The sequence below is a fragment of the Acinonyx jubatus genome, chromosome E2, assembly GCF_027475565.1.
Source record: "Acinonyx jubatus isolate Ajub_Pintada_27869175 chromosome E2, VMU_Ajub_asm_v1.0, whole genome shotgun sequence".
Lineage (NCBI taxonomy): Eukaryota > Metazoa > Chordata > Mammalia > Carnivora > Felidae > Acinonyx > Acinonyx jubatus.
The window spans coordinates 26,077,565-26,206,143 of NC_069396.1; the positions used below are offsets into that span (position 1 = coordinate 26,077,565).

General features: G+C 41.8%; 2 protein-coding genes and 1 long non-coding RNA gene across 6 annotated transcripts; 2 read left to right on the forward strand and 1 right to left on the reverse strand.

The window, feature by feature from the left end:
• Positions 1-46,155: 46,155 nt before the first annotated feature.
• LOC128313167 (uncharacterized) lies at positions 46,156-77,010 on the reverse strand. The gene is made up of 3 exons (XR_008293482.1): positions 76,818-77,010; positions 68,326-68,378; positions 46,156-47,058 (listed from the first exon to the last, which is right to left on the reverse strand). It is a non-coding gene; the product is annotated as an uncharacterized LOC128313167 (long non-coding RNA).
• A 35-nt stretch (positions 77,011-77,045) lies between these two features.
• On the forward strand, positions 77,046-100,418 carry GOT2 (glutamic-oxaloacetic transaminase 2). Its single transcript, XM_027075892.2, has 10 exons — positions 77,046-77,250; positions 88,657-88,813; positions 90,452-90,580; positions 91,574-91,633; positions 92,411-92,572; positions 92,792-92,896; positions 93,980-94,130; positions 94,562-94,727; positions 98,460-98,610; positions 99,191-100,418. Exons 1-10 carry the CDS (start codon positions 77,162-77,164, stop codon positions 99,311-99,313), a joined length of 1,293 nt encoding a protein of 430 aa, XP_026931693.1. The 5' UTR covers positions 77,046-77,161; the 3' UTR covers positions 99,314-100,418.
• A 4,572-nt stretch (positions 100,419-104,990) lies between these two features.
• Positions 104,991-117,631, forward strand: SLC38A7 (solute carrier family 38 member 7). 4 transcript variants are annotated; one of them, XR_008293502.1, is made up of 14 exons: positions 104,991-105,055; positions 105,630-105,763; positions 106,030-106,127; positions 106,906-107,309; positions 107,954-108,152; positions 108,389-108,533; positions 109,541-109,639; positions 110,211-110,268; positions 110,486-110,600; positions 111,942-112,089; positions 112,499-112,698; positions 113,025-113,431; positions 113,546-113,600; positions 115,667-115,747. XR_008293502.1 is itself a non-coding variant. In XM_027075891.2 (13 exons), exons 4-13 carry the CDS (start codon positions 107,040-107,042, stop codon positions 115,767-115,769), a joined length of 1,392 nt encoding a protein of 463 aa, XP_026931692.1. In that variant the 5' UTR covers positions 104,992-105,055; positions 105,630-105,763; positions 106,030-106,127; positions 106,906-107,039; the 3' UTR covers positions 115,770-117,631. The 4 variants fall into 4 exon arrangements, 1 of the variants encoding a protein (XP_026931692.1); XR_003426171.2 differs by having other exon boundaries at positions 113,025-113,600; positions 115,667-115,761; XM_027075891.2 differs by lacking the exon at positions 113,025-113,431 and having other exon boundaries at positions 104,992-105,055; positions 115,667-117,631.
• Positions 117,632-128,579: the final 10,948 nt, after the last annotated feature.

The following is a 128,579-nucleotide window of genomic DNA, read 5'->3' on the forward strand; positions in this document are numbered from 1 at the left end:
CAGAGGAAGATAGACAATAAACCAATAAGTTGGAGCGCCTGGGTGGTTCAATCAGTTGAGCGTCCAACTTTGGCTCAGGTCATGATCTCGTGGTCTGTGAGTTCGAGCCCCACATCGGGCTCTGTGCTGACAGCTCAGAGCCTGGAGCCTGTTTCAGATTCTATGTCTCCCTCTCTCTCTGCCCCTCCCTCACTCATGCTCTGTCTCTCTCTCTCTCTCTCTCTCTCTGTCAAGAATAAATAAACATAAAAAAAATTTTTTTAATAAACCAATAAGTAAATAAGCAAGAAAAATGCTTCTAGTACTAGAGGGACAGAGAATTAAAATAGAGGGACATGAGAGTGACTGGGTGACTATTTGGTTGAAATGGCCAGAGAAGCTCTCGCTCAGAGGGGACATTTCAGCTAAGACCTGAATAACACAGAGGCCCATCTAAGTAAAGATGAAAAACAAGAGGATAAAAGCAGGAGAGAATAATTGTTACAAAGGCCCAAGACTGCTTAAAAACATCAAGAAGACCAACATGTCTAGAACCAAGAGAATGAGGAGGAGAGTGGTATTAGATGACACAGGGCAGCAGGCCATGGGTAGGTAATATAGAACTTTGCATGTCCATGATAGGGTGTGTGAAATTTGTTACAAGTGCAATAGAATCCACTGGAAGGTTTTAAGCAGAGAAATGCTCTGAACTCCCTTAAAAAGATCATCCCAGTATACATGTACAGACTGAATTAAGGGGGCAGGGGGCAATGCAGGGTCCAGCAAAAAGGTTACAGAAGGTGACGAGGTAAAGGATGGGGGGGGGGGTGTCAGTGGATACGGAGGCAGGGTCAATGGAACTTGTGTAGGAATTCATTAAATGTGGGAAGAGGTGAGACAAGAGAGGAGAGGAGCACCACTGGTGCGTTTGGGGCAAGAGCAATGGCTAGAGTGGTGATTGATGGTTGTTATTGGGTGAGTAAAATAGGCCATGGGAAAGAAGGAAAGGGCATGTGAAGATTGGAAATAGTTCTTTTTGGCTAAGTGAAATTAGTCACAGAAAGACAAATATATGATTTCACTCATACGAGGACTTTAAGATACAAAACAGATGAACATAAGGGAAGGGAAGCAAAAATAATATAAAAACAGGGAGGGGGACAAAACATAAGAGACTCTTAAATATAGAGAACAAACAGAGGGTTACTGGAGGGGTTGTTGGGGGGGATGGGCTAAATGGGTAAGGGGCATTAAGGAATATACTCCTGAAATTATTGTTGCACTATATGCTAACTAACTTGGATGTAAATTTTAAAAAAATAAATTAAATTTTAAAAAAATTTTAAAAAGAAATAGTTCTTTTTGGGGGCACCTCAGTGGCTCAGTCAGTTAAGCATCCCACTTCAGCTCAGGTCATGATCTCACAGTTGGTGAGTTCAAGCCCCACATCGAGCTCTGTGCTGACAGCTCGGAGCCTAGAGTCTGCTTTGGATTCTGTGTCTCCCTCTCTCTCTACCCCTTGCGCTCTCTCGCTCTCTCTCTCTCTCTCTCTCTCTCTCTCTTCTGTGTCTCCCTCTCTCTCTACCCCTTGCTCGCTCACTCTCTCTCTCAAAAATAAACATTAAAAAAAAAGAAAGAAAGAAATAGTTCTTTTTGGCTAAATTTGAAATGCCTATTGGATACCCATGTAAGATATCGACTTGATAACTAGATACAGAAATATACAAACCTGGGATTCTGGGAAGATGTTTAGGATTGAGGCATTAAATTGGCCGACCTTCCTTAGAAATGCTACTAAAAGTCACAAGACTGGATGAGGTCACCCAGGCAAAAGGGGGACTTTTTCCAAAGGATCAGTCTACCCAGCTCCTTTCCAGGAGGAGCTCTGGGCTTCCCTCTCTCACAGCAGCTCTTTGAGGGTCCTTGAAAACAACAAAGGAAGGGAGGCAACTCTCAGCATCCTTGGACGCATCATGTTTGGAGCTGGTGCCTCTTCCCTGTAATCAAAAGGCCCTCAGAGGTGAGATACGAAGACGCACACTTTCTGTGATGTGCTGCAGAGAGAACCCTGGTCCCTCACTCAAGTCCTTCATAAAGAAAAAGAAAAAAAAAATCAATCCGCTTGCACAAAACTGTTGAGTTTTACTTACTGTGCACATAAGGAGGAAAAAAGCAGCAGCAGCCGCAGCGATCAGAGGCACTCTCCTCTGAGAGCCTGGTGTGAGGCTGCCCCCTCGTGTCCACCAACACTTATCAGCTACTCAGCAACCCAAAATCAATTTCTTAAAGCTGCAGCACACACGGATGCCTTTATCTCCTTTTAACTTTGTTTCTTAAATAAGCACCATGTCCTAGAAATCAATCCCATGAGTCCCCATTACAGGAACATATATAAGGAAATGAGAAAGCTCCACATGACTTTAACTATGGAAACATCAAAAGATGGACTTTTTAAAAACACATCTTTCCCTATTGGACAAGGCATAATTCTCAAGTAATGATATTGATGGCTTAACAGATACAGATGCCTGATGATCCTTTAAGATACCACTAGAGGTGACACGGGGTCTGATTAAATAATGGCTAGATTTGGGTTCCTCTGAAAGCAGAGCCTGAGACAAGAGTTGAGTGCAGATGATTTCAGAGGCAGGAGTATGGAAGGGTGAGAATAAAATAGAGAAGGAGGGAAAAAGAGGGATGGATTATTGAGCTATTTACTTCTGAGTCAACTAGAGCTCAACACCACTGGGGAACTTCTGAGAGCCCCTACTGAAAGCACCTCAGAGTTGTCCACCTGATGGGCAGAGGTCTGGTGCATATTTCAACCAACCCTCACTCCCCATTGGTGAAGGATTGCTCTCTTGCATCCCTTGGCTGACCCTATAAGAAGGTGACTGTCCCTCACAGGCTTTAGAAAAACTCCTAAGGCTTAAGAAGGAATAGGGACAGGCACAGGAACTGCCAACTTCAGCTGAGCTGAAAAAGATGAGTTGAGGGAAGAAAATGAAAACATGAATTTGAAAAGATATATGCACCCCTATTTCTATTGCAACAATAACTTTAATAGCCAAGATACAAAAGCAACCCAAGTGTCCATCAATAGATGAGTGGATAGAGATGTGGTATATATACATACAATGGAATATTACACTGCCATAAAAAAGTAAGATCTTGCCATTTGTGACAACATGGATGGACCTAGAGGGTGTAATGCTAAGTGAAATAAGTCAGTCAGAGAAAGACAAATGCCATACGATTTTACTCATATGTGGAATCTAAAAGACAAAACATATAAGTAAAAAGCAGAAATAGGGGTGCCTGTGTTACTTAGTTAAGCGTCCGACTTCAGCTCAGGTCATGATCTCACAGTTCATACGTTCAAGCCCTGCATTGGGTTCTCTGCTGTCACCACAGAGTCCACTTCACATCATCTGTCTCCCTCTCTCTCTGCTCCTCCCCAACACATGCACACACTCTCTCCCTCTTTCAAAAATAAACATTAAAAAAAATTTTTTAAGCAGTAGACCCATAAATACAGAAAACAAACTGATGGTTGCCAGAGGGGAGGGGTATGCGGAGGATGGGCAAAATGAGTGAAAGGGATCAGGAGGTACAGGCTTCCAGTTATAAAATGAAAAAGTCACAAGAATAAAAGGCAGTACATGAATATAATCAACGATATCATAATAGCATTGTATGGTGACAGACGGTAACTACATCTGTGATGAGCACAGCATAAGGTATAGAGAAGTTGAATCACTATGTTGCACACCTGAAATTAACATAACATTGTGTGTCAAATATACTCAAATAAAAAAAAAATTAATGAGTTGAGGGGATGTGGTCTGGGCATGACAGGGATCTGTGTCATCTAGGAAGAATCTCATCCTGAATAATTTAGAGAAGGCTTGTTCTATAGAGGACAGGGTACCACATTCACCATTTGTTAGTTGTGTGAACTTTGGCAAACTTCTTTTCCCTCCAAACCTTAATTTCCTCATCCACAAAGTAATCATGATAGTAATAATTAAGTGCTCTTCGAAATAATAAATGTGTTAACACGTGAGGTGCTTGATGCAAGGAGAAAAACACATTAAGTTGCTACAGTATCATTAATAAAATAATAATTAAAAGAGTGATATCTCAATTTGCCTTCTAGGTCTCCAATTTTGGTTCACATTTATTGACTCCATTTAGGTCTTGCTTTTCCTTAGTAGCTTTGGTTTATTCAGACACGAGCTAGTTGCCTCAGCTTGTTTCCTTTCCTCCTTCTTCCCACTTCCTTCCTAGCAAATACTTACTGAACCCTAATTGTGCTTCCAACATTGTGTTCACCTTACTCTATAATTTTGTTTTGTTTCTCAGACTGTATGCAGCATTCTTAGCTGAAGTAATGGAAATTCACTGTTTGTATAAATACTGCCTGAAAATAACCCATGTCCCACACCATACAAATACTTTAAAGTTTTGCCAGGCCACACAGGAAATAGAACAAATAGACTGAAATTCGCATCTAAATGAGCATTGTTCCTCTGAAAGTAGTTACCTTGCAAAGTTTCACCACCCACCCCTCTCCCTCCTCCACTCTGTGCATGCATTTAGGGAACAATACAGAGTTGGCATATTATTTATAATGTATTAGAGGACAAAAAAATAATTTTTGTTTTGTTTTTAGGCATGTGCAACAATACAGACAAGTACATAACACTAACGTCCACATTTTATTCTTCTTTTACAACCCCACCCCTAACCTAACCTAGTAACCTTCATGGAGTAAGTATGTAAGTGTTAGCTATTTATTCATCCATTTATCAAATATTTTAAGCACTTACTATAAGCTAATTGATGTATTAAGAACTGAGGAAGGACACAAAGGTAATTAAAATATGATTTATGATCTCCAGACCACTATGATCTAACAGAGAAGATGATATTAAATGCCTCTACAAAAGGATCTAAGAAGAGTTTTATGGATGAAGTTGAATTGAAAAGTGAGTAGGATTTAATAGACAAAAAATATGAAAGAAAGAATGCACCGCTTATAGCATAAATAACACAAGCTAAAGTACAGAGTCAAGAAATATTTCTACACATCCTAGAATAAGAATATGCAGTATAATAAAAACGTATAGTATTTATCAGCAAATAGCAGAAGAATACATTGGAAAAAACTCAGACCAACTAAATAGCTAAATATTGTGGATAGGGATCTGCTTTTCATCGAGTACAACTGCCAGGGCACTGCTAGAGGAAGATTTACACTTTATTACTTACCAGAGGAAGTTTGCTTTGTCGTAGAGGGGACATTGTCCAGAACAGTGATTTCTAACATTTAGACCACAAGTTCATAAGGAGAGCTGTCTAGACAGTAACATAGTATGTGAATCTTTACTCAGAAAATGTAGTCCATAGATTAAATGAATAATGTTTTGCACACATTTTAACAATTAACATGAGATTTTTAATAAACAAAACAATTCACTTAAAAGTTAATTTTTTTTCAATTGGTGGAGATATATATACCACCATCCTAGCACTAAAAAGAGATCTGGAGACAGCCAAACAAACAAAAAAAAAGATCTCCCCAGACAAGTAATTGGGGACAAGGGAACTAATGCCTCAAAGTTCCTTTTTATTCAACCTTAACGATAACCACTGTTCTTGGAGAATAAATGGAAGGAATATGAATTGGAAGCTGGGGGACCAGTTAGGTGACTATAACAGTGATTTAGGTAAGAGATAATGAATGTCTGACAATGATACCAGAAAGGGTAAAGAGGAAGCAGATTGAGAGAATATACATTAGTAAAATTTTAAAAGAACTATATGAACAGGATCAACTGAATGAGAAAATGAGTTCTAAGTTGAGAGTATCTCCTAAATTTCTAATGTGGACAAGTGAGTGAACTGCATATTTTTCCTGCATGTGTTTGCATGTCCACATGTATTGAGAGGTAAGGAGTAGTTGTAAATGATGAGTTCAGGTTTCTTGAATTGAGGAGTATTTGGAACATCCAAAAGAAACCAATTTAGTACAATTGACCATCAACAGGTCCTACTGACAGCTGTGATATTTTAGATTCAAGCAGGACCTTTGTAGCACTTGTAAAAACAAAGTTTGAATTTTTAGAAAAGGGAGAGTTGTTTCCCTCCATAAGTCTGAGTAAAAAGTTCTCACTATGTCAATTCACTGAGTTTTACTACCAACTCACTCTCATCTCCTCGAGGTAGGCACTGTGTCTTACTCATCTCTGTACCATTAGAAGCTAGAATTTGTACCTGGCCTGAAGGAAGCATCCAGGATATATCTGTTAAATTAACTAATTAATTAAGGTTTGACTAAATATCTGTCTTATTCCCCAGAGTCTACAGGACTACTGGAAAGAAATTCAAGCCTGTAAATTGAGCTCCTTAGGAACAAAGAAGGAGAAAGAAATAGCTAGAGAAACTATCTTTTCAATCTCAAAAAAGCAGGTGACGTCTCCAAAAGACAGCCAGTTGTTTCCACCTACACACATTACCTGCCCACTTTACTTCTCATATCGAGTCTTAGACCAAAGATGAGTAGTTGCTTTGAAGAGGGAGAAGGAAAGGAAAGAGAAAAAAACTACCATAGCTCCCACTAGCTTTTGAACTTATTAGTTCCAGACATTTATGAGATCTAATTTTATATTCTTTTACTAGTCTTCCACCATTCTCTGTTTTAATTTAGCCAAGCTTGAAGGGTACTCACTCCTTGAAACCAAATCGTCATTGAATTTAGCACACAGTGGGTGCTTATTTAAAGCCAATAAAAACAAAGGAAGAATGGAAGGAAATGAGGACAGAAAGATCCTTTACAAAGGCTGGCTTTCATTTATGAAATTTTGTAAGCCCAATGAATGTTGGCGTTTTTTTCCCCCAAAGCACTCAAGTATTCCACAGAGAAGTTCACTTGGTTCCAAACCTGAAGACCAGCAACAACATTTGAAAAGGTAAAGATGGCCCAAATTTGGGACTGGTGACACATCTGTCCCTAAAGGGTGACCCAGTCACTGGGGAATTGAATCTGATATGAGAAAATGTAAAGGACATGAGCTGGCTACTCAATTCTAGCCACAGCCTAGTGATGTTTGGGGGACATAGAAAAGAAAGATAGTAGAGAGCAAAAACTGAATGCTGAATTAGGTATATAGGGATTTGAAATGAGCCTGCAGAATGAGTAGATTCATACAGTCCATGGAATAGATCACTTGGAACACTCTACTAAGACAATGGTATAACCCCAGAGATATCTAAACATGAGGTTAAAACTCACTTCCCATTTTTACTTCCATTAGTAAAAAATGAAGCTTGAAAATTTGAAAAATATCCATCACCAAAGAATTATCTGGAGGAGTTGGAAAATCACCTGCCTCCAGCTGGTACTTTGCTCTGTTAATGATTTGTATGTATGTGAACAAAAGGTTCAGTGCTCCTATTAATTACCTAACAAATTATTAATCTCCTTCTCCACTATAGAATTAAGAAATCAAGAGGTAGATCACCTTAAGCCTTCTCTGTATCAGAGATAGCAGTAATAAGTATCATTCCTTGTACATTCACCACTTTTTCTGCTACCATTCCGTACATCCACACATTACAATGAGACGAGATGAAATTTACATTCATCTTGTTTTTGCTCAAATCCTGGAGGTAGAAATGGTAGGGCACAAACTTCATAAGGCAGTGCACATGTGTGGGTAACCATACCCTTCATTTCACCATCAGAATGGCCCCTTCTCCCTACCTTCCCCTATATTATTCCCTGAACATACATTTCACCTATATTTGCCATGGAATCTTCAAAGTGTCTACAGCCTTTTTTTAAAATACCATTAGGCTATCTATCTTGCCTGTGGGTGGGGTCTTAACTTTAATAGCCACCAGTCTTGCAATTCACTCTCCTATTTATGACCTCTAAACTGTAATGTGGGTTTTCCCTATTTTCATTGCCCTGCGCAATATCTCAGCAAATACAACATTGCTCTTGGAGCACTAATATTCCAATTGCCAACATGAAGGGCTCTCTGGAAAGTTTACCTCACATTATGTAAGTTGAATAGAATTTAAAACAAATAGGACATTCAATAATATAATTTCTGGGGTGCCTGGGTGGCTCAGCCGGTTAGGCGTCCGACTTCGGCTCAGGTCATGATCTCACAGTGAGTTCAGACCCCGCATCGGGCTCTGTGCTGACAGCTCAGAGCCTGGAGCCTGCTTTGGATTCTGTGTGTGTCTCTCTCTCTGCCCCTCCCCTGCTCATGCTCTGTCTCTCTCTATCTTTCAATAATGAATAAATGACAAAAATTTTTTAAAAAATAAAAATAAAAAAATAATATAATTTCTGTTGCTCCGAACATTGTTTATGTAAGTCATTGTGTTCAGGACTTATTACATTCAGCACTTGTAATGACTTAGATGGAGATGTAAAAGGAATTCAACCTTGCAAAGGACATGAAAATAGGAAGAAAAAAAACTATTGAGTAAAGTACAATAAGCAACTATCTATTAACTATTATTAAGGTGCTTTCTACTTAAATCATACCATTTTATCATAAAACACACATATAGCATAGCTATGGTTATTATCATAGCTGTTTCATAGAGGAAGTATTAGGCCTTATGATATCTAAGGCACAGGTGAAAATCCATTGCCACTGAGGGAAGGGAACAGAAAAAAATCTACTCCTGGAGAAGAAGCAAAAACATATGTTGGACAAAGACCATTAGGGATCACCTCTAGCTGCAGGGGAGGCAGAATTCCTCAAAGACTCCATCCCCAAGACCCAGGACAGAGTGCTCATCTAATACTAAGGCTTACACAGAACAACAAAAAATATGACCCTTCCTCTGCTCCCAAGGCTAACAAGCATCAAGTAATAATAGTAATCTATTACTGGAGAGAGACAACAGAAAAGACCTAAAGCTGATGGTGGAGCACATATTAAGAAAAAACCTCTGACAAATCAGCCACTACCTTAAATACAAAGAAAAGCTAGAGGAATGTGAAACCTATGATGAGGATGTTACAGGTTGAATTGTTTCCCCCTAAAAATATAACTCAGAATCCTAAGCCTCAGTACTTCAGAATATACCTTTGTTTGGAGATAGAGCTTTGTTTTAACAGAGCTAGTCAAGTTAAAATCAGGTCCTTAGAGTGAACCCTAATCCAATATGACTAGTGTTCTTATAAAAGGAGAAATCTGGGCACAGAGACAGACATTCATAAAGAAGAAGATGTGATGTGGCACATTAGAGAAGATGGCCATGTACAAGACGAAGAGAAAGGTCTGGGGCAGAACCTCCCCTCACAGCCCTCAGGAGGAACCAACACTTACAACACCAGGACTTCTAGCCTCCAGACTTGTGAGACAATAAATTTCTTGCTCAAGCCATGCAGTTTGTGGTACATTGTTATGGTAGCCCTAGCAAATAGAAGGTAACCACAGAAAAAAATAAATCCTAAACCCAACTTAACTCCTGACTAGACTGAATCAATCACTTTACTAAAGATCTAGCAAAAGAAAAGGTAGGTCAATCTCCAAATATGAAAAGTCTTTCCTTAAGTTTCTACAAGTCCTAAAAATGTCTGGCTTTCAGACAAAAACTACTAGGCATACAAAAAAAAAAAAAGGATGGAAGGGAAAAAAACACTATCAAGAGACAAAATAATCAGAATCAGACTCATATATGACACTGATGTTAAAACTAAAAGGAAATTTTAAATAATTACAATTAATATGTTAAAAGCTATAGTGGGAAAAGTGGATAGCATGCAAGATCGTGATTTCAACAGAAAGACAGAAATTATAAGAAAGAGTTAGATGGAAATGTTAGAAATGAGGATCACAGAAATAGAGATGAAGAATGCCTTCAACAAGCTAATCACTAAATGTGATATAACTAAAGAAAAATGTCAGTGAATTTCAATATAGGTCAATACAAAGAGGAAAAATAGGACTGGAGTACTCAAGAGCTGTGGAACAAAAAATCCCAAATGATCTAATAATACTGTCAATGAAATCCCAGAAAAATATTCCACTTCTTTTCTAGGAAAAGAAAGAAAGAATAGGAAGAAAAAAATACTCAAAGAATTAATGATAAAGAATATTCCAAAATTAATGATGGACACCTCTGGTTTGGCAGAATAAATACTAAGCCAAGCACCAAGTATATCTATATATATCATATTCAAACTTCTGAAAAGGAAAGACATAGAGCAAATATTAGAAGGCAGATACAAGGGAAAGACACATTACATAGGGAGGACCAAAAATGAGAATTAGAGCAAACTTCCTGTCAAAAAACAATGTAAGACAGAAGACAATAGAGCAAGATTTTTAAAGGTACTTGGGGAAAACCACCAACCCAGAATTCTACATCCAGTGAAAATATCTTTCAAAAATGAAGGGAAAAAAAAGGCTTTCCAAGGGGGAAAAAAATTATTATCAGCAGATCTGCACAATAAGAAATTTTAAAGGAAGTTACTCAAGCAAAAAGAATATGACACCAGACATAAACTTGGATCTACACAAAGAAATGAAGAGTCCTGGATACTGAATGAATAAAAGTAAATATAAGATTTTTTTATTTAATTGCTCTAAATGAACACCAACTGCTTAAAGCAAAAATAATAGCAATATATAATAGCATGTCAAAGTAACATTTGACAACAATAATACAAAGAATGGAAAGAAGGTTTGGGAATATAATACTGAAAGATTTTATATTACACATGAAGCAGTATAATATTACTTAAAAGTGGATTCTGATTAATTAAAGACATTGCACTAGTCTTTTCATTCTGCCAAAACAAAATACCACATAGACCTGTTGGCTTAAACAACAGAAACCTATTTCTCACAGTTCTAGAGGCTCTGAAGTCCAAGATCAAGGTGCTGCCCAATTTGATTTCTGGTGAGGACTCTCTTCCCAGAGTAGATAGTTGCTGTGTTCTCACATGGCAGAGAGAGAAAAATGAGCTCTCTAGTGTCTCTTACTATAAAGACACTAATCTTATCAGATCAGTGCCTCACCCTCTTGGCCTCACCTAACCCTAATTGCCTCCCAAAGGATCCATCTCTGTATACCACCATACTGGATGTTAGGGCTTCAAGATAACAATATGAGGGAAGGAGAGCACTCAGTCCATAGCATGTACACTGTAGACTCTAGGGCAGTCACTTAAAATTATTTTTAAAGGTATAAACAATACACCAATAGTGTAGACAATTGGAAACAAAAAAATAATTAACCCAAAAGAAGCCAGAAAAATAAAAGACAAAGAAACAATGAACAGATAGAATAGAAAACTAGCAATATGGTAGATTTTAATGCAACCACATAAGTAACTACATTAAAGCAAATAGTCTAAACTTATAAATTATAAAACAAACCATAATTTGGGATTAAAAAGCAAAAATCAACAATATGCCATGTATAAGAAACCAACTACACATATAAAGATACAGGCAGATTAAATATTTTAAAAAGGATAAAATATATATCATGAAATAATAATCAAAAGAAAGCTTGAGTATCTATATAAAGATTATACCCTTCAAAACAAAAGATACTCCCAGATATTAAAAGGCCACCACATAATTGTAAAAGAATCAATTCTGCAAGAAGACCTCACAATGCTGAATGTGTATGCACTTAACACAGCTTCAAAACACATGAAGGAAAATATGACAGAACTAGAAGACAAAAGGAGAAAACTCCACTATTTATAATTGTGCATTTCAATACTCTTGTCTCAGTAATTAAAAGAATAGGTAGACAGAAAATTAATAAATATATAGAAGACCTGCACAATACAATCAACCAACACGATATAATTGACACTTATAGAACACTCCACCCAACCACAGTAGATACACATTCCTTTTAAGTATACATAAAACATTCACAAAGATAAATCACATAAAACATTCACAAAGATAAATCATATTCTAGGCCACAAAACAGTATATACTAACAAATTTTAAAGGGTTGATATTATATAAAATATTTTTTCTAACCATAATGTAAATGAAAGACAAATCACTACCAGAAAGATGTTTGGAAAATTCTCCAATGTTGAGAAAATAACACAATCCTAAATAATTTGTGGGTCAAAGAAAAAATTAGAATATATTTTGAGCTAAGTTAAAATTAAAATGCAATACCATTATTTGTGAGATACAGCTAAAGAAATACTCAGAAGAAAATCTATACCATAGAACACCCATATTGCCAAAAACAAACAAATAAAAAAGTCTCAAATCAATGACTTCAGCTTCCATCTAGCAAAAAAGAAAGAAAGAAAGAAAGAAAGAAAGAAAGAAAGAAAGAAAGAAAGAAAGAAAGAAAATTAAATTCCAAGCAAACAGAAGAAAGGAAATAACAGAGATTAGATCAAAATTCAAAACAGTTTTTAATTTTTTAATGTTTATTTATTTATTTATGAGAGAAAGGGAGAGAGGGTGTGCAAGCAGGGAAGGGGCAGAGAGACAGAAAGAGAGAGAACCTCTCTGTCAGCGCAGACCCAGACATGGTGTGTGATCTCACAACTGTGAGACCATGACCTGAGCCAGAATCAACAGCCAGATACTCAACTGGCTGTGCCACCTTCAAAAAAAATTTTTTACCACTCCAATTCAACATTGTACTGAAAATCCCAGCCAATGTAATAAGACAAGAAAAATTAATAAGAATACAGACTGGAAAGGACAAAATAGAATTCTTTTTTTTTTTTCAACGTTTATTTATTTTTGGGACAGAGAGAGACAGAGCATGAACGGGGGAGGGGCAGAAAGAGGGAGACACAGAATCGGAAACAGGCTCCAGGCTCTGAGCCATCAGCCCAGAGCCTGACGCAGGACTCGAACTCACGGACCGGAGATCGTGACCTGGCTGAAGTCGGACGCTTAACCGACTGCGCCACCCAGGCGCCCCTAGAATTCTTCTTCACAGATGACAAAGCTGTTTATATAGATAAGTCCAAGAATTTGTAAAATAAAAAAAATTAATAGAATAAGTGAATTTATCAGGGTTACATGATACAAAGTCAACATACAAATATTGATTGCATTACTATGTTTTAGCAGTACTGAACATTTAATTTTGCAAAAAAAATCATTTACAATCACAGAAAAGATACTTAAAGATAAAATTTATTAACTAAATATATGCTGAAAAATACAAAACATTGATTAAATAAATCAAAAATATCTGGATAAATGGATACATACACCATGTAAACAGATTGGAAGATTCAATATTGTTAAGAAGTCATCTTTCCCAAACAGATGTATAGATTCAACACAACAAAAATCCAATGAGAAACTTTTATAAAAGCTGATTCTTTAAATTGGATGTAAATACAAAGGTATCAGAATAGCTACAACAATTTTTGAAAATAAGAACAAAGTGGGACTCATATTACTTGGTTTCAAGATCACTGTAAAGCTACAATAGTCAAGACAATGTGATACTGAAGAAAAAGAATAGATACATAGATCAATGGAAAAGAATAAAAAGTCCAGAAATATACTTTGCATATATAGTCAATTGCTTTTAGACAAAGGTGCAAAGGTAAGTCAATGGAGAAATCATAGTCATTACAACAATTGGTTGATATAAAAAATAGGTATCAATACAAAAAAAAGAACCTAGATCCATTCATTGCTCCTTATACAAAAATTAACTCAAATTGGATCATAGGCCTTAATATAAAATACAAAACTATAAAATGTCTAGAAAACATAGAAGAAAAATCTGTGTGACCTAGAGTTAAGCAAAGATTTCTTAGATATGATACCAAATGCCCTATCCACAAAAGAACAAATCAATAAATTTTATTTTATCAAAGTTAAGAACTTCTGCTCTTCAACAAGATTAAGGGAGTAAAAAGACCCATAGGCTGGGAGAAAATATTTTCAAATCACATATCTGACAGAGAACTTGTATTCAGAATTCACAAAGAATCTTCCAAATGTAATAAGAAAACAAACAGAACATGAAAAGAAATGGGAAAAAGATTTTAGCAGACACTTCAGCAAAGAAAATGCACAGACGAAATAAAAATCACATGCAAATATTCTTAACATTATTGATCATTAAATGCAAATCAAAACCATAATGAGATACTACCCTACACCCATTAGAATGGCTAAAAAATTAAAAAATTTTTAAAAAAAACTAACAATACCAAGAGTTGGTAAGAATGTATAGCAACTAGAACTGTCATATATTGCTGTCAAAAATTTCAAATGGGACTGCCAGTTTGGAAAACAGTTCAGCAGTTTCTTATAGAGATAGAGATAGAAATAGAGATAGAGAGATACATAGATATGCTATCAGACAACACAGCAATCCCACTTATAGTTATTCACATAAGTGAAATGAAAACCTATGTTCACACAAAAACCTGTACACATTTGCATCAGTTTTCATCATCTCTGCCCAACCCAAATGTCCCTCGACTGAGGAATGGCTGAACAAACTCATATTCCACACAATGACACACTGCTCAGCAATTTTTTAAAAAGAACTGATACGTGCATAATGTGGATTTATCTGAAATGCATTATGCTAAGGGAAAGAAGCCAGAGTCAGATTATTACATACTATAAGATTCCATTTATTTAATATTCTTACAAAAACATTGTAGGGACAGAAAACAGATGAATTGTTGCCAATAGAGAAAGGGACTGACAAAAAGGAGCACAAGGGAATTGGGGGAGGGGGTGATTAAACTGTTTTATATCTTGGTTGTAGTAGTGGTTACAACTATATACATTTGTCAACACAGAACTGTAATACTATAAAAAGTGGATTTTACTGTATGTAAATAATAAAAATTTTTAATGGAAAATGTTATTGTCATGTAGTAACAAATGATTAAAACAAACCACAGAAATTTTTAAACTCTTGAAATTATAAAGAAAATATCTACAATACATAGAGTACTTACTAGCTGGAAAATGCTCTACAAAATTCTCTCTAATCCTTACAGGAACCCTTCAAATATTTACCATTACCCCTACTACCAGATTAAGAAACTGATCTTCAAAAAAATAGAAGGACCCCCTAGTAAGTTACAGAGCAAAACCCCAAATCCAAATCTTGGTTCAAAATCCAAAATAATTTATTGCATCCAAAAGAAAATGTGCCTCCACTTTCATTATCAAAAGATCAGCTCATATTAACTTCAATTAAGACCTAAAAGTTTTACTTAGCTATAGGCTCATATTGAGCCAACCTTGTGCTGTTGGATAGTAAGCTAGATAAATGAAGTTCTGCACCACTTAGACATCTGGAATACAATGCCCACATCTGGGGGAGTGAAGTACATCCGAAGAGTGATACCTACTATAGAAAATGATTGAAAAGAAACAAAACGTTTGAACTTGTTGAAAAGAAGTATGTCACAGATGATAGTCTCTCCGTTTTCCTTAGTTTTCTGTAGTTTCAGAAACCATAACAAGGATAAGTGGGTGGTGGTTTTAAGAAGCAGATTTTGCACTCATGTTGCAATTGCATAATTTTCTCATAAACATGCAATATAGAACAAATTGAGAACAAGGTGACAGTCCCATTTCTCAAGGTATTCAAGAAACGACTGCAAAGGGGCACCTGGGCAGCTCAGTCAGTTAAGCATCTGACTCTTGATTTTGGATCAAGTCATGATCTCATGATTTATGGGATCAAGCCCTGCATCGGGCTCTGCACTGACAGCATGGAGCCTGCTTGGGATTCTCTCTACCTCTCTCTTTGCCCACCCCTGCTCTCTCCCTCTCTTTCTCAGAAGAAAGGAGGAAAGAAAGAAAGAGAAAGAAAGAAAGAAAGAAAGAAAGAAAGAAAGAAAGAAAGAAAGAAAGAAAGAAAGAAAAACAGACAGACAGACAGACTGCATGGCCAAAAACCAAACATGCTGGGGAGAAGCCAGATGTCTAAGTTTCAAAAAAGATAGAGCCAGATGACCTCAAGTTTATCTTCCAATTCTAATTTCACTGTTCTTGGGTAAGTCTCTATACCAGGTTCTAATGTTACTGAGTTTGTGGTGAAACATATTAGTACTTTTTAGAATTCACTCTAAACATATTTTCTCTTAGTAATATTAGAAGATAATTTTAATTCTTATTTAGAAAAAAAAGAGAACTGTATCTAAACAACTTCAAGCAGGAGCCATGTATCCATCTGTAATCTATTTCCAAGAAAAGTGAGTCCTACCATCTCTCAATAATACTCTCCAGCAGGTTCTAATCATGATGTTCCAAATTTCTTTCCTAGGGTAACCTGGAATGCATCCTGATGTTTCTCATGCATGTGCCTGCTCCTTTGAATTCAGACGGCTAAAAGAGACCGAAATAGTAGTTCCGAGAACTAAAGCATGACCCCACAAAAGTTACCCAGGTCTTCTCATCACCAAAGCCTATCAATGTAGAATGAAAGAATTGCCATTGGGTCACACGTCAGAAATCAGGCCAATCAAGTCAACATCAGCGCTTGATAAGAAAATCAGAATTCTATGAAAATCTAAGACCAGGGCCAGCATAAGCTGATGGAGAAGTAAGGTCCTAGGGATCTAGGGAGAAAGAAGAGGCAAAAAAAGAAAGAGCCTTAGCAGGCACTGTACTATTATGAGCACTGTTTCTGTTAAACCTTAGAACAAGCATATGAAGTAGGTAATCACATCTCTATTTGACAGATGGCTACTGAGGCCTAAAAGATCAATTAACAATCCTAAAGCCACACAAGTGATAAACAATAGTCACATTTTACCAAGGTCTGCCTGATCCTAAAGCCCAGGCCTCTAGTATGTCAGCTGTTAACTCAGGGTGATTTTGCTTCCTTCTCCCCCACCCAGGGGACATTTAACAATGACTGGAGAAATTTTTGGTTGTCACAACTGGAGGCAGAGAGGATGCTACTGACATCTAGCGCATGGAGAAACGAGATGCCACTAAACATCCTTCAAGGGGCAAGACAGCCTCCCACAACAGAGAATTATCCAGCACAGAATGTCAATAGTATCAAGCTTAAGCAATCCTGCGTTAGGCCATGGGAGCCATGGAAGAAAAGTTTCAGGCACTTCTTTGACGTCTCTTTCCATAATCTTGGTCTTGGTGTCATGCCTTCCCCACTATTAAAGACATAACCTGGGATCACCATGTGTCTGATTTCTGCCCTTTGGAAAATAGGAGGTTGGGGTGTTGCAGAGGAAATTTTTTAAAAACACAGGATAACTGCTGAATTGAAAGAGAGATTTTGGAAAGTCTGACCCCAGTTCAAGGAGACAATACACAGAGCCCATAACTGCTGCATCAAGCAGCATGAAGCCCTGAGTCCCTGGGGCAGGGCAGGCATGGGGATGGGAATTATGTCCCCATTATCCACAAAGTGAACATTTTCCTAACAATAATGCAGTGATTTCAGAAGCAATTTTAAAAATAAGAATCTTTCCCCCAAACTCTGGAGCTTTTCTGATTTTTGTCAGCAACAAAGAATCCAGCTTCCAAAAGCAGGCTGCATCTCTGAATATTAAAACTCCCACCTTGGGAAATTTTTTAAGCCTTCAGACAAACCCCTTTTAAAGTTATAAATGAAAGTCACTCAACAGACTATAGTGCTCATGGGCCCCTTTTATCTACTGAAGAAAGACAACACAGTGAAAACTTGGGAGCCGGAGACCAAATTACTGACCTTGAATCACCTTCCACACCACATCTGGCCCAACCAAGATAGGGGATTAAAAGCTTTAACTAGTAGCAACAGCAAATGATTTAATTTGATGATATAAAGAAATCCATCAAGGGAGAATAAACGGCTAGATGGTATTATTCATAGAGTTCTTAGAGTTTTAAAAGAGGCTAAATTTGCCTTCAGCTAAGTCCTTTCACACTAAAAATCAACCATTCCACTTTCCGCTCCTGCCCAGAGAACAAGCAATTCCATGACCAAAGAACTGGTCCACTGGAGCTTGGACTGTCTTAATGGGTTTATTATTTATCTGCCTAGAGCTGCATGGGTGAGCCCCTACATCACTCTCCCCCCAGCTTCATTGCTCTGATTTCCCTTTTTTATGATGGTTACTATTATGCCACACTGATACCTATTCATCCACATCTTCAGTATGAGTTCCTATGTTCCTCCACCCCAGCTGTATTTCCTATGCAAGCCAACTATGAAACTTTCTGAACTGCAACCAAATCCAAGCATCAAGGGTCTAATGCCCAAAACTTTGCCACAGCAAAAATGCACCACAGCACTTCGTGGCATTTTCCCTGGGATTCACAAATTGCTATCTTTATGATCAAATCTCCTTCTCTCTGCCTTACTTTCTCCCTAACTCCTGACCACCAGCATTAACTATCCATTCTCAGGCACTCATGATATACCGGGCATTATACTAGGTGTTTTACAAATACAGTTTTACTCAGTCCTTGCAGCAGCCCATGAGATAAGTGTCATTATCTCTTTTTTACAGGTGAAAAAACTAAGGCTGGAGAGTTTTAGTAACTTGTAAAAGGTAACGCAAAAAGTAAGTGGCAGGTTTATCCCTAAGGCTATCTGACTCAAAAAACCATTTTTACTACAGCATACAAGATTTGTGAGTGAAAACACTAAAAAATGTTAATGTTATTTATTGCTAAAATATAAGGTGATGGCTAATTTTATGTCTTTCTTAATCATTGTCTATGTTTTTTCAGTATTTAAAATTGGGCATAGAAGATACAGTAACAGAGACTGGATTCACTCTTAGATCTAAAAAAATAAATGAAATATATGAACCAAAAGATTTCAAGACACTGGACACTAGGAAACAAAGGTAGTGGTCCCTGACAGATGAGAAACAATTAAGGTTTGCCTCAGTGCACTCTCTTAAGAGTGTCCAGTCCTTGGCACATGGCAAGGAAACCATGCAGCACATGACAGACTTGCTGAGCTGAAAACACAAATCTAAGAGTTCAGTGAAACCAAAATGCCTGCAGTTCCCAGCATAAAGTACCAGTGAGGAAGGAGAAGGAGAACTCCAGACATCTTCAGAGGGTACTCTTCAAGTATATACTGAACACTGATCAGGGCATATGTGTGAGGAAACTACCTGGATCATGTAAAAAAAAACATCTAAAAAAGATTAAAGTATCCAGGTTCAAAAAGAGCTGGGAGTACTACCTATTCCTACCAACCATACTAGAAAACCACATGACTCACAGGTCATGGGGTAAAGTACAGAGTAGAGTCTTGCCTCATAATGGAAAATAATTATCCCTGGACAGTTCTGCTCAAGTTCCACCTAATATTTCCTAAAAGCAATACCCAAAAGCATCAAACTACTTCCAAGTAACTTAAATGTGTCCCAGAACAAAGCTCAAAAATATTTATAAGGATACAAAAATATCAATCCCTTGGTAAGGTAAAAATCACAATATCTGGCATCCAATCAGAAAACTAACAGACAGGAGCACCTGGTGGCTCAGTTGGTTGAGTGTCCGACTTCGGCTCAGGTCATGAACTCCATGTTGGGCTCTGTGTTGACAGCTCAGACCCTGGAGCCTGCTTCAGATTCTGTGTCTCCCTCTCTCTCTGCCCCTCCCCACTCACATTCTGTGTGTATGTCTCTCAAAAATAAACAAATATTAAAAATAAAAATTAAAAAAATTAACATACATGTCAGAATGGCTAAAATTAACAATACAGGAAACAACAAGTTCTGGCAAGGATGTGGAGAAAGGGAAACCACCTTACACTGTTGGTAGGAATGCAAACTTGTGCAACCACTCCGGAAAACAGTATGGAAATTCCTCAAAAAGTTAAAAATAGAACTACCCTATAATCCAGCCACTGCACTACTAGGTATTAACCCAAGAATACAAAAATACAGATTTTAAAAGGCACATACACCCCAATATTTATAGTAGCACTATAAACAATAGCCAAAGTATGGAAAGAGCCCAAATGTCCATCGATGGATGAATGGATAAAGAAGATGTGGTGTATATATATATACACACATACACACACACACACACACACACACACACACAATGGAGTATTACTCGGCAATCAAAAAGAATGAAATCTTGCCATTTGCAACTACGTGGATGGAACTGGAGGGTATTATGCTAAGTGAAATTAGTCACTCAGAGAAAGACAAATATCATATGACTTCACTCATATGAGGATTTTAAGAGACAAGGCAGATGAACATAAGGGAAGGGAGGCAGAAATGGTGTGAAAACAGGAAGGGGGACAAAACATAAGAGACTCATAAATATGGAGAACAGAGGGTTGCTGGAGGGAGTGTGGGAGGGGGGATGGGCTAGGAGGGTAAGGGGCATTGGGAAATCTACTCCTGAAATCATTGTTATGCTCTATGCTAACTAACTTGGATGTAAATTAAAAAATAAAAATAAAAGTAAAAAGATACAGTACATTAAAGGGTGCCTGGGTGGCTCAGTCGGGTAAGCGTCCAACTTTGGCTCATGTCATGATCTCACAGCTCGTGGGTTCAGGCCCAACGTTGGGCTCTGTGCTAACAGTCCAGAGCCTGGAGCCTGCATTGGATTCTATGCCTCCCTCACTCTCTGCTCCTTCCCCACTTGTGCTCTGTTTCTCTTAAAAATAAATAAATATTTAAAAACATGTTTTTTTAAGACATAGCATATTAAATATTCAATATATACCATTGAGGGGAAAAAGAATCCAATAAAATTAAAAGAGCATCCATGATATATGGAACAATTTCAAACAGCCTATATGAGTAGATAGGGTCCTAAAATGAAGAGAGAGGGATAAAAAATATTTGAAGAAAATTTTCCAAATGTGATGAAAACTATAAACATACATATCAAAGATCAAATGAATCCCAAGCACAAGAAATAAAAAAAAAAAAACTATACAAAGACACACCATAATCAAATTGTTCACACAAGTAGTAAAGGGAAAACCTTCAATTCAGCCAGAAGAAAAAAAGACATGTAGAAAAAAACAAAGATAATAATGACAGATTTTTTGCTGGGAACAATACAAGAGAGAAAATGGAGCAATTCATAAAGTACTGGGGGGAAAAAACATTGTCATAATAGAATTCTATACCTAGCAAAAATATCTTCCTAAATGAAAGAAAAGCAACATGGATGAGCCTTGCAAACATTATGCTAAGTAAAAGAAGCCAGTGACAAAAGTCCACATATATTAGTTTATTCTGTGAAATGTCCAAAACAGGCAAAACTTTACAGACAGTAAATTAATGGGGGCTTAGAGCTGGGGCATGGAGACAGAAGGGAGTAATAAATAGAGGAATAGGATTTTTTTGAGGTAATAAAAATATTCTAAAATCAACTATGGTAATGGTTGCACAACTCTGAATGAAACAAAAACCACTGAATTGTACACTTTAATTGGTGCATGTACGTGAATTTCATCCCAATAAGCTGTTTATAAAATGAAAGGAGAAATTTTAAATTTTTCAGGAATACAAAAACTAAAAAAGTCATCACCTGCAGACCCATACAACATGTTAAAAGAAGTCCTTTAGGTTGAAGGAAAATGATACTACAATTTGGATACTACATTTAGAAATATGAATCTACACAAAGGAATATAAAGAACACCAGAAATGGTAACTGCAAAAGTAATTATCTGTTCTTATTATTTATATAAATCTATCTAAAAGATAAGTGACTACTGAAACAAAATTATTAACAATGTATTATAGATTTATTATACTTACATATACATAAAGTGTATGATAATAAAAATATAAATTCTGAGAGTGGAGAATGGAAATGTACTACTGTAAGGTTCTTACCTTATACTTGAAGTGATGTGATATCATTTGACAGTAAATTGTTTTGGTTTAAGAGAAGCCAAGATGGCGGAATAGCATGGAAGTTTTTTGCATCTCCCATCCATGAAATACAGCCAGATCAACACTAAATTATCCTACACACCTAGAAAACTGATTTGAGGATTAACACAACAATCTGCACAACCTGAACTACAGAACTCAGCAGGTACATGCTGCAAAGAGGTGAACAGGGGGAAAGAGAAGCCTCCGAGGGCAGGGAGCTGTTTTTGCTTGCAGAGAAAGAACAGAGACAGGGAGAGAGTACAGGAAAAGCACCCACACACACACAAAGCACCTGGAGAAAAACTGGAAAAGTGTAAACAGCTGCAGGGACTGAACTAAAAAGGGAGAAAGAAGAAAAGAGAGGGTTTAAATTCCATTAAGACTCTATAAACAGGGGAAGTGCAGAATCTGAAACTCTGCAGCTCCATACCTAGTGGTGCTCTGGTGGGAAGGGCAAATCCCCAGGAGCAGAGAGGGAGGGGTCCTCAGCCCACATGGGGAGAGGCAGTTCGCCTGCTGGGAGGACATTTGGTAGAGGCTGTGTGGCCCCTCCACAGGCAAAGGTCTCAGCAGACCCCAAAGAACAAACACATTTGCTGGTGCTGGAACAAGGTTGTTAAGGGTGAAACCTGGTGCCAGATGTGTGTTGTGATTTTCCATAATCCCTGAAACACTGTTGCTACATGATTGTGTGAACATTCTCTGGGTGTACTGGCACCCAGCTGCAGTCTCTGGGCATCGGCAGCAGCATGGTCCCACGAACATTCCTGGGTGCGGCAGCCACCAGGCCGTTGCTTGGTGACACCCTCCCCCAGAAGGTCTGAGCAGGTCAAAGCTGCAGTCTCAGAAGTGAGGGATTGGGAAACGCAGTCACATCTGAGGTAAAACTCAGGAAGGAGGGGCCGCCTGGCAACCTGACAGCTTGGTCACAGACAGTGTAAAAGTGGGAAGTGGACGGAAGCCAGAGACAAAGGAAGGGTGTGCAAATGCTGATCCAGGAGGACAGAGTTCTGATACTAGAGACTGGGTAGTTGGATGACACCATTTTCAACACTCCCACACATGCACATACACACCTACAAGCACCACAATACTCTACCCCAAAAAGCTAAGCAGCACCATCCAGTGGAGAACAGAGCTGTTACACTAAGCGCCAACCTGGTTCTTCAAGAACACCACAAGTCTCTCCACCTGCTTAGTTTACAGACTATAAACTGCTTCATAGTTTGACTTCTAGGAGAAAACGATGTAATTTCAATCATATTTCAGTCTGCTTGCAGGTCCATATATTCAATTTTCTTTTTTTTTTGTTGTTCCTTTTCTTTTTCTTGAATACAGAAATAGAAAAAATTTATTTTTATTTTCAATTATTATTAAAAATATTTCTTTAATTTTTTCTATGATTCTTTTTACTTTTTTGTAAATTCTTCAAATCTATATTACTTCCATCATTTCATTTTATCCTATTTCAATGTATTCATTTTTTTGAATTTTCAAATGTTTTCTTTTTTCTTTGATTTTTTTCTTTTTTCTTTTTTTTGTTTTATTTTTCTCTAACCAACAAGCTCCTTTCAACAACCAGACCAAAACACACCTAGGATCTAGCATCATTTATTTAATTCTCTGTGTGTGTGTGTATATGTTGCTTTTAATTTTTTAATTTTAATTTTTTTTACCTTATTAATTCCTATTTTTCCTTCAAAATGATGAAACAAAAGAATTCACCCCAAAAGAAAGAGCAGGAAGAAATGACAGCCAGGGACTTAACCAACACAGATACAAGCACGATGTCTGAACCAGAATTTAGAATCACGATAATAAGAATACTAGCTGGTGTTGAAAATAGATTAGAATACCTTTCTGTGGAGATAAAAGAAGTAAAAGCTAGTCAGGATTAAATAAAATATGCTATAACTGAGCTGCAATCTCATTGGATGCCATGGCGGCAAGGATGGATGAGGCAGAGCAATGAACCAGTGATATAGAGGACAAACTTATGGAACATAATGAAGCAGGAAAAAAAGAGGGAGACTAAGGCAAAAGAGCACAATTTAAGAATTAGAGAAATCAGTGACTCATTAAAAAGGAACAACATCAGAATCATAGGGGTTCCAAGATGAAGAAAGAGAGAAAGGGGTAGAAGGGTTATGTGAACAAATCATAGTGGAAAACTTTCCTAACCTGGGGAAAGACAGATATCAAAATCCAGGAAGCACAGAGGACTCCGATTAGATTCAATAAAAACCAGGGTGCTGAGTGGCTCAGTCAGTTAAGCGTCTGACTTCAGCTCAGGTCATGATCTTGCAGTCTGTGAGTTCAAGCCCCGCTTCGGGCCCTGTGCTGACAGCTCAGAGCCTAGAGACTGCTTCAGATCTGTGTATCCCTCTCTCTCTGTCCCTCCCCAGCTCATGCTCTGTCTCTCTCACTCTCAAAAATGAATAAATGTTAAAAAAAAAATTTAGATTCAATAAAAACCAACCATCAACAAGGCATATCATAGTCAAATTCACAAAATACTCAGGCAAGGAAAGAATCATGAATGCAGCAAGGGGAAAGAAGTCCTTAACCTACAATAGAAGACAGATCAGGTTTGCAGCAGACCTATCCACAGAAACTTGGCAGTCCAGAAAAGAGTGGCAGGATATATTCAATGTGCTGAATCAGAAAAATATGTAGCCAAGAATTATTTACCCAGCAAGGCTGTCATTCAAAATAGAGGAGAGTGAAAAAGTTTCCCAAACAAAAATTAAAGGATTTGTGACCACTAAACCAGCCCTGCAAGAAATTTTAAGGGGAACTCACTGAGAGCAGAAAAGACAAAAAAAAAAAAAATATATATATATATATATATGTGTGTATATATATATATATATATATATATATGTGTGTATATATATATATATGTGTATATATATATATATATATATGTGTATATATATATATATATATATATATATATAGCAACAAAGACTAGAAAGGACCAGAGAACCAGAATAAATTCATATCTTTCAGTACTCACTCTAAACATCAATGGACTACATGCTCCAATCAAAACACATAGGGTAACAGAATGGATAAGAAAATAAGATCTATCTATATGCTGTTTACAAGATACCCACTTCAGACCCAAAGACACCTTCAGATTGAAAGTAAGGGGATGGAGAACCATCTATCATGCTAATGTCACGAAAAGAAAGCCAGTGTAGCCATACTTATAAGAGACAATCTAAACTTCAAAATAAAGACTGTAACAAGAGATGAAGAAGGGCATTATATCATAATTAAGAGGTCTATTCACCAAGAGGACCTATCAACTGTAAACATTTATGCTCCAAACGTGAGAGCACCCAAATATATAAATCATTCATAAACATAAAGAAACTCGTTGGTAATAATACCATAATAGTAGGGGACTTCAACACCCCACTTACAGCAAAGGACAGATCATCTAAACAGAAAATCAACAAGGAAACAATGGCTTTGAATGACACAATGGGCCAGATGGACTTACAGATATATTCAGAACATTTCATTGTAAAGCAGCGGAATATACATTCTTCTCCTGTGCACATGGAACAGTCTCCAGAATAAACCACATACTGGAACACAAATCAGCCCTCAACAAATACAAAAAGATCAAGATCATACTGTACATATTTTCAGATCACAATGCTACAAAACTCGAAATCAACCATGAGAAAAATTTGGAAAGGAAACAAATATTTGAAGACTAAGGAACATCCTACTAGAGAATGAATGGGCTAACCAAGAAGTTAAAGAGAAAATTAAAAAGTATATGGAAGCCAATGAAAATGATAACACCACAGCCCAAAACCTCTAGGATGCAGCAAAGGCGGTCATAAAAGAAAAGCACATAGCAATCCAAGCATTCCTAAAGAAGGAAGAAGGGTCTCAGATACACAACCTAACCTTACATCTTAACGAGCTGGAAAAAGAACAGCAAATAAAACCCAAAAATAGCCGAAGACAGGAAATAATAAAGATTAGAGCAGAAATCAATGCTATCGAAACCAAAAAACAAACAGAACAGACCAATGAAGCCAGAAGCTCGTTCTTCGAAAGAATTAACAAAATTGCTAAACCCCTTGTCAGTTTGATCAAAAAGAAAAAGGAAGGACCCAAATAAAATCAAGAATGAAATAGGAGAGACCATAAGCAACACAGCAGAAATAGAAACAATAATAAGAGAATATTATGAACAATTCTACACCAATAAAATGGGCAATCTGGAAGAAATGGACAAATTCCTAGAAACATACAAACTACCAAAACTTAAACAGGAAAAAATAGAAAATTTGAACAGACCCATCACCAGTAAAGAAATTGAATTAGTAATCAAAAATCTGCCAAAAAACAAGAGTCCAGGCCCAGATGGCTTTCCAGGGGAATTCTACCAAACATTTAAGGAAGAGTTAATACCTATTCTCTTGAAGCTGTCCCAAAAAATAGAAATGGAAGGAAAACTTCCAAACTCTTTCTATGAAGCCAGCATTACCTTGATTCCAAAACCAGACATAGACCCCACTAAAAAGGAGAACTATAGACCAATTTCCCTGATGAACATGGATGCAAAAATCCTCAACAAGATATTAGCCAACCAGATCCAACAATACATTAAAAAAATTATTCACCACGACCAAGTGGGAGTTATACCTGGGATGCAGGGCTGGTTCAATATCCGCAAAAAAATCAATGTGGTTCATCACATCAATAAAAGGAAGGACAAGAACCATATGATCCTCTCAATAGATGCAGAGAAAGCATTTGATAATACAGCACCCTTTCTTGATAAAAACCCTCAAGACAGTAGGGATAGAAGGAACATACCTCGAGATGCTAAAAGCAATATATGAGCGACCCAACGCTAATATCATCCTCAATGGGGAAAAACTGAGAGCATTCCCTCTAAGGTCAGGAACAACACAGGGATGTCCACTCTCATCATTGTTACTCAACATAGCATTGGAAGTCTTAGCCTCAGCAATCAGACAACACAAAGAGATAAAAGCATCCAAATCGGCCAGGAGGAGGTCACACTTTCACTCTTCACAGATGACATGATATACTATATGGAAAACCCAAAAGATTCCACTAAAAACCTGCTAGAACTAATCCCTGAATTCAGCAAAATTGCAGGATATAAAATCAATGCACAGAAATCGGTTGCATTCTTATACACCAACAATGAAGCGACAGAAACAGAAATCAAGGAATCTATCCCATTTACAATTGCACCAAAAAACCATAAAATACTTGGGAATAAATCTAACCAAAGAGTTGAAAAATCTATACACTGAAAACTATAGAAACTTATGAAAGAAATTGAATTAGACACAGAAAAAAGGAAAGTATTCCATGCTCCTGGATAGGAAGAACAAATATTGTTAAAATGTCAATATTACCCAAGGCAATCTACATATTCAATGTGATCCCTATCAAAGTAACAACAGCATTCTCACAGAGCTAGAACAAATAATCCTAAAATTTGTATGGAACCAGAAAAGACCCCGAATAGCCAAAGCAATCTTGAAAAAGAAAACCAAAACAGGAGGCATCACAATCCTAGACTTCAAGCTATACTACAAAGCCGTAATCATCAGGACAGTATGGTACTGGCACAAGAACAGACACTCAAATCAATGGAATAGAATAGAGAACCCAGAAATGGACCCACAAACGTATGGCCAACTCATCTTTGACAAAGCAGGAAAGAACACCCAATGGAATAAAGACAGTCTCTTCAGCAAGTGGTGCTGGGAAAACTGGACAGTGACATGCAGAAGAATGAACCGGGACCACTTTCTTACACCATACACAAAAATAAACTCAAAAGGGAGGAAAGACCTCAATGTAAGACAAGAAGCCATCACAATCCTTGAGGAAAAAGCAGGCAAAAACCTCTTTGATGGTGCCCTCAGCAATTTCTTACTCAACACATCTCTGGAGGCAAGGGAAATAAAAGCACAAATGAACTACTGGGACCTCATCACAATAAAAACTTCTGCACAGTGAAGGAAACAATCAGCAAAATAAAAGGCAACCAACGGAATGGGAGAAGATATTTGCAAACGACATATCAGATAAAGGGTTAGTATCCAAAATCTATAAAAACCTTATCAACCTCAACACCCAAAAAACAAAGAATCCAGTGAAGAAATGGACAAAAGACATGAACAGACACTTTTCCAAAGAAGACACCCAGATGGCCAACCGACACATGAAAACATGCTCAACATCACTCATCATCAGGGAAATACAAATCAAAACCACAATGAGATACCACCTCACACCTCTCAGAATGACTAACATCGACAACTCAGGCAACAACAGACGTTGGTGAGGATGCAGAGAAAAAGGATCTCTTTTGCACTGAAGGTGGGAATGCAAACTGGTGTAGCCACTCTGGAAAATAGTATGGAGGTTCCTCAAAAAACTAAAAAGAGAACTACCCTATGACCCAGCAATTGCACTACTAGGTATTTATCCAGTGAATACAGGTGTGCTATTTCAAAGGGGCTCATGCACCCCAATGTTTATAGCAGCACTAGCGACAATAGCCAAAGTATGGAAAGAGCCCAAATGTCCATAGATGAATGAATGGATAAAGAAGATGTGGTGTGTATATATATATATATATAATATATATATACACAATGGAGTATTACTCAGCAATCAAAAAGAATGAAATCTTGCCATTTGCAACTATGTGGATGGAACTAGAGGGTATTATGCTAAGCAAAATTAGTCAGAGAAAGACAAATATCATATGACTTCACTCATATGAGCACTTTAAGATACAAAACAGATGAACATAAGGAAAGGGGAACAAAAATAATATAAAAACAGGGAGGGGGACAAAACAGAAGAGACTCATAAATATGGAGAACAAACAGAGGGTTACTGGAGGGGTTGTGGGAGGCGGGATGGGCTAACTGGGTAAAGGGCATTAAGGAATCTAATCCTGAAATTATTGTTGCACTATATACTAACTTGGATGTAAATTAAAAAATAAATTAAATAAATCATTTTGGATTAAGATGTATACAATAAACAATAAAGTAATCACTAAAATGACACAGTGTGATAGATAATAAGTCAAAAAGGAGATAAAAATAGAAGCATAAAAAAATAATCCAAAAGAAGGCAGAAAAAGAAAGAAAACAAAGAACAGATAAGACCAAAAATAATTAGAAAAGGGACACCTGGGTGGCTCAGTCAGTTAAACATCTGTCTCTTGATTTCAGCTCAGATCATGGTTTCCTGGTTGTGACACAGAGGTCAGCATAAGATGGAGCTCCATACTGAGCGTGGATTCTCTCTCTTAAGATTCTCTCTCTCTGTCTCTCTCCCTCTGCCACTCTCCCCAACTCACATGCTCTCTCTCTCTCTAAATATTAAAAAAAATAATAAAAAATACAAATAAATTAGCACAATGACAGGCTTAACCCCAACCAAATTAGTAATCACACTAAGTGAAAATGCTCCAAATACTCCAATTCAAGGAAGATATTCCCAACCAGAAATAGACAAACAGATCAGTAGAACAGAAGAGAGTCTAGAAGTAGACCAACAGATAAATGGAAAAATCATTTTTTTTACAAAAATACTAAGGTAAACCAATGAAGAAAATAGTCTTTCAGACAAGATCAGGCACATTCAGGGTGGTATGACCACAGACAAGAAAACAGTCTTTCAACAAATGAAGATGGAACTACTGTATATCCACATGCAAACAAAACAAAAATAATTTTGATCCATATCTCATACTATATACAATAAATTAACTCATTTTGACCTAAATATGAAACTTAAACTTACAGAAGACAACATAGGAGAAAATCTTTATGTGACCTTGGTTTAGATGAATATTTGTTAGATACCAAAAGCACAGTCCATAAAAAAAATGATAAATTGAACTTCATGTAAATTGAAAACTCTTATTCTTCAAAAGTCACTATTAAGAGAATTAAAATGCAAATCACAAACTCAGGAAAAAATGTGCAATGCATATATCTGATAAAGGATTTGTTTTCAGAATATATTTTTTAAAAACTCTCAGGCATCAAAAATTTTTTAAAACCCAATTTTTTTAATGGGCAAAAGCTTTAAGCAAACTCTTCAGCAAAAAAGATACACAAATGGCAAATGAGCACATGAAAAGATGTCTAACATCATCAATCATTAAGGAAATGCACATTAAAACCACAATTATACATATCTACACGCTTTGATTTAATGGCTTAAATTTAAAAGACTAACCATACCAAGTGTTGGCAAGGATGTCGAAGAACTGAAACTCTCATACACTACTGGCCAGAATGTAAAATGGTACAATCACTTTGAAAACAGTTTGTGGTATATCCACACATGAGAATACGACAGAATAAAAAGAATGGGATATTGATATATGCAACATGAATGAATGCCAAAGTAATCAGGTCCTGCAAAAGAAGGTAGACTAAAAAAATTTTAATGAAAAAGTTTAAAACCCATACTGTACTATTCTATTTATATAAATTCAAGAAAATGCAAACTAATATAGTGCAGGAAGCAGATCATTAGTTGCAGGGGTGGGAGGTGGGGGGCAGGATGAAGAGGGACAAGAAGAATTATAAAGGGAAATGAGAAAAACTGGGGTTATGACTGATTTTGTTCACTACCTTCATTGTGGTATTGGGTTCATAGGTATATACAGATGTCAAAATTTATATTAAATTACATACTTTAAACATGTGCCACTTATTACTACATGCAATAATTTATATAATTCAATATAAAATTAATTTAATTAATAATCTATATAATTATGCCTCAATAAAATTGGGCACATGATTATTTTATAGTCATAAAGACTTAAAACATACCTTAATAAATCCAAAGAAATATCTAAAGTAGAAGGAATTTCTGGGGCACCTGGGTGGCTCAGTTGGTTAAGCATCCGACTTCAGCTCAGGTCATGATTTCACCATTCTGAGTTGGAGCCCCACATTGGGCTCTGTGCTTATAGCTCAGAGCCTGGAGCCTGCTTCGGATTCTGTGTCTCCTTCTTTCTTTGCCCCTCATTCTCTCTCTCTCTCTCAAAAAATAAATTAAAAAAAAAAACATTAAAAATAAAGTAGAAGGAATTTCAGGGGCACCTGGCTGGCTCAGTCAGTGAAGCATGAGACTCAATCTCAGGCCCCACAGTGGGTGTAGAAATTACTTAAAAAATAAAACAAAGTATTTAAAAAAAATAAAGTAGAAGGAATTTCAGCTTGCTATGTTAGAGGGAGGTATTTTAGAGGAAGTGGAATCTTCAGCTCCTGTAAGTTACTAAAATTTCAGCGTGGCTAAAATACCTTACAGGCTGGACCACAGCTGGTGGTAATTACTTATTTATCTTGTGAATACTAACAGGAGTAAAGCTAAAATGAAAATCTACAAGAGATGTCTGGGTGGCTCAGCTGGTTAAGCTTCCAACTCTTGGTTTTGGCTCTCAGCTCATGATCTCACAGTTCATGAGTTCGAGCCCCCCACATTGGGATCTGCTCTGATGGCACAGAGTCTGCTTGGGATCCTCTCTCTCTGCTCCTCCCCTGCTTGTGCTCTCTCTCACCCTCTCTCTCAAAATAAATAAATAAGCTTTAAAAAAAATCACAAAAAGAAAAGAAAGTCTACAGAATTTCAAGAGGTTTATTTCAATCATCCATACAAGGACTCTTCTCTTAAGACCATAAAACATAAGGCAAGGCTCCTTCAACACCAACTCACATACTTCAAACAACAACAACAAAACTGATTTCAATAGTTTCTTTGAATGTTTCTTTTCAATCACCAAGAGATTCCATCACAATCATGAGAATTCCCACAAATTATTTCAATAGGTATTGGAGTCTACTTAAAAGCTGCCATCCCAGTGAAATCTCCTGTAATCAATTTCACTCATCTTTGAGCACTTCAAGACTGTCTTCTTGGGGCACCTGGGTGGCTCAGTCGGTTGAACGGCCGACTTCAGCTCAGGTCATGATCTCGTGGTCTGTGAGTTCGAGCCCCACGTCGGGCTCTGTGCTGACAGCTCAGAGCCTGGAGCCTGTTTCAGATTCTGTGTCTCCCACTGTCTCTGCCCCTCCCCTGCTCATGCTCTGTCTCTCTCTCTCTCTCTCTGTCAAAAATAAATAAACATAAAAAATTTAAAAAAAAAAACACTGTCTTCTTAGCACTCAGGTTTGTAAACCAAACCACAATAACTACCAAAGATCTCTATGGCTGAATCCCTCTCTATGGCCAACTAATTGTGCACATCACAAGAGAAACTATATGGACAGTGGGCATGGATCCATGCAAACCCTCCCCAAGACTATAGAAAAGAAGTAGACATTTAGAAATTCTACATTCTTGTTTCAAAAGTTGAGATTCTCTGGGTGGCTCAGTCGGTTAAACATCCAACTCTTAACTTCAGCTCAAGTCATGATCTCATACTTTGTGAGATCAAGCTCATGCTGGGCTCTGTGCTGACAGCTGGATCCTGGAGCCTGCTTCAGATTCAGATTCTCCCTCTCTCTCTCTCTGCCCCTCCCCCCGCTCGCATTCTGTCTCTCTCTCTCTCTCAAAAATAAATGAACATTAAAAAAATTTTTTAATAAAAAAAGAAGTTGATATTCTCTTTTTTGGGGGGTGGGAGGGCAGGTGCAGGAGAAACATAAGTAACTGGTTATACTGATATCCTTTAGGAATAGAGTCCAGGAGTAGAGATCAGAAACGGAGCTTTAACTTATTACTATATACCTTATAGTATTTTTTTAATTGTCTAACTCTTTATGTGTACAATTCTTTTAAGTCTGCAGGGGATATCTGGGTGTTGGATTTAAGATCTATTTGTATTCATTTTTATAATCCTTTATATTAAATCTTTTTTTAGGTGCACTTAGGTGGCTCAGTCGGTTAAGCGTCCAACTTCAGCTCAGGTCATGATGATCTCACCACCAGTAAGTTCAAGCCCCACATCAGTCTCTGCGCTGACAGCTCAGAACCTGGAGCCAGCTTCAGATTCTGTGCCTCCCTCTCTCTCTACCCCTCCCCTGCTCGCACTCTCTCTCTCTCTCTCAAAAATGAATAAACATTTTTTAATGTAACAAATAAATCTTTTTTAATGTTTATTTACTTTGACAGAGAGAGCACATGGGGGAGGGGCAGAGAGAGAGGGAGAGAATCCCAAACAGACTCCATGTTGTCAGCGCAGAGTCTGATGCGGGACTCGATCTCTTGAACCATAAGATCATGACCTAAGTCAAAATCAAGAGTCAGACCCTCAACCAACTGAGCCACCCAGGAGCCCCTTAAATCTTTTAATAAGTGTAATTTTTAATAATTTTCATTTTCCATTGTCACTGGGTCCATTCAGAACCACAAGAGATCATAGAAATCTTTTACTCCAAGACCTTCCTTTTACATATAGAAAACCTGATGCTCAGAATAAAGAACCAGGTTCCTCAAGTCTCCACCCAGTAACTGGCATGGCAAATTCAGATCTAAGGCCTCCTAACTTTCAATACATCCTACCAAATTTCCTTTCTGCACTTACATATTAATATTCCATAATAAACTTTTTAAAATTCTAAGAGCACCAATATTCTGGATGCCACACCTTAAAAGAAAAGGTACCAAAGTGGAAAACTCAAAGAAGTAATTGTGGGAATTTAAGAAGGCAGTTAATTAGGGATTGGAAGTTTTCTTGTGACCCCTCAATTTCTTTAAAGCAACATAATGAGGAAGGGGTGAGGAACGTGTTCTGTATGGCTCTAGAAGGAAAAACTAGGTCCCATGAAAGGAAGTCCAAGAGGACAAATGCCTGTAATCCAACTATCTGCAATGGAGTGGGGTGTGTGTGTGTGTGTGTGTGTGTGTGTGTGTGTGTGTGTATGCACATGCACGCACAGTGATTTGGAGACTAACATGCCAGTTATGCTGGACAAAGAGAGATAACCTCAATGTACACCAAAGTCTTTTCCCCTGAGCGCCTAGGCCAGGGTTCTACACACTGGGTGTGTAGGTGTGGGTGTTCCTAGGCACAGGCCACTGTATTGGATCATTCTTTCCCATGCCTCCTTTCATCTGGAAGACACTGCTTCACCCCTACAAATCTCCCTATGGAATAAATGAGTTACAGTTGGCTTCACAGAAATAGAACCTTAAATCAGCAGCAATGATTACTGGGCAGTTGAGCAAAATAAAATCACTGGGCCCCACAAACAGCCAAGGACCAGAACTTCCCAACAGAACTAGGCAAAGCTCAGAAAATGACGAGGCCTCTTTGGTGCATCCCAATCTTTCCATTCCATTACACTATCAATCTCACTGGGTTTTTGGTATTTTTATTTTTTGTCTGTTTTCTTGGGGTTTTTGCCCTCAGTTCAAAGTATCCTGCTGGTTCAAACAGCAACAAAGCAGCTAAAATGATCTTAGCTAACGGGTTCTGGGTCCTTAATGCAACGTTAAACAAGTACAGCCTCTAAACTTCCTTAGGGCAAGATTCACCCTTCCATGAGGAATAAAGTAAGAGGTGAGAGTGACCAGAATAAGAATTGGGCTGAACACTGAGTATGATCCCAAAAAAGGCTATTTTACCTCATTGGTAAGTTTTCTTATTTATATATATAATGGTAAAACATATACAGCATATATCTGAAAACCATGAGCATTGGCCAAAGTATCTGAACTTTGGTAAAGTGACCTGCCTTCTGAGTCCCAAGTTCACCAAGTGTAAAATGGGAACAATAATAAATTTCTACTAATCATCTTCATATTGAGCCAGCTGCAGGTATCCTTACTTAAATAATACAAAAATTCCTCAAACTCAGCATGTCTAAAGCATATTCTTCCTTCTGTGAGCCTACACAATCTTCCAAAGTTCTCTGTTCCTCACTACATCACCACATACATAGTTATAAATCTGAGTCATACTAAATCTATCACCTTTCTTTTTCCTTACATCCACAATAGTCCAGTTACCAAGCCCTGCCTTTTTTTAAAAATATTTTTTAATGTTTATTTTTGAAGGAAAGAGAGAGAAAGACAGAGTGTGAGCAGGGGAGGAGCAGAGAGAGAGGGAGACACAGAATCGGAAGCAGGCTCAAGTCTCTTAGCTGTCAGCACAGAGCTGGATGTGGGGCTTGAACCCATGAACATGAGATCACGGCCTGAGCCAAAGTTGGATGCTCAACCGACTGAGCCACCCAGGCACCCCGCAAGCCCTGCCTTTTAAAAGCGAGTATTATACGGGGTGCCTGGTTGGCTCAGTCAGTGGAGCACATAACTCTTGATCTTGGAGTTGTGGGTTCAAGCCCACAATTGTACATTGGGTGTAGAGATTGCTTAAAAATAAAATCTTTAGGGGTGTCTGGGTGGCTCAGTCAGCTAAGTGTCTGACTCTTGATTTCAGCTCAGGTAATGATCTCACAGTCATGAGATAGAACCCTGCATCAGGCTCTGTGCTGGATGTGGAGCCTGCTTAAGATTTTCTCTCCCCCCTCTCCCTGCCTCTCTCTCTCTCTCTCTCTCTCTCTCTCTCTCTCTCAAAATAATAATAATAATAATAATAATAATAATAATAATAATAAATTATTTAAATAAATAAATAAATGTTGTGCAGTTATTAAAAATAAGATTGAAGGGCGCCTGGGTGGCTCAGTCGGTTGAGCACCCAACTTTGGCTCAGGTCATGATCTCACAGTCTGTGAGTTCAAGCCCTGCATCGGGCTCTGTGCTGACAGTTCAGAGCCTGGAGCCTGTTTCGGATTCTGTGTCTCCCTCTCTCTCTAACCCTCCCCCGTTCATGCTCTGTCTCTCTCTGTCTCAAAAATAAATAAAGGTTAAAAAAAATTTTTTAAATAAGATTGAAAAATATTTTATGCCTTAGAATGATGCTCTAAAAGTATGTATACACATATACACACAGAGGATAAGGTAGGAGGGAGAAAAGAAGGGAGGAAGATAGAAAAAAAATCACCAATTGTTTTTAATAATCACCCAAAGGATGTTGGGAATGAAGTTGTTTTTATTTTTCTCTTTTTGCTTATTGGTACTATATAAATGTTCTACGACTATTTCAAAGGAGAAAATTGTTTTTAATTATGAGAATTAGCTAAGGAAGAGATTCCTTTGAAGAGAATACCATAAAAACAAACCCTGTTGTTTCAAGACCAAATGAAGAGGCAGTGGTTAGGACACAGGCTCAGAGCCACACGTCCTGGCCTGAACCCTAGCACGGCCACTTCTCATTATAGAATCTTAGATGAACTACTTATCCTCCGACTCTCAGTTTCTGCTTCTGTAAAATGGCAATACTATCAATACTACCTGCATAGGGTCAATGTGACAAGTAAATGAATTAACACGTGTAAAAATCCCTTAAACAGAACGCATAATACAGCAACGATCTATTAAAATGTTGCTGTTATCAGTAGTGATACTAGCACAACTGTCTTAATCATCATCATCATCATCATCCTCTCCATCCTAATCTAGGCCCTCAATTTCTCTCATTTGGACTGTTTCGACAACTTTCAAATTACTCCCCTGCGTCTAGTTTTGCAACATCGTAAATTCATCCCCGGTTAGCAGGAGCCAGATTGACCTGGCTAAGGACAACTCTAACCATGCCACGTTAAAAAAAATTTTTTAACGTTTATTCATTTTTGAGAGACAGAGACAGAGCGTGAGCAGGGGAGGGGCAGAAAGAGAGAGAGATGCAGAATCTGAAGCAGGCTCCAGGCTCTGAGGTGTCAGCACAGACCCTGATGCGGGGCTTGAACTCACAAGCCGTGAGATCACGACCTGAGCCGAAGTCAGCCGCTTAACCAACTGAGCCACCCAGGCACCCCTAACCATGTCACATTATTTATAGAAAATATCTTATCTTAATGTGATATAGAGTTACTTCCCAGTTCTGCTCTGGCCCCTGTCCACTCTCTTTTCCTCACCTCCAAAATATTTTACTTTGTACTTTATGGTGTGATCACTCCAAACTCTGGTGAATCACCAAATTTCCCACATACCTTCTGGCTTTGCTGATGCTATTTTCTTTATGTGGACTGTGCCACCGTTTTTTTTCCCCTCAGATGGTTTTTACACATTCATTTGAGTTCAACATAGGTGCCATGTTCAAGAGTTTTCACTGAAGCTCCATATAATATTATTCCCCTTCTTTTTTTTTTTTTTTTGCATAATATCAAGTGCTCTACTATGAAATGTTCTGTTCTGATTGTATGATTATTTTACACACCAAACTATGGGAATTTCAAGGGCAAGAACTATGCTTATTTCTTTTTAATGTTCATTTTATTCTTGAGAGGGCCTGTGAGCAGGGGAGAGGTAGAGAGAGAAGGGGACAGAGGATCCAAAGCAGGCTCTGCACTGACAGCAGCAAGCCCAATGAGGGGCTCAAAGTCACAAACCGTGAGATTATGACCTGAGCTACAGTCGGAGGCTCAACAAACTGAGCACCCAGGTACCCCAAGGACCATGTTTATTTCCAACAAATCTTTGTATACCCAAATTCTAGCTTCATACACACATTCAAACATTTGTTTAAGTGTATAACAATTTCAAAAGGATTGTGGAATTAATTGAAATGGCGATTCCCCTCTTGATTTCTTCCTTTAATAAAAAGAAACAACAGCAAGAAAAATAAAATACGCTAAGCACCTACAATGTGCCAACTCTGAACTAGGTACTATGGAATTAGTAATGACACCATAATATGAAAACAGTGATAAGATTCTTAGAAAATAATTATAGTGTGAAGTGACATTTGATAAAGTCCAAAGACAAGATACAAGTAGATGGTTAAAGGAATTTGCAAAGGGATAATATTCTTTGTTAAATTCAGTACACTAGGATCTGTGAGACTGGACCTTTGAGGGCTTAGAGCTCCAAATGATTTCTCCCAGAGAGAAAAGCAACTGTATGGACAGTGCTCTGTGTTTTGCCCTTCTGCTTGGATTCTTTCTGTTTATTCCATAATAGCATCCAGGAGTCTCCTGCTCAGTAAGAATTCCACAGTGGCAACCAAACATGTCCTCTTTGTCGTGAGTAGAGTAAGGATGTGCTGGTAGGTTCAAAAACAATGTCAATAACCACCAAAATGGGGAAGAGATAAAGTATAATAGCAGAAATAGTTAATCCAAAGTTAATATTTGTGGGTATCCAAACATTAATAAAAGCATAAACACACACATAGAGTGTACTTTAAGCAGTTATCATAGTGCCTGAGGAAGAGGAAGCCTTGGCAATGAGTACTTATAGCTTCATCACAACAAGCCAATGAGGTAGGGGCATTCTACGGACAAGGAAACTGAGGCTCAGAATGTTCAAAAGAACTGCTCAAAGTCACAAGGTCAGTTGTGGAGACAACATTCAAACCACTGTCTATTAGACTGCAGTCTGTGTTCTTTTCATTACACTAAGCTGTCTGTTCAGCCTGCTGAATTCCCCTGCACATGCAATAGATTTCTCTTCCTGATCAATATTACCTATTACCTTAAGCTATGCCTGGTCATTATTGATTCAAGTGTAGCTTTAAAATGCTCACCTCCCATTGGCAGAAGCCAGCCTTGCTTCAGAGAGGAAGATGATCCAAAATAAATCCATATGCTCTGTGTTTCGGTCTATTTTGTGTCTGGCCTGATTTCCTGCTGCCCAAGCCTGAATTAGTCCCATAAGCATCCTCACGTGGCCACTCCAGGATGGTAGGGAAGAAACACAACACTGGGTGTTGTATATACAGGTTGAATATATACACATTCACTGAAATAACCAAAAGGGGGTATGGAAATTGGGAGATAATATTCAAAGGCCTATTCTAGCATTCCTTTACCCATTACCTAAGATAGAAAACTGTAAACACATCTGAACCAGGATTTAAAGCTTTGGAACTGAGAAATCTGTTCTCTGATATGTAAAAGGGGTTATTATAAGGAGTCAAAATAATAAGCATAACTTTCCCAGTCTGATGAGGGAGCATGGGTCAAGCTGAGGGCAAAGTACAGACTAACAGCACTCCCCACACCGCGGTGGGAGATGTGCAATATTCCTTGAACACTCCTGGCTACGCAAGAACAAAGGAAAAGGGTTTAAGTGCTTCCCATGGTGAATGTGGGAAACTAAGGCAGATGAAAAATTAAATTCCCTTACTATCTATAGGCTTTCAAAGGGCTTGAAGCCAGCAGAGTGACCTCCCTCTAGGAGCTCAGCTACCTCGATGATGACACTTTGCTAGGGGCAAAAGGGAATCTTGGCTTAACATTATCCTGACCCCAGGATCCTGTAAGTCTACTTTAACAGATGAAAGTTCCTTTGGAAACTTCCTTTATTTCAACTCCCCCAAGATATATGCTGGCAATCATACTCCAAGCTTATGGCCCCCAGATAAACATCTGGAAGGTCTCATGACTGAGGTTTTACTAAACAGTAATAAATGGCGTTTTCCTAATAGCAGCTGGACCCTCAAGGTCCTGGAAATCTTGCTTCCAAAATACCTTAGAGACTTACTCTATCCCTGACCTTCTCCCAACCTAAGGGTATATAATCAATTACCCATCACAACCCCAGGGCAGCTCTTCCTGCCCACAGATCCTGTCCCCATGCTTTAATAAATCACATTTTTGCACCGAAGACGTCTTTATTCCGTTGGCTCTGAACCCCCCCCCAACATAACCCCAAAACGTCATTAAGCCCATTGTAAGATAGGTTGAAAACTGTTAGTATTGTATTAGTAGTATATAGTGGAAGTATTGTTTTAGCATATGAAAACAGGTAATAACAGATTGATCTGGGAAGTCCTTAATGGATTGTTTGAGCTCTTGGAAACCAGCTCCTACATGGGTCCTTTCCTTTCAGCATGGGATGTGTACCGACAACTTAGACAAATAATCAGGGGCTTGACAAAGCACATGCAGAGAGACATAGTGCAATCTCCCACTCCTCCTGGAGGGGCTACCAATCTTTTGATGAATGATGACAGTAAGCTTCGGTAATGAGGCAGAGCAACAGGAGGCGCTCCACATTAAATATTCAAATCCCAGCTGCCGTTCCCAAAGCCCCAGAATCCGCATACCCAGATCGGAAGCAAATGAAAAACAAGAGAGCAAGTAATAAGTTAACAACCCACTTCAGAAATGACTGCATTCGTTCTATTGAGCAGCTACTTAAATTGTGATGGTTCCTGCTCATTTGCCACTGTGTAATTCTAATCAGGATGAAAGTCCTTAATCATAGCAACATTACAGAAGCTTCTATCCTGAACCTGTTAGGACTCTTACAAAAGTAAATATCACGTGCTTGCTGGCCGCTGCAAAGGGAACTGAGTTACCAGCTCACAGCTCTATCCCAGGCTCATTCCTGATGCTGCCAGGCCACATCTCTTTCCTTTGTATTGGGTTTACCCGACTACAACTTAGCCTTTCATCTACCCATGCCCTATGCCTAAAGGTCAAAAATGTCCTCCCTGATGCTCTGACTCAGGTCAGCACACGTAACCTGGCTCCCTGTTGTACTGGTCATTTAACTTGTCTGTATTTCATTTTTCTTATATGTAAAGCAGTTGGTCAAGGCACAGTGCCCCATCAAGCACTTAATGCCCTGATTCAAGGCAGTACCTTTTATGAAGTTAATGAGAGAGTATCAGGGGGGAAATACATGGATAGGAGATCTACACAGCTAATGGAGCAGGCCATAAAAGTGACTGGGCTCTGTTTAGGTTTGATTGAGAGGAACAAAGAGAAGAGGAGAAAATCATAATACTGATCGACACTATCTTGCAAAATTAACTAACAGGAAAAGTGTCACGTTCCCTCATTATAAACAATGACTCACTTTTGGTCCAATTCATGCAAGTCCACGTTGGCCCCTCATCAGGTCTACACCATTGTTTGAAGTCAATTCAGTAGCCCAAAATTTAAACAACCATATAGTTCTCAAGTCTGCCCCATTTCTATTCTTTAAGTCACTATGGCTAGATATTCTATACCCACCTTTGACTCCTTCCTCAACCACCAAGCCCTTCAATATCTCTACTACTCCAAACCTCTGATCCAACCCAGTGGTCAATAAAAAGCTCTAGACCTACATCCCCTCTCAACTAGCTCACTGAGAAAGCACTCAAAGCTTTGTTCACCCCGCCTTCAGTATATACATTTTAGGGTATCAAGTGTACCTCTGTGATTTTTAACCTTTTTAAAATAAAACTCTTATTCCAAAACAATAAAAGTCTCCCCAGTTTCCACAAAATAAAAGCCCAAATATCTCAACCAGGCCTTCAAGTATTTTCACAATCTGACCCCAAACGTCCTGCCTCCATCAGCTCTTTCTGTCTCCTTCCTTGAATTCTAGAGTCTACTTAGGCTAAACTGAATGTTGCTCCCAGTATATGCTTCTGCTTCCCCTCCTCGAACATGTGTTCATGATGTTTCCCGCCAGCAAGAAATCTCTAATCCACCAATCTGTTCATGTCTAAATCATCCTTAGTCATCTAGGTCCAATGACACCTTTTCTGATAGGTAGGATCTTTCTCTTCCTTCACCTCCACTGCCCTCTCTCATAGTATTTATTACAGTGGAATGACTCCACACACTGAGTTCTTCACCGTTCCATGCAACTTCCTCTCATGACGTAACAACAAATCAATCTCCAAGGAGTCTAAACCCTGACTTGGCCATTTATTAGACATTTGACCTGGAGTTATTTACTTAACCTCTACCAGCCTCCATTTGCTTGCTTATAAAATGCGGATAAAAAAAGATTCCTACTTCATGGGGTTAGCTGGAGGATTTAGTGAGGTAATACACATTAGGTACTTAGCCCACTGTCTGACATAAAAGGGCTCACTAAATTTTAGCTGGGGTTCTTATTTATTTGTATCCATAGAAGATACTCTCAAAAGAGGACTGCCATCAATTCCTTCCCTCTCTGGGAGTGTGTGCTACTTCACCCATCAAATCTACTACCTCTCCTCTTGAGTCACAGCTGGCAGTATGACTTTCCTTATCAATGAAATGCAGCAGAAACGATGCCATGTCTGGTCCTCTCCTTTAAGAATCCTGGCAGCTTCTGCTTTGTCCCTGGTGAAGCCAGTCACCTGGGATAAGGAAACTTTGACTAGACTACTGAAGGATGAGACACCACAAAAAAAAGAGAAAGGCCACGTGGAAGAACACCAAGGCACCAGACATATGAGTGAGGCAATACTGGACCTTAAGCCTAACATGCAGCTAAATAGATCTGCATGAGAGACCCTCGAAGCAAAACCACCAGATGAACTTTCCAACTGAGCCCCAGCAAACCATGGCCAACCCATGGGTTTATGGGAGATTATAAATTATTATATAGATAACTAAAACAATATCCATTCATTTTCTCTTCTACTAGACAATGAGCTCCTTAAAGGCAAGGACCATATCAAATTTATATCTATATTTCCAGTTCCTAGAGAGACAGAAATCTGAATTCATATTTCAATACACCAATAGAGTAAGTAAGTGGCCAAGGCAGAGTGTTTGAACATAAAGCTGTTGAATGAATTCTTTCCTATCTCTTTATGAGGATACTGTACAGGCAGAATCAAAGCCCGGGGTGGGAAAATATTAATACAAGCTGACAACCTAAGCGAGGGGACCCCATCTTTGAAAACTTTATGCTTAACATCTTGGTTAAACAGGTCTCTTCCAAAACAGCTTGGCTTCCAATTAACTGCTAAGACAGAGGCAACCTGGGTAACCAGAGGAAGGGAAGTGGGAAACTTGGATTTAGTGCACCAAGTTGAAACTGCAGAGAGAAACAGATGGGAGATAAAATGCTCCCTGAAGTTTACATTTTCCTAACCATTCATTCAGTGATTGCTGCTCACCACCTGTCTTAGCTCTGGCAAGAGTTGTAAGCATTAAAAGAGCCTCCTTCTGTGACTACTTTAGAATGACACCAAATGCACAAGGTTATACCTTGTCTAGCAGAGCCTAGCTCTGTCCCTTTAAGCCACTTGTGGCCCATCATAAGGCCTAAAAAGAAGTCATCTCAGTATGGAAACCAATTTGACAATAAATTTCATATATTAAATAAATAAATAAATAGAAGTCATCTCTCTCAAAAAAAAGGGGGGGGTTGCTGATTGGCTTAGTCAGTAGAGCATGCAACTCTTGATCTCCGGGTCATGAGTTCAGCCTCACTTTGGGTATCGAGCTTACTTTGAAAAAAAAAAAGTCATCTCTTTTTCAAAAAAGCTTTGTCCTAAATCGTCACTCTCTTGCTTCATTTTTACACCTCTTTTCTGATACAAAATCTTGCATATGTCCTATGACTCTAACTGGGTACCAGCAGTTCATAACCAAAGCTCTCTTCACTAACCATGGTATTTTACATTCTCCTGACTTTTCCTACTGCTGGGTATTGAGGAAAAAGTAAAAATTCTCATTTAATTGGCCTGGCCACAATATCCTGTGTAAAGCTTTGTAATCTCTACAATCCTTAAGCATACATATGAGATATCAAATGAGGCCCATATCTCATCTCCTGGTCAATGTTTTACATGGATCCTTTGGAAATGGGGTAGGAAGGATAACAAAGAAGATATGCCCCTCCTAATCTGAGTCGATGCTAATGAAACCTAATGTCAAATGTTCTCATCAGCTTCCACTCTTCATTTTTCATCACATAAAAAGTCACATCTTCATGAATAATTTTTAATTCCCAAGCTACTTACATTCTCACTGCCACTCCTCCCTGCCATTCCCTGCATCTACTGAACTCTTGTTCCTGTTCTTACTTATGCCATATGTTCATTTACTAAGCCTCAAATATCTTTCTTACATCATCAAATATCTCTTGTGTCTTTCATAAGAGAATGTAACAAAACCCAGTTAGTGCTGTCAAGACAAAAAGATCAAGTGGGGGTGACAGAAAATTTGATAGGCAATTAAATGTTGTGTAAGTTCTAGAGAAAAAGTAGAATGTCTCTAAGCACCTCATTCTGAGGGTGAGCTGGGAGGTCAGAAAAAGCTTCTCAAGCAGAGGAAAACTAGAAGCAAGTGATACCTATATACTTCTACTCAAAGTGTAGCCCATGAAAATAGACAAATCCACAATTATAGTGAGAGATTTCAGTATCTCTCTCTTTCTCTCTCTCTCTCTGTCTCAATAACTGATAGAACAAGTAGACAGGAAATCAGCAAGGATATATCAAACTTGAACAATTATCAGCCAACTTGACCTGAGTGACATTTATAAAACACCCAATCAAACAACATCAGAATATATGTTTTTCTCAGATATATACAGAACAATTATCAAAAAAAAAAAATCCTATTCTGGGTCACAAATCAAGTCTTAATTATTTCAAAAGGACCCAACTCACACTTCATAGTGAAAGACTTGTTTGATCTCAGGGTTGTAAATTTGGCCTCCACATTGGGGTCCACACTGGGCGTGAAGCCTACTTAAAAAAAAAATAATGAAAGACTTAAATGTTTTCTCCCAAAGATCAATTTCATCATTTCTATTCAACACTGGAAGTTCTGGAAGTTCTGCATAGTGCAATCAAGCAAGAAAAAGCAATAAAGTGTCCAGTTGGAAAAGGAAGAAGAAATGGTCTTTATGCACAGAAGACATGATAACCCATGTGGAAAAACAGATGAAATCAACCAAGAAACTACTAGAATAGGTGAGTATAGCAAGGTTGTAGGATGTAAGATCAATATACAAAAAATCAGTTATGTTTCTATATACTAGCTACCATTGAAATTGAATTTTTTTAAATACCACTTAAAATAGTATTTAAAAAGATTAATTAGGGATAAACCAGAAAAAGATGATAAAAGACCCATAAACTGAAAATAATGAAATAATGTTGAGATAAATTAAAGGAAAATTAACTAAATAGAGAGCTAAACCTTGGTCATTCATCAGAAAATGCGAGATTGTTAAGAATAAATTTTTCCCCAAACTCATTTATATGTTCAAAGCAATCTCATTCAAAATCCTGGCAGGTTTTTTTTCTAGAAGTTGATAAGTGATTCTAGAATTCATATGCAAATGTAAAGAACTTAAAATAACCAAAATAACTTAAAAAAAGAAGAAAGTTGGAGGACTAACCTACATAATTTTAAGAATTTTTTTAAAACTAAAGTAATCAAAATGGCATGGCATTACCATAAAGATAGACAAATAGAATAAAGTCCAGAAAAAAAATCTATACATACATGAACAGTTGATATTTTTAAAAAGGCACATAGATAATATAATAACCTTATCAACAAATAGTTTCTATAAGAATTGGATACAGAACAAAAAAGGAAATAAAAGAAAAATAACTAGGATCCATACTACATACTATATACAAAAATTAACTCAAAATAGACCATAAATCTAAACATAATACCTAAAACTGGAAACCTTAGAAGGAAACATAAAATCTTTGTGACCATGGGTTAGGCAAAGATTATTTAGATATGGCACTAAAAATACAATCCATAAAAGAACTTCACCAAAATTTAAAACTTCTCCAAGCAACTCTGTTAAGAGACTAAAAAGAAGCCAAAAGGGAGAGACATTTTTGCAAAGTATATCACTGATAAAAGATTATATCTGGGGGCGCCTGGGTGGCTCAGTCGGTTAAGCGTCCGACTTCAGCCCGGGTCACGATCTCACGTCTGTGAGTTCGAGCCCCGCGTCGGGCTCTGGGCTGATGGCTCAGAGCCTGGAGCCTGCTTCTGATTCTGTGTCTCCCTCTCTCTCTGCCCCTCCTCCATTCATGCTCTGTCTCCCTCTGTCTCAAAAATAAATAAACGTTAAAAAAAAATTTTTTTTAAAAAAGATTATATCTAAAATATATTTTTGACTTGTGAAACTCAACAATAAAAGTTTAATTTTTTATTGAACAAATAACTTTCAATTCTAATATAAAAGCTAAAAGACAAAAGTATTACAAAATAACTATAGCTACAATAATTGGCAAAGATGCACAACATAAAATTTGTAAATTATTAGATCAGTAACATAAAATATGGGAGGATGAGATACTAAAGTGTAGTTTTTGTTAACTTAAGTTGATATCAACTTAAAATAGATTGTTACATATATAGACATTTTATGTAAGCCTCATAGTAACCACAAATAAAAAACCTGTAATATATACACAAAAGATAAAAAGGAAGGAATCAAAACATATCACTACCAAAAAATCAGATCACAAAGGAACAAAGAAACGAAGGTACTACAAAACAGTCAGAAAACAATTTAAAAAATGACAATAATAAGTCCTAACCTATCAATAATTATTTTAAATGTACATGGCTTAAATTCAATCAATAGAGTGACTGAATGGATAAAAAAAACAAGATCCCACAAAATGCTACCTATAAGAGACTCACTTGAAACTTTTTTTTTTAATGTTTATCTATTTGAGAGAGAGAGAGAGAGACCACGAGTGGGGAAAGGGGCAGAGAGAGAACGGGACAGAGGATCTGTAGTGGGCTCCATGCTGACAGCAGAGAGCCCAACACGGGGCTCAAACCCACAAAGTACAAAAATCATGACCTGAGCCAAAGTCGGATGCTTAATAGCCACCCCAGCACCCCAAGAGACTCACTTTAGTTTTAAGGACACACATGGAATGAAAGTGAAGGGATTAGAAAAGATGCAAATGTTAACCAAAAGACAGATACTTATATCAGACAAAATAAGCTTGAAGTCCAAAACTGTCATAAGAGTGGCACCTGGGTGGCTCAGTGAGGTAAGCATCTGATTCATAATTTCAGCTCAGGTCATGATCCCATGGTTGGTGGGTTCCAGCCCCACATCGGGGCACTGTTAGTGCAGAGCCTGCTTGAGATTCTCTCTCTCTCTCTCTCTCTCTCCCTCTCTCTCTCTCTCTCTCAGCTCCTCTCCCACTCACTCTCTTTATCTCTTAAAATAAATAAATAAATAAATAAATAAATAAATAAATAAATACATACAACAACAACAACAGCAAAAAAAAAAAAAAAAAAAAACTCACAAGAAGAGCACCTGGGTGGCTCAGTCAGTTAAGTGTCCAACTTCAGCTCAGGTCATGATCTCGCAGTTTGTGAGTTCGAGCCACACATCGGGCTCTGCACTGACAGTTCAGAGCTTGGAGCCTGCTTCAGATTCTGTGTCTTCCTCTCTCTGCCCCTCTCCTGCTCATGCTCTGTCTCTCAAAAATAAATAAATGTTAAAAAAAAAATTTTTTTTTAACTCACAAGAGACAAAGACCATCATATAATGATAAAAGGATCAATTCATGAAGAGGATATAACAATTGTAAATATATATGCACCCAACATCAAGGAACCTAAATATATAAAGCAAATATTAACAGAACTGAAGAGACAAATAACAATACACTAACAGTAGGGGACATCAATATCACACTTTCAACAATAGATAGGTCGCCCATACAGAAAAGCAGTAAGGAAATAGCAAACTAAAATGACACTATAGATAAAATGGACCTAACAGATATATACAGAACATTCCATCCAACAGCAACAGAATACATACACATTCTTTTCAAGTGCACATGGAACATTCTCCGGTACAGATCTTTGTTAGGTCACAAAACAAGTCTTAACACACTTAGGAAGACTGAAATCATATCAAATATCTTTTCGACCCTAATGGTATGAAACTAGAAATCAATTAACAGAAGGAAAAGTTGTAAATTCATAAACATATGGAAACTAACACATTCCTGAACAACCAATGGGTCAAAGAATAAATCAAAAGGGAAATCAAAAATGTCTTGAAACAAATGAAAATAGTCAGCTGGGTTGAATGTATTATATATTATATATCTGTGTACATATGCCTGTAAAGTCACTGTCAAGTCCATCCTCAGACAGAAAATTAGCAATGGTACATCTGCATTAAATAAAGCCTAACTTGATTGCCTTTCTCATAAGGGCTATGGGAAGATAATATGCTTCTACTGCTGTTTCCATTCAGTTCCATTTGTGGAAACCAGGTTTCTTCCAGCTTTTAAATGATTACTAACTCTACAGAAGCAAAACAAACAAACAAACAAAAAAAAAAACAGTAAGCTAACAACACTTTTAGCAAGAGCCCCTTTATTTTCCATAAAATTTTACTGAATAAAATCTAGCAAAATTTAAAAAAGAAAAAGAAAAGAAGAAACAAACAAAAAGGGAAACACAACATACCAAAACTTATGGGATGCAGCAAAGCAGCTCCAAGAAGGAAATTCATAGCAATAAATACCTACGTTAAGAAAAAAAAAAACATTTCAAACAAGCAACCTAACTTTACACCTCAAGGAACTACAAAAAGAAGAACAAACTAAACCTAAAGTTAGGAGAAGAAAGGAAATAATAAAGATCAGAGCAGAAGTAAGATAAATAGAGACTAGAAAAACAACAGAAAAGATTAATGAAACAAAAATCTGTTATTTTTAAAGAAACAAAATTGTGAAACCACTAGCTAGACTAAGAAAAAAAGACTCAAATAAATAAAATTATAAATAAAAGAGGAGACATTACAACTGATATTATAGAAATGAAAAAACTCATAAGAGACTACTATGAACATGTACACACCAACAAACTGGACAACCTAGAAGAAATTAAATTCCTAGGAACATACAACCTACGAGAACATACAACCATACAAAACTGCATCATGAGAAATAGAAAATCCAAACACACCAATAACATATGAGACTGAGTCAGTAATCAAAAATTTCTCAACAAAGAAAAGCCCAGGACCTGATGACTTCACTGGTAAACATTTAAAGAAGAATTAATGCCATGTCTTCTCAAGCTCTCCCAAAACATTAAGAGAGGGAACACTTTCAAACTCATTTTGCAAGGTCAGCATTACCCTGATACCAAAGCTAGACAAGGACACTACCAGAAAACTACAGGCCAATATCCCTAATGAACATAGATGCAGAAATCCTTAATAGCACATGAAAAGGATCATGCACCAAATCTAAATGGGATTTACCCCTGGATACAAGGATGTTTCAATATATGTAAATAAGGAAGTATGATACACCACATTAACAAAGTGAAGGATAAAAATCACATGATCATCTCAATAAACACAGAAAAAGTATTAGACACAATTCAATATACATTCATGCTGAAAATGCAACAAAGTGAGTACAAGAGGAACGTACCTCAACATAATAAAGGCCATGTATGATAAGTCCACAGCTAATATCACACTAATTTTTTTATTTATTTATTTTGAGAGACAGAGAAAGCATGTGTGCGTTGAGGAGGGGCAGAGAGAGAGGAAGAGTACTCTGAGCTGTCAGAGCAGATGTCAGGAACCATGAGATCAAGACCTGAGCTGAAATCAAGAGTCAGATGCTTTAACCAACTGAGCCACCCAGGCACCATAATGTCACACTTAATAGTGAAAAGATAAGAGGCACCTGGGTGGCTCAGTCGGTTAAGCATCTGACTTTGGCTCAGGTCATGAACTCACGATTGGTGAGTCTGAGCTCCACATCCAGCTCCGTGCTGACAGCCCGGAGCCTGCTTCAGATTCTGTGTCTCCCTCTCTCTCTGCCCCTCCCCTGCTTGCTCTCTCTCTCTCTCTCTCTCTCTCTCCCCCAAAAATAAAATAAAACGTTAAAAAAAATTTTAAATAGTGAAAAGCTAAAAGCTTGTCCTCTATGATCAGGAACAAGACAAGGGTGCCCACTCCCACCACTCTTATTCAAAACAATACTGGGGTAAAAAAAAATAGTACCAATGTCCCAGCCAGAGCAACTGGGCAAGAAAAAAAAATAATAAAAGGAATCTAAATCAAAAAGGAAGAAAAACTGTCTCTATTTGCAGATAACATGATATTATATTATATGTTGACCCCTGAACAACGTAGGAGTTAGGGGCACCAAGCCTCCACAGGACCAAAAATCCAAGTATAACTTTTGACCCCCAAAACTTAACTACTAATAGCCTATCGTTGACCACAAGCCTTACTGATAACATAAACAGCCAATTAACACATATTTTATATGTTCTATGTATTATATACTGTATTCTTACAGTAAACTAGAGAAAAGAAAATGTAATTAAGAAAATCATAAGGAATAGAAAATACATTTATGTATTTATCAAGAAACCCACATATAACTGACCCACACAGTGCAAGCCTACATTGTTCAAGGGTCGCTGTATAGGAAACACAAAGGACTCCACCAAAAACCTGCTAGAACTAATAAATTCAGTCAAGTTGCAGGATACAAAATCATATTCAAAAATCAGTTGCATTTTTACCCAGTGGTTTACAACCTGTGGGCCATATCTGAGTTATTAGCAGAAAAGAAGGAAGAACAAATGAAGCCTTGTTAAAATCTAATGGAGAAGATTCAATTCTCTAAAATCCCCAGAAGACCTAGAAGGGGGAGGAGGATTCTAATGTTGTCTTTAAAGCCCTTGTGTCATGCCCAGCATTTCTTTTTTTTTAAGTTCATCCCTTTATTTCAATGGGGAGAGACAGAGAGAGAAGGTGTGAGCAGGGGAGAAGGACAGAGAGAGGGAGAGAGAGAATCCACAGCAGACTCCACACTGTCAGCACAGAGCCCAACGAGGGGCTCCATCTCACAAATTGTGAGATCATGACCTGAGCTGAGATCGAGTCAGAGGCTTAACTGACTGAGCCACCAGGCACTCCAATGCCCAGCATCTCTAAAATAAATGAACCTCTTCCTAGGGGACTGAGGGGTGATTTCAGCAGGCAAGTAGGAACTGAATACCACAGGTAAATAAGGCTTGGGACTTTACAGTCTTTTGGGAAGGCAGATGGAGAGGGCATAGGTGCTAAGAATGCTAAGAATTTCCTTCCACAGGCTCTCTGTGCAGGCAGCCAAGGCAAAAAGACCCCAGTATGCTCACTTCCAGGGCTCTCTAGCTCCTAGTCTCTCATAAACCAAGAGGAATCAAATCATGTGCCTGAATTCCCCATCTAATTGTGACAGAACCCAACTGCCCTCCCCACTGGACGGACACACAAACACACACACATACACACACACACACACACACACACACACACACACACACACACAAACCTTCCAGTGATCACCTGCTTTTCTGACCCATCAGCTGCCCCACTCTGGAAAAGTAATAATAGTCATACTGGAATCTTGATCAGAAGTCAAGGTAGACATACATTCAGGCCACTATCACTGCCACGAAGACTTACCAGAGGGAGAAACACAACAGAATAGTATGTTGAGATATTTTATCTCTATGGTACACTTTCCCAATTTTACTTCCTAGGACACAAGCAAGTAATTGGTCATATCACCATCGCCTCAGGAGAAAAACAACCCAAAGCAGAAATCAGAGAGATGTTGTAAATCCTCTTGATATTTTTTTCTAAATTTTAAGCCACAAGAAGAGGATTCAGAGGTACGAATACATTAGGAATATGTGGTGGGTAATTTTATGTGTTGATTTAACTGGACTTAGGGATGACCAGATATCTGGTAAAACAGTATTTCTGGGTGTGTCTTTGAGGGTGTTTTTGGAGGACATTAACATTTGAATCGGTAGAATGAGTAAAGCAGATTGTAATCCCCAATGGAGGTGGGCATCACCCAATCCATTGAGGGCCTAAATAGAATAAAAAGGTGAAGGAAAGGCAAATTTACTTTTGCTTAAACTTAAAAATTCATAGGGGCACCTGGGTGGCTGAGTCTCTTAAGTGTCTGACTTTGGCTCAGGTCACCAACTTGAAGTTCATGATTTCAAGCCCCACATTAGTCTTTGCACATGTGCAGAGCCTGCTTGGGATTCTCTCTCTCCCTCTCTCTCTTCCCTTCCCCCACTCGTGCTCGCTCTCTCTCGCACGTTCTCTCTCTCTCTCTCTCTCTCTCTCTCTCTCTCAAAATAAATAAATAAACTTAAAAAAAACTGTTAACAGTTGGCAACCAATGGAATGGGAGAAGATATTTGCAAATGACATACCAGGCAAAGGGTTAGTATCCGAAATCTATAAAGAATTTATCAACCTCAACACCCAAAAAACAAATAATCCAGTGAAGAAATGGGCAAAAGACATGAATAGACACTTCTCCAAAGAAGACATCCAGATGGCCAACTGACACATGAAAAAATGCTCAATATCGCTTATCATCAGTGAAATACAAATCAAAACCACGAGATACCACCTCACACCTTTCAGAGTGGCTAACATTAACTCAGGCAACAACAAATGTGGGCGAGGATGTGGAGAAAGAGGATCTCTTTTGCATTGCTGGTGGGAGTGGAAGCTGATGCAGCCACTCTGGAAAACAGTATGGAGGTTCCTCAAAAAACTAAAAAGAGAACTACCCTATGACCCAGCAATTGCACTACTAGGTATTCATCCAAGGGATACAGGTATGCTGTTTCAAAGGGACACATGCACCCCATTGTTCACAGCAACACTATCAACAATAGCCAAAGTATGGAAAGAGCCCAAATGTCCATCGATGGATGAATGGATAAAGAAGTTGTGGTGTATATATATATATACAATGGAGTATTACTCGGCAATCAAAAAGAATGAAATCTAGGGGCGCCTGGGTGGTTCAGTCAGTTAAGCATCCGGCTTCGGCTCAGGTCATGATCTCACAGCTTGTGGGTTCAAGCCCCGCGTCAGGCTCTGTGCTGACAGCTCAGAGCCTGGAGCCTGCTTCTGATTCTGTCTCCCTCTCTCTCTGGCCCTCCCCCACTCATCCTTCCCCCCAAAAAAATAAAAATTCACAAAATATTTTTATAAAGAATGAAATCTTGCCATTTGCAACTACGTGGATGGAACTAGAAGGTATTATGCTAAGCAAAATTAGTCAGAGAAAGACAAATGTCATATGACTTCACTCATATGAGGACTTTAAGACACAGAACAAATGAAAATAAGAGAAGGGAAGCAAAAAATATATAAAAACAGGGAGGGGAACAAAACATAAGAGACTCTTAAATATGGAAAACAAACAAAGGGTTACTGGAAGGATTGTGGAGGGAGTGGGCTAAATGGGTAAGGGGCAGTAAGGAATCCACTCCTGAAATCGTTGCACTATATACTAATTTGGATGTAAATTCAAAAAATAAAATAAAATAAAAACTAACACTCATCTTCTCCTCCCCTCAGCCACTGGCAATCCTGGTTCTCGGGCCTTCAGGCTCAGGTCAGGATTTACACCACCTGCTCCCCCAGTTCTCCCCTCTGACTAGGACTGGGACTTACACCATTGGCTCTCCTTTGTCCTCAGGACTTTGGGCTCAGACTAAACTACATCACCTGCTTTCCTTGGCCTGCAGCTTGCAGACATCAGATTATGGGATGCCATATGCCTCCATAATAGTGTGAGCCAACCCCTCACAATGAATTTGAATTTCGACAGAGGGGGAGAAGGGGGGAGAGAGAGAGAGAGAGAGAGAGAGAGAGAGAGAGAGAGAGAGAGAGGAATCCTACTGCTTGTTTCTCCTAAGAACCCTAATACAGGCTACTTGCTTAGAAGTAGAAGAGAAGAAAAAGAAGCTTCCTCCTAGACTAGAAAAACTTTCTCTGGGCTGAGGAGCAAAGGAAAAAGCGAAAGGAGGTGGTCTGTGAGGCTAGAGTCACAGGAGCTGGAGGAGAAGGAGCCCTGTGTTCAGCAGTGATGCCCTAGAGGTTGGTTCTGCGTGGAGCATTCTGAGACTTCCACCACAAGGTGTCAGCATCGGCTCACAGATGCTACAACCGGCCGAGCCCTTCTCTGCAACATTCTGGAATATGCTTACAGAACACTAGAGGGTCCTGATCCCTTGCCTCCGTAAAGAAGGGCAGAAGGCTGATTCAGAAAACATTTCCTGATAGAGGGACAGTCATCTTCACACCTCCGCAGTTACACACATAGTCCTACACTTATGCACTTGGAAAGTACTGTTACAAAAAAAAAAGGCAATGACAACAAAGGAGGAGAAGGAAAAGGAGAAGGAGAAGTAGAAAAAGAAGAAAGAAAGAAAGAAAGAAAGAAAGAAAGAAAGAAAGAAAGAAAGAAAGAAAGAAAGAAAGAAAGAAAGAAAAGAAAAAAAGAAACTACTATTACATACTACAGAGGTGTTGCTATTTTATTATTTTAGAGAGAGAAAGAGAGTGTGCATGTGAGTGGCAGAGAGGGCAGAGAGGGAAAGAGAGAATCTTAAGCAGTCTCCACACTCAGTGCAGAGCCTGACACAGGATTCAATCCCATGACCTTGGGATCATGACCTGAGCCAAAATCAAGAGTCAGACACTTGGGGCCCCTGGGTGGCTTAGTTGGTTAAGTGTCTGAATTCAGCTCAGGTCTTGATCTCATGGTTTGTGAGTTAGAGACCGTCGTTGAGCCCCACGTAGGGCTCTGTGCTGACAGCTCAAAGCCCGGAGCCTGCTTCTGATTCTGTCTCCCCCTCTCTCTGCCCCACCCCTGCTTATGCTCTCTCTCTCAAAAATGAATAAACATTTTTTTTAAATTTTTTAAAGAGTCAGACGCTCAACACTCAACAGACGGAGCCACCCAGGCATCCCCAGGTGTTGCTATTTTACACACACACACACACACACACACACACACATACACACACACACATGCACACCCCACAAAAGATGTCCAAGCTGAGAAAAGACCCCTTAACTACCAAATCTCAAGGTTCAGAGGGATCATCTACCTGTTCCTTACTTCCTATTTTAAATACAGAAATCACTAGAGACGTAGCATATTAAACAACAGTTTCGGTGTCAGGATTTACTAGCCCCCAATGTCAACCAGGCAGTTGTACCTTGCACATCCAAGAACTGCAGGAAACCACAAACAAATAATTCACTGATGTTTACTGAGCACTTCCCCATGCCAGTCTCTGTGAAATAACTTTATCCTCTATTTTTACTTCAAGTAACTGATATTCAGTGCAGGTTAGTCACTTCTCCATTGTCCTACACTACCTATGACAGAAAAAAGATTCAAACCAAATTTGTCTGATTCCAAACCCCATTCTTTCTATTATTACAGCTTTTGCTACAATATAGGAGGGGGAACATGACAATATCCAATTCTCTGAAAGGAATTCAGTGTCACAATAACACAATTTTTTCCTTCTACAAATAAAATCTAGTCGAAATAAACGAAGAATTTTGCCAAATGCTAAGTAGGCATTTTCTTAACAAAGACAAGCCATAGGTAAATGGTATGGTACATGTGAATTCTCACAGGTATCATATAAAATGCAGTTTTCTGTAATCATAATATCACCCACAATGCCTGATCACCATATAAACCTTTTTAAGTTATATGAAAATTGCCTCACTTGTTCTCAAAAATGTTAATATATAAAATAAAATCAGCTGCATTTTTTCTTAAATTACATCCAAGTTAGCATATAGCACAACAGTGATTTCAGGAGTAGATTCCTTAATGGCCCTTACCCATTTAGCCCATCCCCCCTCCCACAACCCCTCCAGTAACCCTCAGTTTGTTCTCCATATTTAAGAGTCTCTTACGTTTTGTTCCCCTCCGTTTTTATATTATTTTTGTTTCCCTTCCCTTGTGTTCATCTGTTTTGTCTTTAAAGTCCTCCTATGAGTGAAGTCATATGATTTTTGTCTTTCTCTGACTAATTTCACTCAGCATAATACCCTCCAGTTCCATCCACATAGTTGCAAATGGCAAGATTTCATTCTTTTTGATTGCCAAGTAATACTCCATTGTGTGTGTGTGTGTGTGTGTGTGTGTGTGTGTGTGTGTGTGTACCATATCTTCTTTATCCATTCATCCAATGGACATTTGGGCTCTTTCCATACTTCGGCTGTTGTCAATAGTGCTGCTATAAATATTGGGTGCATGTGCCCCTTTGAAACAGCATACCCGTATCCCTTGGATAAATACCTAGTAGTACAATTGCTGGGTCATAGGGTAGTTCTCTTTTTAATTTTTTGAGGAACCTCCATACTGTTTTCCAGAGTGGCTGCACCAGCTTCCATTCCCACCAGCAGTGCAAAAGAAATCCTCTTTCTCCACATCCTCGTCAACATCCGTTGTTGCCTGAGTTGTTAATGTTAGCCATTCTGAAAGGTGTGAAGTTGTATCTCTTTGCAATTTTGATTTGTATTTCCCTGATGATGAGTGATGTTGAGCATTTTTTCATGTGTCAGTTGGCCATCTGGATGTCTTCTTTGGAGAAGTATCTATTTATGTCTTTTGCCCATTTCTTCACTGGATTGCTTTTTGGGTGTTGAGGTTGGTAAGCTCTTTATAGATTTTGGATACTAACCATTTATCTGATAGGTCATTTGCAAATGTCTTCTCCCATTCCGTCGGTTGCCTTTTAGTTTTGCTGATTGTTTCCTTCGTTGTGCAGAAGCTTTTTATTTTGATGGGGTCCCAATAGTTCATTTTTACTTTGGTTTCCCTGGCCTCTGGAGACATGTTGAATAAGAAGTTGCTGCAACCAAGGTCAAAGAGGTTTTTGCCTGCTTTCTCCTCGAGGATTTTGATGGCTTCCTGTCTTACATTTATGTCTTTCATCCATTTTGAGTTTATTTTTGTGTATGGTGTAATAAAGTGGTCCAGGTTCATTTTTCTGCATGTTGCTATCCAGTTTTCCCAGCACCACTTGTTGACGAGAACATTGGATGTTCTCTCCTGCTTTGTCAAAGATTAGTTGCCTATACGTTTGTGGGTCCATTTCTGCGTTCTCTATTGTGTTCCATTTATCTGAGTGTCTGTTTTTGTGCCAGTAGCATATTGTCTTGATGATTACAGCTTGAATACAGCTTATAATACAGTTTGAAGTCAGGGATTATGATGCCTCCAGCTTTGGTTTTCTTTTTCAAGATTGCTTTGGCTATTCAGGGTCTTTTCTAGTTCCGTACAAATTTTAGGATTGTTTGTTCTAGCTCTGTGAAGAGTGCTGGTGTTATTTTGATAGGTATTGCATTGAATATGTAGATTGCTTTGGGTAGTATTGACATTTTAACAATATTTGTTCTTCCTATCCAGGAGCATGGAATATTTTCCCTTTTTTGTGTGTGTCTTCTTCAATTTATTTCACAAGCTTTTTACAGTTTTCATTGTATATATTTTTCACCTCTTTGGTTAGATTTATTCCTAGGTATTTTATGGTTTTTGGTGCAATTGTAAATGGGATAGATTCCCTGATTTCTCTTTCTGTTGCTTCATTCCTGGTGTACAGGAATGAAACCAATTTCTGTGTATTGATTTTATATCCTGCGATTTTGCTGAATTCATCAATCAGTTCTAGCAGGTTTTTGTGGAATCTTTTGGGTTTTCCATATAGAGTATCATGTCATCTGTGAAGAGTGAAATTTGACCTCCTCCTGGCTGATTTGGATGCCTTTTGTTTCTTTGTGTTGTCTAATTGCTGAGGCTAAGACTTCCAATACTATGTTGAATAAATGGAGAGAGTGGACATCCCTGTCTTGTTCCTGACTTTAGGGGGAAAGCTCCCAGTTTTCCCCCATTGAAGATGATATTAACATTGGGTCTTTCATATATGGCTTGTATGATCTCAAGGTACGATCCTTCTATCTCTACTTTCTTGAGAGTTTTTATCAAGAAAGGATGCTGTATTGTGTCAAATGCTTTTTCTGCATCTATTGAAAGGATCATGTGGTTCTTCTCCTTTCTTTTATTGATGTCATGAATCACATTGAGTGTTTTGCAGAAATTGAACCAGCTCTGCATCCCAGGTATAAATCCCACTTGGTCGTGGTGAATAATTTTTTTAATGTATTGTTAGATCCGGCTGGCTAATACCTTGTTGAGGATTTTTGCATCCATGTTCATCAAGGAAATTGGTCTATAGGTCTCCTTTTTAGTGGGGTCTCTCTCTCTGGTTTTGGAATCAAGATAATGCTGGCTTCATAGAAAGAGTTTGGAAGTTTTCCTTCCATTTCTATTTTTTGGAACAGCTTCAAGAGAATAGGTGTTAACTCTTCCTTAAATGTTTGGTAGAATTCCCTTAGAAAGCCATCTGGCCCTGGACTCTTGTTTTTTGGGAGATTTTTGATTACTAATTTGATTTCTTTACTGGTGATGAGTCTGTTCAAATTTTCTATTTTTCCTGTTTTAGTTTTGGTAGTTTATATGGTTCTAGGAATTTGTCCATTTCTTTCAGATTGCCCATTTTATTGGTGTAGAATTGTTCATAATATTCTCTTATTGTTTCTGTTTCTGCTGTGTTGGTTGTGGTCTCTCCTCTTTCATTCTTGATTTTATTTGGGTCCTTTCCCTTTTCTTTTTGATCAAACTGGCTATGGGTTTAGCAATTTTGTTAATTCTTTCAAAGAACCAGCTTCTGGTTCATTGATCTGTTCTACTGTTTGCTTGTTCATTTGTTTTTGTTTCGATAGCATTGATTTCTGCTCTAATCTTTATTGTTTCCTGTCTTCTGCTGGTTTGGGGTTTTATTTGCTCTTCTTTTTCCAGCTCCTTAAGGTGTAACGTTAGGTTGTATATCTGAGACCTTTCTTCCTTCTTTAGGAAGGCCTGGATTGCTATATACTTCCCTCTTATGACCGCCTTTGTGGAGTCCCAGAGGTTTTGGGGCTGTGGTATTATCATTTTCATTGGCTTCCATGTACTTTTTAATTTCCTCTTTAACTTCTTGGTTAGCCCGTTCATTCTTTAGTAGGATGTTCTTTAGTCTCCAAGTATTTGTTATCTTTCCAAATTTTTTCTTGTGGTTGATTTCGAGTTTCATAACATTGTGGTCTGAAAATATGCACAGTATCATCTCGATCTTTTTGTATTTGTTGAGGGCTGATTTGTGTCCCAGTATGTGATCTATTCTGGAGAACGTTCCATGTGCACTGGAGAAGAATGTATATTCCACTGCTTTAGGATGAAATGTTCTGAATATATCTGTTAAGTCCATCTGGTCCACTGTGTCATTCAAAGCCATTGTTTCCTTATTGATTTTGTTTGGATGATCTGTCCATTGCTGTAAGTGGGGAAATCAGCTATATTCTTAGTTTAAGGTTAGATGTTACATAAATCTGGCCCTTAAGTCTTTTTTTATATACTACTGCCAGCCACAGGGCCATTACAGTCAACATATTGATGGGCTTAGGTTGCAGTAATAAAAGAATACAGTTTTAAACAATTGAAATGGTCATCACACTCTGTCTAGGACTTCTCCTGATGGTACTAAGGTCTTGTTACATTTATAGCAGGTTTTCTTTACCTGAAGAATGGCTATTGATGCCAACTTATTATGACAAGATGAATTTTATTTTTTTCTTTTTAATTTTTTTTAATGTTTACTTATTTTTCAGAGAGAGATTGAGAGACAGAACATGAGCGGGTGAGGGGCAGAGAGAGAGGGAGACACAGAATCTGAACCAGGCTCCAGGCTCTGAGCTGTCAGCACAGAACCCAATGTGGGGCTCGATCTCATAAACTGCGAGATCATAACCTGAGCCATAGTCAGATGCTTAACTGACTGAGCCACCCAGGCACCCCTAAGATTAGTTTTATTAATCAGAGAAGAGAGATTAGGACAGCCATGTGCTGAAGAAGAAATGACCTAACAGGGGGAGCATAGCACCTGTACTCAAACATACACAGCCTTTATTATCTGGCTCTGGTGATCAGATGCAGGCCTATGAACTGAAGGTACACAGCGTTTATCTCATTATAAAGAAAAGCATTATCACACCAAGTGCTGTCCCACAAATGAAATAGATGGCCTGATCAGTGCACCAACAAATATTTGATGAACCAATGAGATCCATAAGCGGAAAATTCTTCCATATACCGTGATACGCATAATGGTGTTGGAGGTAGGCTCTGTCTCTGCTGTCACAGAGCCTTCATTGTAAAAACAGAGCAGGAAAAAAAAGGGACTTATAACTATAAAACATGAAATGTTCTATAATAAAGACAGAGTGCAAAAGAGCCCATCCAAGAGGCACCTGACCCTAACTCTGGGTAGTCAGAGAAGGATCCTCAGAGAATGGTTACCTAATTTGAAACCTTACAAATAGTGAATGGGAGTTAAATTTATAAAGAAAATAGAAGAGAGGTGTCTTGGTGGCTCAGCTCAGGTCATGATCTCACAGTTTGTGAGTTCAAGCCCTGCATGGGGGGGGGGGGGGCTTGGGATTCTCTCTCTCTCTCTCTCTCTCTCTCTCTCTCTCTCTCTCTCTCACTCTCTCGCTCTCTCTGTCCCCTCCCGCCCCCTGCTGTGCACTCTCTCAAATAAATACACTTTTTAAAAAAGTAGAAGAAAGAGAGGATTTTCCACTGAGGACAATTCTCCTTCCCATAGTTTTCTGTGACCTGCATAAACACCAAGAAAAATAGCCCATTGTTATCAGTTATCTACTGCTGTGTAACAAACCACTCCAATATTTTGTGGCTTAAAATAACAATCATTTGTTTGCTCATGATTCTCCATCTTGGCTGGGCTCACCCATGTGTCTGCAGTCATTTGATAGCTCAACTACAAGGGACTGACCAACACTGCAGTGGCCAGGGTACCTTGGCTTTCCTCCACTAGCCTCCTAACTTCTGGAAGGCCAGACGGAGTTTCTTTACCCAGTGGTCTCAGGGATGCATTCCAAGAGGGTAAATGAGGAAACAGACTCTTCTTTTTCACAGGAAGGGCTGCAAAACACTGTGGCTCTACTTTTCCATCTACCACAAGTGCGCTGAGACGACACCAAGTGGGAGAAATTAAGCTAGACTCTGGAGAAGAGCTGGAGCTTGAATTCAGTCTAAAGGATGAGTAAGAGTTCACTGAGGAAAGCAGGAGTGCACAGATTTATGTGGGCATATAGATGTCAGGGAGCACAGATGACCTGTCTGGGGAAAGACACAGCAAGAGACAAACTATCTCAACATGCATTCGGCTGTTTATGTATGAGATGATCAATAAATACTTACTGTAGCCAATCAAGGACAAGATCACAAAGGCCTCTATGTCAAATGTAGGAGTTTGCCCAGAGAAAATTTTTGATCAGGGGAGTTAGACAATGTGACTTTTCCTTCTACATCTGAAATGCCATTTCACAGACACAGCATAAAATGACATCCAAACTATTTATTCCTATGGATCTGGTCAAGACTTTAATTATCTGTACTTTCTGTGGCTCTTTCTGTGTGAATTCTGAGTCCTTGTTCTGAGCACATCAATTTACTCAGGTTGGAGGAGAGAGAGAATATCCTCAGCAAGTACAATGACCCCATCAAACATGATAACTGACATTGAAACCAGAGGATGACTATTAAAGCAGATAGGAAGGCAGATAGCTAACACTTAAGCCAACACATGTGATCTCCCTTGAGCTGGATCTATACAGGACTTTTTTTTCTATTCTTCCTCAATCAGTTAAAAGAAGACATCTTACTGCTAAAAGGCTAGAGAAAGAAATAACTCAGATAACAATCCTACAACTAACCAACATTGGCAAAGCTAGGAGAGAGGTGACTGAGGTTGCCCAGGGTCATCCCCTAGTCAGGGTGGGGAGGGGGGCAATGACAGGTAGCTGCTAAAGGATACAAAATTTCTTTGAGGAATGATGGAAAAGCTCAAAAATTTATTATAATGATAGTTATACAACTCTGTGAATATATTAAAAACCACTGAATTGTATACTTTATTTTTTTAAGTTTTGTTTTTGTTTGTGTTTTTTGTAATCTCTGCATCCAATGTAGGGCTCAAACTGATGATTCCAAGATCAAGAGTCAGGTAGTATTCCAACTGAGCCAGCCAGGCACCCTGAATTGTACAGTTTAAAAGGGTAAATTAGGGGCACTGGGTAGCTCAGTCAGGTGAGTGTCCGACTTTTGATTCTGGCTCAGGTCACGATCTCACAGTCATGACATCAAGCCCCTCATCAGGCCCTGAGCTGACAGAGCAGGGCCTGCTTAGGATTCTCTCTCTCCCTCTCTATCTGCCCCTCTCCAGTTCATGCATGTGCTCTCTTTCTCTCTCTCTAACTAAATAAATAAATAAACATTTTTTGGGTGGCTCAGTTGGTTAAGCATCCAAGTTCAGCTCAGGTCATGATCTCACTGCTTGTGAGTTCAAGCCCTGCATTGGGCTCTGTGCTGACAGCTCAGAGCCCGGAGCCCGCTTCGGATTCTGTGTCTCCCTCTCTCTCTGCCCCCTCCCCATGCTCACATGTGGGCTCTCTCTCTCTCTCTTTCTCTCTCAAATATAAAAACATTTAAATTTTTTAAAATAATAAATAAACATTTTTTAATAAAGAAGAAAATAGGGGTGTCTGCGTGGCTCAGTTGATTGGGTGTCTGACTCTTGATCTCAGTTCAGGTCATGATCTTGCAGTTTATGGGATCAAGCCCTTCATCAGGCTCCCCACTAACAGCGTGGAGTCTACTTGGGATTGTCTCTCTCTCCCTCTTTCTCTGCCCCTCCCCTGCTCTCATGCACTCTCTCTCTCTCTCAAAAAGAAAAAAAAAAAACTTTAGAAGGATGACTTACTGATGAATCCACTCTACAGCATATGTAGCCCCAGACCTGTGTGTACCTGTGGGGTTCCTTCCTATCTCAGCAAAATAGAGTCAACCTAAGGCCCAGGGACATGTCTTCAGTCTTGCTAGTCTAGTACAAAATGCATTGAATCAACAAGTCTTTATTTTTCCACCTCCAAGAGACTCCACTTCTCCCCACAAAACAAAAACAAAAGGATAGTTTTTGCCAGCATTGAGGTTAACTGGATAATGTAAATTCCAAAATCAAAAGTTATTGGATTCTTGACCTGCATTTCTGCAGACGCTTCCCTTGAGTTAAACAAAGGGCACAATTAGGAAGCAGAAGACATTTATTATATTTGTTTTTGCCTTGAGAATATGTCTCCTCTTGATTTTGAAAACACTTTCTGACCACAAAAGTAGATCAGAGGATGGTTCACAGCCAGCCTCCAAATGGCAGGATTTGCATGAAAAGAGAGTTTCCACTTTAATTCAACTTAAATTTTTTGGAGCAGCATTATTATCATTCACATTATTTCTTAAATGTTTATGTATTTATTTTGAGAGAGAGAGAGAGAGAGAGAGAGAACATGTGCGAGACTTGGGGAGGAACAGAGAGAGAATCCCAAGCAGGATCTGTGGTGTCAGCACAGATCCCAATGAGGGGCTCAGTCTCACAAATCGTGAGATCATGACCTGAGCCAAAATCAAGAGTCAGATGCTTAACCAACTGAGCCACCCAGGCGCACCTGTTTTTTTTTTTTTAATATATATCTATTTATTTTGAGAGAGAAAGAGAGAGAGAGAGCACACGCACAAGCACAGGAGGGGCAAAGAAAGAGAAGCACAAAAATGAGCAAAGGCAATCATGATGACACGTATCTTAGAGGGCTTTCACATACTACAGTCTCACATGATGCTCCTCCTAGACATGGTTAGGAAAGTTTTAATTACATTTATTTGCACATGAGAAAACTCAAGTTCAGAAACATCAGAATCATATAGTAGCCAGGACTTAGCTTTGGCAGAGATGGAGCTCTTAGTTCAGATGCCATTAATACAATGTATTAGTCTTCTGATGTTTTGCAAGTTTTGAAACTTTCCTGAGTTTCAGTCTCCTCAACTTTACAGTGACAATGATAATGCGTCTCTCATAGGTTTGTGTGAAATACAGGAGAATTTATTCACCCATCCACACGTATGCATAGACACACACAGGATGCCTGGCGCTTCAAAAGAGTTTAGAAATTGGTTATTAAACTGTGGCCTCTGGTTATTAAACTGTGGCCTCTGGATCAGACTACTTCAGTTGAAATTTCAGGCTTGTCATCTGCCAAAGTTCACAAATTTAAGAAGTCTGGCTTCTCATACCACGTTTCCTTAGCTACAAAATGGGGACAATAGTAGCAGCTGCCCCCACAAGTTTGTTGTGGAATTTAAAGATGATAAAGGCATATAAAGTTTATAATAAATACTCAAAAAATGATGATGGAGATAAAAAGTACAGTGATAACAAAGGTAATTATCGTCTTAATTCTCAATTTGATCAGCGTCCATAACAGGTAAGGTAAAAGCAGTTTCCAATTCTAGGTCTTCTGACTTTAAATACTGACTTTAAATACTTCTTTCCACTACTAGGTAAGACCACAAAGTCAAAAGCAAGGATATGAAATATTTTCAGGTTCCAAGAAGTCTTTGGTGGCAGAAAATCATTGAGCAACGTTCAGGAAACCATAGATACTTCTAAAAAAGAGAGAAAGGAACACTGCTTAACTTAGTGAATGAGACCAATATTGTTGCCCTGATTCCAAAACTAGATAAAGACATGACAAAAAAAAAAAAAAAGAAAACTAAAGATCAATTTCTTTTATGAATATAGATGTAAAAATCCTCAACTAAATACTAGCAAAGGGAACCCAACAGTATATAAAAATAATTATTCACTATGACCAAGTGAGATTTATCCCAGGAATATAAGATAAGTACAAAAGACAAAAAACAATCAGTATAATATACCATCTCAACAATATAAAAACAAAACCACATAACCATCTTAACAGATTCAGAAAAAGCATTTGACAAACTCCAACACCCTTTCATAATAAGAAAATACATACATACATACATACATACATACATACATACATCTCAATAAACCAGGAATACAAGGGAACTTCCTCAACCTCATCAACAGCATCTTTGGAAAATCTACAGCTAGTGTCATACAACTTGATAAAGACTGAACACTTTCCCCCTAAGATCAAGACAAGAATGTCCACTATTGCCCCTTCCATTCAATATTGTACAACATCATACCACAGCAATTATGCAAGGAAAAGCAATAAAGACATCCAGATCAGAAAGACAGAACAGAATCTTATACATATCTTATACCCAAAGAATCCACTAAGACACTATATGAGCTAATAATAAGCAAGTTCAGAAAATTGCAGGATACAAGGATACAGAAAAAAAGTAGCTGTATTTCTATACACTAGCAATGAATAACCTAAAGATGAAATTAAGAGAATAATTTCACCTGTAATAGCATCAAAAAGAATAAAATACTTAAAAATAAATTTAATCTAATAAGAACAAGACTTATACACCGAAAACTACAAAACATGTCAAAATTAAAGAAGATCTAAATAAGTGGGAAGAAATCCCACTTTGTGGGTCAGAAAACTTCATATTGTTCAGATGGCAATCCTCCCCAACAGATGCAGTGTAATCCCTACCAAAACCTCAGCTGGCTTCTTTGCAGCAATTGACAAGCTGATCCTAAAATTCATAAGGAAATTCAAGGGACCTAAATAGCCAAAACATTTTGAAGGAGGACTCACACTTCTTATTTTCAAAACTTACTACAAAGCTACAATAACAAAGACAGTGTGGTACTGGCATAAAGATAGACATCAAAGGAAGAAAATTAAGAGCCCAGAAACAAACCCATACATCTATGAACAACTGTTTTCCCACAATGATACCAAAACCATTCAGTGGGGAAATGAGTCTTTTCAACAAATAATGCTGGGATATCTGGAGGTGTAAAAGAATGGATTTGGGCCCCTACTCCCCACCATATACAAAAATTAATTTAAAATGGATCAAAGGCCTAAATGTAAGAGCTCACATCATGAAACTCTAAAAATAAAACACCGGGATAAATCTCTGTGACTTTGATTGGAAAGTGGCCTCTTAGCTACAGCACCAAAAGTACAAGAAACAAAAGAAAAAACAGATAAGTTGGACTTCATCAAAATGTAAAATTTCTGTGCTTCAAAGGATACCATCAAGATTGTGAAAAAACAACTCACAGATTGAGAGGAAATCTTTGCAAATCACCTATCTGCTGAGGTGCAATATACAGAATATATAAAGGATTTGTATACTTCAATAATAAAAAGACAAACAACTTTTTAATTTTTTAATGTTTATTTATTTGAGAGACAGAGAGAGAGCATGAGCAGGGAAGGAGCAGAGAGAGACAGAGAATCCCAAGCCAGCTTCATGCTGTCAGCACAGAGCCCTATGTGGGGCTCTATCTCATGAATCATGAGATCATGACCTGAGCCGAAATCAAGGGTCAGACATTTAACCAACTAAGCCACACAATGCCCCAAATAATCAACTTTTTAAATGGATAAAAGATACCTGCAAAGAACATACACAAATGGCCAAAAAGCACATGAAAAGATGCTTAACATCATTATCCAGGAAATGCACATCTAAACCACAATAAGACACTTCTTTACACCCACTTAGACAGCCATAAGTTTTTCAAAAAGAAGAGTGGTGAGGATGTGGAAAATTCAAACTTCCATACATTGCTGGTGGGGATATAAAATGGGAGGGCCACTGTGGAATAGTCTGGCAGTTACTCAAAATGTTAAACACAGAGTAACCATATGACCCAGCAATTCCACTCTTTCATGTACATCCAAGAGAAATGAGACATGTCCATACAAAAACTCATGCATGAATATTCACAACAGCATTATTTGTGATCGCCAAAATGTAGAAACAACCCAAAGTCTATCAACTGACAGGTGGATAAACAAAATGTGGTATAACCACATAATGGACTATTATTTGGCCCTAAAAAGAAATGAGGTGCGAATGTATGCTGCAAGATGAGTCAACTTTGAAAACATTAATAAGAAATGCCAGACACAAAAGACATGTATCGCAAGAAGGGATGAGGAGGATGGCAATGGAGATGACTACTGAAGGCTTGGGGTTTCTTTTTGGGATCATGAAAATGTTCTTGAACTAGATGGTGGTAACAGTTGTACCATCTTCTGAATAGGCTGAAAACAACTGAATTGTACACTTTAAAAGGGTTCATTTAGGTATGTGAGTGGCATGTGAAATTATATCTCAATTTTATTATTTTTTTTAATTTTTTTTTATGTTTATTTATTTTTGAGACAGAGAGAGACAGAGCATGAACGGGGGAGGGTCAGAGAGAGGGAGACACAGAATCCGAAACAGGCTCCAGGCTCTGAGCTATCAGCACAGAGCCCAACGCGGGGCTCGAACTCACGGACCGTGAGATCATGACCTGAGCCAAGTCGGACGCTTAACTGACTGAGCCACCCAGGCACCCCTAGATCTCAATTTTAAAAAGAGAGACAATGAAAGCTGACATTAAGACCAGCATGGGAGGGCCTCCTCATGGCTAGAATGGGACATCTCTGACTTTAAGCAGGTTTCTAGGGAAACTATATTGCAAGACCAGTGTGGTCTGGTCTTGTGCAAAATGGTGGTGCAAAACTGTGTTGGTCCTGTGCCTGAGTTACAGAGCTCCTGCAACTGGTTGTGAATGTCAGAGAACATCTTCAACTTGGTTTTGATAGAAGGGTTTCTGCCATGATCACAAGGCACTCATATACTTTACTCCTCCCTTCTTCTGCATCATTACCTGTCAAGGTCGTCATTTACATCTGGAGTAGAAAGTGCCTTGCCTAGGTCCTTCACTTATTAATTTATTTATTTTCCTGGTACTTTCACTTGTGTGAAGTCAAATAGTTTGTATGTTAAGCTTCAATTTCCATGTCATTGTTGGGAGACAGGTCTCCCTGGAATCCTCACTTTCTGCAGGTCTGGACCTTCTGAGCCAAAGATATGTGTGAGGGGTGCCTGGGTGGCTCTGTCGGTTGAGCATCTGACTCTTGATTTTGGCTTAAGTCATGTTCCCAGGGTCATGGGATCAAGTCCCACATCAGGCTCCACTCTCCCTGCCCCTCTCCCCTGCTTGCACTCTCTCTAAAATTAAAAAAAAAAATTTTTTTAGGATGTTTGAATAGCAAACAGCCTTGGAAGCTAGAAATATGTTCCCTCCTGAGCTATTTTGTTATTACCTCCCCAGAGATGTCCCAGAGTAGTAAAGATAAGCCTTCTCCTCTCTCCCTAGGAGATTGGCTTACATTCCGGAATAATGAGTAATCTCTCTCTCTCTCTTCCCCTTCTCCAGAGGGGAAGATGGGCAGGTCATCAGTTTCCTAATTTTACGGTTCCTCTCCTGTGGGGCACCTCACTACATGTGCAGGTAACACCCAGCCCTCATTGCATTTCCCCACAGAAACTGGAGCATGGGGAAATGCTGTTCTGGTTCCTGTTTTTCCTGTGAGTAATAAATCTGTGTCGCTGACCCAGCAGTCATATCTTCTGTCAGTGTATGTATATAAAATTGTGCCAGACTAATTCATAAGCTTGCAAGTCACGTACAATCTCAGATCTTTCACAATTTCTAACTTAACGTTTTGTAAAATTGGTAATTGCAATGCTTATCCCTTAAGAGTTTTAATCAAACCATGTGAATAATGCACTTAGTTAATTATTGGCCAGTCACTGTGCCTTATTTTATCCATTAATTTCTCTGCTAAAGACACAAAGTTAGGGATGCAGTAGAAAACAAGGAAGGGATTTGGTTCTCAGATTTCTGTCTGAAAATATGAGTTGGAGTTCTGGTTCCACCACTCACCAGTTTTATGACGAAGGACGGGTCACTTCTCTCTCAGACCTTTGTGTTCTCATCTGTAAAGTTAGAATAATGGGAAAGGTCAACATTTAAAAGATATTTTCCTAGAAACATTAGACTCATGAGATTATTCTGGGGGAGAAAAGGGTTCTGTGGACACAGAGGTCTGGGAAATCTTGCATCTAATAAATCTCCCCTAAAAATTTATAAGGCATATAGTAAAAAGTCAGAGAGCCCTGCAGAAAAGAAACCTGTTTGATTGAATTAAGCCAATGTTTCCAAAATGTCATTTGACGGCAGTACCCTTGTTTCCTCATGACAGTAAACTACCATCGCATGGACTGTATTGTAGAAAATGCTAAACTACATGACCTAAGAGTCTTTCGAAGGTCAACAACCTTTTTCGTCTCTACTGTCATGCACCCACACCTGATGTTTCGTTCTACAGTTTCAAGCTCAGGTGTGAGTGGCATTGTCTTCTTCTGGACAGGAACCACACTTGTCACTCCTAAGTCACATGGTGTAGAAAACCAACAGATCTATATTTGCATAGAGCCACACCAGTAAAATACACACCCATCAGCAAATGCACAAAGAAGACAGCAACATTGGAAGTTTATACATGAGCTGCCCAGCATTCTTACTGCCACCAAACTTTGTTTGTTTTTCTACCATTCCTGGGAAGCCAGGTAGGGCAAAAACTTTAGTAATCAGGTGGAGGGAAAAAACTTGTTACCAAGAAGCCTTTTTCTGTCTTCTAAATAGCTAAATCCAATAAGAATGATGGCCTGGAATCTGGAAGCTTTGGATTTTAATTGTGTACACCATGAACTCACTCCTGGTTTGAAGTGAGTTATCTTCTGTATCAAATCATGTGTTTTTTCCATCTTGAAAGTGAGGGAGGGGGCTGGGTGGTGTCTGTCTTCTCATGCAGTTTGAGATTGTTGCTTCATTCTGAAGAAATGGCATCTAAAGGCAGCTTTCGATCCAGCAATTCCACAGTGTGTCAGTCCAGCCTTCTGCAGCAGCCTTCTGGTCCCATGCAGTATGCACTAGCCTCTTTAGCCTCCAACAAGCAAAGCTGGAGGTGGGAACAGCTCGAGCCCATCTGGGTCTTTTCAAAAAGGCTACATCATGCCTCTCGGGGTCTGTGCCCCACACTAATGTCACTCATACTCTTTGGGAAATGCTCTCTCCAGTGTTGGGGACAGGCTGTGTCCACCAAATCAATGGCTTGGCCTTCTGTGATACTGACATTTTCTTTTCTTTAATGATTAAAAAATGTACAAAAATACTCGTTTAAGTTGTGTGAAGGAGTTTACTTCAACCTCCAAAAGCAATGAGAGCTATGCCTGGGCCTGGAAGTGGGACCAGACACATGGCTTAGGTTAAGGCAAAAGGAGAGCTTCAAGTTTGAAGCTAAAGTTTGTTCTTATTTTGTGTGTGTGTGGCTCGGTCAGGGACTCAGCATGGCTAAAGCATAGCTTACTTGGGGGAACTACATGCTGTGAATGTGTAAATTGGCTCCTATTTCTCCAAACTGTGCTGAGGAGCTCAAATCCCCTTAACCACTGAGCACAGGGAATTTCTCCCCAGTGCAACCTCCAGCCTTGGCTTTGAGGTCACTGATTGCACCCTGTCCCTGCCCTGCCTACAGTCAGCTGAGCGAGGCCTTGGGCTTATCTGGATCCCCTCAGTCACCCTCTCAGGGCCGCATGCTTGCAGGGAGAGGAACAAGGAAGGCCTGGTTGGCTCTGACCTTACTGATCTGTGGCCTGGAGCCACTCATGTGGCCTCTCGGGGCCTCAGACACTTTGTGTCCCTATAAAATGGAGCTGATAATCCTGCCATGAAAACCCCATCAGACCACTGGTGGAACACCTCCTGCTCCTCCCCAAATCGTGCTGTAATATCTGGGAGCATCTTGACTTTGTCTACCTCTTCCTCTGGTATCTACCAGGCTTGACAAGTGCTGCTCCTTCATCCTGGTAACATCCTTCCTTACATTTTACTCATTCTTCTAGAGTCAGATCAAGTGTTTTCTCCTCCAAGTGACTTTTCTTGACATCACAGGCTGACTGTCTCTATTCTGCACTCCTCTGGCAGCGGCACCTATATTTACATTTGCTACTGAACTTAGAGAACCTGAAATCAGTTTCAACCTTTAATTAAGATGCTCAGAGACAGCCTTGTCTGAGGAAATCCTCAATGTCCTAGAGCTTGGAAAGCTTAACTTCCCAGCCTGCTGTCCCAGACCTGAGCTGCGGCTTCCAGCCCACCCATCCCTCCTGAAGGCTGGCTCCCCTCACAGCCATTTCTGTCCTAATGGAGTGTTGTACAACCTTTAGTCCACGGGTAGTAAGAAGCCAAGGACCGGTTTTCCCTCCGACATCTGTGAATGCCTTAACCCCCTTTATTCTACACTGAGTCCTAGTTTAGGTTCTTTGAGAATGAGCAGAGGAGGGACAGAGAATCCCAAGCATGCTCTACTCTGGCAGCTCAGCCCAATGTGGGACAACGTGAGGATTAGGACGTGAGCTGAAACCCAGAGTCCACATGCTCAACCTACTAAGCCACTCAGGCACTCCAGTCCTATTTTAGCCCTAACATCTCCAAATGGTGAAACACTTCAATAAAATAACCATGATTTGGGGGGGAAAAAAAAGATGCTCAGAGACAGGGGGGCCTAGGTGGTTCAGTTGGTTGAGCGGCTGACTCTCGATCTCACAGTTCATGAGTTCAAGCCCCACATCAGGCTCTGCACTGACAGTGTGGAACCTGCTTGGAATTCTCTGTCTCCCTCCCTCTCAGTCCCTCCACCACTTGTGCACTCACTCTCTCTGTCTCAAAATAAATAAATAAACTTTAAGACACACAGATGAAACACATTCTTTTGTAACTGGCCTTTTTTGCAATGTCCTCCTCAGGTGGCTAACACTAGTCTAGACACATGACTGACTGTTGAGAGTGAAGGCACGTGGGGTGCAGGGACCACCAAGACAGTAGAAGGACCCAAGGGGTGTGTGTGCAGCACTGGCATTGTCTGCGACATGGGAGGAGGCCAGCACCTGCCTCTCTCCATGATAGGCAGATCCTGCAAGGCCTCTCAAGGGTTATGTGGAGGGGACTGGACTCTATCTTGAGGAACCTCTGGAGGATTTTAAACAAGAGAGAGATATGATTGGCCATATGTTTTAGAGGTTTATGTTTATGTTTATGTTTATGTTTATGTTTTGGCCAATATTGGCCACTGGCTACTGTAGGGACAATGTATAGAAGGGGCAAGACTAGAGTCAAACAGTCCAGTGAGTGGCTTTTAGTGTGACCCATGAGAGGGCTGCATCTGGATGGCAAGAGGACAGTGGCTCCATTTCCTTCCATATAATAAGGAGAAAGCTGGGGCTGAATCCCAGCTCTGCCCCTTCTTGGCTATGGACTTTGGGTGCCCACTTCACAGCACTCTGTGAGGGATAAATGAGACAATAAATGTTTTAGCAATAGCAGTATTCCAGAAATGTCCTGGAGGTCAACTGGGGAGTATGGGAGGCGAGGGAGAGCCAGATCAAGGATGACTCTTGGATTTCTGGCTTAAGGAAATGGGTAGATAAGTCAGAAATGACTCAACTATGAGCATGTCAGGTCTTGGGATAGGTAGGAGGGCCTATTTGGGATCTGTGGGTGGAATGTGGGGAGGCCCTCCTATCTCAGCCCTGGCTCTCACTCCCATGGGCAGGGCAGGGTGGATCCAACATAGGTAGCCAGAAAGGGTGGAAGTGATTGGAAACAACAACAGGCCAATTATCTGAAAGGCTAGGCCCTATCAGAGGTGCTCTGTAGGGCCCTGGGTAAGTCACTTCCCTGTCTGGGAACTGACTTCACACACATGTGAATCAGGGAGACATCCTCGTCCAGCCCTGGTTTCCCCAGACACTGAAAGCTAGGAAGTGCAGATGGTGATGTTGAAACACCTCCTCTGCATTCAGGGCCCCGCTCATGTGCCCCCTCCTCCACGCCACTTCTCCTTGCTCCCCAGCCAGCAACAACCACTCTTCACTCTGGGCTCCTAAAACTGCACACCCAGAGAACTTCCTTCCAAGCTATGTCTGGCCCCTGCCCACCCCACAGTACTGATCCACCACAAGGCTCACTGCCGCAGGTGCTGCTCTGCCCCGCTCACTGCAGGTGGCCAGCATCAGCCCAGGGATAGTCCGGAATCTGCAGCTCCTGCTGGCATGATCCTAGCCAAGGGGGGAACTGGATGATTTTCCTTCTGGTGGAAAGTCTAAGTGTGAAGCTGTATGACAGGGGAGCCACAGAAGGACATCATTAATAAAGTATTTTTCAATCATGTATTAAAATCCTTAGAGTTCTCAGGTAGAGATGGGTACGTGGGCTTTTCCAGAGTAATTTCACATACGCAGAAAAGTGTTTGCAGACACTCTGTGAGAAGGTGGCAGAAGTTTCCAGAGGGCCCACCAGCCAGAAACCAGGATATTCGGGGGGGGGGGGGGGCTCAGGAGATGCTCCGGCACCCTGAGGAGGACCACAGTCCCCAGAAACTACTCCCCTCACCTCCTGCTAGGAGGAGGCCGATTGTGGCAGAGCAGTGCCTGGCCCCAGACATCCCCCAAGCTATTCTTCTGAGGCTTTGTGTTTCTCCTAAGGCAGGCTGGGCATAGAGGACAAGGGCTGTGAGGATACAAAAGAGCCTGGTCAGTCCAAAGAAAGAGCTACCTCCTCAAATGAGGTGGCCCTCTCACCCAGCACTATCCCTTCTCCATCCAAGGCCACTGAGGCAGCCCAGCATCCCCACCCTGGCCCAGCAGGTCTCCCCTGTCCTCCTCAGCAACAGGAGGCCACAGAGCTTCTTGACCGATGGGCTTGAAAGCTGGCACACAACTACTCCCCACCACTCCCACATACGGAATACTCGCATGCAAACAGGCATGTACATGGACATCGGCAAAGAAACACACCACTCATATCACGTATGCACAAATGCCAAACACAAAGTCTCACTCAAACACGATCACCCCCACGTGCACATGCATGCCCTCCACAGATATCAAAGACAGGCATGTCCATATACAGCTATACACACACACACACACGAGCACTGCAAGTACTCTCCTTACAGATTTTATATACACAGTTGTGTACTAGATGCTCTGGGGTGCCGCTCAGGTCCCCGGCCCCTCTATCCACTGAAGCATCCACTTGCCCAGGCAAGGTCACTCAGCAGGATGAGGCAAGAGGGAGTTTGGGAGGGGGAGTCGATGCACAGGTACAAAAGGTAGGCCCCACTGCCTCAATTCAAGACAACTCTTTGGGGCTGCTTCCTTCATCCTCCCAGGTGTTGATCAGAGTGCTCCCCAAAACAGCCATGAGTCTGTGCAGAACTCTTCCTTTCTTTAAGGATCTTCAGTCCTCCGGACTGGGGGAGACTAGCACTTTTCTCCCTGTGGCCTGAAGGCTGACCTCTCCTATAGCCTGGGCCTGGAGCCCTGAGAGGATTCCTGTAAAGGCCACCAAGGGGCTGACTCAGGGCTGGGAGCAGATCAAGGATCCTCTGAAATACCTGCAAGTGGTGCTGAAATAGGTACAAAGGAATCTATCCTTCATCTGTGCTTTTGATTCTAGTCTCAAACCCCAGCTGGCCGTGTGACCTTATGCAATACTTCCCTCTTCCGGCCTCAGATTTTCCATATATATAGGAGGAAGTCTGGAGTTGGAGACACAAGCGTCCTGTGATACCTATAAAGGGCTGGCAAGGTACGGCCTAGATCTGAGCTACTCAAAATGTGGTCTATTGGCCAGCAGCACAGCCCTCAGCAGGGAGCTTATTAGAAAAGCAGAATCTCAGGTTCCTCCCAGCACCTGCTGAATCAGAATCTGCATTTTAACCAAACCTCTGGGCAGTGCTGATGCACACTACAGTGTGAGAAGTACTGTCCTAAATGAGCTCTGAAAGCCCTTTCAGTTTCTAGAGTTCTATAAGTTTCTATAGTCTATTGGAGTAGAGAATGTGGGGCTTTTGGTTGAGAGGAGTTATTGATTTGCCAGCTTTTTGTCAATCCCTGGTGACCAGATAGCTCTCTGATTTCTACAACTGGAACCGAGTCCTCTCTCCTGGGCCCTCCGCTGGCTCCCTCTCCTCCATCTGATCTTTGCCACGTTCTGCCTCCTATTAGCTCCTTTAAATGATGGCTAGTGTGGACCCTTTGCACTTTATCTTTGCCCCTTCCTTTAGACTCCTGGCTGGAATGGAGACATGTGGCTACTACCTGGGATCACTGGTTGAGAGCCACACTTAGGGAGGGCAGAGTCACAAGCTGGAAGTACCTCGGTCCCTGAGGACTTTGTGGGGCAGAAATGCCATGCCAGCCCTGGACTACCTATCTCCAGATTAAGTCATAGAAGTAAATTTCATCTTGTCTAAGCCAATTATTTGGGGTCGCTATGACTTGCAGACAACCCCAGTTTTAGCTGATATACTGGCAATTATTTCAGACCCCTTTTCCACCTCTCCCTGCATCTAATCACCAAACCCTTTTTATCTACCTCCTTGATATATCCCAGATCTGTAATCTTTTCTCAACCACTGCCACTTGCACTGAACTCAGACAATCAGAATTTCTTCCCTGGGTTACCGTGTCAACCTTCTTTCTACCTAGTCGCCCTACTTTGTAAGGTCTGTCCCTTCCCATCTGTCTTTCCTACCAGTAACTCAAATCAGCTGTTGTATGAGAAACTTGAATATATATATATTTTACAGAGACCAGTATAACAAAGATACACACCCAAAATGATGACCATTGTTAATATTACCTGTAATTTTTTATGAGACAAATATGACAAAGTTGTGTCATTCCCTCCACAAGGGCCTGATCCTGTACTGAACTGTATCCTTGGAGTATTTTTTCAAACTTTACATACATTTACAAATGAATGTATGAAATGATTTTGTGAATGTTAAAATTTTATCTAAGTGGTGCCGTACTAACCTATAGTTCTGCAACTTGCTTTTTAATATTTTTACGGTTTATCAATTTTGATACCTATAAATTGAGTTCGTTCATGTCAGTAGCTCTACAGTGCTCCATCATGTGAGTATAACAGCACATCTATTTACCTATTGATGAGCAACTAGATTATTTCCTGCATTTTTCTTTCATAAACAATGCTTCACTAACATCCTTATATATGTACGAAGTCTCTGGGGTCTATGGCTGGAAGTATAATTGCTAGGTCTTAACAATAGTGATGGTTATGGGATGAAATGCATCCCCTCAAAATATATGTTCCAATCCCAGGTACCTGTGAATGTGACTTATTTGCAAGTTGGGTCTTTGCAGATGTAATCACCTTAAGATGAAACCACTAAGGTGGGCCCTGATCCAATGTGATCCGTGTCCTACAAGAAGAGAATCAGAGATACACACAGGGAGAGAACACCATGTGAAGACAGAGGCAGAGATCGAGTGATAGGTCTACAAGTCAAGGAACTGCTTGCTGGCAGGGACTTGTGGCAACTGCCAGAAGCTGGGAGTGGCAGAGAACAGATTCCTGTCTCGGGGACTCCCTGCTGACACCTCGATTTGGGGTCTCTAGCCTCCAGAACTGTAAAACAATACATTTCTGTTGTTTTAAACCATACAGTTCGTGGTAATTTGTTAGAGCAGCTGTAAGAAGCGAATGTAGTGGTGGAATCAAAAGACTTGGCCTGTGGGAACATAAGTTGAGGTCAGAGAGTGAGCAGATGAGTCTGAGACAGTTGGGGCTAGACTGGGAAGGGCCTACAATATGACCCTAGATAGGTATTTGGACTTATTCATTCAGGCAATGGATGCCACAGAAGATAAATTACATCAGCAAGGGACACAGTTGGGGTTAGAGAAGTGTCAAAGAAACAGCCATTCTTTAGCCATTTCTGCAGGGGGTTGTTTGTTTGTTTGTTTGTTTGTTTTTAAAGAAGGTTCCACACCTAATGTGGGGCTTGAACCCACCACCCTGAGATCAAATGTGGCAAGTTCCACCACTGAGCCAGCCAGGCGTCCAGAAATGGCCATTCTTTAGAGTGGACTTGTTTGAATCATTCAACTTCTGGGATCTCAGATTTATTCACTTTTTCCTTTAAAAGTGATTAATTCCCTTCCACACACAACTGCAGGATTTGACAAACACAAGTTTGTCATTAACAACCACAGGTTATCTCGTGCTTACTAAACCAAGCCCTGTTTTTAGACATAAGCGGCTAATCTCACTTAATCCTCACAAATACCCCACGAGACAGGCCTGTTATCTTCTACAAACAGAGATTTAAACACACACACACACACACACACACACACACACACACACACACACACTCGGGAAGAAGGTGAAGTGATACGTACTTAGCGAAATACTCAGTTGGATGTATGGCTGTAGGCAAACTACTTCAACTACATCAGCCTAAATTTTCTCATGTTTCAAACTGGCATAAAAGCAACTACCTCTACTGTCCGGTCCACGGTGATTAAACGAAAAAGGTTTTCAAGCTCTTTGAACCTTAATATACGGTGTCGTCACCATTCTCCGGAACCACGTGGCCGGAGTTGGCTTGGAGGGGCGTGGTGCGCCGGGGCCGCCCCGCCCACCCACCGCTCAGCCTTGGCCTCGCCGCTGCGCTCCGGCCGCCAGGGTGCGCTGTAACGCGGCTCAGACCGGCGGGCGGCCGCTCTAGCCGCCCCCGGGAAGTCGCTGTCCTTACCTTCAGAAGCAGCCCGCGCCTCGGTGTGTGCGCCCGCTGGCCCTCCGCTCCGTCCTGCAGCTACCCACTGCCTTCTCGCCGCCCACCATGGCCCTGCTGCACACCGGCCGCGTCCTGTCCGGGGTCGCCGCCGCTTTCCATCCCGGCCTCGCTGCCGCGGCTTCTGCCAGAGCCAGGTAAGCAGGACAGACGGAGACGGAGCTGGGGACAACAGGCCTGCCCAGCCGGGCTGCGGGCGCCCCCAGACATATCCCCCCTCCCCCCAAACGCAAGCACCACACACATGCTTTTTCTGACACCCCTTCGGCCTCGCTGGGCGCTGAAAATTGAGCGCCGGCGCCTCAAAGTAACCCTCGGGGTCCTACATCCCTCCCCTCTTTTGCCCCCAGGACTGCAGGAGAACGTGTCAGCGCGTTCCCCGGGGTTAGGCAGTGTGGCCTTCTACGGCACCCGGACTTCCATTCAAGGGTGGGGGGTCACGAGACGCGGATTCGGCGCGGTGGGGGTGGGGTGGCGAGGGGAGAGCCAGCGGGGCTGAGGTGCCGGGCCCGGACGGCCTGGCGCCCATTGGCTGCGCCGCCGAGGCTGTCTCGCACCGATTGGCTGAGGCGCGGAGGGGCGCGGGTGCCCTTGATGGGCTGCCCTGGGGCACGGCGGGGCTCACCTATCGTGGCCGCCCTCTGGCCTAAGCAGGGTTGCAGGGCCGCGGCGTACTGCCGGTCGTGGGCCTGGGAGTAGGAAGTACTCGAGAGGAAGGTACCCCGCGGAGGCCCTGGCTTTCCAGCCTAGCTTTCTTTTCTGCATCCCCTGACCTTGGCGCTCGGCATCCTCCCACCCGCGTTACCGCCTATGTCGCCGGTGACCCCTTTGCTTGGAAAAGAACAGAGGTGTAGTTCACCTCCGTTTTGTTTGCCCTTAGGGGGTCTGATTGTAGAGAAGTCACCGTTCTTCCTCTCCACCTCGCTCTGCTCTCATTCAGTAAATACTTCGTCAGCTATGAGCCAGGTACTAGACCCTATGCTAACGATGGAGGCTGCGGTGAACATGCCTGACGGGGAAACAGGTGCCACTCAAAAAATTATAAATATGTCATTAAGCCCTGCGTGCTAAGTATTGCCATTAAAAAGCACGGAGTTTAAAGCGAATCAGTAATTCCTTCCTAGTGGATATCTGAGCCAGGCGATTGATTCACTCAAGAAGGCGATTTGGGACAGGATCCTTAAGTACCATCTAATGAATCTAGTCTCCAGCCCACCTCCAGCTATATATTGACTACAAGGAGCAAAGCCTTGGCCTCTTTTATGTGCCTTGGCCTTTCCTTTGATTGTATGCGCGTTGTCTTCAAGTCAGCAAAAGTGTGTCCTTACGGAGCATCGCACTCTTGGCAGTACAATTTTGTCTGGGCTTTCACTGCTCCTTCTCTCCCAGATTTGGCTCCTCCTTGGCCCTATGTCAAGGTGTGCTCTTTAAGCCATGCTACCTAGTGAGCCAAAATTAGGGAGTGGTTATCATTCATGCAGCCAGTTTGGAAAGGGGTGCCTAAACGAAGGGCAAGAGAAAGTCTTTCAACATTGTAGTAACCTTAAAATAATTATTGTTTTATAAATTTGGCTGCGTGTCCTAAAGCTTACTTAAAGTGCTTGGTGAAAATCCCTATGGGTGTGACCTTTTAGTCATTCTTTGAGTTTGAGTGGCTGACTCATTTTTCTTTTCAGTCTTCTCACAATTAGAATGTACATTCCACGGGGGCAGAGACCTTACCTACTTTGTTCCCTGATATAAAGCCTTAAAATAGTTGAGTGCCTGTAGTTGAGGAGGTGCTGTTCAGGTGTAAGCAATGATACTTAATTGGGTAATAGAGACTATAATGATCTGTTCTTAATTCTGATTATTTAATTTTTTGTGAAATAACTGAAGGAGTATCACGAGACCCTTTGGAAAGGCAGTGTGTGGTAGTTGTATAATAACCAGTAGCTAGAAGATCAAAATTGTACTATCTTTCCCATTTTTAACTCTGTGATCTTGAGCAAATTAATTAACTTCTCTTCTTATTTTAAAATAAGAATGTGGGGGCGCCTAGGTGGCTTAGTTGGTTAAGTGACCAACTCTTGATTGTGATCTCACAGTTGTGAGATCGAGCACCACAATTCAAAATAAAATAAGAATGTGAAGGAAAACATTTTTTTTTAACTATTCTTAAACTGTATATTTTAAACTATTTTAATTTTAGTTTTTTTAATATTTATTTTTGAAGGAGAGAGACAGATTGTGAGTGGGGGAGGGGCAGAGAGAGAGGGAGACACAGAATCCGAAGCAGGCACCAGGCTCTGAGCTGTCAGCACAGAGCCTGATGTGGGGCTTGAACTTACAGACCGCGAGATCATGACCTGAGGTGAAGTCGGAAACTCAACCGACTGAGCCACCCAGGTGCCCCTAAGCTATTTTAATTTTAAATTTTTTTTTTTTAGCGTTTATTTCTTTTTGAGACAGAGACAGAGCGTGATCGGGGGAGGGTCAGAGAGAGGGAGACACAGAATCTGAAACAGGCTCTAGGCTCTGAGCTGTCAGCATAGAGCCCGACGTGGGGCTCGAACTCACGGACCACGAGATCAAGACCTGAGCCGAAGTCAGCCGCTTAACCGACTGAGCCACCCAGGCTCCCCTAAGCTATTTTAATTTTAAAGCGCCAGGTAGGTTCCCAGGAAAATTACAAGACATTTGAATTAGAAAAGCTTATCTGAATAGTTTGTACCTAACATCTTTTGGTTTGTTAGCCAACATTGCTCAATGGCTGAGGTTTTGCACTTGTCCAAAGTACATTTGTAGGAATCACTTTGTAGGCCACAGGTTATCAGCATCAGTTTTGTCCCTAGCACTCTTGTTTTCAGCTAGTACTGTCCCTTGAAAACATCATGGTTCTTACATTGTGGGTATAGAGTCTTTACAGTTTTAAGGAAGGGAATGATGAAGGGCATAGAGGTTCTGAACATGATTACTAATGTAGAACTAATCAAATTGGGTATCCATGCTCCTATATTTAGATTAAGATTCAATATGGTGTAGTTGCTTTTAGAATTCTTAAAAGATACACTCCAGAGGCGTCTGGGTGCCTCATATATATACTGTTATGTGCTCAGAAAAAGAAAGATTCCACTCTTGATCAGATCCCTGCCGGAAGACTTGAGGCTTTGGTTTCTCAGAGAATCTCTGTACTCAATAAACTTTGTAAAGAACTTGATGAGTAAGTGCTTTTCACATCATTTAATAAGAATGGCACCTTCTGTCCTTGTGGCTTGGGGCAGCAGTCCTGTCATTGTTGATTAAAGGCCTTAGAGACCAAGACATCTGTTTTGAAATGACAGTTGCTTCTTGCAGGTTTTCTATAATAGGTCTTTGACATTCAAAGTATTCCTTTCACTCACCAGTTAATGGCAGGGATATATACAGGCAGGTGGCTGCAAGCTTTCAGGGTCTAAACTGTGGGTAGGAAATAAAGGAAGCTTTCTTCAGGCCCAGGTCAGAAGTTGTTTCAAGGTATCTGTTTCTTACTATTGCTTAGGTACGGGAACAACTAAGCAGCCTGCAACAATGAAAAAGAACAGAGGGGTTTTGAGTCCTGGCAGTAAAGCTAATGAGGGAGATGGATGGTAATGATAATGTCTCTCAAAACTGTAGGAAAACTAGTAGTAATTGAAAAGCAAGAGGCACCTGGGTAACTCAGTCAGTTAAGCATCTGACTCCTGGTTTTGGCTCAGGTCGTGACCGCATGGTTTGAGAGTTCAAGCCATGCATCAGGCTCCAAGGTGGCATGGAGCCTGCTTGGGATTCTCTGTCTCCTAGCTCTGCCCCTCGGGCATGTTCTCTGTCTCTCAAATAAATAAACATTTTAAACAACTGAAAAGCAAGAAAGACCTGTATTTGGTCATAAAATTATGACCATTTCCTTCTTGAATTGTCTACATACTTGCCTTGCCAGGCTCCATACTGGCACGGTAGAATAGAAGCATAGAAGGAATAATTTAGTAGCAATGATACCAGTGAACAGCAAGCACTCATCCTATTCCAGGCTCTGAGTGTTTTATATTTAATAACTCCTTTCATCCTTATAACAACTCTGTAAGGTGGGTACTGTTATGTGCTCATGTATAAGGAAGGTTGAGATGTAATTGGCTTGCCTGTGTGCACACAGGCTTGTAGGCAGCTGAGCTGTTATTTGAATCCGTGCAGTTTGCTGAGTACTGACATTATCCGAGGCAAGCTAATAAAAGTCTGGGAAATCCAAAAATGGAATAACCTACCCTTTGATAACAGAATTAACTATATGTCACAATTACAGCTATTAATACAGAGGCAGTTTCAACTTGTCAGGAGAGCATAAATTTAACTCTGTAATGCTGTGCTGAGCCATCCATTGTGCCTCCTGGAGGAGTGAAATGAACGAGTGCTGACTGGCCACTGACTAGTTCAAGAGAATCATTTTCAGAAAAGAAATTCTGAATAATTCACTGAGCTTGTCAGCGTGGTGACCGTAGAGAACTTTCACTGTGCTGTGCTGAAACATTTAGTTGAGATTGGATAAGTGATTACTAAAGGAACTTGAGGTATTTCACTTGGGTAATTTGGAACCTTGCTTCCCTAGCTTTCACCTTTCCCTGCAGCACTCCCCCTGCCACCCCTCTGCCCCCAGCTCTTTTTCACCCTTAGCCTTTCTTATGCCTCTGCTGGGAACGCCTTTTTCCTCCTCTCATCGGTAACACTTAGCTCATGTGTCACCTCTTCCTGCAAGCCTTCTAAGCCTATACTATCTCCCCCTTTCCCAGGTTATTAGGTCCTCTCCTCGGTCTCTTAAAACTAATATTCTGTGCTCTGAGCCTGTCTTTATCGCTGAAGGTCATCCTCCGACCCCAGCCTGCTTACAGGTCACCTCTGGGCTAATGTGGTAGATAGTCAGGGGTTGTTTTACTCTCACTGATATTCCCAGCTCTTAGCACATAGCACATCCTCAATGATTGATTTAGACAATCATAAAGACTTTTCTGTAATCTGAATCTGTAAAGAGCTTTTTGCTAATTTATCCTGAAGAAAAGGGGTAATCTTTTTTTCAGAACAGTAATTTACCATGAGGTAAAACCTCAGTTTTGATACATTAATGAATCCTGCTGCTGAGAGTGTGTGTTAGAAACATAGATGGTGCTTCTTGGGTGCACTCTTAGAAATCTCACAGTAGTGGGGCACTGGGTGGCTCAGTTGGTTGAGCGTCCAACTTCAGCTCAGGTCATGATTTCATGGTTTGTGAGTTCAAGCCCCACGTCAACTCGCTACTGTCAGCCTGCGTGGGATCCTCTGCCCCTCCCCCACTTACACTCTCTCAAAAATAAATAAAATAGTTTTTAAAAAATCTCTCAGTAGCTAAAAAATAAAAATAAAAAATCTCTCAGTAGGTTTAGATGAAAGATAGCCTGGAAGTTTTATGTTTTCTATGTTTAGGATTCAGTTTGAGAAGGCCAGATCAAAAAAATTGTTAAGTGATATTTGGTCACTTGATTAAAATAGGATTTTGAGTATCTGAGAATTAATCATTGTTTACCTATTTAATTAAAATGAGAAAATATTGAATTAAACATACAACATGATTGTAAAGAACCTTAGTTCCTTCATATATGAGGAACTGTGTTTTGTTTTTGGACATAAGAATCAACATAAAGCGTAAAGAAGTATTCTGGTAAAACACAGAATCTCCACTGTATAGGCATATAACACAGAAGGTAAAAAATAACCTTATATATTATAAAGTCATTAATCACTGAACCAAGGAAGATTAAGCAGACTTTTAAAAAATGTTAATACATTTCTTAGCTTCTTTTCAGACTTAGTTTTTATGAATCAAGACAAAATTCACTTTGCAAGTTTTGTCCTTATATGCTCTTTCATATTTGGAACAAGGTGATACTCTAGTATAAGAGATTCTTAGTTTTAATTTCTGATACAGTAAATATTGGTAGTTATACCCCACATAAATAAAAGCTATTTCAGACCCCCAACAAGTTTTAAGAGGAAAAACAGATCCAAAGACCAAAATGTGTGAAGATCACAGCTTTAGAACAACATGACTTTTTTTTTCTTTGAAAGACTAAAACATACACAAAGTTGTACTTCTCTTGTCACAGTTGATCTGAGTATAGTCTCAACCACTCATTAAAAATAACTTTTAGGGGCGCCTGGGTGGCTCAGTCAGTTGAGCGTCCGACTTTAGCTCAGGTCAAGATCGCACGGTCCATGAGTTCGAGCCCCACATTGGGCTCTGTGCTGACAACTCAGAGCCTGGAGCCTGCTTCGGATTCTGTGTCTCCCTCTCTCTGCCCCTCCCCCACTCATGCTGTGTGTGTCTCTGTCTCTCTCTGTCAAAAATAAATAAACATTAAATTTTTTTTTTTTTAATAACTTTTAGAGGCACCTGGGTAACTCATTCGGTTAAGCGTCTGACTTTGGCTCAGTGATGATTTGCAGTCCATGAGTTCGAGCCCCATGTCAGACTCTGTGCTGACAGCTCAGAGCCTGGAGCCTGCTTTGGATTCTGTGTACCCCCCTCTCTCTGCCCCTCCCCCACTCATGCTCTGTCTCACTCTGTCTCTCAAAAATAAATGTTTAAGAAAAAAAAAATTTTTTTTAATAACTTATAGCCAGGATGCCTGGGTGGTTGGATCAGTTAAGCCTCCAACTCTTGATTTCCACTCAGGTCATGATCTCACAGTGGTGAGATCGAGCCCCATGTCTGGCTCAATGCAGAGCCTGCTTCAGATTCTCTATCCCTCTCTCTCCCCCACTCTTTCAAAATAAGTAAACTTTACAAAAATAACTTTTAGCCAAAGTAACTTCCATTTCACAGACAAAACTGAGGGGGTGGGCATTGATGCCAGTCCTGCGCAAGCATTTTAGCACATAGCTAAAGAAGCACATAGTTCAGCTTCTGTAGCCACACACATATCCCTTTTATACTTTTTATATTTTTTTATATATTTTATATATTTTTTCTCTTTTTTTAATGTTTGTTTATTTTTAAGAGAGAGAGACAGAGCATGAGTGAGGAACGGGCAGAGAGAGGGGGAGACATAGAATCTGAAGCACACTCCAGTCTCTGAGTTGTCGGCACAGAGCCAGACATGGGGCTGGCACTCAAGAACTGAGATCATGACCTGAGCTGAAGTCGAATGCTTAACCAACTGAGCCACCCAGGCACCCCTACGCTGTCTTGAAATGGCAACAACATGCTTACTAAAATGACCCAAAGCTATAGCCTTCTAGCCTATGTAAAAATAAGAAGTAAAAATATATGAAATTTAAATTATGTTCAGTAATAAATGTGTCTATATCCTCTCTTAGAAATTGTCTAAGAATCCAGTGATTAACCCTTTAACTCATAATTAAATTAGTCCACGATTTTAAGTTACTTAAAGGTCTTGGGAATTGTCTTCAAGCTAACACATTACAAAATACATTGTTTTTCTTCTAAATACCCATAACTCCGGTCTAATGAGAAAAATATCAAATCCATTAGAGGGGTACCCTGCAATATGCCTGACCAGTACTCCCCAAAATTGTCAAGGTGATAAAAAAAGCAAGGAATATCTGAAACTGTCATCACCAAGAGAAGCCTCAGGAGACATGACAAGTAAATGTAATATGGTATCCTGGGTGGAACTTTATAACAGAAATAGGACATTAGGTAAAAACTAAAGAAATCTAACTAAATTGTGGGCTTAATGTGTCGGTTCATTAATTGTAACAAAAGTACTCTACAAATATAAAATGTTAGTAGTAAGAGGAAACTGTTGGGGGGCAAGTTGTGGGAACTCTGTACTAGCTGCTCAATTTTCTGTAAATCTAAAACCATTCTAAGAAATTTAACCTACTAATAAAAGTTAATAAAAAGATACATAAATTTTTATTTTTCTAGTTTAAGTATAATTAACATACAGCATTATTATATTAGTTTCGGTTATGCAACATAAGGGTACAGCAATTCTATGCATTACTCAGTGTTCATCAATCTAAGTGGGCTCTTAATTAATCCCTTTTACCTGTTTTTACCCATTCCCCACCCACCATCCCTCTGGAAACCATCATTTCTCTATATTTGAGAGTCTGGTTTTTTGTTTGTCTCTGTTTATTTTGTTTCATAAATTCCACATATGTGTTAAATGATACAATATTTGTCTTTCTGTGACTGGCTTATTTCACTTAGCATTATGCCCTCTAGATCCATCTGTGTTGTTGTAAATGACAAGACTTCATTCTTTTTTATAGCTGAGTCATATTCTGTTGTGTGTGTATACTATATCTTCTCATTCATCTGTGGATGGGCACTTGGGCTGCTTCTATCTTAGGTATTATGATGATGCTGCAATAAACATAGGAGTGCATATATCTTTCGAATTAGTATTTTTGTTTTCTTTGGGTAAATACTTCATAGTGGAATTACTGGAGCATATGGCAGTTCTATTTGTTTGTTTTTTTTTAATTTTTTTTAACATGTATTTATTTTTGAGACAGAGACAGAGCATGAACAGGGGAGGGTGAGAGAGAGAGGGAGACACAGAATCTGAAACAGGCTCCAGGCTCTGAGCTGTCAGCACAGAGCCCGATGCGGGGGCTTGAACTCACGAACCGCGAGATCATGACCTGAGCCAAAGTCGGACACTTAACCGACTGAGCCACCCAGGCGCCCCTATGTGTTTGTTTTTTTAACTTTTGTTGTTGTTTTCTTTTTTAAGTACTCTCAATACCCAACATGGGGATCAAACTCACGACCCTCAGATCAAGAGTCACATACTCTACCCACTGAGCCAGCCATGTGTCCTCTATTTATCTCCATAGTCTTTTCCACGGTGGCTGCACCAGTTTGCATTCCCACCAACAGTGCATGAAGGTTCCTTTTCCTCCACATCCTAGCTGACACTTATTTCTTGTGTCTTTGATTTTAGCCATTCTGACAGGTATGAGGTGAAAATATGTCAGAATAATTAGTTGAACACATTCAGATTTTTCATAACTTTAAACATTATATTAGGAATGCTTTGTGTATAGTATGAGTAAACCAATGTAAGTTTCGGAAAAACAAAGCCACATAGAATAAAATGTATGCTTGTGTCTAAATAAAAGACCTAGCTTTTTTTTTTTTTTCCTAAGCCTCACACCCCGCATGGAGCCCCATAAGGGGCTTTAACTCACAACCCTGAGATAAAGACTTCAGCTGAGATCAAGAGTCAGACACTTAACTGAGTAAGCCACTCAAGCACCCTAGAAGACATAGCTACTTTTATTATATCAGTTAAACTAGTCTCAAAGGTTTATCTCATTTATGTGAACTTGAATTTTTTAAACACTTCTGAGTTAGTTTCTTTAAGAAAAAACTTTTGTCTAGCACATTTAAAGTAATAGGAATTCAGTCCCTATAACACAATCAGAACAGAGTGCCTTTGAGATTTTTATAATCCAATTTATCAGTACTCTCCAGAGCTGGAAAACATTTCACATTCAGACACTCAGAGACAAAACAAAAAAGCCTTTCTGAATTACAGACACATAGAGATCTTATAGCTCTTTAGGTCTAAAACTTCAGCTCTTTAGGTCTAAAACAGGCAGAGAATAAACACAAAAACCTCACAATTCTGATTAAAAAAAAAGAAACAAACAAAATCACACAAACAATAAACCATATTATGTGTCATCTCTCACCCAACAGAGAATAGATCTTTGCTGTCCATTTACAGAAATTACTGAATGGTCAGATCATAAAACCAGATTCACAGTCATTGCTGCCAATGAGAACTAGCTTATTGGCCATACGTGGAACAGAAACAAAACCCCAAATCAGTAGGGGGTGGAGAACAAGCCAGAGAAACAAGCCTCAGAAATGTAAAGCTCTGTTGCCTCGGAGTGCCAGGGTGGCTTAGTAGATTGAGTGTCAGACTCCTAATTTCAGCTCAGGTCATGATCTGGAGTTAATGGGATCAAGCCCTGCATCGGGCTCTGTGCTGTGTGGAGCCTGCTTCTGATTCTCTCTCTCTCTCTCTCTCTCTCTCTCTCTCTCTCTCTCTCTCTCTCTGCCCCTACTCTGCTCATTAGCATTCTCTCTAAATAAATAAACTTTTAAAAGAAAAGCTTTAAAGTTCTATTGCCAAAAAAAAGGTTCTGTTGCCTCTTGAGATTACTTCAGGGCACTGAGGACAGATGTATACTTCCCTGGCAATACAGTTCACCTGGCCCTGGTGGATGACCTCCTCCCCCACCTCACCACCACCACCCCAAGACTATTAAGGGATAATTTTTAACATTTAACATTTAACATTTTAACATTTATTTATTTTTGAGACAGACAGAGCATGAACGGGGGAGGGTCAGAGAGAGAGAGGGAGACACAGAATCTGAAACAGGCTCCAGGCTCTGAGCTGTCAGCACAGAGCCCGATGCGGGGCCTGAACTCACGAACCGTGAGATCATGACCTGAGCTGAAGTCGGACGTTTAACCGACTGAGCCACCCAGGCGCCCCAAGGGATAATTTTTTTTACGAGATAATTTTTTAAGGTAAAATCATGACTCTCATGTAAATTAAGAGTAATGAACATTGTCCAGCATTTTTTAACTTTGTAAGTAGTGAAGGAATCAGTAGGATGTTACAAGCAGTTCTTGTTGATTTTTAATTCCTAAATACCTCAAAATTCTGTCTTCCTCTCAAGCCCTCCTGCCCCATCCTCATTCAGGCCCTCCTCTAACTCTCTGGCCATGTAATGAGCCACTGCAGTGAGTGATCCTTCTACATCTACTCTGACCACTCTGCATTCAGTGCCCCACCTTGCTCGCAGATGGGCTCTAAAAAGGCAAGGCTATCCATGCCACTCCCCTTACCTGATCAACAACTCTAACCCTCCTCACACCCAAAGAAAACAACTTTAATGACTCCACATGTTCTCATTATATCCAAGATGAGACACACAGGAACCTGTATTTTTTTTTAATGTTTTTATTTATTTTTGAGAGAGAGATCTAGTGAGGGATGGGCAGAGAGAGAGGGAGACACAGAATCCAAAGCAGGCTCCAGGCTCTGGGTTCTCAGCACAGAGTCCGATGCGGGGCTCGAACTCAAAAATTGTGAGATCACGACCTGAGCTGAAGTCGGACACTTAACCGACTGAGCCAGCCAGGTACCCCAGGAACCTGTATTTGTAACAAGTTCTCCAAAAGATACCCCTTAATAATTTTGAGAACAAGATAAAACCCAAGCCCCTTTGAGGGGACAGTATCACATAATACTCTTGCCCTTGTTTGCTTCTTTTGTGTCATCTTTTACCACTCTGTTTCTCATAGCCCTCTTTGCCTGGGAATTCAGGACAGGTGTGGGCTACTTTAAAAGCCTACACATGCACCCTGTCCTCCCCATCCACCTTCTCCTCCTTGCATTTGTGTTAAAATCTTTGGTCTTCTGCATTCTTCTGCAAAGAAATGGATTTTCAGCAGATCTGAGATGTCTCTGGCCATGGAAATCTAGCTACTATGACTGATTTCATTTTATTTCCCATTTCAGCTCCTGGTGGACCCATGTGGAGATGGGGCCCCCAGATCCCATCCTGGGAGTCACAGAAGCCTTTAAGAGAGACACCAACAGCAAAAAGATGAATCTGGGAGTTGGCGCCTACCGGGACGATAATGGAAAGCCTTACGTGCTTCCTAGTGTCCGGAAGGTGAGTTTGCCGTTCATCTCCTGCCTTCTCAGGGTGGGTAAACTGGAGAGAGCTCCTAGAGAGTGGCAGAAAGAGCGCCACACTGGGAGTCGGGAGACCTGGGTTCTAGTTCTGGCACTAACTGCTTGAATCACTCAGGTTGTCTGCTGTGGTCTCCTTGGCTGTAAAAGAGACAGATTGGAACTGTGTGGTCTTTTTCAAGATTGAATTTACGTGATTTTCTACTGAAGCAGGCATCGTCTCGTATTTAATCCTGAGGGTGCACATAAGGACGAAGAATTAAACGTTGCCTTCTGGTGATAAGAATAGCCCTTTGTGGATGAGGGTTACTGTGGTTATTTTCCATTTCCTCTCATGTTGATTGCCTTAATAAAGCTCTCCCACAGGCATGCTCTGTCCTTTCTTCCTACTGCACTGTAGAATAATTTGTTTTATTTTTGTTGTATTTTTATTAGTAGTTTTTCTATTGGTTATCATTATAACTTTAAATAATCCTCTTAGAACAGTTTTTTTGAAAGAAAGTATGAGTGTCCTTTCCCTCTGCACCTCCTCTATTGATATATGAATGCTTCTTTGTCACTTCTCAAAGTGGGGTGGTGATGCATCATTCCCCCATACAGGCACAGTGAGTGAACATTTCAAAAGAATACTTCCAGGTGAGGGTAAGGAACTCTCTAACCATCTGAGCTGCGCACTATACAGCAGGCTGGCCCAGCCCTCATGAGCCACTGAAATAGTAGAACATGGCCTGAATGAACCACTGGAAGAAGAAATTTCTTCCAAAAGTGTGGGAGTGTGCGTTAGGTGTCCTCTCTGTGACTCTCTGAGTACAAAAAAAGGGCTCAATTGTGAGGAGAAGACCCATTGAGAACTGCTGGCTGCTGGGTCTCAGGCCATGCAGAAATTGCTCTGGTCTCAGCAAGTCAGTTTAAAGTACTCAGCAAGTATTAGCTATTTTGCAGGCTGGAACACCACCACAAGCTTTTGTACATACTTCAAGTTGTTCCCCCATTCAGCTGAGATTCAGGAAGGTTACTAATTTGCTGAGACTCACACAGCTAAAGGGACAGCCACGCCTCCATCTCCAAAGCATGAAGATATGTGGCTGTTACTGTTAACGCTTTGAAGTTCTGAGACTGGCGTATACCTTGAAATACTACTTTTTTATGTATTTAGTTTGATTTTATCATCTCATATCTACTTATAAGTGTTTTAAGTGTTGCTCGTAAACCTTGTTCTTGTGCATTCCAAGAATGCCATTTTATATTAAATATTGACCAACAGAACACTGTACCCATTCATATAAAAACCTAAACCATATAAAAAATATATATGACTTTAAAAATTAGAAATATTTCTGTTCTGCAATATAAAATATTAAGTATTCTACTTTTTTTATAGTTTGTATTTATTTTTGTGTTTTCAAGATTTTCTTTAGATTCCAGTTAACATGCAATGTAATATTAGTTTCAGATGTAGTACTTAACCCTTTTCCTTGGACAGCACTTCCAAAATAAAAACAAGGCTTCACTTCCTTTATATTGAATATATATGTTTAAGTTATAAAACATTAAATATTAATCACAGTAATTCCAGGTAAGGAGAAGAAACTAAGCGGGTGCATTTTCTCTTGTCTAGGCAGAGGCTCAGATTGCTGCAAAAAATTTGGACAAAGAATACCTGCCCATTGCAGGACTTGCTGAATTTTGTAAGGCATCTGCAGAACTAGCCTTGGGTGAGAACAATGAAGTGTTGAAAAGTAGCCGGGTAAGCAGAGCAGACTCTGGCATCCTACAGTCTGTGTTTAAATTTAACAGTTTAAACAAATGTGAACTAATTTAAACAAATAGAGATACATCACTTTGTATGATGGTTGTTTGCAGTAACCACACTATTGCTAATATCTCTCCTTTAGAAAGTAAGTTGGCACTTGTTAAATAAACGATTTCATATAACACCAATCCCAAAAATGCAGCAGTAGTCCTGAAAATGGAATAGTAATTTGATTGAAGATTTGACACTGCTCTGTGTATGCCTATGTTTATCTTGTACTGAATATGCTTTAGAAACTTAAAAAATGAAAGGACAAACTACAGGACGCCTGGGTGGCTCAGTCGGTTAAGTAAGTGTCTGACTTCATCTCGGGTCATGATCTCACGGTTCGTGAGTTTGAGCCCCGCATCAGGCTCTGTGCTGACAGTGCAGAGCATGCTTGGGATTCTCTCTCTCCTTCTCCCCCTGCCCCTCCTCACTCAAAATAAGTAAACTTTTAAAAAATAATAAAATGTAGCAATATTATTATAATGTATTGATTTGCTTTTCAAGGAGCTTTGATGTTCAGAGACACATTGAATTTTGTATAATTCTAGAATATTTTAATGTAGTGACCATGGTATATGTATAAATTAGCCCTTATTCATGGGGAGCGAGTTTGGGTCCTGAAAGTTTCTCATCTACCATATGATACTAATAACAAGCCCTAAGGAATTAGCTTCTCCATCAGCAAACGTGTTGGAAACTGAAGAGGTGGCTGTTTTGAGAACTCCAAGGAGAATCAATCTGTCTCTTAGCAAATGGGGAAATGAAACAATTAGTGCTGTTTTCTCGTTTGCAAATACCCATTTGGAACATTGTCTTCAACTTCTGAAAAATGAAGGGCAATGGCTACAGAGTACTGCCTCTGTGGGCTTGGCCTCGGTTCTGTATCTGTGGGCCTCTAGCGAGTGTTGGACCTCCCTGACCGTGGTGTCTCTCCTTCAGTATGTCACCGTGCAGACCATTTCTGGAACCGGGGCCTTGAGGATTGGAGCCAGTTTTCTGGTGAGTCTGGAAACTCCTTCAGGAAAAAGCTGTAAGACAGTCTGTAAGCTGAGGAGGAGGGTGTTTTCCTATTGCATGTGTGTTTGCTGACTTCTTTCCACATAATTGGAAGATTTCCTATTCTCTGATAAATGAAGTCACGAGTAAGGAATATGAAAGTACTTTAACTAATTTGGATTTAAGTTTAAAAAAAAAATTACTTAAAAACTACAAGGAAGATATAATAATAATAAGGCACCTGGGTGGCTCAGTCAGTTAAGCATTTGACTCTTGGTTTTGCCTCTGGTCATGCTTTCACGGTTAGTGGGTTCGAGTCCTGCATCAGGCTCTCTGCTGATAGTGTGGAGCCTGCTTGGGATTCTCTTGCCCTTCGTCTCTCTCTGCCCCTTCCCCGTGAACATGTTCTCTCTCTCTCTCTCAAATAATTAAACTTTAGAAATTATAATAACAATAAATATAATTTATTGAGCACATATGTTACTAGCAGCTTTTGTTTTAACTCAGTTAATCTTTATGAAGGAGGTTCATTTAATGCTATTTTACAAATGAAGAAAGTGAGGCCCAGAGAGGTCCCTAACTACACAGCCAATTTCCTTGTCAGAGCCTGGATTCCAACCCAGGCAGTCTTGATGCTGAGTCATACCGTCTCTCAGTCATTACTGTCTCTCAGTCATTGAGATAAACTGAAGAGAAAAATAGAGAAAAATGTCTTCCTCCATAAACTATGTCACTTTATTTTTCCTTCATTTTTCCATTCCCTTTCATCCCATTTTTTAGCAAAGATTTTTTAAGTTCAGCCGAGATGTTTATCTGCCCAAACCATCCTGGGGAAATCACACACCCATCTTCAGGGACGCTGGCATGCAGCTACACGGTTATCGATACTATGACCCCAAGACATGTGGCTTTGACTTCACAGGCGCTATAGAGGACATTTCGGTAAGTGTGGCTTTCAGGGCAAGAGGGGTGAAGGAACAAGCTTCCTCGTGGAGATTTGATGCCTCACATCTCAGTCTCAATATCTGACTTAAAATACTGGGGATGAGCTAATTCTTAGAACTCATATTATCTTCGTTGATCAAAAATAGTGACCCTACAGCATTTCAGGTAAATTATCTTGTTGAGGGCTGCAAAATCATCTGTTGGTTGTCTTTTTAGAAAATGCCACAGCAGAGTGTTCTTCTCCTGCATGCCTGTGCCCACAATCCCACGGGAGTGGACCCTCGCCCTGAGCAGTGGAAGGAAATAGCAACAGTGGTAAAGGTAAGGAGACTGAACTGACTGGTGACAGTTCTGTGTTCAGTAACTAGCCTTAGATGTTTGCCTTGGCAAAGTCTTAACAATGGGAATTAATTACCCTTGAGCCCACATTGTTAAGTTGTCAGGAAAGAACTTCTCATTTGCATAATTAGCAGTTCTTAATTGATGATACGTGAGCAGCTTGCAAATAATTTTTGTTCCTCAGCCTAGATGTGGGTAATTCTGATAAATCTTGTCATTGACTAGCCTGTACAGTGGGTACCCACTGGTCCCGGGATGTCTGTCGTTTGCCCTGGTCCTTGTTACTTGTTCATCTTTTATACACTGTCTCATGTCCCCTCCTATCCTTGCCTGTTTGCTCAGCATTGCCATTACCATTCACAGCATCAGCTGTCAGAGAAGGCCCTCGTCAAAATTTTAATGGAGGAGGGGCACATTGGTGGCTCAGTGGGTAGACTGTGTAACTCATGATCTCAGAGTGTAGAGCTTGAGCCCCACATTGGGGATAGAGTTTACTTAAAAAAAAAAAATTCCAAGGGAGGAAAATATTCCTCTTGTGTTTTCACTTCTTTTGGTTTCCCTTTCTTTACATTCTGTCAAACCTAAGGTGTAAATAAAATGAGATGGGGGGGGGGGGGTACAGAGAAAGAACATTCAGAGAGCACTTTGAAGATGAGATGGTTCTCATGAGGCCTTCCCATGATTTCTGGGTATAAGATGAGGCTGCCAGAGTTACATTAGCCCCAGAAAAGTCTGATGCAGGTCCTGTGTCGACTGGACCACAGTAATTACCCAGACTCCTGTGGGCCTGAAAAGAGCTTCCTATTGGATCAAGCAGCTTTCTGGGAAGACTGAAATTAAGAGTCTCTTTTCTTAATGTCTTTTTGAGGGACCATATCCACCAAAGTAAAAACATATATAATGATACCTTAACTCAAGGAAAATTAAACATCTCCAAATTGCCAGTTGGAGAGAAAACTGTGTTGACTCTATGTGAGGCAGACATTGTCCCAATAAGCACAGGCAGCCATGTGGGTTGTCTTGAGAAGGACTCCCTAAAGCTTTGCTCTTCTCTTTCCTTCCCAGAAAAACAACCTCTTTGCATTCTTTGACATGGCCTACCAAGGCTTTGCCAGTGGTGATGGTAACAAGGATGCCTGGGCTGTACGTCACTTCATCGAACAGGGCATTAACGTTTGTCTCTGCCAATCCTATGCCAAGAACATGGGCTTGTACGGTAAGCGGAAGGCCCCAGTCTGTGATGTCTGTCCCAGTGAGAAGCACTGGAAAAGGACACCACAGAGTGTCTGTGCCTGTCCATGCGTGTGTGTTACCCAGAGAGGAAAGACCGGTAACGTGGCTCTAACTGATCTTAGTCACATCATCTTTTGTGTCTCTTAATTCCTCCAGCAGAGAAAACTATTGTTTCTCTAAACAAGAAGTAACCGTTCCATGAGCCAAGAAGTTGGATATAATAAGAGACCTTTGAGTTCTCAGACTTTGTTTCTGTTATCTCTAAAGTCACCATACTGGATGTTGAAAGGTTTTTATTTATAACATATTTTTGTGGCATTGCTGATGGAAGCATAACATGTAGCAAATTGAATCATTTGCTTCAGCATTTTACATTGGAAAACTAGAAGACAGGATCCCTTTTTGTCTTCTCAGGTGAGCGTGTGGGAGCCTTCACTGCGGTCTGCAAAGATGCTGATGAAGCCAAAAGGGTGGAGTCACAGTTGAAGATCTTGATCCGTCCCATGTATTCCAACCCTCCAATCAACGGGGCCCGGATTGCCTCGACCATCCTAACCAGCCCTGACCTGCGAAAACAATGGTAAGAGCACACTGCCACTCCCCAGCCATCTGTCTGTCCCACCACTGATCTTTCAAAGCTCCTTTATAATCAGCAACTAGTGACATACAAATATCACGCAGCCTCCATATATGGAAGAGGCAGAAGGGAGAGAGGAGTGGGCATTTTTTTTTTTAGCACTTCCAAATAAATACATTGGAGACAAATGATTGAGAAATGGCAGGGTTTTTTATTCTGTTATCTCCATGCTAAGTAAAACCTGCCTTCTCCTCAAATTGAGTTCAAATTGAAGTACCTTACATAGGAAAACTTTTTTAAGAACACTATATTTTTGGTTCTTAATCCTAGTAATAACTACCACCGAACCAGTATTTCTGCTTATTTTGAGTTTTTATTTTTCCTACCATCTGAATCTCTTGGCCCCTGTGCTCTTAGTGTTACTCGATCTCTTTAACCACAGTCCACATAAGACAGATATTTGTATCATGACTCTGAACACATTACCTGTAAACATATATATAACTGACATGGTTGTCCAAACTTAATATTAGGCTTCATGTGTTGTATTTAAATTTTTTTTAATGTTTATTTATTTTTACGAGGGAGAGAGAGCATGAGCAAGAGAGGGTCAGAGATGGGGGCACCTTGGTGGCTCAGTCGGTTGGGCATCCAACTTCGGCTCAGGTCATGATCTTGCAGTTTGCGGGGTCAAGCCCTGCATCAGGCTCTGTGCTGACAGCTCGGAGCCTAGCGCCTGCTTTGGATTCTGTGTCTCCCTCTCTCTCCTTTTGTCTTTCTCTCTCTCTCTCAAAAATAAACATTAAAAAAATCAAAAAAAGAAAAAAAAAAGGGTCAGAGAGAGAGGGAGACACAGAACCCAAAGCAGGCTCCAGGCTCTGAGTTGTCAGCACAGAGCCTGGTGCAGGGCTCAAACCCACAAACTGAGATCATGACCCGAGCCAAAGTTGAACACCAAACCAACTGAGTCACCCAGGTGCCCCTTCGTGTGTTATATTTTAATATTTTCTTTTTTTTTTTTTATTTAAATGTTTCCTGAATGCCAGTTGCATCCATCTACCTTGAATTTATGACCTACTCATGAGTCAAGACACACAATTTAGAAAAACTTTATCACCTACTAATGGGTCCTGACACAATGTAGAAAACCTTGCTCTAGATCAGAGGTTGGCAAACTTCTATGGATCAAATCTCGTTTGTTCCCTGTTCTTGTAAAGTTTTATTGGAACACAGCCGCACCCCTTTTTGATGAATTACGTGTGGCTGCTTTTATGCCATATAGCAGAATTTAGTAGTTGTGACAGAGAGCAAATGGCCCACAAAACCTAACAAATTTATAATTTAGCCCTTCATAAAAAGTTTTCCATGTTAACTCTACTGGAACTTTAAAAAAATAAAATTTAAAAAGTAAAAAATAAAAAGTTTGCTAACCCCCTGCTCTATATAATTCAAAGTTAATTAACCAAGGGGCATCTGGGTGGCTCAGTCAATTAAGTGTCCCAACTCATGATTTCGGCCCAGGTCATGATCTCACAGTTTGTGGGTACAGGCCCCACATTGGGCTCTGTGCTGAACGTGTGGAGCCTGCTTGGAACTGTCTCTCTCCCTCTGCCCCTTCCCTGCTCGTGTTTTCTCCCCCCACCCCACCAAATAAATAAACAAACTTAAAAAAAAAAAAGCCAAGATGCCCATGAACGATGTGATTTGTTATAACAAGAGTTTGTCCTGTGTAGCCAGTTAATTGGGGGAATAGATTCCTGAGTAGCTTCCTGAAGAGAAAAGCTAAATCTGTTGTCTGCTGTCTGCAAGGAACTTTATCTGCAACCCCCCAACTTTTCACATGACAGCTACCTTAAATTAATCCTGTGAAACATTGAAGTAAGTCTGGTTCAGGGTAGTTCTTTCAGTTCAGTAGTCCATGGAGGGCTTACCAAAATATTAACTACTTTTTAAATTCTACTTTTTTCCATTATAACATTAACGTGTAAATACATTTCAGAAAGTTTAGGAGAGGGAAAAAATTAACTGTAAATATAGTCACTGTAACCCAGCTTTTTTCTTCACTATTTTTCATCACTGTAACATACTATATATTTTACTCCTATATATGCGTGTTGTAGGATTAGTTTCGATTTGTCTCTTAGAATTATACTACGCTTTTTTTTTTTAACGTGTGCACATCAGTACACATCGAAAGTCTGTAGTGTACAAAGATGACAAAGGTAGTATGCTGGATGAGTAAGACATTTCTACCTGTAGAGTTTATAATCCAGTGAGAAAGGTACGTGTATGGCATTGATAAAAGAGACAAGGAATAAAGGCGGATGAAAGGAGCAGCCATCGATTCTAGGGGGAAATGAGGGAGGACCTAATGAAGACAGCAGCATGCAGGCTGTGCCTTGAAGAGAAAAGGCGGCTTTTTTTCCCCCAAAGGAGATGAAGAGTAAATGAAAACCGGCAGATGTGCATGAAGAAAGGCACACATTACACGATGTGCATCAAAAGTCCCAAGTGGTTTTTTGTGGCAAAGACACTGAGTGGGAGGAGGATGGAGAAGGCAGCAAAGCTGGGAAGGTGGGAGCAGATAGATCATGGAGCACCTTCACTGGTATCTTGAGAAGTCAGAAGTTCATTCTGTGGGTAGCAGGGAGCACGGAAGGGCTTCACCAAAGTTGCCCTAGATCTGGCCGTGGTCACACTCCCTGCCTCTAGCACCCCGGCCTCAAAGTAAATGGAGCTGGAGAGATGGAACCATAGGAAATGTAAACCCAGTGCCATCCCTAGAAGGGCCAGGGCTCCAGCTCCAGCCAGTAATCACTCTGCTAGTGCCGAGTTGCCAACTTGCCATCTTTTCCAAGGGAGGACAAATCCATGTTTTTAGGAGCAAGTGCCCAATTGTAAATGTTTAACGAGTCACAAATGACTAGGACTCTCATTTGACTTGTAATTGGCTATTGTGATCTGTTCTGTGTATGGCCTCATCATAGGTGGTTAAAGAATGTGAACACATAAGAACTGGGGGTAAACTATAAATGTTTCCACAGTCGTCTAGTTGCTGAGAACAGATAAGAATTTCCTCTAGAGCCATAGGAATAGAATGGGAAGAGGAGATTCTGAGGAAAGCAGTGATTATGTACAGAACCGAGTGAGCCATGTGGATCAGGACTCAGGACTCCTTTCAGCCACCCAGATAGAATTACATCTCTTCCTGGGGCCTTCAACACAGCACTGTTCTATGGGTTCTTACCTTCGCTTGCCTCGTTCCATAGTTGGTTGTTCCCAGGTTTGTTCCCAGTGTCAAGTTGTAAGATTTACAGGCAAGGACTATGTCAAGCCTCCCTTTCTCCCTACCACCTAGCACATGGCTTGGCACATTGTAGCCTCCCAGTGCACTGTCTTAACTGCAAACGCAGGAGTGTTTCTTCCATCCATGTTAAAAATAAAGTCATAGTTTACTATTTAAAACACAACTTTTGCCCCCACATAAAGTATGGAGAACCTTAGCCTTCCTCGGTTTGAGTCGTTCTTTCATTTTTCTTAGTAACTCAATTATGTTAATCATTTTAGCTGCCTAATCAAAATAGTGTTCTAATAGAAAACAGAAGGCTTTAACTAGCATATAACTCAGGATAGTACAAAGAATTGAGGCACACTAGGGGAATACTCATGTCAGCTGTGGCTTGTCTCTCAGTGCTTGTCCAGAATTGAGCTGCATCTTGGTGGGTTTTTGCACAGGTTGCAGGAAGTAAAAGGCATGGCTGACCGCATCATTAGCATGAGGACTCAGCTGGTCTCCAACCTCAAGAAGGAGGGCTCCTCCCACAACTGGCAGCACATCACTGACCAGATTGGCATGTTTTGTTTCACAGGACTGAAGCCTGAACAGGTGAGTGGACTCCAGTTTCTCCTCAGCTGACCAACTGATGAGTCTTTGCAAAATGATGGAATTCCTCATAGATCACTTAGCTGTTCAGATGACTGTTAAAACAGTCATTTGAAGCCCTTTTAGGTAAAGGAAGAGTGTGGCATTCATTTTGTTTTGTTCTTAGTCATTTACCTGTCTGTGTCCCCCATGAGGTTGCACACTGCTGAGGAGCAGAGCACGTTTTGATCATTTTTGTGACCACTGCTGCTTCTCTGAAGAGTTTCCCAAACCAAAAGGAGCCTGAATATTGATAGGAGACATAGCTGTTCCATAGCTGGATTCTGGATCTATCTTTCCCACAAATGCTGAAATGAGATTATTTTTTTTTTGCCTGTCCACACCTCGGTATTCTTCATCCTACTTTAAGATAGCATTTTGTCCTTCTCTCCCTCTGCACTAGCCTACCAAATTCTGGGAATAGGGTTTAAACGAGAAAATAGAGTTTTCTGTTATTTTCCTGTTTTAACACTTGGCCACCGTGCCACACCTGGCTGGGCAAATCCCCCTGCCTGGGAGTGCTCCTGTACTCTTTTCTCTGCAGGTGGAGAGGCTGACCAAGGAATTCTCCATCTACATGACAAAGGATGGCCGCATCTCTGTGGCAGGAGTCACCTCAGGCAACGTGGGCTACCTTGCCCACGCCATTCACCAGGTCACCAAGTAATTTCCCTGCTGAGAAAGAGCAAACAGCCTTCCTGTCTACAACCTCTGCTGTTGTGAGATTCACACAGAGGAAGGAGGAGGGCGGGTGGCGGTGAGCAGGTCATTTCTTTTCAGCGACAGTACTTAACACTCAACCATTGTGTTTCTCGGAGAAGAACATGTAGTGAAATAGGGCAGAGGCATCTGTGGCTGGTGTCTGAAACTTTGTGGCTCAAAACCAAACTCCTGCTCATGCTTTAACTCCAGCTGTTCCAAGAGTTTACATGTACAAGAAAGCCCAAAAAAACCTGTCGATCATGCCATTGCAATGTTTCTGAAGCTTTAACTGGAGCACCATATGGTGTTGGGGCACCTCTGCAGATCCAGCACGAGAGTAGCACCTACAAGAGGTGTTGTGGGAAGACCTCATTCTAACATTAGCAGTCAGTCCCGTGTCCTCCCGTGATTGAGCAAGCTTATCAACAGACCTTGTTCCAGAAATCATGTTTCATGAAAACCAGCAAGTCTGCTGCCATTGCAGCGAGGAAAATAAAAGATACTGTTTCCTGTCTTATTTAAGGGGGGGGCGGGGGAAGGCCCTTCTTTTTAATACTTTCAGGCATTTTAATGTTCCTCTCTTCTCCCTTATCATTGCTGTTCTTTTCCTTACGCACAGAGATCTATAACTAGCCTAGATTTTCACCCTCTTCTCTTGCTCAATTGATCATCAACCCCATCCTATAGGATTTACTTATTTGAAGAATGAAGAACATATTTTACCGTTCATCCCATACCCTCACCTTTCTCATCAGAGAATAGCAGAGAGTAAGTCACTGCACTTAATTTTTGTGCCCTCTTCAATGATGGTCTCCTGTCGAGGTGTCGCCTCTGCCCAGTTGGACCCCTCACTTCATCCAGTGCGGTCATGCAGTCTCTCATCTCACATCATGAGCAGGCCATGCAGGGCAGACCAGGAAAGAGGATATCTGGGCTTTGGTTTTAACCTTTGTGTGCTGCCAGCTAGGCTCAGGCTTCACCCTCTGGAAAGAAAACCGCCATCTGCTCCGATCACGTAGACTTCTTGCAGCCTGGTTTCTCTGTTTAAAATAAAGATACTGTAGACCCCACCACTGTCTACTATGTTATGTTTTTCTTTAATGGGAGGAAAGGGTGGGAGTGGCTCTGTGTCCCAGAAGTGTGCGGTCATGTTCAGCTGCCCATAAGCCAGTGGGTGTGTTAGCTGTTCCGAATGTAAACTGAAGCCACGTCTTTGTCTTGCCATTCGGCCTGTCTAGTCCAGCGATGTTGAAAATGCAGGTATAATCCTTTAGATTTTGGGGGACATGTGGAATACCTCAAAGGAACCTATAGATAGAGCAGGGATGAAGAAGGGGGGTGGGTGGGCAGTGGTGACTAGGTGTCTACAGGAGCTAAGCAGGTAATATAAACAGTGAATGTAAATTAAAACTGATGTGAACTAGAGATGAGATCATGACTGGTAAGCAGCCTTCGTCTCGGTATTGACTGGCAGGGAAGTGACAGCACTGCAAGAACCAAAAGTTTAGGGTTGTGGGTCTTAAGTTTTTTTAATAAAATGAAAATCCTTGTTTTTATGGGAGGCCAATTGATGCTTAAAAGTTGGTAACTAATTCAATTTTTTTTTAATGATTTGTAAGCAAGATGCAAGCAATAGATTGCCAGTGTGGGGCCTTTGGCCTGAAGTCATGTGCTCTGTCAGCAGACTTCTCGCACTAGTGGCATCTGCTTAGCATCAGTGCTACCCAAGGCTATTCTGTCCCCTCTGCTTCGTGCTAGGAAGCATTCAAGATGGGACGGCTACTGGCCAGACAGACCGTGGAACAGCAGTCAGGCTCAGAGGCCATCCATGGTGTTCTGACAGTTGTTGGGAGGGGAAAGTGGGCTCTTGTTTCTCCTCACTCCCTGAGGGACACAGTGCATGGGGAGGTCACTCCTGACCCTTGGCTCCTCTGCTAATGGAAACACCACGGTGGTAAAAGGAAAAGTGAATGGACTGGATCACTGGATGTCTTTGGAAATATCTTTAAATAAAATGAACATTAATTGATCCATAAAGGAACTAACTGCCTAGGTTAGGAGAAACTGCTTTAAGTCTCCTTGTCTGGAGCTGAAAGGTTGAAGGTTGGCTGCCAAAACCTCAACCAAAAAAGGAACTTAACTGCCCTGCTGACTTGTTATTTTTAAACCCATGTATTACCAGCTCACCCTGGACTGGACTAAGTCCCGTTCCTCACTGAAAACAGAGCTGGGGGATGTGAACCTGATGCTTCTCTCCACTGTCCAGGCTGTTTGCTTCACCTTTTCCTGGTTTCTTAGAGTCTAAAATGTTAACATTCTTCCCCTGATGGAGGAAATTGCCCACTCAGAATAGTCTTGCCTTTGTTCTGTTATAATTTAAGGTCTAATCATCCCCCAAACTGGATTGATTTTTAAATTTTTGTTTTTAACGTTTATTTTTGAGACAGAGACAGAGCATGAACAGGGGAGGGGCAGAGAGAGAGGGAGACACAGAATCTGAAACAGGCCCCAGGCTCTGAGCTGTCAGCACACAGCCCGACGCGGAGCTCGAACTCACGGACCGTAAGATGACCTGAGCCGAAGTCGGATGCTTAACCGACCGAGCCACCCAGGCGCCCCTGGATTGATTTTTAAAATATTGGTTCCTGATCTTACCTTTGGGCATTCTGACTCAATATGTCTGAGATAAGGCTTCGGAATCTTTTTTTTTTTTTTTTTTTTTTTTTTATAAAAAAAAAACTTTCTAGGTGGTTCACATATAGCTGACCCATGGACCAGTCCTTGGGTATTCTTAGACTGCTTCAAGCTTACATCTAAACAACCAAAGTCCAGGGGCACCTGGGTGGCACAGTCAGTTAAGTGTCTGACTTAGGCTCAGGTCATGATCTCACAGTTATGAGTTCAATCCCCACCTTGGGTTATGCACTGACAGGGTGGAGCCTGCTTCAGATTCCCTCTCTTTCTCTCTCTTTCTCCTCTGCCCCTCCCTCACTTATGCTCTCCCTCTTAAAAATAAATGTTAAAAAAAATTTTTTAAGGAATGAAGTGCTAATATATTCCTCAACATGGGTGAATCTTGAAAACAGTATGCTGAGTGAAAGAAGGCAAAATATATGTGATAAAGTCACAGGTCAATCTCTCTGAGGTGGATGTTCTTTGGATGCATCTAAAAATCCTACATGTTCATTCTCTAAGGATCACTACAATTATGTCCACTTTTACCTTATTTGTATTACTTTTAAAATTTGCTCTTTTCTAATTAAAAAAAAAAAAAGTCATGGGCACCTGCCTGGCTCAGTCGGTAGAGCATCCAACTCTTGATCTCAGGGTCATGAGTTCAAGCCCCACATTGGGTGTGGAGCCAACTTTAAAAAAGGGGAGTTGCCTGGGTGGCTCAGTCAGTTAAGTGTGTCTGACTCTTGGTTCCTGCTCAGGTCATGATCTCAAGGTTTGTAAGTTGGAGCCCTGCATCGGCCTCTGCTCTGGCACCATAGAGCCTGCTTGGGATTCTCTGTCTCCCTCTTTCTCTGCTCCTCCCTCACTTGTATGTCTCTCTCTCTCTCTCTCTCTCTCTCTCTCTCTCTAAATAAATATTTCTTTAAAAGTCACATATTCGACAAAAAGTCACAAGTGACTATTTTTATGAAATGGCAATACTGGGCAACTCCATAGAAGCAGAGTAGGTTTGTAGTTTCCAAGGGCCTACAGGAAGGAGGAGTAGAAAGTGACTACTAATGATTACAGAGTTTTTGAGAGAGTGATGACAATGCTCTGAGACTGGGTAGGTTGCAAAATTCTGAACATAGCAAACACCACTGTATTGGACACTTTACAAGGGTGAATCTTGTGGTAAAATGTATAATGAAGCTCAATAAAGTTATTTGTTTCAAAAACTTGCAGGGGTGCCTGGCTGGCTCAGTTGGGAAAAGCATGGGAAGCTTGATCTCAGGGTTGAGTTCGAGAGCCGCCTGTTGAGTATAGCAATTTCTTAAAAAACAAAACAAAACTTGCAAACAGCTCAGCTATCCTTCAGCAAGTGATTACACAAACTGGTACATACACACCACGAAATACTACTCAATAATAAGACATACACGACAACTTGGATGTGTCTCTGGGAATTAAGTACAGAAAACCAGTCCTAAGTTACAAACTGTTTGATTCCATTTTTTTTAATTTAATTTTTTTTAATGTTTATTTATTTTTGAGACAGAGACAGAGTGTGAACAGGGGAGGGGCAGAGAGAGAGGGAGACACAGAATCCGAAACAGGCTCCAGGCTCTGAGCTGTCAGCACAGAGCCTGATATGGGGCCCAAACCCATAAACTGCGAGATCATGACCTGAACTGCAGTCAGTCGCTTAACTGACTGAGCTACCCAGTGCCCCTGTTTTTGCTTTTTTAAGTCTATTCATTTAATTTGAGAGACAGCAGGAGCAAGGGGGGAGGGACAAAGAGAGAGAGACTCTCAAGCAGGCTCTGCACTGTCAGCACAGAGCCCAACACAGAGCTTGGTCTCACCAACCATGAGATCATGACCTGAGCCAAAATCAAGAGTCAGACCCTTAACCAACTGAGCCACCCAGGCACCCCCATATTATTTCTTATAACTGCATATGAATCCACAGTGATCTCAATAAAAATTTCAGTTAAAGATGACTTGGGTTATGTGGTATTTCCTGTGTTCCCTCATCAATGAGGATCTTGATTCATGGACAGATACATGTAGTGGAGAGTATATTCTCATAAGACAGACCCGGGACATTGGAATGGCAAAGATTACGTGACAACTTGAAAATGTTGCACACAACCAGGAACAGAAGCCTGGGCTCTGGACACCCATTCCCTCGTTCCACAAATATTTTTTTATATGAGTAACTAGATACCTCAGAAACTATTTTAGCATCTAGGCCTTGAGGTTATGGCCATGAACAATACTCAGACCAGTCCTCTCACAGGAAAGATCACACAGCTCAAGTGGGTAAAAGTGGTCCCTCACTGTCAGTGAAAGAAACTCCAGGGTCACTGGTTGAGGGTCTGAGGCCAGGAGGGAGACACAGGAGGATAATGAGGCCAAATCGCTTTTGTCCAGTTCCTGGGCCTGGCAAAGACACCAAAGCTCCTAATGTTCTTCCTAAAAGGAAGGAGGAATGTTTCGCTTTGGCTAAGAGACCAGGATTAAAACTAACAGGATAGGGAAGACTGGGTAGCTCGGGTCATGCTCTCACGGGCCTCGAGGGTTCCAGCCCCGTGTCAGGCTCTGGGCTGACAGCTCAGAGCCTGGAGCCTGCTTTGGATTCTGTGTCTCCCTCTCTCTCTGTCCCTCCCTGCTTGTGCTCTGTCTCTCTCTTTCAAAAATAAATAAACATTAAAAACATATATATACATATATATGTGTATCTATACATATATACGTATATATGTGTATATACGTATATATACGTATATATGTGTATATATGTATAGATACACATATATAGAGATATATAGAGAGAGATATAACTAACAGGTTATGCATGGTGGTCTGGGAGCGGAGAGTGGCTCGCAGCAAATGTGTGGTTGAGCATTCAGAGGGCCGGTGCCGTCCAAGCCTAAAACCTGCAGAAAACTACAACTTCCAGCGTCTCCCGCGGCCCTCCTGAGCCCTGGCTGTCATGTGACCTCGGCTCACGTGTCTCTGCAGCCGGCTCGGGTGGGAAGCACCTTAGGTAGGTGGTAGGAGGTGGAGGCGGTGGAGGGTGGAAGTGTTAAGTCTCGGACCCCAGCTGTCTAGAGCCCTGCCCACTCCGTGCGGGGCTCCGAAGCCCGGCGTCGTCGGTCCCCCGCCAGCCCTCACGAGGACCGGCTTTGCCGCGGCGCCATAGTTCAGGCTGTTTCCACCTAGTGCTAGGCCTGAAGCGCCTTCCTAGCTTACCTCACAGCAGCCCACTCGCCTCGCTTGGGGCCTGGGGATCTTCCCCTCCGCGCCGGGTGCGCCCTAACCCACCTCCCAGTGCAGCCCTCCCTGCTTATTTCTGGGATCCAGCCCCAGACTGGACTGGGAACCCTCTCCGGTTGGGATATGAGAGGGCCTATTGCAATGGTTACAGCTCTGGCCTTGAGCCTGTGGACATCATTCTTCTGGTTCTGCCGACTATCTGCTGTGACATTAGTCTAGCCTCTTTCCTTCCCCGGGCCTGTTCCTCTAACTGATCTGGTGCTCCATTATTGAGTTAGCGTCAGAGCTGCTGACGCTCTGCTGACCAGCGCAGAAACAGCTCACACTCTTCTCTCCACTGACAGCAGATTTTAGATAAAGTCTTGAAGAAAAAATTGGGGCCAGAGAGGGAAGTGAGGAAAATCAGATCCCAGATCTTCGAGAAGGAGCTGTAAGGACAACACACCCTCCACCATAGCCCATCAGGCAGAAGGAGAAGGTAAGGTGGGGACAATGGAACCGGGGACTTCGCATGGAAGGACAGCTGAGAGATCTTGGACCAGTGCAGAGACCTCTGTGTCTGAGATGTGAGCAGGGTGGAGGAGGGGGTCTCACAGCTCTGGGAGCGCTGACTTTGCAGGGCTCTTTCTTGAGCTACGCTGGAAACCTGGGAGCCCAGAGCTCTCTGCCTCCACTACTCACAGCTTTGATTTTTTTTTTTTTTTTTTTTTTTTTTTTTTTGCTGTGTTACTGGTTGAGTAACAGGTTGCATAAGAGGAAGCCTGTGGCATCTGATCTTTCTGGACTTGGAGCCAGCAGTAGAGATATTTCCTCTGGAGCTGTGTCCCTTGGTTGCATGCTTGGTGAGAGCACCCAAACTCTCTGTTTTCCCTCTCATGAGCGTATGGTTCCCACCTTTGTTCATCCATCACCAGGAGAAGCAATGAGAAGCATCCGACGACCTGGGGGTGGGCAGTGGCCTCCTTAGCCATTCTAAACCCCTCAGTGTGCTGAGGGCATCAGAGAGACGCCTCTCTGATAGGCAATGGTTAGGTCAGTCACAAGGGAGAAGAGTGAGAGTTAGCCTTGAATTTTCAAGGGCTTTGAAAGCTACACAGAATTTAGACTCTGGGCTAGAGGGCAGTATGTTGGACTGTAATATATTGCAATACCCACACTTCTAGGTGAGGGCTGCGATTGCAAACCCTGTGGTGTGGAAACAGGCTGGGAGGCCAGATAGATTTAGACCCAAATCCTGCTCTGCCTTTTGCTAGCATGTGACCCTGGGTCAACGATATGATCTCTCTGAGCCTTATGACCACTGTGATAAGGACTGAATGAGATAAGATATGTCCAAGATACTTCTGCCCAACAGGAGTGTAGCCTCTCCGTAGTGCTGATGTGTTAGTATTCCACTCTCTTAGGTTTAGGACTTACTTACCTATGGGTCTCTAAGCCTGAAGCAAGCAGGCTTTACATCAGATATATTTCTGCCTCTGCCACCATACACTGTGACACCCAAATGCAGTGTTCTGCAGAGGCACACCTGGGTTTGAATGTCAGCCATATGACCTTGGGAATGTTGTTTCAGCGTTCTGTGCCCATCTCAGGATAACAGTAGTACCTGTGTTTCCCATCTAGGTTGAGAAGAGCCAGAGCTCACAGGCCTCCTAGGATAACAGCCCCAAACAGGCTAGTGCCGCCCTCCAGCTGCCCAGGGGATGTGGTTGTGAGGCAGAATCCACAGACCCCGTGGGAAGAGGGCTCTGAGTGCCATGGCCCAGGTCAGCATCAACAATGACCTTGGCGAGTGGGGTCTGAGCACGGACTCCGGGGAGCGGGCCCGTCTGCTGCAGAGTCCCTGTGTGGACACAGCCCCCAAGAGTGAAGGGGAGGCGTCTCTTGAGAGTCTGGGCAGAGGCACCACTTCCACAATTGGGGCCATCTTCATCGTCGTCAATGCCTGCCTGGGTGCAGGGCTGCTCAACTTCCCAGCGGCCTTCAGCACTGCAGGGGGCGTGGCAGCCGGCATCACACTGCAGATGGTGAGTGTGCTGGCCTTAAGGGCAGAAATGCAGTTCAGGTGTTGGGTCTGAGCTCTTTACCTTGGAAGGGAGGCTTTGCCTCAAGGATAGTCAGTCAATGACACAGGCTACCACTGCTCCCACCCTCACCCTTGGCAGACATTACTAACCTACCCCAGCACTCTTTCATCTGAGCCCAGGTGAGGCTGCAGAAGGCTTCCCAGCAGTTTGGACATCGACTGCATATTTAATAATTTTGTAGTTTATGTTTAAAAAGTGGGCTCTTACCTTTTAGAACTACGTGCTGGAATATTTACTGGTGAAATGATTTGATAGCTGGTATTTCCTTGAACGTAATCCAGAGTGGCAGAGGGAAACAAGATGAGCCATGAGTTGATTATTTTTGAAGCTGAGTGATGGGTGCATGGCGGTTCATGATACCATTTTGTCCCTCTTGTGTGTATTTGAAATTTTCCACAAAACTTCTTCTGTTTTTAAAGAAAATCTCAACTCGGCAGCCTCCAGCAATCTGGTAAAGTTGCCTACAAGATGAGGCTTATTTACCAAACTGGCGGTAGGCATTGGCCTAGTAAATGCTGAGCAAGATCAGGCTGCCCTTTGTTGCCAGGCCTGTCCCACACCCTGTGGCTCTGTCCTGCTTGCAGGGCATGCTGGTCTTCATCATCAGCGGCCTCGTCATCCTGGCCTACTGCTCCCAGGCCAGCAATGAGAGGACCTACCAGGAGGTGGTGTGGGCTGTGTGTGGCAAACTGACAGGCGTGCTGTGTGAGGTGACCATTGCCATTTACACTTTCGGCACCTGCATCGCCTTCCTCATCATCATCGGGGACCAACAAGACAAGAGTGAGGTTCCCCCTCAGTACCTACTTCATCCCTCCCGCTCGGCCTTCGGGATCTTGGGTGGAGGAATGGGCACCAACACCTGCCCAAGGCCTAGCCTGGGTCCAGCCTTCTTCTGTGAATCCTCCCTCCTGGCTGCTGAGCCCATTAGACAGATGGAGGCCCTGAGGCTCAGCAGAGCAGGAGGGCCACAGCCTGCAGGAGCCTGGCATGACATTCCCTCCTTCCTCCCTGTGCAGTTATAGCTGTGATGGCAAAGGAGCCTGAGGGGGCCGGCAGCAGCTCCTGGTACACAGACCGAAAGTTCACTATCAGCCTCACTGCCTTCCTCTTCATCCTGCCCCTTTCCATCCCCAGAGAGATCGGCTTCCAGAAGTATGCCAGGTTCGGAGGCCCCACCCCAACCCAGGCCAGACAGAAGCTCTAATCACACACAGCTAAAGGCCCAGGCACTGCTGGAGAACCCCTCTCCTTCTGGGGCAGCCAAAGTGGGCAAGGCAGCGTGGACCACTTGCTCGCAAGGCCACCAGCATAAGATTTCCTTTTGTGTCTGCATCAAGGGAGACAGTGGCCCTTTGCATAGTGAGAGATCCTGTTCCAAATGTCCTTGTCACAGAAGAGACAGGTGGTTATCAGGAGTGTGAAGGGAGCTTCCAGGCCAGGACCTTGGCTTTCCCAGGGAGGAGGGGATTTTTTATCATTTGGAATTGTCAAGCCTGGCCCCATCTTCCATGCAGCTTAGTATGAAGGGACAGGACTGGCTTCTTGGCTCAGGGTCTGAAAAGCTGTGTAATTCTGAGCCATTTCCTGTGATCCACAATTGGCAGGGTCACACTTGGCTGTCTCCAAGGTCCCCTTTAATGTTGACATCCCCATATTTGAATCTTCAGCCCTTTTACCTCCAGCGGGTCCTACTTCTCAAAGGCCCTTGTAGCAGTCACCAAGTGAGGGTTGCACTGATGGAAGAAACACATATGCTTTGAAGCCCAGACCTCTAAGCCGAACCAGTGCATTTCCTAATGGTCAGAAATGTTAGTCTGGCCCCCTCTTGCGGTCCAGCTCCCTCCAAGCTGTGACTGGTTTCTCTAAAACCTATTTCTTTTTTTTTTTTTAAGTTTATTTATCTATAATAAATAATCCATACACCCAACGTGGGGCTCAAACTCATGACCCCAAGATCAGGAGTCACATGCTTTTCTGACTGAGCCAGCCAGGCACCCCTCTAAAGCTTATTTCTCATGCATTTTTTGAATCTTTGTTTGGAATAATCTCCCAATTTATTCAGTAGACACTGTGGTCACTAGAGCTGAGGGTAGATACCCCTGGGGTGGAATCAGAGAGAGGGCAGCTGGGGCTGGGGAAGAGGAAACTCAAACCATTCTTTCTGGCAGCTTCTTGAGCGTCGTGGGCACCTGGTACGTCACTGCCATCATTATCATCAAATATATCTGGCCAGATAAAGAGATGACCCCAGGGGACATCCTGACTAGGTGGGTAAGAACCCCAAGGAAGCCGCTACTTGGGCTCCAGGAAGTACTGGGTCAGACATCAAAAGGCCATACAGGTGCTCTTTTTAAAGCTCATTAGGTCACCAGAGCTTGACTTGTTGGTCATTGGAGAAAGGAGGCAAGAGTGAGAACCAACATCCAATATCCAACAGATAAGCCATTGTAAGACTTGGCCTCCAGTTATGGAGACTACCAGGGTGGAATTGCACATTTTTGCAACTTGTCCTTATCTGTAATTTCTGTATGAGGATGAATCTGTTTTCTCATTAAAAAAAAAAAAAAAAAAAGTTTCTTGTTTTTGAAAGAAAAAGGAAAGCAACTCCAGTGCTCCAGAAATTCTGGATTTTGGTCCCAGAAGGGTCTTCCAGAGTCTCAGTGTACTGACCTGTGAAATGGAGATGTGCCCTCTCCCTGTTTCCAGACTTAAGGGGGTTGAATATGTAGAATAGTGGTTGGTGGAGGCCATGGTGGGATGAGTGAAGAGTAAGGACATGGGGTGGTTGGTGGCTCTGTGGGATTCACAGGCAGCAGACTCTTGTGTGTTTGTCCACAGGCCAGCTTCCTGGGTAGCCGTGTTCAATGCTATGCCCACCATCTGCTTCGGATTTCAGGTGCCGGTTGCAAGGTTCCTGTTGTCCTCTTAGCTCACTCCCCACCCTGGACAGGAACCCACATTATAGGGAGGATGGGGACATCCTGGGAGGAGAGACAGAGTCAGAGCACTGGGACTTGTCCCTTGTCCCTGGTGCCTTTGTCCCCAAACTGCCTCCCTCTGAAAACTGGGAAGGGGTCACTTCCCCACCATAACTGTGACCTTCACCCTAACAGTGCCACGTGAGCAGTGTGCCGGTCTTCAATAGCATGCGGCAGCCCAAGGTGAAGACCTGGGGTGGGGTGGTGACAGCCGCCATGGTCATAGCCCTCGCTGTCTACATGGGCACGGGTGAGTGCTCCCCTCTGACGGCTGGGCTTGGAGTGCTCCCACTTTTCCTCTTTGTCTCCAAGTCCTCTGGCCAAGCTTTCCTGGGGACAGCCCAGCATTCCCAGCATATCAAACACTTCTGTAGGCATTGGCTTGAACCTGGGCTGCCTTGGGCCTCCTCCCCCCCAAATGAGAGAGATGTATTCACCCATTCACTTGGCACCTGTCAGTCAGTGCCTCGTGAGTGCCGGGAACTGTTCCCAGCACAGGGGATGCCGTGAAGATTGACAGACCTGGTCCTGCTCACCTGGAATTGACAGTCTAGCCAGAGAGTCTTACAAGAGTAAGGCAGGAGTCAGTAAGGACATCCAGACAGTGGGGAGTGCCACCACAACAGTGAGGGAAGCTGTGAGTGGGACTAGGAGAGGTGGTGACAGCCTCCATGGTTCACAGGAGGCTCCTGTCTGAGGGGGTGGCATGTAGGGAGCCCCAGTGACGAGGAGCGAGCATCTGAAGGGCTGAGAGAAGAGTGTTCCAGACAGAGAGGCGGGAAATGCCAGGCCCCTGAGGCAGGGACAGACAGGGCTGTGCAGCTGGAGTGGGGTGATTTGGGGGTGAGGGGCAGGCAGGGAGGCCAGACAGGGACCAGAGTAGGTCCTGTTGGGCCTGAGGACTATGGGGAGCCCAAGAGGAAGCATTTCCAGCAGGGGCACATCTCGACAAAACATGGCTGCGGGCGCCATGCGGGGAATGGTTTGGATGACAAAGCAGAACAGGAAGACCAGGCCGTGATTCCTTCCACAGGTGTTATGGGGCCAGCATTGTTCTACCTCTGAAGACAAAGCCAGGAGCAAGAGGGGCAAATAGGCCAAGTCCCTGTCCTCCTGGGGCTCGTGTTCTGGCTGGAGAGACACACAATGAATAAGTGTAAAAGGAAAACACACACACACACACACACACACACAGGAGAGTGCTGAGGAAAATAGAGCAGGGTGCTGTGAGTGAGCGCCCAAGGTCAGGGGTTATTGTGGATGGGCAGGGCGGACTCATTCTCTGAGGAGGGGACACCAGAGCTGTGGCCTGAATAGTGAAGAGATAGGGGTGTGAAGGGCTAGACAGACAGAAGGTTAGTGCAGAAGCTCCGAAACAGGAACGTGCTGGGTGAGCTCAGGATGACAAAGGTGGCAGTGGGGAGGGGATGTGAGAAGTCAGGGACAAAGCCTCGAGTCCCAGCCTGACACCCTCTTAGCCTCCAGAGCTGCTCCAGCGCCCTCCCCATCTGAGTTGCAGCCTGGAGTAAATGGTCCATTCCCCTCACCCTCCCAGGATTGCCCCTGCCAGCCCTCTTGTCCCTGTCCTCAGGCATCTGTGGCTTCCTGACCTTTGGAGCTGCTGTGGACCCCGATGTGCTCCTATCCTACCCCTCGGAGGACATGGCTGTGGCTGTTGCCCGTGCCTTCATCATCCTGAGTGTGCTCACCTCCTACCCCATCCTGCACTTCTGTGGGCGGTGAGCCCCCTCCCCACCCCATGGGAGTGCTCCCTCTCACCAGGACTCCTCAGCACCCCTGAGAGCCCTTTGAACATAGTCCTTTGGCCTTTTGTGAGTCCTCTAAGAACCTGTAGTCAGATCCTTCCCTGAACACCTAGCCTCCGGCGTACCCAGACCCTTCCTTTTCAGGAGGATAATAGCATCAGTTCCCACGAGGTGAGCATGTCCTGGGCCAGGCCAGGCCCTAAGCACATCACATCCACCATCCCGTCCAGTCCCCGTGGCAACCACAAGAGTACTGCTGGACCCATTGCACAGAACAGGAAACAGGATCAGCGCTTAGGGCCTTACCCCTAGTCTACGCACTCAGAGGTCTGGCTCTGTGAACCGGAGGTGGGAGCCTCTGAGACACTCTCTGTGTGCACAGGGCGGTGATCGAGGGCCTGTGGCTGCGCTACCAGGGGATGCCCGTGGAGGAGGACGTGGGGCGGGAGCGGCGGCGACGCGTGCTCCAGACTCTGGTCTGGTTCCTGCTCACCCTGCTGCTGGCACTCTTCATCCCTGACATCGGCAAGGTCATCTCAGTCATCGGAGGCCTGGCTGCCTGCTTCATCTTTGTCTTCCCAGGTACGGACCTGTGCCCGCCTCCTGCACCCCCCCTCCCCCGCCCATGCAGTACTGGCTCCCAGGGTCTCCCGGCCTCAACTCCTCCCTTGCTTACCTGCCAGGAGAGTAACCACCAGCCCTTACTAATCACCCACCTCAGGCTCTGCGCTAACCCCTGCCCCTCCTGAAAAGAAGGGATAGATGTTATCTCCATTCTGTTGATGAGATGTGAGGAGGTTAAACAGACTCAACCATTGAGTAACAACTTTTCTGACCCAAGTCTGTCTAGGTGCACAGCCTACACTCTTAACCTTTCATTCGCTTCTCTGTTGCTGCCTGACTGTTAGGGATCCGGCTGGTTCAGCCCATTACAGCCCAGAGAGTGCCAGGGTCTGGCGGCAGCACCCGGATACAGAAGTCGGGAGACCCAAGTTTCAGACACAAGTCTGCCACCGGATCCCCAAGAAGTGCTCCCACCTGCCCAGCCATGAGTTCTGCCTGTACCCAACTTATTTCTCTCTAGGAGACCAACTTGAAAGTCCTTGCCACTTTGCAAGGAGCAGGGGAGGCCACATCTGCTCAGAAGTGCCCTGGGAAGGGCCCTCGGGGTGGTGGGGGCTACTGCTGAATCCCCTTCTGTGGCTGCCCCTTTGGCTCTGGGGCTCACCTGCAGCCCGAGGAGAGCCTGTCAGACACTGGCCTCTCCCGGGAGAGCAGATGCAAGGCCTCCGACTGCACGTGGAGTGGGGCAGAGGTGAAGAATAAACACAGGCCTTTCTCCATTCACCGCTACCTCTTGGTAAAGGGGGAGGGTGGGCCTGAGTGAAGGAGCCCGCCTGAGCTCTCGGGGCCACGTCTTCTCTTCCAGGGCTCTGCCTCATTCAAGCCAAACTCTCGGAGATGGAAGAAGTCAAGCCAGCCAGGTAAAGCAGAGCCCGGGGTGTGTGGAGGTGCCAGATGAGGGATGGGCTGGTGGGGGCGGGGGTGCTTAAAACGGGGAGAGATCAAGAGACCTGTGGACTTAAAAATAGCAGAAGAGTTTTTGGGGTGCCTGGGTGGCTCAGTCGGCTAAGTGTCCGACTTTGGCTCAGGTCATGATCTCACGGTTTGTGAGTTCGAGCCCTGCTTCATGCTCTATGCTGACAGCTCAGAGCCTGGAGCCTGCTTCAGATTCTGTGTCTCCCTCTCTCTCTGCCTCTCCCCCACTCATGTGCATGCGCACTTTCTCTCAAAAATAAACATTAAAAAATTTTAAAAACAAGACAAACCTCATACCTTTAAAAAAAAAAAAAAAAAGGCTTGGGGCGCCTGGGTGGCTCAGTTGGTTAAGCGGCCAACTTCGGCTCAGGTCATGATCTCGCGGTCCGTGAGTTCAAGCCCCGCGTCAGGCTCTGTGCTGACAGCTCAGAGCCTGGAGCCTGTTTCAGATTTTGTGTCTCCCTCTCTCTCTCTGACCCTCCCCTGTTCATGCTCTGTCTCTCTCTGTCTCAAAAATAAATAAACGTTAAAAAAAATAAAAAAAAATAAAGGCATAAGAGTTGTCTAAATACCTAAGAAATGGGTGGCACATGCTAGCTGTGACAGTTTAAATGCTACTGAAGGACTTTAGAGAAAAAAGTGGAAGTTCCTCTTGCCCCTACAACCCACTCCCCACCACATCCCTTCTCCTGAGAGCTCTCTGTCATCAGTATGGTCTTCTAGTTGTTTCTGTGTGTGCATACATGTCCAAATACATAGAGCTACGCATACGTATGCACAAACACATGAAATTTTGTGTCTGGTTCGGTTTTTTCAAAAATGGCTTCATGCCAGACGCTTTTCTACCACTTGCTTCCTTTCACTTAACCATGTGTGTTAGAGACAACTCTATGTCAGCACAAGAAGATCCATCCACTTCTTCCCTTTTTTAAGGGCTGCGGAATGTTCTAGTGTGTGAATGTGTGAATACTCTTATACGTGTGCATCTTGACACACCTGTTTCGAGGATCTTACTAGGATCAATTCTTAGAAAGAAGTTGCTGGATCAAGGGGCATGCTCACTTTTACTTCTGCACGTGGGTTCAAATTTCCCTCTAAAAAACCAGTTAGAGTCCTAGCAGTAGAGTGAGGGTACCCTGTTCTCCACACCCCTGCCAGTATTGTCTAGAACAGCCTTTTTTTTTTTAATATTTATTTATTTTTGAGAGAGAGAGAGAGACAGAGTGTGAGCTGGGGAGGGGCAGAGAGAGAGGGAGACACAGAATCTGAGCAGGCTCCAGGCTCTGAGCTATTAACACAGAGCCCTACGCAGGGCTTGAACCGTGAACCATGAGATCATGACTTGACGCTTGACTAACTGAGCCACCAGGCGTCCCAGAACAGCCTTTTAAATTTGTGTTAGTCTAGTAGATGAAAAACACAATATTGTTTTAATATCCACATTTCCTTGAATAGTACAGAGGTTGAAAACAGCTTGTAAGCTTTTTTAAAAGAATTATATTTACATATTCTATATACTTCATTCTATAATGAAGTAATATTCATTATAGAAAATTTTAAAAGTACAAGTGTAAGGAAGAAATTTTGAGTCATCCTTAATGTCAATACCCTGTTGTATCCTCTTACTGCCTTCTCACTATATTTGATATATATATTTGCAGATGTCTGCGCTTTTTTTTTGTAAATGGAATGGATCACACTCCATGTGACCTGCTTTTTCCTGAACATGTTTCCATCAGGAGGCATGCATTCTAATCCTGGTTCTGCCCTTGGCTTGCTGTGACCTGTCAATGAGCTCCATTAGGTCTTGGTCTTCTGACCCATGGACTGGATCTTACACTTGGCCCCGTATACCTTTGTATGAAAAGTCATTTAGAAGTAGGAAGTGCTCTACTCACTAGAGAAATGCTATAAGTAATTACAATAATTAACTGACACACACACACACACACACAAGTCTGCAAAGCCAAGGGTAGGTTGACTGACTAGGACTCTCTCTCCTGCTTTACAGCTGGTGGGCGCTGGTCAGTTATGGTGTCCTCTTGGTCACCCTGGGAGCCTTCATCTTCGGCCAGACCACAGCCAACGCCATCTTTGTAGATCTCTTGGCATAACCACTGCCTCCCAGGCAACACATGGCCTTTGCCACTGGACCCAGGAGCCCATCTCTTAGAGTTGTGGGGTACAAGTGTCCAGCATCATTCCCAACTGCTGGTAGGATGACATCTGGACATCCTTTTCCAAGAACGGTTCTGGAGTAAAATCAGGCCTCACACCTCTGGATGGCTCAGACCCAGCTCCCCCTGCTCTCCAGTCCCGGCAGTTCCACGATGGAGGGAGGAGGTCTTGTATCACAGAAGAACCTTCTCTGTCCTTCAACTCTCGACTTCTCCACCCCTGAAAAGCATGGGTGAGGAGGATCAAAACATCTCAGAAAAAAGACCGCAGCCTGACTTTCCTTTGGAGAAAGTATGGGCAAAGGGCCACTCAACAGAGCACCCTGTCCTAAGCAGGACCTGTGCTCATTATCCCGGGACTCAGTGCCTACTCCAGTTGGGCAGCCGCTTGGCCAGCCGTGACTTCTCTGGGATCTGGCAATTTCCAAAGGTAGCACAAAAGTCATACAGGCGCACAGAGGTAGATAGAGTCATGCCTTGTCCACCCCCAGCCTGGGTCCAAAGTGAACCTGTAGACCTCTTTTCCGTGGCTAATTGACATCTCCCAAGACTTTGAGGCCTCACCCTCTTTCCCCAAAGCTGAGGGTCCAGGCATCCCTCTCCTCCTCCATCTCCAGACATCATCAAGTCTAATGTTTACAAACGGTGCCAGCCCGGCTCTGACCCAAAGGACAAGGGCCGTCCCGTGCCACCACGGTGCTGTGAGTACTCCTCAGTTAGCTTTCCCCTTGGCAGGAAGTCTGTTTATCTCACTCAGATTCCAGATGGGCCCCTCATTTCTGTGGCACAGGGTGGGTAAGAGAGAAGGCTGGGAATCTTTCAAACCCACGCAGGTTGGGTTGGTCAGGGTCCAGGTGAGCCTCTCTGTTACCTTCTCTTTCAGTGACTGCTTCTCTCTGCCTGCCCTCTGCTCCCCTCTCCCCTGGCAACCCCAGCAGGATAGCCCACAGAGAAGAAGAGCAGCCGAGTTGTCACTGACTGGGCAGCACTTGAGTGTAGTCACGCCGGTCTGAAAGTTTCCCATCTGGTCCAGATCTTGTCTGCTCCCTCCCCCCAGCATTTCTTCAGCCCCTCCCCCAGTTTTCTAGCTCAGTCTCTCCTGCTCATGTAACACTGGGGCAGGAGGTGTGCCCAACCCTCTCGTGTCAGCTTCCTCAGCTCCACAAGCCCACCAGACCCGCCCTCAATGACCCAACACCGAGGTCACACGTGGGTTGTACCCCAGGTGGGGTGAGGAGGGACACTCTTCTCCCATTCTCAATTCCCAGTTTTCCCTCCTTGGCTGTTCACTTTGACCAATGCCAGGCATTGAATCAGGCCTCCTCCACCTGGAACTCCTAGAATTTCCTTGGCCCTGCCTGCCCCAAACCTCTGTACCAGGGGTGAGAGGGACCCCCACCCCACAGCCCTCCACTCAGGGCAGTGAGACCACAGAAGCAGAGACTGGCCGCAGCCAGATGGGCTTCTGCTCAAGTCCCGGACTGGATGACTCACCTTTCTTCACATCCCTCAGCCCCTCAGCCCCTGGAGCCAGACCCCCTGTGCTGTTTTCTCTCCGCCCCCTGCACAGCACCAGGTCCTTTCAGTGTGCATCCATGCTCAGTCAAGGGATGGGGGTGTAAGGGGAGTCCTCGCACAGAAACAGACCCATCAGAAAAAGGAGCTGGAATCTGGCCACATGGCCTAAGCTCAGGAGCCCCCTGCCCTGCCCTCCCAGCCAGGGTATTTTAGTGTTTCTTTTCTACTTGTGCACATTCATACCAGAGAGGATGGCTAATAAAAAGAGACTGTGCTGCTGAGCTGTGTGGCCTATGTCCAGTGCTGGGGACACAGTCCAGACCACTGACAGGAAGAAGGTAGGCTGGTAGGGAGGGGGTGGGGCAGGCACTTCTGGCTTCATCGTCTTTGACCCCTGTGTCAGGGATGAGTCCTGCCGTGTTCCCCTGACCAAGACGGGAACATGCGAGTGGTTCTTGGTGCCTCCCCTCTCTTCCACATCCCATCAGGCCCTGCCTGCCAACCTGGGGATTTACCCTGGGCTCCTGTCCTTGGTTTAAGTCCTGCTTGTGTCTTCCCCGCACCATGTGGCCTCAGACTGGCCTCTGTGCTGCGTGTCTCTTGCCAGCCTCACATTTTTGGGTGAGCTTCCAACTCCTGAGCATCCGCCCTCATCCTTTCAGAGGCATGTGTTGAGCAGACCCTGGTTGTCCTGGTAGCAGAACCAGGTACTGACTGCTCAGTGCTGGCAAGAAGGTGGACTCAGCAAAACAGACAGCGGCTCCACCCTCAGACCCAGTGGTCACACAAGTATCTATTTGCAGATTATGATATGTGCCAAAAGGAGAACATATAGAATGTTCTATTGGGGGGCCTGAAGCTTGTCTGGGGAGTCAGGGAAGGCTTCCTGGAGGAAGTGACATTTAAGCTGGCCCCTGAATGATGAGTAGGAATGAACTAAATGAAGAGAGGTGAGGAAACCTTTCCAGGCCATGGGAACTACATGCGCAAAAGCCCTGGCATTCGGTACTTGGTATTGGAAGAACATTGTGGGGTATCGCCTGGATGTGGGAGAGCAACAGGGATGAGACTAGAGCATTCTGGGGTGGTCTTCAGTGGCGCCCCCCTTGCCCACAGGGTAAAGTGTAACCAGCTCATCTTCCACCACACTCCCTCCCTCCTGGTGCGAGTGGGGACTCTCTCCAGGGAGAAAATACTTCTGAAGTGGCCTAGTACTTTTGAGGGCTGGAGGAGTGAGACAGCTTTGGGCCGCGCTTCACAGGAGGACTAGGGGACGAGAACTTGAGGTTTGGTTTCACTTTCTCTGAACAAAGAGAAGGAAAGGTTACATCTATGCTAAAGGCCAAACACCAGATTCATCATTTGTTCGTTATATTCAAGATTTTGCCCGTGTCGTGTCGCCCCCATACTTGTAGGCACTTGATCACATCTCCCCCGTTGCACTGTAAGCTCCATGGGAGCAAGGGCATATCTCCTGTTAAAAAACAAAATTCAACTGAGTAAACTGGAAGATCTAATAGGCTTTATTAAGGAATTCATGAATCAAGCAGTATCCTGTCTAGCAAGTACAGAGATGCTCCAAGGAGTTGTGCAAAATGGAAGGTTTTTACAGGAAGGGAGTGGGACAAGGTGGTTATTAGCCAGTGAAAAGAAAGCATTGCTTCAGGCCAAGTCACCCTCACTTAAAGGGAAGGGCAGGGGGTCTTGGGTGGATTAGCTCATCTTCCTTTGGGGGATGGAGAGGGCCCAGGTGACAGATTGCCCCCTTGGTGCTGATCAGAAAATTCCTGACTGATCAGTTAAGACATTTCTGGGGAGGTTGAAACTGCAATTAAGTCTCATTTTGCTGTCCTGGAGGCAAATGACTCCACCTTGGGCCTGTGGTATTGTTTTTAACACTCCTTATCCATCTGGTGTCTTAGTCTGGAGCCTGGCCCATTGTAAGCAAGTGTCCTATAGTTGTGGAGCAAATGAATGAATAGCAACGAACATTTGTTGAATTCTTCCTTTGTGCCCCCACTTCTCCTGCATCATCCTCTCTCGATCCTTGCAACGGCTCTGGAGGGAGGCTAAGAAAGAGTATCACATAGTTTGTTCAGGGACACACACTGGTAATAAAATTGAAGTCTGACTGCACTCTTGTCATGCGTGGATAAATAAGTGAGCAGAAGGCTTTCTCAGAGCCAGCCTAGTGCTTTCTGACCCCTGAAGGCAAGCTCAGGAGCCTAATACCCCCATGCTGGCACCAACACCAGTTCTTGGAACCTTTGGATCATCCTCCCAGCCAATCCCTGTCAAGTACTGGGATGCCTGCTGACTAGTGGCTCTAGGCAAACTGCGTCTCCCCTCTGGGCTTCTGTTTTCCCCGGCTCTAAAATTGGAGTGATAATCACTGACCTTATTTACCTCCTAGGGAAAAGGGGAACCAATGTAAAGACAGCACAGGAAAAATGACAGAAGTGCTTTGTAGCCAGAAATCGACATTCACAGAATAAATATGAGAACTCGGTGTCTCCTCAAAAAACTGGGATTTCCCTACCGCTTCTTGGGACTCAGGGTACTCTTCAAGCTTTAATACAACATACAAAATTTTTTTAAGTTTATTTATTTTTGAGAGAGAGAGAAAGATCATGAGTAGGAGAGAGGCAGAGAGAGGGAGAGAGAGAATCCCAAGCAAGCGCCATGCTGAGCCCCAGCAGGGTTCTCAGCCTCATGACTGTGAGATCATGACCTAAGCTGAAATCCAGAGTTAGATGCTTAACCAGCTGAGCCACCCAGGTGCCCCTAATGTACATGCAAAAATTTTATCTCCTTAGGATACAAGTTCTGATTCAGTAGATCTAGGGAGCCTGAAGTCTGTATTGTTAATGCTCCCAGTGTTGCCCATGCTCTGGAGCTTGGACCACACTTTGAGTAGCAGGAGACTGGTGGACGGAGCAAAGCCTTCTAGAAGCCTCAGATAGACCTGAGGTGGATCTCGGCAATGCTTCTTAACACTGTGGAAACCCAGAGAATCAGTTCACTTGTCTCAACCCTGCTTTTCTCCACTCTAAAGTAGGAGTGATGGTGCCCACCTTGTAGATGTAAATATTTCAAATCCAAGGACAAATGGCATAATAACATATGTGAAGTGCCTAGAAGCTGGCCAGGATTGTGTTGGTTATTTCCCTGTACTGGAAGGAAGGAGGGAAGCGCGTGAATGCAGTTTCTTCTTTTGGTCAATAGAGGTCACCTCTGTGTAGTTTCTTCTTGTGAAAGAGGAGACTTCAGGGGCGCCTGGGTGACTCAGTTGAGTTTCTGACTCTTGGTTTCGGCTCAGGTCATGATCCCAGGGTTGTGGAATCAAGTCCCATGTCAGACTCCGTGTTGAGTGTGGAACTTGCTGGGGATTCTCTCTCCCTCTTCCTCTCCCTCTTCCTCTCCCTCTGCCCCTCTCCCCCAGCTTGCTCTATGTCTCTCTTTAAAAAAAAAAAAAAAAAAAAGGAAAGAGAGGAGACTCCAGTCCTCTGAGTCACTAGGTAATTTAGCTGCTGCCTAGTACCCCTCAGTGATGCCGCTATATTGGGGTCAGGACCGCAATAATCACACAAACCAATTGTGTAGGTACATGTGCTGATGTAGATTAGATATTATAAATCCGGATTTGGTAATAATTCATTGCTATGATACAATGAAAAAAAATTAAATAGGTACAGAGGAAGGCCAGAGAGAGATATTGTAGCCAGGAAGAAGGCTGACACACTGTCCTGTGAAGGAACACTGTGTGTCCTGGGAGGGAATAGGCACTAGATTCACTAGGTCATTCTTCCATGAAAAATGAAACTGATGTATCAAAGGAGGAGTTAAGACGATAGAATAGTAAAGGGACTTTGGGCTAGTCTCATCCCTCCAACACAGATCAACATCAAACCACCTTGAACACCTAGGAAATCTATCCGAGGATTAACAGAACAACTGTGTAATTTGAGGGAGAGAGCACAGCAGCTTCTGTTAACAAGCTGACCAACACACACATAGGATCTAACTTCCTTTATCTATTTTTTTATTTTTAATTCATTCTGTTGTTGTTGTTTTCTTCCTCCAAAATGACAAGATGGACAAATTCACCTTAAAAGAAAGAGCAGGAGGTGGGGGGCTGCCTGAGTGGCTCAGTCAATTCAGCATCCAAATGACTCTTGATTTCAGCTCAGGCTATGATCTCATGGTTTGTGAGTTAAAGCCCCACATCTGGTTCTGCGCTGACAGTGATGAGCCTGCTTGAGATTCTCTCTCTCTGCCCCTCCCCTGCTCTCTCTCTCTCTCTCAAAATAAATAAATGAAATAACTTAAAATAAAAAGAAAGAAAGAAAGAAAAGAAAGAAAGAAAGAAAGAAAGAAAGAGAAAGAAACACAGAAAGGGAGAAAGGAAGGAAGGAAGGAAGAGAAAGAAAGAAAGAAAGAAAGAAAGAAAGAAAGAAAGAAAGAAAGAAAGAAAGAAAAAGGCACTTGGGTGGCTCAGTCAGTCAAGTGTACAACTTTGGCTCAGGTCATGACCTTGCGGTTTGTGAGTTCAAGGCCTGCATCAGGCTCTGTGCTGACAGCTTGGAGCCTGGAGCCTGCTTCAGATTCTGGGTCTCCTTCTTTCTTTGATCTTCCCCTGTTCCCACTGTCTCTCTCAAAAATAAACAAACATTAAAATAAATTATGGTGGGAATGCAAGCTGGTGCAGCCACTCTGGAAAACAGTATGGAGGTTCTTCAAAAAACTAAAAATAGAACTGCCCTACGACCCAACAATTGCACTACTAGGCATTTATCAAAGGGATACAGGTGTGCTGTTTCAAAGGGACACATGCACCCCAGTGTTTATAGCAGCACTATCAACAATAGCCAAAGTATAGAAAGAGCCCAAATGTCCATCAGTGGATGAATGGATAAAGAAGATGTGGTATGTATATATACAATGGAGTATTACTCAGCAATCAAAAAGAAGGAAATCTTACTATTTGCAACTACATGGATGGAACTGGAAGGTATTATGCTAAGTGAAATGAGTCAGAGAAAGACAAAACCCATATGACTTCACTCATATGAGGACTTTAAGAGACAAAACAGATGAACATAAGGGAAGGGAAACAAAAATAATATAAAAACAGAGGGGAACAAAATATAAGAGACTCGTAAATATGGAAAACGAACACAGGATTACTGGAGGGGGTGTAGGATGGGGGATGGGCTAAATGGGTAAGGGGCATTAAGGAATCTACTCCTCAAATCATTGTTGCACTATATGCTAATTTGAATGTAAATTAAAAACACATCACAGGACAGCTGGGTGGCTTATTCAGTTAAGCGTCCAACTTTGGCTCAGGTCATGATCTCACGGCTCGTGGGTTTGAGCCCCGCGTCGGGCTCTGTGCTGACAGCTCAGAGCCTGGAGCCTGCTTCTGATTCTGTGTCTCCCTCATTCTCTGCCCTTCCCCTGCTCAGGCTCTGTCTCTCTCTCTCTCAAAAATAAATAAAAACTTTTTTTTTTAATTTTTAAAAAAGAAAGAAAGTACAGGAGGGCACCTGGGTGACTCAGTCAGTCAAGCATCCTTCCAACTCTTAATTTCAGCTCAGGTCATGATCTCACAGTTTGTGAGTTCAAGCTCTGCATTTGGGCTCTGTACAGATAATGGAGAGCCTGCTTGGGATTCTCTCTCTGCCTCTCTCTCTCTCTCTCTCTCTAAATATATAAATACATAAAAAAGAACTAAAATCTAATCGAGTCAAAATTAAAAATGCTGTAACCAAGATGCAAACCCAAATAGAAGCCATAAAAATGAGGATGGACAAGGCAGATGAGCAAATTAGCGATATAGAAGATAAAATTATGGAAAATAATGAGCTGAAAAGTGAAACAAAGGTCAGGGATCATGAAGGCAGACTTAGGGAATTCAGCAATTTATTCAAACCTGATTACATTCATATCGTAGGAGTTCCAGAAGATGAAGAGAGAGAAAAAGAAGCAGAAGGTTTATGTGAGCAAATTATACTTGAAACCTTCCCCACATCTGGGGAAGGACACAAACATCAAAATCCAAGAAGCACAGAGAATTCCCATTAAATTCAACAAAAGCCAGCCATTGATTGCCAAGACATATCATAGTCAAATATATACAATGGAATATTACTCAGCCATCAAAGAGAATGAAATCTTGCAATTTGCAAAGATGTGGTTGGGGCTAAAATGTATTATGCTAAGTAAAATAAGTGAATCAGGGAAAGACAAACACCATATGATTTCATTCCTATGTGGAATTTGAGAAACAAAACAGATGAATATATGCAAAGTCGGGGGAAGAGAAGGAAACAGATCATAAGAGACTCGTTTTGTTTTTATGAAGTATTTTTTAGGGGCGCCTGGGTGGCTCAGTTAAGTGTCCAACTTTGGCTCAGGACATGATCTCACAGTCCGTGAGTTTGAGCCCCACGTGGGGCTCTGTGCTGACAGCTCAGGGCCTGGAGCCTGCTTCAGATTCTGTGTCTCCCTCTCTCTCTGCTCCTCCTCTGCTCATGCTCTATCTCTCTCTGTCTCAAAAATAAATAAAAACATTTAAAAAAATAAAAAATAAAGTATTTTTTAAATGTTTATTGATTTGAAAGAACATGTGCATGTGTATGTGGAAGGAGGGGCAGAGAGAGAGGGAGAGAGAGAATCCCAAGCAGGCTCCACACTGTCAGTGCTGAGCCCAACACGGGGCCCAGTCCCACAAACCACAAGATAATGACCTGAGCTGAAGTCAGCTGCTTAACCAACTGAGCCACCCAGGCACCCCATTTTTTTAATGTGGCATATCCATGCAATGCAGTATTATTCAGTCTTTTTTCTTTTTTTAACATATATTCATTTTTGAGAGACAGAGCACAAGCAGGGGTAGGGTAGAGAGAGAGGGAGACACAGAATCTGAAGCAGGCTCCAGGCTCCGAGCTGTCAGCACAGAGCCTTACATGGGGCTTAAACTCACAAACTGCAAGATCATGACCTGAGCCAACGTCGGATGCTTTACCGACTGAGCCACCCAGGCACCCCAAGAGACTCTTAATGATAGAGAACAAACCATGGGTTGAAGGAAGGAGGTGGGTAGGAGATAAGCTAGATGGTGATGAGTACTAAGGAGGGCACTTGTGATGAGCACTGGGTGTTATATATTAAGTGATGAATCACTGAATTCTACTTCTGAAACTAATATTGCACATATGTTAACTAAAATTTAAATAATAAATATAACTTAAAAAAAAAAAAGAAAGAAAAACCCAGAACATCACGAATTAAGTTTGTGGACTTAAAAAAAAAAATGTCCAGCATGTAAGAAGATTGTAAGTGGCCACTCCATCCTAGCAACAAGTAAAAAAGCTGAACCAACTGAGAAGTCAACAACTCTCCTTAAATCTGTAGGATAAGTCCGATTACAGGGCACACCACTGTTCCTGAAAATTGAAGAGAGTGACAAGCAAGTATGGGCAGAAACTCACAAACAGAGGCATCTGCAGGAACTGGAGCCAGGGTAGGGAAGCCCAAACTGTGATTGGAGGCTCAGTGGGTACAAATCTGACAGACAAAAACCCCAGGGGACCTAGTCGTGGGAGGGGGCACACTTTTGTGCATTTTACCTCCCGGAGCTTTGCAGGTTCTCCTAGTAAATGTCAGAGAAAAACCCCCTCCAATTTCCAGGAGGGGAAAGACGAAGCCATTTTGAAATGTGCCACAGCATTCTGACCCTCACGAGACATGCCCTCGGGGGAAACTTAAAATTTAACCAGAGTCTAACCTGCTGGGATTTTATCAGAGCCTAACTGACGTAAGGAAAGGGAAATACCCAACTGCAGCCAGCTCTAGCCTTCCACGTGGAGGAAGGGAAACAGGTCAGTCCAGCTCCCTCTACTTGCCCTGTCCCACCCAGAGAGGACTGGGGAGAGAAATGAGAAGCATGTGTGAGGTTCACAGTCCAGAGGTACAGAATCACTGAAGACAGTGATTTCTTGTTTTTTAAAGTTTATTTATTCTGAGAGACAGAGAGAGGGGCAGGGAGCTGGAACACGGGAGGGGCAGAGAGAGAGAATCCCACTATCAGTGCAGAGTCTGACAAGGGGCTCAGATTCCTGAATGTGAGATCAGGACCTGAACCGAAATCAAGAATCAGCCGCTCAACTGACTGAGCCACCCAGGCGCCCCTGAGGACTGTGATTTAATTATTGGACAATAGAATGCTTCCTTTCCTCCAACGCCTTGCCACCCCTTTATGAAAGCCTATTTACCACAGTTTCTTTTACCCAGGACACGATGTCCACTTATCAAGTAAAAATTATAAGATATATTAAAGGCCAAAAATACATTTTGAAGAAACAGAGCAAACATCAGATCTCTAGATTCAGATATGGCAAGAATGTCGGAATCACCAGACAAGGAACTTAAAGCAAGGATGATCAATATGCTGAAAGAGCTCTGGTGGATACAGTAAGTGGCACGCAAGAACACATGGACAATGTGAGCAGAATGATGAGCCAAAACAGAAATGCCGAAATGAAAACCATTGCAAGAGACATGAAGAATGCCTTTGATGGACACACAAGTAGACCGAATACAGCTGAGGAAAGACTCTCTGAGCTTCAGGATATCTCAGTAGAAACCTCCAAAACTGAAAAGTAAATAGAAAGAAAAAAAAGAAGAAAAAAGACGGGGCACCTGGGTGACTCAGTCCAGTAAGCATCCAGCTTCCATTTGGCTAGGCTCATGATCTCGCAGTTGGTGGGTTCGAGCCCCGCATTGGGCTCTACACTGACTGTAGAGCCTGAAGCCTGCTTCAAATTCTGTGTCTCCGTCTCTCTCCGCCCCTCCCCCAGCTTATGTGCTCTCTCTCTTTCTCTCTCTCTCCCTCTGCCTCTCTCTCTCTCCCAAAAACAGGGGCACCTGTGTGGCGCAGTCGGTTAAGCATCTGACTCTTGATCTCAGCTCGGGGCATGATCTCACAGTATGTAAGTTCAAGCCCCGCATGGGGCTCTGTGCTAATGGTGCAGAGCCTGCTTGAGATTCTGTCTCTCCTTCTCCGTGACTGTCCCCAGCTTGTGCTCTCTCTCTTTCTCTCTCAAAATAAATAAATAAACTTTAAAAACATAAAGTAATTAACATTAAAAAAAATTTTTTTAATGAAAAGCAAAAGAAAAACAAAGAAAATCCAAGAACTATAGAACAACACAAAGAGTGTACCATATACATGAGTACCAGAAGAAGAGAGAAAGGAACAGAAAAAAATATTTGGAAAAGTAATGACAGAGAATTCCCCCTAAATTAATGTCACACACCAAACCACAGATGCAGGAAGTTCAGAGAACACCAAGCAGGATAAATGCCAAAAAATATGACACCTATGGGTGCCTGGCTGGCTCAGTTGGTAAGGCACACTATTCCTGATGTCAAAGTCTTAAGTTTGGGCCCCACTTTAGAGGCTATTATATGGCACCAATCATTTAATTTTCAAAATATAAAAAGTCAAAGATAAATTTAAAAATCCTGAAAGAAGCCAAGGAAGGGGGGAGGGGGGAACACCTACAGAGAAGCAAAGATAAGAATTACATCTGACTTCTCAGAAACCATGCAAACAAGAAGAGAGTAGAATAAAATATTTTAAAGATTAAGAGAAAAAAAAAACCCACCAACCTAGAATTTCTGTGTACCCTGTGAAATTATCCTTCAAAAAGGAAGGTGAAATAAAGACTTTCTGAGACAAACAAAAATGGAAGGAATTTATTGCCAGTAGACTTGCCTTGAAATAAGTGTTAAAAGAAGTTCATTAGTGAGAGAGAAAATGAAAGCTAGAAGATATTACAATATAAAATAAGAAAAGAATGCTGGGGCAGCTAGGTGGCTCAGACAGTTAAGCATCTAACTCATGATCTTGGCTCAGGTCATGATCTCAGGGTTTGTGAGTTCGACCCATGCATTGAGCTCTGCGCTGACAGTGCAGAGCCTGCTTAGGATTGGTCTCTCCATCTCTCTGCCCCTCCCCCAAACTCTTTCTCTTTCTCTCTCTTTCTCAACATAAATAAATAGAAAGTTGTTTTTTTTTTTAAGAATGCTTTGAAGAATAAGCAAAATAAAAGCTAGCACTAAAAATCAGAACTATGAGAGCCAAATTAAAAAATCAAAACAAGAGGGGTACCTGGGTTGTTCAGTCAGTTAAGCCTCTGACTTTGGTTCAGGTCATGATCTTATGGTTTGTGAATTTGAGTCCTGCATCGGGCCCTGCACTGACATCTCGGAGCCTGCTTTGGATTCTCTGTCTGCCTCCTCTCTGCCCCCCACCCCCACCCTCTGCTCTCTCTCTCTCTCTCTCTCTCTCTCAAAAATAAATAAATATTTTAAAAAATTAAACAAAAGTCAAAGACAGTTAAGAAACTCTCCCCAAAAGCTAAACAAAAAACCAAAGAGATGGAAAAGAAGCAATAAAGAAATTAGAGTTTCTGGGGTGTCTGGGCAGCTCAGTCCATTAAGCATCCAACTTCGGCTCAGGTAATGATCTCACAGTTCATGAGTTCAAGCCCACATCTGGCTCTCTGCTGTTAACCCAGAGCCTGCTTCAGATCCTCTGTACCCCTCTCTCTGCCCCTTCCCCATTCATTCTCTTTCTCCCCCCCTCTAAAAATAGATAAACGTTAAAAAAAATAAAATGAAATTAGAGTTTTAACTCAGCTCCAACACCTAACAGAGGTCCCAGAAATAGAGAACAGAGAAACTGGGTGGTGGGGTGGGGAACAAAGAAGGGAGATATTACCAAAGAGATAAGAAGATTTCCCAGGACTGAAAGACGTGAGTCTCCATATTTGTGACAGTAAATTGAATTTTAAGAGCTGTACACTGGAAATAAAATCATAAAGATTTTCTGAGATGGTGGGGGCCAGGAGAGCATGCTTCTTAGCATAACTGCAAGCTGGAAGATAACACGTCAATGCTTTCATAACTTTCTTTTTTCTTTTTTCTTTTTCTTTTTTTAATAATGAGTCATTATTTTGAGACAGAGAGAGAGAGAGAGAGAGAGAGCACAAGCAGGAAAGAGATGTGTTTTTTTTTTTTAATGTTCATTTATTTTCGAAGAGGGAGAGGCAGAGAGAGAGGGGGACAGAGGATCCAAAGCAAGCTCCACACTGATAGCAGAGTGCCCGATGCAGGGCTTGAACTCACAAACCATGAGACCATGACCTGAGCTGAAGT

Excerpts from the sequence above, each read along its gene's own strand:
- SLC38A7 (XM_027075891.2), top strand. The coding sequence starts at position 107,040 with ATGGCCCAGGTCAGCATCAACAATGACCTTGGCGAGTGGGGTCTGAGC. Across the intron at positions 108,534-109,540 it reads GGCTTCCAGAAGTATGCCAG|CTTCTTGAGCGTCGTGGGCA; the intron begins GTTCGGAGGCCC and ends TCTTTCTGGCAG. Across the intron at positions 110,601-111,941 it reads CGCTGTCTACATGGGCACGG|GCATCTGTGGCTTCCTGACC; the intron begins GTGAGTGCTCCC and ends CCCTGTCCTCAG.
- GOT2 (XM_027075892.2), top strand. The coding sequence starts at position 77,162 with ATGGCCCTGCTGCACACCGGCCGCGTCCTGTCCGGGGTCGCCGCCGCT. Across the intron at positions 88,814-90,451 it reads TGCTTCCTAGTGTCCGGAAG|GCAGAGGCTCAGATTGCTGC; the intron begins GTGAGTTTGCCG and ends TCTCTTGTCTAG. Across the intron at positions 90,581-91,573 it reads AAGTGTTGAAAAGTAGCCGG|TATGTCACCGTGCAGACCAT; the intron begins GTAAGCAGAGCA and ends TCTCTCCTTCAG.